The sequence below is a fragment of the Carcharodon carcharias genome, chromosome 30 (assembly GCF_017639515.1).
Source record: "Carcharodon carcharias isolate sCarCar2 chromosome 30, sCarCar2.pri, whole genome shotgun sequence".
In the NCBI taxonomy this organism is placed as follows: domain Eukaryota; kingdom Metazoa; phylum Chordata; class Chondrichthyes; order Lamniformes; family Lamnidae; genus Carcharodon; species Carcharodon carcharias.
Genome location: NC_054496.1, coordinates 30,899,420 through 31,043,598, shown reverse-complemented (window position 1 = coordinate 31,043,598; position 144,179 = coordinate 30,899,420).

Below are 144,179 nucleotides of genomic sequence, written 5' to 3'. Positions count from 1 at the left end.
TCGGTGGAATGAGAGCTCACACTCAGAGGAATGAGAGCACACACTTGGTGGAATTAGAGCTCACACTCGGTGGAATGAGAGCGCACACTCGGTGGAATGAGAGCTCACGTTTGGTGGTATGAGAGCGCACACTCGGTGGAATGAGAGCTCACACTCAGAGGAATGAGAGCGCACACTCGGTGGAATGAGAGTGCAAACTCGGTGGAATGAGAGTGCACACTCGGTGGAATGAGAGCACACACTTGGTGGAATGAGAGCGCACACTCGGTGGAATGAGAGTGCACACTCGGTGGAATGAGAGTGCGCACACAGTGGAAAGAGAGCACACACTCGGTGGAATGAGAGCACACACTCGGTGGAATGAGAGCGCACAATCGCTGGAAAGAGATCACACACTCAGAGGAATGAGAGCGCACACTCGGTGGAATGAAAGTATACACTCGGTGGAATCAGAGCGCACACTCGGTGGAATAAGAATGCACACTCGGTGGAATGAGAGTGCACACTCGATGGAATGAGAATGCACATTCACTGGAATGAGAGTGCATACTCGGTGGAACGAGAGCGTACACTCGGTGGAATGAGAGCTCGCACTCGGTGGAATGAGAATGCGCACTCGGTGGAATGAGAATGCACACTCGGTGGAATGAGAGCTCACACTCAGTGGAATGAGAACACACACTCAGTGGAAAGAGAGCTCGCACGCAGTGGAATGAGAGCTCACACTGGGTGGAATGAGAGCTCACACTCGGTGGAATGAGAATGCACACTTGGTGGAATGAGAGCTCACACTCAGTGGAATGAGAGCTCACACTCAGTGGAATGAGAGATCACACTCAGTGGAATGAGAGCTCACACTCAGTGGAAAGAGAGCACACACTCAGTGGAATGAGAGTGCACACTCGGTGGAATGAGAGCTCACATTGGGTGGAATGAGAGCGCACACTCGGTGGAATGAGCATGCTCATTCGCTGGAATGAGAGTGCACATTCGGTGGAATGAGAGCTCACACTCGGTGGAATGAGAGTGCCCACTTGGTGGAATGAGAGCTCACACTCGGTGGAATGAGAATGCACACTCGGTGGAATGAGAGCTCACACTCAGTGGAATGAGAACGCACACTCAGTGGAAAGAGAGCTCACACTCAGTGGAATGAGAGCTCACACTCGGTGGAATGAGAATGCACATTCGTTGGAATGAGAGCGCACATTCGGTGGAATGAGAGCCCACACTCGGTGGAATGAGAGTGCACATTCAGTGGAATGAGAGCGCACACTTGGTGGAATGATAGCTCACACTCGGTGGAATGACAGCGCACATTCGGTGGAATTAGAGCTCACACTTGGTGGAAAGAGTGCGTACACTCGGTGGAATGAGATAGCACGCTCAGAGGAATGAGAGCGCACACTTGGTGGAATGAGAGCAAACACCCGGTGGAATGAGAGTGCAAACTCGGTGGATTGAGAGCGCACACTCGGTGGAATGGGACTGCACACTCGGTGGAATGAGAGCTCAAACTCGGTGGAATGAGAGCGTACACTCGGTGGAATGAGAGCTCACACTCAGTGGATTGAGAATGCACACTCAGAGGAATGAGAATGCACAATCAGGGGAATGAGATCGCACACTCAGAGAAATGAGAGCGCACACTCGATGGAATGAGAGTGCACACTCGGTGGAATGAGAGCGCACACTCAGTGGAATAAGAGGGCACACTCGGTGGAATGAGAGCGCACTTTCAGTGGAATGAGAGCTCACACTCGGTGGAAAGAGAATGCACATTTTCTGGAATGAGAGCACACAATCGCTGGAATGAGAGCGCACACTCGGTGGAATGAGAGCGCACATTCAGTGGAATGAGAGCCCACACTCATTGGAATGAGAGCACACACTCAGTGGAATGAGAGCGCACATTCGGTGGAATGAGAGCGCACACTCGGTGGAATGATAGCTCACAATCGGTGGAATGACAGCACACACACGGTGGAATTAGAGCTCACACTTGGTGGAATGATAGCGTACACTCAGAGGATTGAGAGCGCACACTTGGTGGAATGAGAGCAAAAGCCCAGTGGAATGAGAGGGCAAACTCGATGGAATGAGAGCGCACACTCGTTGGAATGGGACTGCACATTCGGTGGAATGAGAGGTCAAACTCGGTGGAATGAGAGCGTACACTCGGTGGAATGAGAGCTCACACTCAGTGGATTGAGAATGCACACTCAGAGGAATGAGAATGCACAATCAGGGGAATGAGATCGCACACTCAGAGAAATGAGAGCGCACACTCGATGGAATGAGAGTGCACACTCGGTGGAATGAGAGCGCACACTCAGTGGAATAAGAGGGCACACTCGGTGGAATGAGAGCGCACTTTCAGTGGAATGAGAGCTCACACTCGGTGGAAAGAGAATGCACATTTTCTGGAATGAGAGCACACATTCGCTGGAATGAGAGCGCACACTCGGTGGAATGAGAGCGCACATTCAGTGGAATGAGAGCCCACACTCATTGGAATGAGAGCACACACTCGGTGGAATGAGAGCGCACATTCGGTGGAATGAGAGCGCACACTCGGTGGAATGATAGCTCACAATCGGTGGAATGACAGCACACAAACGGTGGAATTAGAGCTCACACTTGGTGGAATGATAGCGTACACTCAGAGGATTGAGAGCGCACACTTGGTGGAATGAGAGCAAAAGCCCAGTGGAATGAGAGTGCAAACTCGATGGAATGAGAGCGCACACTCGTTGGAATGGGACTGCACATTCGGTGGAATGAGAGGTCAAACTCGGTGGAATGAGAGTGCACACTCGGTGGAATGAGAATGCACACTCGGTGGAATGAGAGCTCACACTCAGTGGAATGACAACGCACACTCAGTGGAAAGAGAGCTCACACTCAGTGGAATGAGAGATCACACTCGGTGGAATGAGAGCTCACTTTCGGTGGAATGAGACCTCAAACTCAGTGGAATGAGAGCGCACACTCAGTGGAATGAGAGCTCACACTCAGTAGAATGAGAGCTCACACTCAGTGGAAAGAGAGCACACACTCAGTGGAATGAGAGCACACACTCAGTGGAATGAGAGCGCACACTCGGTGGAATGAGAGCGCACACTCGGTGGAATGAGAGCTCACACTCAGTGGAATGAGAGCACAAACTCGGAGGAATGAGAGCGCACACTCAGTGGAATGAGAGCGCACACTCGTGGAATGAGAGCTCATACTCAGTGGAATGAGAGCCCACACTTGGTGAAATGAGAGCTCACACTCGGTGGAATGAGAGTGCACACTCGGTGGAATGAGAGCTCACACTCAGTGGAATGAGAGCCCACACTCGGTGGAATGCGAGCGAAAACTCAGTGGAATGAGAGCACAAAATCGGTGGAATGAGAACACACACTCAGTGGAATGAGAGCGCTCACCTGGTGGATTAAGAGCTCACACTCGTTGGAATGAGAGCATACACTCGGTGGAATGAGAGCTCACAATCGGTGGAATGAGAGCGCACATTCGGTGGAATGAGAGCGCACACTCGGTGGAATGACAGCGCACATTAGGTGGAATGAGAGCTCACACTCGGTGGAATGAGAGCTCACACTCGGTGGAATGAGAGCTCACATTCGGTGGAATGAGAGCTCACACTCGTTGGAATGAGAGCACACACTCGGTGGAATGAGAATGCACATTCTTTGGAATGAAAGCACACACTCGGAGGAATGAGAGCTCAAACCCGGTGGAATGAGAGCGCACACTCGGTGGAATGAGAGCTCACACCCGGTGGAATGAGAGTGCACATTCGGTGGAATGATAGGTCACACTCGGTGGAATGACAGCGCACATTAGGTGGAATGAGAGCTCACACTCGGTGGAATGAGAGCTCACATTCAGTGGTATGAGAGTGCACACTCGGTGGAATGAGAATGCACATTCGCTGGAATGAGAGCTCACACTCAGAGGAATGAGAGCACACACTTGGTGGAATGAGAGCGCAAACTTGGTGGAATGAGAGTGCACACTCGATGGAATGAAAGCTCACACTCATTGGAATAAAAGCACACACTCGGTGGAATGAGAATGCACACTCGGTGGAATGAGAGCGCACATTCGGCGGAATGAGAGCTCACACTCAGAGGAATGAGAGCACACACTTGGTGGAATTAGAGCTCACACTCGGTGGAATGAGAGCGCACACTCGGTGGAATGAGAGCTCACGTTTGGTGGTATGAGAGCGCACACTCGGTGGAATGAGAGCTCACACTCAGAGGAATGAGAGCGCACACTCGGTGGAATGAGAGTGCAAACTCGGTGGAATGAGAGTGCACACTCGGTGGAATGAGAGCACACACTTGGTGGAATGAGAGCGCACACTCGGTGGAATGAGATCGCACACTCAAAGGAATGAGAGTGCACACTCGGTGGAATGAGAGTGCGCACACAGTGGAAAGAGAGCACACACTCGGTGGAATGAGAGCACACACTCGGTGGAATGAGAGCGCACAATCGCTGGAAAGAGATCACACACTCAGAGGAATGAGAGCGCACACTCGGTGGAATGAAAGTATACACTCGGTGGAATCAGAGCGCACACTCGGTGGAATAAGAATGCACACTCGGTGGAATGAGAGTGCACACTCGGTGGAATGAGAATGCACATTCACTGGAATGAGAGTGCATACTCGGTGGAACGAGAGCGTACACTCGGTGGAATGAGAGCTCGCACTCGGTGGAATGAGAATGCGCACTCGGTGGAATGAGAATGCACACTCGGTGGAATGAGAGCTCACACTCAGTGGAATGAGAACACACACTCAGTGGAAAGAGAGCTCGCACGCAGTGGAATGAGAGCTCACACTGGGTGGAATGAGAGCTCACACTCGGTGGAATGAGAATGCACACTTGGTGGAATGAGAGCTCACACTCAGTGGAATGAGAGCTCACACTCAGTGGAATGAGAGATCACACTCAGTGGAATGAGAGCTCACACTCAGTGGAAAGAGAGCACACACTCAGTGGAATGAGAGTGCACACTCGGTGGAATGAGAGCTCACACTGGGTGGAATGAGAGCGCACACTCGGTGGAATGAGCATGCTCATTCGCTGGAATGAGAGTGCACATTCGGTGGAATGAGAGCTCACACTCGGTGGAATGAGAGTGCCCACTTGGTGGAATGAGAGCTCACACTCGGTGGAATGAGAATGCACACTCGGTGGAATGAGAGCTCACACTCAGTGGAATGAGAACGCACACTCAGTGGAAAGAGAGCTCACACTCAGTGGAATGAGAGCTCACACTCGGTGGAATGAGAATGCACATTCGTTGGAATGAGAGCGCACATTCGGTGGAATGAGAGCGCACACTCGGTGGAATGAGAGTGCACATTCGGTGGAATGAGAGCGCACACTTGGTGGAATGATAGCTCACACTCGGTGGAATGACAGCGCACATTCGGTGGAATTAGAGCTCACACTTGGTGGAAAGAGTGCGTACACTCGGTGGAATGAGATAGCACGCTCAGAGGAATGAGAGCGCACACTTGGTCGAATGAGAGCAAACACCCGGTGGAATGAGAGTGCAAACTCGGTGGATTGAGAGCGCACACTCGGTGGAATGAGAGCTCAAACTCGGTGGAATGAGAGCGTACACTCGGTGGAATGAGAGCTCACACTCAGTGGATTGAGAATGCACACTCAGAGGAATGAGAATGCACAATCAGGGGAATGAGATCGCACACTCAGAGAAATGAGAGCGCACACTCGATGGAATGAGAGTGCACACTCGGTGGAATGAGAGCGCACACTCAGTGGAATAAGAGGGCACACTCGGTGGAATGAGAGCGCACTTTCAGTGGAATGAGAGCTCACACTCGGTGGAAAGAGAATGCACATTTTCTGGAATGAGAGCACACATTCGCTGGAATGAGAACGCACACTCGGTGGAATGAGAGCGCACATTCAGTGGAATGAGAGCCCACACTCATTGGAATGAGAGCACACACTCGGTGGAATGAGAGCGCACATTCGGTGGAATGAGAGCGCACACTCGGTGGAATGATAGCTCACAATCGGTGGAATGACAGCACACAAACGGTGGAATTAGAGCTCACACTTGGTGGAATGATAGCGTACACTCAGAGGATTGAGAGCGCACACTTGGTGGAATGAGAGCAAAAGCCCAGTGGAATGAGAGTGCAAACTCGATGGAATGAGAGCGCACACTCGTTGGAATGGGACTGCACATTCGGTGGAATGAGAGGTCAAACTCGGTGGAATGAGAGTGCACACTCGGTGGAATGAGAATGCACACTCGGTGGAATGAGAGCTCACACTCAGTGGAATGACAACGCACACTCAGTGGAAAGAGAGCTCACACTCAGTGGAATGAGAGTTCACACTCGGTGGAATGAGAGCTCACTTTCGGTGGAATGAGACCTCAAACTCAGTGGAATGAGAGCGCACACTCAGTGGAATGAGAGCTCACACTCAGTAGAATGAGAGCTCACACTCAGTGGAAAGAGAGCACACACTCAGTGGAATGAGAGCACACACTCAGTGGAATGAGAGCGCACACTCGGTGGAATGAGAGCGCACACTCGGTGGAATGAGAGCTCACACTCAGTGGAATGAGAGCACAAACTCGGAGGAATGAGAGCGCACACTCAGTGGAATGAGAGCGCACACTCGTGGAATGAGAGCTCATACTCAGTGGAATGAGAGCCCACACTTGGTGAAATGAGAGCTCACACTCGGTGGAATGAGAGTGCACACTCGGTGGAATGAGAGCTCACACTCAGTGGAATGAGAGCCCACACTCGGTGGAATGCGAGCGAAAACTCAGTGGAATGAGAGCACAAAATCGGTGGAATGAGAACACACACTCAGTGGAATGAGAGCGCTCACCTGGTGGATTAAGAGCTCACACTCGTTGGAATGAGAGCATACACTCGGTGGAATGAGAGCTCACAATCGGTGGAATGAGAGCGCACATTCGGTGGAATGAGAGCGCACACTCGGTGGAATGACAGCGCACATTAGGTGGAATGAGAGCTCACACTCGGTGGAATGAGAGCTCACACTCGGTGGAATGAGAGCTCACATTCGGTGGAATGAGAGCTCACACTCGTTGGAATGAGAGCACACACTCGGTGGAATGAGAATGCACATTCTTTGGAATGAAAGCACACACTCGGAGGAATGAGAGCTCAAACCCGGTGGAATGAGAGCGCACACTCGGTGGAATGAGAGCTCACACCCGGTGGAATGAGAGTGCACATTCGGTGGAATGATAGGTCACACTCGGTGGAATGACAGCGCACATTAGGTGGAATGAGAGCTCACACTCGGTGGAATGAGAGCTCACATTCAGTGGTATGAGAGTGCACACTCGGTGGAATGAGAATGCACATTCGCTGGAATGAGAGCTCACACTCAGAGGAATGAGAGCACACACTTGGTGGAATGAGAGCGCAAACTTGGTGGAATGAGAGTGCACACTCGATGGAATGAAAGCTCACACTCATTGGAATAAAAGCACACACTCGGTGGAATGAGAATGCACACTCGGTGGAATGAGAGCGCACATTCGGTGGAATGAGAGCTCACACTCAGAGGAATGAGAGCACACACTTGGTGGAATTAGAGCTCACACTCGGTGGAATGAGAGCGCACACTCGGTGGAATGAGAGCTCACGTTTGGTGGTATGAGAGCGCACACTCGGTGGAATGAGAGCTCACACTCAGAGGAATGAGAGCGCACACTCGGTGGAATGAGAGTGCAAACTCGGTGGAATGAGAGTGCACACTCGGTGGAATGAGAGCACACACTTGGTGGAATGAGAGCGCACACTCGGTGGAATGAGAGTGCACACTCGGTGGAATGAGAGTGCGCACACAGTGGAAAGAGAGCACACACTCGGTGGAATGAGAGCACACACTCGGTGGAATGAGAGCGCACAATCGCTGGAAAGAGATCACACACTCAGAGGAATGAGAGCGCACACTCGGTGGAATGAAAGTATACACTCGGTGGAATCAGAGCGCACACTCGGTGGAATAAGAATGCACACTCGGTGGAATGAGAGTGCACACTCGATGGAATGAGAATGCACATTCACTGGAATGAGAGTGCATACTCGGTGGAACGAGAGCGTACACTCGGTGGAATGAGAGCTCGCACTCGGTGGAATGAGAATGCGCACTCGGTGGAATGAGAATGCACACTCGGTGGAATGAGAGCTCACACTCAGTGGAATGAGAACACACACTCAGTGGAAAGAGAGCTCGCACGCAGTGGAATGAGAGCTCACACTGGGTGGAATGAGAGCTCACACTCGGTGGAATGAGAATGCACACTTGGTGGAATGAGAGCTCACACTCAGTGGAATGAGAGCTCACACTCAGTGGAATGAGAGATCACACTCAGTGGAATGAGAGCTCACACTCAGTGGAAAGAGAGCACACACTCAGTGGAATGAGAGTGCACACTCGGTGGAATGAGAGCTCACATTGGGTGGAATGAGAGCGCACACTCGGTGGAATGAGCATGCTCATTCGCTGGAATGAGAGTGCACATTCGGTGGAATGAGAGCTCACACTCGGTGGAATGAGAGTGCCCACTTGGTGGAATGAGAGCTCACACTCGGTGGAATGAGAATGCACACTCGGTGGAATGAGAGCTCACACTCAGTGGAATGAGAACGCACACTCAGTGGAAAGAGAGCTCACACTCAGTGGAATGAGAGCTCACACTCGGTGGAATGAGAATGCACATTCGTTGGAATGAGAGCGCACATTCGGTGGAATGAGAGCCCACACTCGGTGGAATGAGAGTGCACATTCAGTGGAATGAGAGCGCACACTTGGTGGAATGATAGCTCACACTCGGTGGAATGACAGCGCACATTCGGTGGAATTAGAGCTCACACTTGGTGGAAAGAGTGCGTACACTCGGTGGAATGAGATAGCACGCTCAGAGGAATGAGAGCGCACACTTGGTGGAATGAGAGCAAACACCCGGTGGAATGAGAGTGCAAACTCGGTGGATTGAGAGCGCACACTCGGTGGAATGGGACTGCACACTCGGTGGAATGAGAGCTCAAACTCGGTGGAATGAGAGCGTACACTCGGTGGAATGAGAGCTCACACTCAGTGGATTGAGAATGCACACTCAGAGGAATGAGAATGCACAATCAGGGGAATGAGATCGCACACTCAGAGAAATGAGAGCGCACACTCGATGGAATGAGAGTGCACACTCGGTGGAATGAGAGCGCACACTCAGTGGAATAAGAGGGCACACTCGGTGGAATGAGAGCGCACTTTCAGTGGAATGAGAGCTCACACTCGGTGGAAAGAGAATGCACATTTTCTGGAATGAGAGCACACATTCGCTGGAATGAGAGCGCACACTCGGTGGAATGAGAGCGCACATTCAGTGGAATGAGAGCCCACACTCATTGGAATGAGAGCACACACTCAGTGGAATGAGAGCGCACATTCGGTGGAATGAGAGCGCACACTCGGTGGAATGATAGCTCACAATCGGTGGAATGACAGCACACAAACGGTGGAATTAGAGCTCACACTTGGTGGAATGATAGCGTACACTCAGAGGATTGAGAGCGCACACTTGGTGGAATGAGAGCAAAAGCCCAGTGGAATGAGAGGGCAAACTCGATGGAATGAGAGCGCACACTCGTTGGAATGGGACTGCACATTCGGTGGAATGAGAGGTCAAACTCGGTGGAATGAGAGCGTACACTCGGTGGAATGAGAGCTCACACTCAGTGGATTGAGAATGCACACTCAGAGGAATGAGAATGCACAATCAGGGGAATGAGATCGCACACTCAGAGAAATGAGAGCGCACACTCGATGGAATGAGAGTGCACACTCGGTGGAATGAGAGCGCACACTCAGTGGAATAAGAGGGCACACTCGGTGGAATGAGAGCGCACTTTCAGTGGAATGAGAGCTCACACTCGGTGGAAAGAGAATGCACATTTTCTGGAATGAGAGCACACATTCGCTGGAATGAGAGCGCACACTCGGTGGAATGAGAGCGCACATTCAGTGGAATGAGAGCCCACACTCATTGGAATGAGAGCACACACTCGGTGGAATGAGAGCGCACATTCGGTGGAATGAGAGCGCACACTCGGTGGAATGATAGCTCACAATCGGTGGAATGACAGCACACAAACGGTGGAATTAGAGCTCACACTTGGTGGAATGATAGCGTACACTCAGAGGATTGAGAGCGCACACTTGGTGGAATGAGAGCAAAAGCCCAGTGGAATGAGAGTGCAAACTCGATGGAATGAGAGCGCACACTCGTTGGAATGGGACTGCACATTCGGTGGAATGAGAGGTCAAACTCGGTGGAATGAGAGTGCACACTCGGTGGAATGAGAATGCACACTCGGTGGAATGAGAGCTCACACTCAGTGGAATGACAACGCACACTCAGTGGAAAGAGAGCTCACACTCAGTGGAATGAGAGATCACACTCGGTGGAATGAGAGCTCACTTTCGGTGGAATGAGACCTCAAACTCAGTGGAATGAGAGCGCACACTCAGTGGAATGAGAGCTCACACTCAGTAGAATGAGAGCTCACACTCAGTGGAAAGAGAGCACACACTCAGTGGAATGAGAGCACACACTCAGTGGAATGAGAGCGCACACTCGGTGGAATGAGAGCGCACACTCGGTGGAATGAGAGCTCACACTCAGTGGAATGAGAGCACAAACTCGGAGGAATGAGAGCGCACACTCAGTGGAATGAGAGCGCACACTCGTGGAATGAGAGCTCATACTCAGTGGAATGAGAGCCCACACTTGGTGAAATGAGAGCTCACACTCGGTGGAATGAGAGTGCACACTCGGTGGAATGAGAGCTCACACTCAGTGGAATGAGAGCCCACACTCGGTGGAATGCGAGCGAAAACTCAGTGGAATGAGAGCACAAAATCGGTGGAATGAGAACACACACTCAGTGGAATGAGAGCGCTCACCTGGTGGATTAAGAGCTCACACTCGTTGGAATGAGAGCATACACTCGGTGGAATGAGAGCTCACAATCGGTGGAATGAGAGCGCACATTCGGTGGAATGAGAGCGCACACTCGGTGGAATGACAGCGCACATTAGGTGGAATGAGAGCTCACACTCGGTGGAATGAGAGCTCACACTCGGTGGAATGAGAGCTCACATTCGGTGGAATGAGAGCTCACACTCGTTGGAATGAGAGCACACACTCGGTGGAATGAGAATGCACATTCTTTGGAATGAAAGCACACACTCGGAGGAATGAGAGCTCAAACCCGGTGGAATGAGAGCGCACACTCGGTGGAATGAGAGCTCACACCCGGTGGAATGAGAGTGCACATTCGGTGGAATGATAGGTCACACTCGGTGGAATGACAGCGCACATTAGGTGGAATGAGAGCTCACACTCGGTGGAATGAGAGCTCACATTCAGTGGTATGAGAGTGCACACTCGGTGGAATGAGAATGCACATTCGCTGGAATGAGAGCTCACACTCAGAGGAATGAGAGCACACACTTGGTGGAATGAGAGCGCAAACTTGGTGGAATGAGAGTGCACACTCGATGGAATGAAAGCTCACACTCATTGGAATAAAAGCACACACTCGGTGGAATGAGAATGCACACTCGGTGGAATGAGAGCGCACATTCGGCGGAATGAGAGCTCACACTCAGAGGAATGAGAGCACACACTTGGTGGAATTAGAGCTCACACTCGGTGGAATGAGAGCGCACACTCGGTGGAATGAGAGCTCACGTTTGGTGGTATGAGAGCGCACACTCGGTGGAATGAGAGCTCACACTCAGAGGAATGAGAGCGCACACTCGGTGGAATGAGAGTGCAAACTCGGTGGAATGAGAGTGCACACTCGGTGGAATGAGAGCACACACTTGGTGGAATGAGAGCGCACACTCGGTGGAATGAGATCGCACACTCAAAGGAATGAGAGTGCACACTCGGTGGAATGAGAGTGCGCACACAGTGGAAAGAGAGCACACACTCGGTGGAATGAGAGCACACACTCGGTGGAATGAGAGCGCACAATCGCTGGAAAGAGATCACACACTCAGAGGAATGAGAGCGCACACTCGGTGGAATGAAAGTATACACTCGGTGGAATCAGAGCGCACACTCGGTGGAATAAGAATGCACACTCGGTGGAATGAGAGTGCACACTCGGTGGAATGAGAATGCACATTCACTGGAATGAGAGTGCATACTCGGTGGAACGAGAGCGTACACTCGGTGGAATGAGAGCTCGCACTCGGTGGAATGAGAATGCGCACTCGGTGGAATGAGAATGCACACTCGGTGGAATGAGAGCTCACACTCAGTGGAATGAGAACACACACTCAGTGGAAAGAGAGCTCGCACGCAGTGGAATGAGAGCTCACACTGGGTGGAATGAGAGCTCACACTCGGTGGAATGAGAATGCACACTTGGTGGAATGAGAGCTCACACTCAGTGGAATGAGAGCTCACACTCAGTGGAATGAGAGATCACACTCAGTGGAATGAGAGCTCACACTCAGTGGAAAGAGAGCACACACTCAGTGGAATGAGAGTGCACACTCGGTGGAATGAGAGCTCACACTGGGTGGAATGAGAGCACACACTCGGTGGAATGAGCATGCTCATTCGCTGGAATGAGAGTGCACATTCGGTGGAATGAGAGCTCACACTCGGTGGAATGAGAGTGCCCACTTGGTGGAATGAGAGCTCACACTCGGTGGAATGAGAATGCACACTCGGTGGAATGAGAGCTCACACTCAGTGGAATGAGAACGCACACTCAGTGGAAAGAGAGCTCACACTCAGTGGAATGAGAGCTCACACTCGGTGGAATGAGAATGCACATTCGTTGGAATGAGAGCGCACATTCGGTGGAATGAGAGCGCACACTCGGTGGAATGAGAGTGCACATTCGGTGGAATGAGAGCGCACACTTGGTGGAATGATAGCTCACACTCGGTGGAATGACAGCGCACATTCGGTGGAATTAGAGCTCACACTTGGTGGAAAGAGTGCGTACACTCGGTGGAATGAGATAGCACACTCAGAGGAATGAGAGCGCACACTTGGTCGAATGAGAGCAAACACCCGGTGGAATGAGAGTGCAAACTCGGTGGATTGAGAGCGCACACTCGGTGGAATGGGACTGCACACTCGGTGGAATGAGAGCTCAAACTCGGTGGAATGAGAGCGTACACTCAGTGGAATGAGAGCTCACACTCAGTGGATTGAGAATGCACACTCAGAGGAATGAGAATGCACAATCAGGGGAATGAGATCACACACTCAGAGAAATGAGAGCGCACACTCGATGGAATGAGAGTGCACACTCGGTGGAATGAGAGCGCACACTCAGTGGAATAAGAGGGCACACTCGGTGGAATGAGAGCGCACTTTCAGTGGAATGAGAGCTCACACTCGGTGGAAAGAGAATGCACATTTTCTGGAATGAGAGCACACATTCGCTGGAATGAGAGCGCACACTCGGTGGAATGAGAGCGCACATTCAGTGGAATGAGAGCCCACACTCATTGGAATGAGAGCACACACTCAGTGGAATGAGAGCGCACATTCGGTGGAATGAGAGCGCACACTCGGTGGAATGATAGCTCACAATCGGTGGAATGACAGCACACAAACGGTGGAATTAGAGCTCACACTTGGTGGAATGATAGCGTACACTCAGAGGATTGAGAGCGCACACTTGGTGGAATGAGAGCAAAAGCCCAGTGGAATGAGAGGGCAAACTCGATGGAATGAGAGCGCACACTCGTTGGAATGGGACTGCACATTCGGTGGAATGAGAGGTCAAACTCGGTGGAATGAGAGTGCACACTCTGTGGAATGAGAATGCAAACTTGGTGGAATGAGAGCGCACATTCGGTGGAATGGGAGTGCACACTCGGTGGAATAAGAATGCATACTCGGTGGAATGAGAGTGCACACTCGGTGGAATGAGAATGCACATTCACTGGAATGAGAGCGCACACTCGGTGGAATGGGAGTGCACACTCGGTGGAATCAGAGGGCACACTCGGTGGAATAAGAATGCACACTCGGTGGAATGAGAGTGCACACTCGGTGGAATGAGAATGCACATTCACTGGAATGAGAGTGCACACTCGGTGGAATGAGAACTCAAACTCTGTGGAATGAGAGTGCACACTCGGTGGAATGAGAATGCACATTCGCCTGAATGAGAGTGCACATTTGGTGGAATGAGAATTCACACTCGGTGGAATGAGAGTGCACACTCGGTGGAATGAGAGTGCACACACAGTGGAAAGAGAGCACAAACTCGGTGGAATGAGAGCACACACTCGGTGGAATGAGAGCGCACAATCACTAGAAAGAGATCACACACTCAGAGCAATGAGAGCGCACACTCGGTGGAATAAGAATGCACACTCGGTGGAATGAGAGTGCACACTCGGTGGAATGAGAATGCACATTCACTGGAATGAGAGTGCACACTCGATGGAATGAGAGCATACACTCGGTGGAATGAGAGCTCACACTCCGTGGAATGAGAGCTCACATTCAGTGGTATGAGAGTGCACACTCGGTGGAATGAGAATGAACATTCAGTGGAATGAGAGCTCACACTCAGAGGAATGAGAGCACACACTTGGTGGAATGAGAGCGCACACTCAGTGGAATAAGAGGGCACACTCAGTGAAATGAGAGAGCACACTCGATGGAATGGAAGCGCACACTCGGTGGAATGAGAGCGCACACTCGATGGAATGAGAGTGCACACTCGGTGGAATGAGAGTGCACACTCGGTGGAATGAGAGCGCACACTCGGTGGAATGAGAGCGCACACATGGTGTAATGAGAGCGCACACTCGGTGGAATGAGAGCTCACGCTCGGTTGAATGAGAGTGCACACTCGGTGGAATGAGATCGCACAATCAGAGGAATGAGAGAGCACACTCGATGGAATGAGAGTGCACACTCGGTGGAATGAGAACGCACACTCGGTGGAATGAGAGTCCACACTCGGTGGAAAAAGAATGCACATTCGCTGGAATGAGAGCGCACACTCGGTGGAATGAGAGTACACACTCGGTGGAATGAGAGCTCACACTCGGTGGAATGAGAATGCACATTCGTTGGAATGAGAGCGCACATTCGGTGGAATGAGAGCGCACACTCGGTGGAATGAGAGTGCACATTCGGTGGAATGAGAGCGCACACTTGGTGGAATGATAGCTCACACTCGGTGGAATGACAGCGCACATTCGGTGGAATTAGAGCTCACACTTGGTGGAAAGAGTGCGTACACTCGGTGGAATGAGATAGCACGCTCAGAGGAATGAGAGCGCACACTTGGTGGAATGAGAGCAAACACCCGGTGGAATGAGAGTGCAAACTCGGTGGATTGAGAGCGCACACTCGGTGGAATGGGACTGCACACTCGGTGGAATGAGAGCTCAAACTCGGTGGAATGAGAGCGTACACTCGGTGGAATGAGAGCTCACACTCAGTGGATTGAGAATGCACACTCAGAGGAATGAGCATGCACAATCAGGGGAATGAGATCGCACACTCAGAGAAATGAGAGCGCACACTCGATGGAATGAGAGTGCACACTCGGTGGAATGAGAGCGCACACTCAGTGGAATAAGAGGGCACACTCGGTGGAATGAGAGCGCACTTTCAGTGGAATGAGAGCTCACACTCGGTGGAAAGAGAATGCACATTTTCTGGAATGAGAGCACACATTCGCTGGAATGAGAGCGCACACTCGGTGGAATGAGAGCGCACATTCAGTGGAATGAGAGCCCACACTCATTGGAATGAGAGCACACACTCGGTGGAATGAGAGAGCACATTCGGTGGAATGAGAGCGCACACTCGGTGGAATGATAGCTCACAATCGGTGGAATGACAGCACACAAACGGTGGAATTAGAGCTCACACTTGGTGGAATGATAGCGTACACTCAGAGGATTGAGAGCGCACACTTGGTGGAATGAGAGCAAAAGCCCAGTGGAATGAGAGTGCAAACTCGATGGAATGAGAGCGCACACTTGTTGGAATGGGACTGCACATTCGGTGGAATGAGAGGTCAAACTCGGTGGAATGAGAGTGCACACTCGGTGGAATGAGAATGCACACTCGGTGGAATGAGAGCTCACACTCAGTGGAATGACAACGCACACTCAGTGGAAAGAGAGCTCACACTCAGTGGAATGAGAGCTCACACTCGGTGGAATGAGAGCTCACATTCGGTGGAATGAGAGCTCAAACTCAGTGGAATGAGAGCGCACACTCGGTGGAATGAGAGCGCACACATGGTGTAATGAGAGCGCACACTCGGTGGAATGAGAGCTCACGCTCGGTTGAATGAGAGTGCACACTCGGTGGAATGAGATCGCACAATCAGAGGAATGAGAGAGCACACTCGATGGAATGAGAGTGCACACTCGGTGGAATGAGAACGCACACTCGGTGGAATGAGAGTCCACACTCGGTGGAAAAAGAATGCACATTCGCTGGAATGAGAGCGCACACTCGGTGGAATGAGAGTACACACTCGGTGGAATGGAAGCGCACACTCGGTGGAATGAGAGCGCACACTCGGTGGAATGAGAGCGCACACTCGGTGGAATGAGAGTGCACACTCGGTGGAATGAGAGCGCACACTCGGTGGAATCAGAGGGCACACTCGGTGGAATGAGAGGGCACTCTTGGTGGAATGAGAGTGCATACTCCGTGTAATGAGAGTGCACACTCGGTGCAATGAGAGCGCACGCTCGGTGGAATGAGATTGCACAGTCAGAGTAATGAGAACGCAAACCCGGTGGAATGAGCGGGCACCCTCGGTGGAATGGAAGCACACACTCGGTGGAATGAGAGCACACACTCGAAGGAATGAGAGTGCACACTCGGTGGAATGAGAGCGCACACTCGGTGGAATAAGAATGCGCACTCGGTGGAATGAGAGTGCACACTCGGTGGAATGAGAATGCACATTCATTGGAATGAGACTGCACACTCGGTGGAATGAGAGCTCAGACTCGGTGGACTGAGAGTGCACACTCGGTGGAATGAGAATGCAAACTTGGTGGAATGAGAGCGCACAACCGGTTGAATGGGAGTGTACACTCGGTGGAATCAGAGTGCCCACTCAGTGGAATCAGAGCGCACACTCGGTGAAATAAGAATGCACACTTGGTGGAATGAGAGTGCACACTCGGTGGAAGGAGAATGCACATTCGCTGGAATGAGAGTGCACACTCGGTGGAATGAGAGCTCACACTCGGTGGAATGAGAGCGCACACTCGGTGGAATGAGCATGCACATTTGCCTGAATGAGAGTGCACATTTGGTGGAATGAGAGTTCACACTCGGTGGAATGAGAGTGCACACTCAGTAGAATGAGAGCTCACACTCGGTGGAATGAGATCGCACACTCAAAGGAATGAGAGCTCACACTCGGTGGAATGAGAGTTCGCACCCAGTGGAAAGAGAGCACAAACTCGGTGGAATGAGAGCACACACTCGGTGGAATGAGAGCACACAATCACTGGAAAGAGATCAAACACTCAGAGCAATGAGAGCGCACACTCGGTGGAATAAGAATGCACACTCGGTGGAATGCGAGCGAAAACTCAGTGGAATGAGAGCACAAAATCGGTGGAATGAGAACACACACTCAGTGGAATGAGAGCGCTCACCTGGTGGATTAAGAGCTCACACTCGTTGGAATGAGAGCATACACTCGGTGGAATGAGAGCTCACAATCGGTGGAATGAGAGCGCACATTCGGTGGAATGAGAGCGCACACTCGGTGGAATGACAGCGCACATTAGGTGGAATGAGAGCTCACACTCGGTGGAATGAGAGCTCACACTCGGTGGAATGAGAGCTCACATTCGGTAGAATGAGAGCTCACACTCGTTGGAATGAGAGCACACACTCGGTGGAATGAGAATGCACATTCTTTGGAATGAGAGCACACACTCGGAGGAATGAGAGCTCAAACCCGGTGGAATGAGAGCGCACACTCGGTGGAATGAGAGCTCACACCCGGTGGAATGAGAGTGCACATTCGGTGGAATGATAGGTCACACTCGGTGGAATGACAGCGCACATTAGGTGGAATGAGAGCTCACACTCGGTGGAATGAGAGCTCACATTCAGTGGTATGAGAGTGCACACTCGGTGGAATGAGAATGCACATTCGCTGGAATGAGAGCTCACACTCAGAGGAATGAGAGCACACACTTGGTGGAATGAGAGCGCAAACTTGGTGGAATGAGAGTGCACACTCGATGGAATGAAAGCTCACACTCATTGGAATAAAAGCACACACTCGGTGGAATGAGAATGCACACTCGGTGGAATGAGAGCGCACATTCGGTGGAATGAGAGCTCACGTTTGGTGGTATGAGAGCGCACACTCGGTGGAATGAGAGCTCACACTCAGAGGAATGAGAGCGCACACTCGGTGGAATGAGAGTGCAAACTCGGTGGAATGAGAGTGCACACTCGGTGGAATGAGAGCACACACTTGGTGGAATGACAACGCACACTCAGTGGAAAGAGAGCTCACACTCAGTGGAATGAGAGCTCACACTCGGTGGAATGAGAGCTCACTTTCGGTGGAATGAGACCTCAAACTCAGTGGAATGAGAGCGCACACTCAGTGGAATGAGAGCTCACACTCAGTAGAATGAGAGCTCACACTCAGTGGAAAGAGAGCACACACTCAGTGGAATGAGAGCACACACTCAGTGGAATGAGAGCGCACACTCGGTGGAATGAGAGTGCACACTCGGTGGAATGAGAGCTCACACTCAGTGGAATGAGAGCACAAACTCGGAGGAATGAGAGCGCACACTCAGTGGAATGAGAGCGCACACTCGTGGAATGAGAGCTCATACTCAGTGGAATGAGAGCCCACACTTGGTGAAATGAGAGCTCACACTCGGTGGAATGAGAGTGCACACTCGGTGGAATGAGAGCTCACACTCAGTGGAATGAGAGCCCACACTCGGTGGAATGCGAGCGAAAACTCAGTGGAATGAGAGCACAAAATCGGTGGAATGAGAACACACACTCAGTGGAATGAGAGCGCTCACCTGGTGGATTAAGAGCTCACACTCGTTGGAATGAGAGCATACACTCGGTGGAATGAGAGCTCACAATCGGTGGAATGAGAGCGCACATTCGGTGGAATGAGAGCGCACACTCGGTGGAATGACAGCGCACATTAGGTGGAATGAGAGCTCACACTCGGTGGAATGAGAGCTCACACTCGGTGGAATGAGAGCTCACATTCGGTGGAATGAGAGCTCACACTCGTTGGAATGAGAGCACACACTCGGTGGAATGAGAATGCACATTCTTTGGAATGAAAGCACACACTCGGAGGAATGAGAGCTCGAACCCGGTGGAATGAGAGCGCACACTCGGTGGAATGAGAGCTCACACCCGGTGGAATGAGAGTGCACATTCGGTGGAATGATAGGTCACACTCGGTGGAATGACAGCGCACATTAGGTGGAATGAGAGCTCACACTCGGTGGAATGAGAGCTCACATTCAGTGGTATGAGAGTGCACACTCGGTGGAATGAGAATGCACATTCGCTGGAATGAGAGCTCACACTCAGAGGAATGAGAGCACACACTTGGTGGAATGAGAGCGCAAACTTGGTGGAATGAGAGTGCACACTCGATGGAATGAAAGCTCACACTCATTGGAATAAAAGCACACACTCGGTGGAATGAGAATGCACACTCGGTGGAATGAGAGCGCACATTCGGTGGAATGAGAGCTCACACTCAGAGGAATGAGAGCACACACTTGGTGGAATTAGAGCTCACACTCGGTGGAATGAGAGCGCACACTCGGTGGAATGAGAGCTCACGTTTGGTGGTATGAGAGCGCACACTCGGTGGAATGAGAGCTCACACTCAGAGGAATGAGAGCGCACACTCGGTGGAATGAGAGTGCAAACTCGGTGGAATGAGAGTGCACACTCGGTGGAATGAGAGCACACACTTGGTGGAATGAGAGCGCACACTCGGTGGAATGAGATCGCACACTCAAAGGAATGAGAGTGCACACTCGGTGGAATGAGAGTGCGCACACAGTGGAAAGAGAGCACACACTCGGTGGAATGAGAGCACACACTCGGTGGAATGAGAGCGCACAATCGCTGGAAAGAGATCACACACTCAGAGGAATGAGAGCGCACACTCGGTGGAATGAAAGTATACACTCGGTGGAATCAGAGCGCACACTCGGTGGAATAAGAATGCACACTCGGTGGAATGAGAGTGCACACTCGGTGGAATGAGAATGCACATTCACTGGAATGAGAGTGCATACTCGGTGGAACGAGAGCGTACACTCGGTGGAATGAGAGCTCGCACTCGGTGGAATGAGAATGCGCACTCGGTGGAATGAGAATGCACACTCGGTGGAATGAGAGCTCACACTCAGTGGAATGAGAACACACACTCAGTGGAAAGAGAGCTCGCACGCAGTGGAATGAGAGCTCACACTGGGTGGAATGAGAGCTCACACTCGGTGGAATGAGAATGCACACTTGGTGGAATGAGAGCTCACACTCAGTGGAATGAGAGCTCACACTCAGTGGAATGAGAGATCACACTCAGTGGAATGAGAGCTCACACTCAGTGGAAAGAGAGCACACACTCAGTGGAATGAGAGTGCACACTCGGTGGAATGAGAGCTCACACTGGGTGGAATGAGAGCGCACACTCGGTGGAATGAGCATGCTCATTCGCTGGAATGAGAGTGCACATTCGGTGGAATGAGAGCTCACACTCGGTGGAATGAGAGTGCCCACTTGGTGGAATGAGAGCTCACACTCGGTGGAATGAGAATGCACACTCGGTGGAATGAGAGCTCACACTCAGTGGAATGAGAACGCACACTCAGTGGAAAGAGAGCTCACACTCAGTGGAATGAGAGCTCACACTCGGTGGAATGAGAATGCACATTCGTTGGAATGAGAGCGCACATTCGGTGGAATGAGAGCGCACACTCGGTGGAATGAGAGTGCACATTCGGTGGAATGAGAGCGCACACTTGGTGGAATGATAGCTCACACTCGGTGGAATGACAGCGCACATTCGGTGGAATTAGAGCTCACACTTGGTGGAAAGAGTGCGTACACTCGGTGGAATGAGATAGCACGCTCAGAGGAATGAGAGCGCACACTTGGTCGAATGAGAGCAAACACCCGGTGGAATGAGAGTGCAAACTCGGTGGATTGAGAGCGCACACTCGGTGGAATGAGAGCTCAAACTCGGTGGAATGAGAGCGTACACTCGGTGGAATGAGAGCTCACACTCAGTGGATTGAGAATGCACACTCAGAGGAATGAGAATGCACAATCAGGGGAATGAGATCGCACACTCAGAGAAATGAGAGCGCACACTCGATGGAATGAGAGTGCACACTCGGTGGAATGAGAGCGCACACTCAGTGGAATAAGAGGGCACACTCGGTGGAATGAGAGCGCACTTTCAGTGGAATGAGAGCTCACACTCGGTGGAAAGAGAATGCACATTTTCTGGAATGAGAGCACACATTCGCTGGAATGAGAGCGCACACTCGGTGGAATGAGAGCGCACATTCAGTGGAATGAGAGCCCACACTCATTGGAATGAGAGCACACACTCGGTGGAATGAGAGCGCACATTCGGTGGAATGAGAGCGCACACTCGGTGGAATGATAGCTCACAATCGGTGGAATGACAGCACACAAACGGTGGAATTAGAGCTCACACTTGGTGGAATGATAGCGTACACTCAGAGGATTGAGAGCGCACACTTGGTGGAATGAGAGCAAAAGCCCAGTGGAATGAGAGTGCAAACTCGATGGAATGAGAGTGCACACTCGTTGGAATGGGACTGCACATTCGGTGGAATGAGAGGTCAAACTCGGTGGAATGAGAGTGCACACTCGGTGGAATGAGAATGCACACTCGGTGGAATGAGAGCTCACACTCAGTGGAATGACAACGCACACTCAGTGGAAAGAGAGCTCACACTCAGTGGAATGAGAGTTCACACTCGGTGGAATGAGAGCTCACTTTCGGTGGAATGAGACCTCAAACTCAGTGGAATGAGAGCGCACACTCAGTGGAATGAGAGCTCACACTCAGTAGAATGAGAGCTCACACTCAGTGGAAAGAGAGCACACACTCAGTGGAATGAGAGCACACACTCAGTGGAATGAGAGCGCACACTCGGTGGAATGAGAGCGCACACTCGGTGGAATGAGAGCTCACACTCAGTGGAATGAGAGCACAAACTCGGAGGAATGAGAGCGCACACTCAGTGGAATGAGAGCGCACACTCGTGGAATGAGAGCTCATACTCAGTGGAATGAGAGCCCACACTTGGTGAAATGAGAGCTCACACTCGGTGGAATGAGAGTGCACACTCGGTGGAATGAGAGCTCACACTCAGTGGAATGAGAGCCCACACTCGGTGGAATGCGAGCGAAAACTCAGTGGAATGAGAGCACAAAATCGGTGGAATGAGAACACACACTCAGTGGAATGAGAGCGCTCACCTGGTGGATTAAGAGCTCACACTCGTTGGAATGAGAGCATACACTCGGTGGAATGAGAGCTCACAATCGGTGGAATGAGAGCGCACATTCGGTGGAATGAGAGCGCACACTCGGTGGAATGACAGCGCACATTAGGTGGAATGAGAGCTCACACTCGGTGGAATGAGAGCTCACACTCGGTGGAATGAGAGCTCACATTCGGTGGAATGAGAGCTCACACTCGTTGGAATGAGAGCACACACTCGGTGGAATGAGAATGCACATTCTTTGGAATGAAAGCACACACTCGGAGGAATGAGAGCTCGAACCCGGTGGAATGAGAGCGCACACTCGGTGGAATGAGAGCTCACACCCGGTGGAATGAGAGTGCACATTCGGTGGAATGATAGGTCACACTCGGTGGAATGACAGCGCACATTAGGTGGAATGAGAGCTCACACTCGGTGGAATGAGAGCTCACATTCAGTGGTATGAGAGTGCACACTCGGTGGAATGAGAATGCACATTCGCTGGAATGAGAGCTCACACTCAGAGGAATGAGAGCACACACTTGGTGGAATGAGAGCGCAAACTTGGTGGAATGAGAGTGCACACTCGATGGAATGAAAGCTCACACTCATTGGAATAAAAGCACACACTCGGTGGAATGAGAATGCACACTCGGTGGAATGAGAGCACACACTTGGTGGAATGACAACGCACACTCAGTGGAAAGAGAGCTCACACTCAGTGGAATGAGAGCTCACACTCGGTGGAATGAGAGCTCACTTTCGGTGGAATGAGACCTCAAACTCAGTGGAATGAGAGCGCACACTCAGTGGAATGAGAGCTCACACTCAGTAGAATGAGAGCTCACACTCAGTGGAAAGAGAGCACACACTCAGTGGAATGAGAGCACACACTCAGTGGAATGAGAGCGCACACTCGGTGGAATGAGAGTGCACACTCGGTGGAATGAGAGCTCACACTCAGTGGAATGAGAGCACAAACTCGGAGGAATGAGAGCGCACACTCAGTGGAATGAGAGCGCACACTCGTGGAATGAGAGCTCATACTCAGTGGAATGAGAGCCCACACTTGGTGAAATGAGAGCTCACACTCGGTGGAATGAGAGTGCACACTCGGTGGAATGAGAGCTCACACTCAGTGGAATGAGAGCCCACACTCGGTGGAATGCGAGCGAAAACTCAGTGGAATGAGAGCACAAAATCGGTGGAATGAGAACACACACTCAGTGGAATGAGAGCGCTCACCTGGTGGATTAAGAGCTCACACTCGTTGGAATGAGAGCATACACTCGGTGGAATGAGAGCTCACAATCGGTGGAATGAGAGCGCACATTCGGTGGAATGAGAGCGCACACTCGGTGGAATGACAGCGCACATTAGGTGGAATGAGAGCTCACACTCGGTGGAATGAGAGCTCACACTCGGTGGAATGAGAGCTCACATTCGGTGGAATGAGAGCTCACACTCGTTGGAATGAGAGCACACACTCGGTGGAATGAGAATGCACATTCTTTGGAATGAAAGCACACACTCGGAGGAATGAGAGCTCGAACCCGGTGGAATGAGAGCGCACACTCGGTGGAATGAGAGCTCACACCCGGTGGAATGAGAGTGCACATTCGGTGGAATGATAGGTCACACTCGGTGGAATGACAGCGCACATTAGGTGGAATGAGAGCTCACACTCGGTGGAATGAGAGCTCACATTCAGTGGTATGAGAGTGCACACTCGGTGGAATGAGAATGCACATTCGCTGGAATGAGAGCTCACACTCAGAGGAATGAGAGCACACACTTGGTGGAATGAGAGCGCAAACTTGGTGGAATGAGAGTGCACACTCGATGGAATGAAAGCTCACACTCATTGGAATAAAAGCACACACTCGGTGGAATGAGAATGCACACTCGGTGGAATGAGAGCGCACATTCGGTGGAATGAGAGCTCACACTCAGAGGAATGAGAGCACACACTTGGTGGAATTAGAGCTCACACTCGGTGGAATGAGAGCGCACACTCGGTGGAATGAGAGCTCACGTTTGGTGGTATGAGAGCGCACACTCGGTGGAATGAGAGCTCACACTCAGAGGAATGAGAGCGCACACTCGGTGGAATGAGAGTGCAAACTCGGTGGAATGAGAGTGCACACTCGGTGGAATGAGAGCACACACTTGGTGGAATGAGAGCGCACACTCGGTGGAATGAGAGTGCACACTCGGTGGAATGAGAGTGCGCACACAGTGGAAAGAGAGCACACACTCGGTGGAATGAGAGCACACACTCGGTGGAATGAGAGCGCACAATCGCTGGAAAGAGATCACACACTCAGAGGAATGAGAGCGCACACTCGGTGGAATGAAAGTATACACTCGGTGGAATCAGAGCGCACACTCGGTGGAATAAGAATGCACACTCGGTGGAATGAGAGTGCACACTCGATGGAATGAGAATGCACATTCACTGGAATGAGAGTGCATACTCGGTGGAACGAGAGCGTACACTCGGTGGAATGAGAGCTCGCACTCGGTGGAATGAGAATGCGCACTCGGTGGAATGAGAATGCACACTCGGTGGAATGAGAGCTCACACTCAGTGGAATGAGAACACACACTCAGTGGAAAGAGAGCTCGCACGCAGTGGAATGAGAGCTCACACTGGGTGGAATGAGAGCTCACACTCGGTGGAATGAGAATGCACACTTGGTGGAATGAGAGCTCACACTCAGTGGAATGAGAGCTCACACTCAGTGGAATGAGAGATCACACTCAGTGGAATGAGAGCTCACACTCAGTGGAAAGAGAGCACACACTCAATGGAATGAGAGTGCACACTCGGTGGAATGAGAGCTCACATTGGGTGGAATGAGAGCGCACACTCGGTGGAATGAGCATGCTCATTCGCTGGAATGAGAGTGCACATTCGGTGGAATGAGAGCTCACACTCGGTGGAATGAGAGTGCCCACTTGGTGGAATGAGAGCTCACACTCGGTGGAATGAGATTGCACACTCGGTGGAATGAGAGCTCACACTCAGTGGAATGAGAACGCACACTCAGTGGAAAGAGAGCTCACACTCAGTGGAATGAGAGCTCACACTCGGTGGAATGAGAATGCACATTCGTTGGAATGAGAGCGCACATTCGGTGGAATGAGAGCCCACACTCGGTGGAATGAGAGTGCACATTCAGTGGAATGAGAGCGCACACTTGGTGGAATGATAGCTCACACTCGGTGGAATGACAGCGCACATTCGGTGGAATTAGAGCTCACACTTGGTGGAAAGAGTGCGTACACTCGGTGGAATGAGATAGCACGCTCAGAGGAATGAGAGCGCACACTTGGTGGAATGAGAGCAAACACCCGGTGGAATGAGAGTGCAAACTCGGTGGATTGAGAGCGCACACTCGGTGGAATGGGACTGCACACTCGGTGGAATGAGAGCTCAAACTCGGTGGAATGAGAGCGTACACTCGGTGGAATGAGAGCTCACACTCAGTGGATTGAGAATGCACACTCAGAGGAATGAGAATGCACAATCAGGGGAATGAGATCGCACACTCAGAGAAATGAGAGCGCACACTCGATGGAATGAGAGTGCACACTCGGTGGAATGAGAGCGCACACTCAGTGGAATAAGAGGGCACACTCGGTGGAATGAGAGCGCACTTTCAGTGGAATGAGAGCTCACACTCGGTGGAAAGAGAATGCACATTTTCTGGAATGAGAGCACACATTCGCTGGAATGAGAGCGCACACTCGGTGGAATGAGAGCGCACATTCAGTGGAATGAGAGCCCACACTCATTGGAATGAGAGCACACACTCAGTGGAATGAGAGCGCACATTCGGTGGAATGAGAGCGCACACTCGGTGGAATGATAGCTCACAATCGGTGGAATGACAGCACACAAACGGTGGAATTAGAGCTCACACTTGGTGGAATGATAGCGTACACTCAGAGGATTGAGAGCGCACACTTGGTGGAATGAGAGCAAAAGCCCAGTGGAATGAGAGGGCAAACTCGATGGAATGAGAGCGCACACTCGTTGGAATGGGACTGCACATTCGGTGGAATGAGAGGTCAAACTCGGTGGAATGAGAGCGTACACTCGGTGGAATGAGAGCTCACACTCAGTGGATTGAGAATGCACACTCAGAGGAATGAGAATGCACAATCAGGGGAATGAGATCGCACACTCAGAGAAATGAGAGCGCACACTCGATGGAATGAGAGTGCACACTCGGTGGAATGAGAGCGCACACTCAGTGGAATAAGAGGGCACACTCGGTGGAATGAGAGCGCACTTTCAGTGGAATGAGAGCTCACACTCGGTGGAAAGAGAATGCACATTTTCTGGAATGAGAGCACACATTCGCTGGAATGAGAGCGCACACTCGGTGGAATGAGAGCGCACATTCAGTGGAATGAGAGCCCACACTCATTGGAATGAGAGCACACACTCGGTGGAATGAGAGCGCACATTCGGTGGAATGAGAGCGCACACTCGGTGGAATGATAGCTCACAATCGGTGGAATGACAGCACACAAACGGTGGAATTAGAGCTCACACTTGGTGGAATGATAGCGTACACTCAGAGGATTGAGAGCGCACACTTGGTGGAATGAGAGCAAAAGCCCAGTGGAATGAGAGTGCAAACTCGATGGAATGAGAGCGCACACTCGTTGGAATGGGACTGCACATTCGGTGGAATGAGAGGTCAAACTCGGTGGAATGAGAGTGCACACTCGGTGGAATGAGAATGCACACTCGGTGGAATGAGAGCTCACACTCAGTGGAATGACAACGCACACTCAGTGGAAAGAGAGCTCACACTCAGTGGAATGAGAGATCACACTCGGTGGAATGAGAGCTCACTTTCGGTGGAATGAGACCTCAAACTCAGTGGAATGAGAGCGCACACTCAGTGGAATGAGAGCTCACACTCAGTAGAATGAGAGCTCACACTCAGTGGAAAGAGAGCACACACTCAGTGGAATGAGAGCACACACTCAGTGGAATGAGAGCGCACACTCGGTGGAATGAGAGCGCACACTCGGTGGAATGAGAGCTCACACTCAGTGGAATGAGAGCACAAACTCGGAGGAATGAGAGCGCACACTCAGTGGAATGAGAGCGCACACTCGTGGAATGAGAGCTCATACTCAGTGGAATGAGAGCCCACACTTGGTGAAATGAGAGCTCACACTCGGTGGAATGAGAGTGCACACTCGGTGGAATGAGAGCTCACACTCAGTGGAATGAGAGCCCACACTCGGTGGAATGCGAGCGAAAACTCAGTGGAATGAGAGCACAAAATCGGTGGAATGAGAACACACACTCAGTGGAATGAGAGCGCTCACCTGGTGGATTAAGAGCTCACACTCGTTGGAATGAGAGCATACACTCGGTGGAATGAGAGCTCACAATCGGTGGAATGAGAGCGCACATTCGGTGGAATGAGAGCGCACACTCGGTGGAATGACAGCGCACATTAGGTGGAATGAGAGCTCACACTCGGTGGAATGAGAGCTCACACTCGGTGGAATGAGAGCTCACATTCGGTGGAATGAGAGCTCACACTCGTTGGAATGAGAGCACACACTCGGTGGAATGAGAATGCACATTCTTTGGAATGAAAGCACACACTCGGAGGAATGAGAGCTCAAACCCGGTGGAATGAGAGCGCACACTCGGTGGAATGAGAGCTCACACCCGGTGGAATGAGAGTGCACATTCGGTGGAATGATAGGTCACACTCGGTGGAATGACAGCGCACATTAGGTGGAATGAGAGCTCACACTCGGTGGAATGAGAGCTCACATTCAGTGGTATGAGAGTGCACACTCGGTGGAATGAGAATGCACATTCGCTGGAATGAGAGCTCACACTCAGAGGAATGAGAGCACACACTTGGTGGAATGAGAGCGCAAACTTGGTGGAATGAGAGTGCACACTCGATGGAATGAAAGCTCACACTCATTGGAATAAAAGCACACACTCGGTGGAATGAGAATGCACACTCGGTGGAATGAGAGCGCACATTCGGCGGAATGAGAGCTCACACTCAGAGGAATGAGAGCACACACTTGGTGGAATTAGAGCTCACACTCGGTGGAATGAGAGCGCACACTCGGTGGAATGAGAGCTCACGTTTGGTGGTATGAGAGCGCACACTCGGTGGAATGAGAGCTCACACTCAGAGGAATGAGAGCGCACACTCGGTGGAATGAGAGTGCAAACTCGGTGGAATGAGAGTGCACACTCGGTGGAATGAGAGCACACACTTGGTGGAATGAGAGCGCACACTCGGTGGAATGAGATCGCACACTCAAAGGAATGAGAGTGCACACTCGGTGGAATGAGAGTGCGCACACAGTGGAAAGAGAGCACACACTCGGTGGAATGAGAGCACACACTCGGTGGAATGAGAGCGCACAATCGCTGGAAAGAGATCACACACTCAGAGGAATGAGAGCGCACACTCGGTGGAATGAAAGTATACACTCGGTGGAATCAGAGCGCACACTCGGTGGAATAAGAATGCACACTCGGTGGAATGAGAGTGCACACTCGGTGGAATGAGAATGCACATTCACTGGAATGAGAGTGCATACTCGGTGGAACGAGAGCGTACACTCGGTGGAATGAGAGCTCGCACTCGGTGGAATGAGAATGCGCACTCGGTGGAATGAGAATGCACACTCGGTGGAATGAGAGCTCACACTCAGTGGAATGAGAACACACACTCAGTGGAAAGAGAGCTCGCACGCAGTGGAATGAGAGCTCACACTGGGTGGAATGAGAGCTCACACTCGGTGGAATGAGAATGCACACTTGGTGGAATGAGAGCTCACACTCAGTGGAATGAGAGCTCACACTCAGTGGAATGAGAGATCACACTCAGTGGAATGAGAGCTCACACTCAGTGGAAAGAGAGCACACACTCAGTGGAATGAGAGTGCACACTCGGTGGAATGAGAGCTCACACTGGGTGGAATGAGAGCGCACACTCGGTGGAATGAGCATGCTCATTCGCTGGAATGAGAGTGCACATTCGGTGGAATGAGAGCTCACACTCGGTGGAATGAGAGTGCCCACTTGGTGGAATGAGAGCTCACACTCGGTGGAATGAGAATGCACACTCGGTGGAATGAGAGCTCACACTCAGTGGAATGAGAACGCACACTCAGTGGAAAGAGAGCTCACACTCAGTGGAATGAGAGCTCACACTCGGTGGAATGAGAATGCACATTCGTTGGAATGAGAGCGCACATTCGGTGGAATGAGAGCGCACACTCGGTGGAATGAGAGTGCACATTCGGTGGAATGAGAGCGCACACTTGGTGGAATGATAGCTCACACTCGGTGGAATGACAGCGCACATTCGGTGGAATTAGAGCTCACACTTGGTGGAAAGAGTGCGTACACTCGGTGGAATGAGATAGCACGCTCAGAGGAATGAGAGCGCACACTTGGTCGAATGAGAGCAAACACCCGGTGGAATGAGAGTGCAAACTCGGTGGATTGAGAGCGCACACTCGGTGGAATGAGAGCTCAAACTCGGTGGAATGAGAGCGTACACTCGGTGGAATGAGAGCTCACACTCAGTGGATTGAGAATGCACACTCAGAGGAATGAGAATGCACAATCAGGGGAATGAGATCGCACACTCAGAGAAATGAGAGCGCACACTCGATGGAATGAGAGTGCACACTCGGTGGAATGAGAGCGCACACTCAGTGGAATAAGAGGGCACACTCGGTGGAATGAGAGCGCACTTTCAGTGGAATGAGAGCTCACACTCGGTGGAAAGAGAATGCACATTTTCTGGAATGAGAGCACACATTCGCTGGAATGAGAACGCACACTCGGTGGAATGAGAGCGCACAGTCAGTGGAATGAGAGCCCACACTCATTGGAATGAGAGCACACACTCGGTGGAATGAGAGCGCACATTCGGTGGAATGAGAGCGCACACTCGGTGGAATGATAGCTCACAATCGGTGGAATGACAGCACACAAACGGTGGAATTAGAGCTCACACTTGGTGGAATGATAGCGTACACTCAGAGGATTGAGAGCGCACACTTGGTGGAATGAGAGCAAAAGCCCAGTGGAATGAGAGTGCAAACTCGATGGAATGAGAGCGCACACTCGTTGGAATGGGACTGCACATTCGGTGGAATGAGAGGTCAAACTCGGTGGAATGAGAGTGCACACTCGGTGGAATGAGAATGCACACTCGGTGGAATGAGAGCTCACACTCAGTGGAATGACAACGCACACTCAGTGGAAAGAGAGCTCACACTCAGTGGAATGAGAGTTCACACTCGGTGGAATGAGAGCTCACTTTCGGTGGAATGAGACCTCAAACTCAGTGGAATGAGAGCGCACACTCAGTGGAATGAGAGCTCACACTCAGTGGAATGAGAGCTCACACTCGGTGGAATGAGAATGCACATTCGTTGGAATGAGAGCGCACATTCGGTGGAATGAGAGCCCACACTCGGTGGAATGAGAGTGCACATTCAGTGGAATGAGAGCGCACACTTGGTGGAATGATAGCTCACACTCGGTGGAATGACAGCGCACATTCGGTGGAATTAGAGCTCACACTTGGTGGAAAGAGTGCGTACACTCGGTGGAATGAGATAGCACGCTCAGAGGAATGAGAGCGCACACTTGGTGGAATGAGAGCAAACACCCGGTGGAATGAGAGTGCAAACTCGGTGGATTGAGAGCGCACACTCGGTGGAATGGGACTGCACACTCGGTGGAATGAGAGCTCAAACTCGGTGGAATGAGAGCGTACACTCGGTGGAATGAGAGCTCACACTCAGTGGATTGAGAATGCACACTCAGAGGAATGAGAATGCACAATCAGGGGAATGAGATCGCACACTCAGAGAAATGAGAGCGCACACTCGATGGAATGAGAGTGCACACTCGGTGGAATGAGAGCGCACACTCAGTGGAATAAGAGGGCACACTCGGTGGAATGAGAGCGCACTTTCAGTGGAATGAGAGCTCACACTCGGTGGAAAGAGAATGCACATTTTCTGGAATGAGAGCACACATTCGCTGGAATGAGAGCGCACACTCGGTGGAATGAGAGCGCACATTCAGTGGAATGAGAGCCCACACTCATTGGAATGAGAGCACACACTCAGTGGAATGAGAGCGCACATTCGGTGGAATGAGAGCGCACACTCGGTGGAATGATAGCTCACAATCGGTGGAATGACAGCACACAAACGGTGGAATTAGAGCTCACACTTGGTGGAATGATAGCGTACACTCAGAGGATTGAGAGCGCACACTTGGTGGAATGAGAGCAAAAGCCCAGTGGAATGAGAGGGCAAACTCGATGGAATGAGAGCGCACACTCGTTGGAATGGGACTGCACATTCGGTGGAATGAGAGGTCAAACTCGGTGGAATGAGAGCGTACACTCGGTGGAATGAGAGCTCACACTCAGTGGATTGAGAATGCACACTCAGAGGAATGAGAATGCACAATCAGGGGAATGAGATCGCACACTCAGAGAAATGAGAGCGCACACTCGATGGAATGAGAGTGCACACTCGGTGGAATGAGAGCGCACACTCAGTGGAATAAGAGGGCACACTCGGTGGAATGAGAGCGCACTTTCAGTGGAATGAGAGCTCACACTCGGTGGAAAGAGAATGCACATTTTCTGGAATGAGAGCACACATTCGCTGGAATGAGAGCGCACACTCGGTGGAATGAGAGCGCACATTCAGTGGAATGAGAGCCCACACTCATTGGAATGAGAGCACACACTCGGTGGAATGAGAGCGCACATTCGGTGGAATGAGAGCGCACACTCGGTGGAATGATAGCTCACAATCGGTGGAATGACAGCACACAAACGGTGGAATTAGAGCTCACACTTGGTGGAATGATAGCGTACACTCAGAGGATTGAGAGCGCACACTTGGTGGAATGAGAGCAAAAGCCCAGTGGAATGAGAGTGCAAACTCGATGGAATGAGAGCGCACACTCGTTGGAATGGGACTGCACATTCGGTGGAATGAGAGGTCAAACTCGGTGGAATGAGAGTGCACACTCGGTGGAATGAGAATGCACACTCGGTGGAATGAGAGCTCACACTCAGTGGAATGACAACGCACACTCAGTGGAAAGAGAGCTCACACTCAGTGGAATGAGAGATCACACTCGGTGGAATGAGAGCTCACTTTCGGTGGAATGAGACCTCAAACTCAGTGGAATGAGAGCGCACACTCAGTGGAATGAGAGCTCACACTCAGTAGAATGAGAGCTCACACTCAGTGGAAAGAGAGCACACACTCAGTGGAATGAGAGCACACACTCAGTGGAATGAGAGCGCACACTCGGTGGAATGAGAGCGCACACTCGGTGGAATGAGAGCTCACACTCAGTGGAATGAGAGCACAAACTCGGAGGAATGAGAGCGCACACTCAGTGGAATGAGAGCGCACACTCGTGGAATGAGAGCTCATACTCAGTGGAATGAGAGCCCACACTTGGTGAAATGAGAGCTCACACTCGGTGGAATGAGAGTGCACACTCGGTGGAATGAGAGCTCACACTCAGTGGAATGAGAGCCCACACTCGGTGGAATGCGAGCGAAAACTCAGTGGAATGAGAGCACAAAATCGGTGGAATGAGAACACACACTCAGTGGAATGAGAGCGCTCACCTGGTGGATTAAGAGCTCACACTCGTTGGAATGAGAGCATACACTCGGTGGAATGAGAGCTCACAATCGGTGGAATGAGAGCGCACATTCGGTGGAATGAGAGCGCACACTCGGTGGAATGACAGCGCACATTAGGTGGAATGAGAGCTCACACTCGGTGGAATGAGAGCTCACACTCGGTGGAATGAGAGCTCACATTCGGTGGAATGAGAGCTCACACTCGTTGGAATGAGAGCACACACTCGGTGGAATGAGAATGCACATTCTTTGGAATGAAAGCACACACTCGGAGGAATGAGAGCTCAAACCCGGTGGAATGAGAGCGCACACTCGGTGGAATGAGAGCTCACACCCGGTGGAATGAGAGTGCACATTCGGTGGAATGATAGGTCACACTCGGTGGAATGACAGCGCACATTAGGTGGAATGAGAGCTCACACTCGGTGGAATGAGAGCTCACATTCAGTGGTATGAGAGTGCACACTCGGTGGAATGAGAATGCACATTCGCTGGAATGAGAGCTCACACTCAGAGGAATGAGAGCACACACTTGGTGGAATGAGAGTGCAAACTTGGTGGAATGAGAGTGCACACTCGATGGAATGAAAGCTCACACTCATTGGAATAAAAGCACACACTCGGTGGAATGAGAATGCACACTCGGTGGAATGAGAGCGCACATTCGGCGGAATGAGAGCTCACACTCAGAGGAATGAGAGCACACACTTGGTGGAATTAGAGCTCACACTCGGTGGAATGAGAGCGCACACTCGGTGGAATGAGAGCTCACGTTTGGTGGTATGAGAGCGCACACTCGGTGGAATGAGAGCTCACACTCAGAGGAATGAGAGCGCACACTCGGTGGAATGAGAGTGCAAACTCGGTGGAATGAGAGTGCACACTCGGTGGAATGAGAGCACACACTTGGTGGAATGAGAGCGCACACTCGGTGGAATGAGATCGCACACTCAAAGGAATGAGAGTGCACACTCGGTGGAATGAGAGTGCGCACACAGTGGAAAGAGAGCACACACTCGGTGGAATGAGAGCACACACTCGGTGGAATGAGAGCGCACAATCGCTGGAAAGAGATCACACACTCAGAGGAATGAGAGCGCACACTCGGTGGAATGAAAGTATACACTCGGTGGAATCAGAGCGCACACTCGGTGGAATAAGAATGCACACTCGGTGGAATGAGAGTGCACACTCGGTGGAATGAGAATGCACATTCACTGGAATGAGAGTGCATACTCGGTGGAACGAGAGCGTACACTCGGTGGAATGAGAGCTCGCACGCGGTGGAATGAGAATGCGCACTCGGTGGAATGAGAATGCACACTCGGTGGAATGAGAGCTCACACTCAGTGGAATGAGAACACACACTCAGTGGAAAGAGAGCTCGCACGCAGTGGAATGAGAGCTCACACTGGGTGGAATGAGAGCTCACACTCGGTGGAATGAGAATGCACACTTGGTGGAATGAGAGCTCACACTCAGTGGAATGAGAGCTCACACTCAGTGGAATGAGAGATCACACTCAGTGGAATGAGAGCTCACACTCAGTGGAAAGAGAGCACACACTCAGTGGAATGAGAGTGCACACTCGGTGGAATGAGAGCTCACACTGGGTGGAATGAGAGCGCACACTCGGTGGAATGAGCATGCTCATTCGCTGGAATGAGAGTGCACATTCGGTGGAATGAGAGCTCACACTCGGTGGAATGAGAGTGCCCACTTGGTGGAATGAGAGCTCACACTCGGTGGAATGAGAATGCACACTCGGTGGAATGAGAGCTCACACTCAGTGGAATGAGAACGCACACTCAGTGGAAAGAGAGCTCACACTCAGTGGAATGAGAGCTCACACTCGGTGGAATGAGAATGCACATTCGTTGGAATGAGAGCGCACATTCGGTGGAATGAGAGCGCACACTCGGTGGAATGAGAGTGCACAGTCGGTGGAATGAGAGCGCACACTTGGTGGAATGATAGCTCACACTCGGTGGAATGACAGCGCACATTCGGTGGAATTAGAGCTCACACTTGGTGGAAAGAGTGCGTACACTCGGTGGAATGAGATAGCACGCTCAGAGGAATGAGAGCGCACACTTGGTCGAATGAGAGCAAACACCCGGTGGAATGAGAGTGCAAACTCGGTGGATTGAGAGCGCACACTCGGTGGAATGGGACTGCACACTCGGTGGAATGAGAGCTCAAACTCGGTGGAATGAGAGCGTACACTCAGTGGAATGAGAGCTCACACTCAGTGGATTGAGAATGCACACTCAGAGGAATGAGAATGCACAATCAGGGGAATGAGATCGCACACTCAGAGAAATGAGAGCGCACACTCGATGGAATGAGAGTGCACACTCGGTGGAATGAGAGCGCACACTCAGTGGAATAAGAGGGCACACTCGGTGGAATGAGAGCGCACTTTCAGTGGAATGAGAGCTCACACTCGGTGGAAAGAGAATGCACATTTTCTGGAATGAGAGCACACATTCGCTGGAATGAGAGCGCACACTCGGTGGAATGAGAGCGCACATTCAGTGGAATGAGAGCCCACACTCATTGGAATGAGAGCACACACTCAGTGGAATGAGAGCGCACATTCGGTGGAATGAGAGCGCACACTCGGTGGAATGATAGCTCACAATCGGTGGAATGACAGCACACAAACGGTGGAATTAGAGCTCACACTTGGTGGAATGATAGCGTACACTCAGAGGATTGAGAGCGCACACTTGGTGGAATGAGAGCAAAAGCCCAGTGGAATGAGAGGGCAAACTCGATGGAATGAGAGCGCACACTCGTTGGAATGGGACTGCACATTCGGTGGAATGAGAGGTCAAACTCGGTGGAATGAGAGTGCACACTCTGTGGAATGAGAATGCAAACTTGGTGGAATGAGAGCGCACATTCGGTGGAATGGGAGTGCACACTCGGTGGAATAAGAATGCATACTCGGTGGAATGAGAGTGCACACTCGGTGGAATGAGAATGCACATTCACTGGAATGAGAGCGCACACTCGGTGGAATGGGAGTGCACACTCAGTGGAATCAGAGGGCACACTCGGTGGAATAAGAATGCACACTCGGTGGAATGAGAGTGCACACTCGGTGGAATGAGAATGCACATTCACTGGAATGAGAGTGCACACTCGGTGGAATGAGAACTCAAACTCTGTGGAATGAGAGTGCACACTCGGTGGAATGAGAATGCACATTCGCCTGAATGAGAGTGCACATTTGGTGGAATGAGAATTCACACTCGGTGGAATGAGAGTGCACACTCGGTGGAATGAGAGTGCACACACAGTGGAAAGAGAGCACAAACTCGGTGGAATGAGAGCACACACTCGGTGGAATGAGAGCGCACAATCACTAGAAAGAGATCACACACTCAGAGCAATGAGAGCGCACACTCGGTGGAATAAGAATGCACACTCGGTGGAATGAGAGTGCACACTCGGTGGAATGAGAATGCACATTCACTGGAATGAGAGTGCACACTCGATGGAATGAGAGCATACACTCGGTGGAATGAGAGCTCACACTCCGTGGAATGAGAGCTCACATTCAGTGGTATGAGAGTGCACACTCGGTGGAATGAGAATGAACATTCACTGGAATGAGAGCTCACACTCAGAGGAATGAGAGCACACACTTGGTGGAATGAGAGCGCACACTCAGTGGAATAAGAGGGCACACTCAGTGAAATGAGAGAGCACACTCGATGGAATGGAAGCGCACACTCGGTGGAATGAGAGCGCACACTCGATGGAATGAGAGTGCACACTCGGTGGAATGAGAGTGCACACTCGGTGGAATGAGAGCGCACACTCGGTGGAATGAGAGCGCACACATGGTGTAATGAGAGCGCACACTCGGTGGAATGAGAGCTCACGCTCGGTTGAATGAGAGTGCACACTCGGTGGAATGAGATCGCACAATCAGAGGAATGAGAGAGCACACTCGATGGAATGAGAGTGCACACTCGGTGGAATGAGAACGCACACTCGGTGGAATGAGAGTCCACACTCGGTGGAAAAAGAATGCACATTCGCTGGAATGAGAGCGCACACTCGGTGGAATGAGAGTACACACTCGGTGGAATGGAAGCGCACACTCGGTGGAATGAGAGCGCACACTCGGTGGAATGAGAGCGCACACTCGGTGGAATGAGAGTGCACACTCGGTGGAATGAGAGCGCACTCTTGGTGGAATGAGAGTGCATACTCCGTGTAATGAGAGTGCACACTCGGTGCAATGAGAGCGCACGCTCGGTGGAATGAGATTGCACAGTCAGAGTAATGAGAACGCAAACCCGGTGGAATGAGCGGGCACCCTCGGTGGAATGGAAGCACACACTCGGTGGAATGAGAGCACACACTCGAAGGAATGAGAGTGCACACTCGGTGGAATGAGAGCGCACACTCGGTGGAATAAGAATGCGCACTCGGTGGAATGAGAGTGCACACTCGGTGGAATGAGAATGCACATTCATTGGAATGAGACTGCACACTCGGTGGAATGAGAGCTCAGACTCGGTGGACTGAGAGTGCACACTCGGTGGAATGAGAATGCAAACTTGGTGGAATGAGAGCGCACAACCGGTTGAATGGGAGTGTACACTCGGTGGAATCAGAGTGCCCACTCAGTGGAATCAGAGCGCACACTCGGTGAAATAAGAATGCACACTTGGTGGAATGAGAGTGCACACTCGGTGGAATGAGAATGCACATTCGCTGGAATGAGAGTGCACACTCGGTGGAATGAGAGCTCACACTCGGTGGAATGAGAGCGCACACTCGGTGGAATGAGCATGCACATTCGCCTGAATGAGAGTGCACATTTGGTGGAATGAGAGTTCACACTCGGTGGAATGAGAGTGCACACTCAGTAGAATGAGAGCTCACACTCGGTGGAATGAGATCGCACACTCAAAGGAATGAGAGCTCACACTCGGTGGAATGAGAGTTCGCACCCAGTGGAAAGAGAGCACAAACTCAGTGGAATGAGAGCACACACTCGGTGGAATGAGAGCACACAATCACTGGAAAGAGATCAAACACTCAGAGCAATGAGAGCGCACACTCGGTGGAATAAGAATGCACACTCGGTGGAATGAGAGTGCACACTCGGTGGAATGAGAATGCACATTCACTGGAATGAGAGTGCACACTCGATGGAATGAGAGCATACACTCGGTGGAATGAGAGCTCACACTCCGTGGAATGAGAGCTCACATTCAGTGGTATGAGAGTGCACACTCGGTGGAATGAGAATGAACATTCACTGGAATGAGAGCTCACACTCAGAGGAATGAGAGCACACACTTGGTGGAATGAGAGCGCACACTCAGTGGAATAAGAGGGCACACTCAGTGAAATGAGAGAGCACACTCGATGGAATGGAAGCGCACACTCGGTGGAATGAGAGCGCACACTCTGTGGAATGAGAGTGCACACTCGGTGGAATGAGAGTGCACACTCGGTGGAATGAGAGCGCACACTCGGTGGAATGAGAGCGCACACACGGTGTAATGAGAGCGCACACTCGGTGGAATGAGAGCTCACGCTCGGTTGAATGAGAGTGCACACTCGGTGGAATGAGATCGCACAATCAGAGGAATGAGAGAGCACACTCGATGGAATGAGAGTGCACACTCGGTGGAATGAGAACGCACACTCGGTGGAATGAGAGTCCACACTCGGTGGAAAAAGAATGCACAGTCGCTGGAATGAGAGCGCACACTCGGTGGAATGAGAGTACACACTCGGTGGAATGGAAGCGCACACTCGGTGGAATGAGAGCGCACACTCGGTGGAATGAGAGCGCACACTCGGTGGAATGAGAGTGCACACTCGGTGGAATGAGAGCGCACTCTTGGTGGAATGAGAGTGCATACTCCGTGTAATGAGAGTGCACACTCGGTGCAATGAGAGCGCACGCTCGGTGGAATGAGATTGCACAGTCAGAGTAATGAGAACGCAAACCCGGTGGAATGAGCGGGCACCCTCGGTGGAATGGAAGCACACACTCGGTGGAATGAGAGCACACACTCGAAGGAATGAGAGTGCACACTCGGTGGAATGAGAGCGCACACTCGGTGGAATAAGAATGCGCACTCGGTGGAATGAGAGTGCACACTCGGTGGAATGAGAATGCACATTCATTGGAATGAGACTGCACACTCGGTGGAATGAGAGCTCAGACTCGGTGGACTGAGAGTGCACACTCGGTGGAATGAGAATGCAAACTTGGTGGAATGAGAGCGCACAACCGGTTGAATGGGAGTGTACACTCGGTGGAATCAGAGTGCCCACTCAGTGGAATCAGAGCGCACACTCGGTGAAATAAGAATGCACACTTGGTGGAATGAGAGTGCACACTCGGTGGAATGAGAATGCACATTCGCTGGAATGAGAGTGCACACTCGGTGGAATGAGAGCTCACACTCGGTGGAATGAGAGCGCACACTCGGTGGAATGAGCATGCACATTCGCCTGAATGAGAGTGCACATTTGGTGGAATGAGAGTTCACACTCGGTGGAATGAGAGTGCACACTCAGTAGAATGAGAGCTCACACTCGGTGGAATGAGATCGCACACTCAAAGGAATGAGAGCTCACACTCGGTGGAATGAGAGTTCGCACCCAGTGGAAAGAGAGCACAAACTCAGTGGAATGAGAGCACACACTCGGTGGAATGAGAGCACACAATCACTGGAAAGAGATCAAACACTCAGAGCAATGAGAGCGCACACTCGGTGGAATAAGAATGCACACTCGGTGGAATGAGAGTGCACACTCGGTGGAATGAGAATGCACATTCACTGGAATGAGAGTGCACACTCGATGGAATGAGAGCGTACACTCAGTGGAATGAGAGCTCACACTCGGTGGATTGAGAATGCAGACTCAGAGGAATGAGAGCGCACAATCGGGGGATTGAGATCGCACACTCAGAGGAATGAGAGCGCACACTCGATGGAATGAGAGTGCACACTCGGTGGAATGAGAGCGCACATTCAGTGGAATAAGAGTGCACACTCAGTGAAATGAGAGAGCACACTCAATGGAAAGGAAGCGCACACTCAGTGGAATGAGAGCGCACACTCGATGGAATGAGAGTGCACACTTGGGGGAATGAGAGCGCACACTCGGTGGAAAGAGAGCGCACACTCGGTGGAATGAGAGTGCACACTCAGAGAAATAAGAGTGCACTCTCAGTGGAATGAGAGCTCACATTCGGTGGAATGAGAGTGCACACTCGGTGGAATGAGAGAGCACACTCGATGGAATGCGAGTGCACACTCGGTGGAATGAGAACGCACACTCGGTGGAGTGAGAGTCCACACTCGGTGGAAAAAGAATGCACATTCGCTGGAATGAGAGCGCACACTCGGTGGAATAAGAATGCGCACTCGGTGGAATGAGAGTGCACAATCGGTGGAATGAGAATGCACATTCATTGGAATGAGACTGCACACTCGGTGGAATGAGAGCTCTAACTCGGTGGACTGAGAGTGCACACTCGGTGTAATGAGAATGCAAACTCGGTGGAATGAGAGCGCACACTCGGTGGAATCAGAGGGCACACTCGGTGGAATGAGAGGGCACTCTTGGTGGAATGAGAGTGCATACTCCGTGTAAGGAGAGTGCACCCTCGGTGGAATGAGAGTCCACACTCGGTGGAAAAAGAATGCACATTCGCTGGAATGAGAGCGCACACTCGGTGGAATAAGAATGCGCACTCGGTGGAATGAGAGTGCACAATCGGTGGAATGAGAATGCACATTCATTGGAATGAGACTGCACACTCGGTGGAATGAGAGCTCTAACTCGGTGGACTGAGAGTGCACACTCGGTGTAATGAGAATGCAAACTCGGTGGAATGAGAACGCACAACCGGTGGAATGGGAGTGCACACTCGGTGGAATCAGAGTGCACACTCAGCGGAATCAGAGCGCACACTCGGTGAAATAAGAATACACACTTGGTGGAATGAGAGTGCACACTCGGTGGAATGAGAATGCACATTCACTGGAATGAGACTGCACACTCAGTGGAATGAGAGCTCAAACTCGGTGGACTGAGAGTGCACACTCGGTGGAATGAGAGCTCACACTCGGTGGAATGAAAGTGCACACTCGGTGGAATGAGAGCTCACACTCAGTGGAATGAGATCGCACACTCAAAGGAATGAGAGCGCACAATCGCTGGGAAGAGATCACACACTCAGAGGAATGAGAGCGCAAACTCGGTGGAATGAAAGTATACACTCGGTGGAATCAGAGCGCACACTCGGTGGAAAAAGAATGCACACTCGCTGGAAAGAGAGTGCACACCCGGTGGAATGAGAATGCACATTCACTGGAATGAGAGTGCATACTCGGTGGAATGAGAGCGTACACTCAGTGGAATGAGAGCCCACACTCGGTGAAATGCGAGCGAAAACTCAGTGGAATGAGAGCACAAAATCGGTGGAATGAGAACACACACTCAGTGGAATGAGAGCGCTCACCTGGTGGATTAAGAGCTCACACTCGTTGGAATGAGAGCATACACTCGGTGGAATGAGAGCTCACAATCGGTGGAATGAGAGCGCACATTCGGTGGAATGAGAGCGCACACTCGGTGGAATGACAGCGCACATTAGGTGGAATGAGAGCTCACACTCGGTGGAATGAGAGCTCACACTCGGTGGAATGAGAGCTCACATTCGGTGGAATGAGAGCTCACACTCGTTGGAATGAGAGCACACACTCGGTGGAATGAGAATGCACATTCTTTGGAATGAAAGCACACACTCGGAGGAATGAGAGCTCAAACCCGGTGGAATGAGAGCGCACACTCGGTGGAATGAGAGCTCACACCCGGTGGAATGAGAGTGCACATTCGGTGGAATGATAGGTCACACTCGGTGGAATGACAGCGCACATTAGGTGGAATGAGAGCTCACACTCGGTGGAATGAGAGCTCACATTCAGTGGTATGAGAGTGCACACTCGGTGGAATGAGAATGCACATTCGCTGGAATGAGAGCTCACACTCAGAGGAATGAGAGCACACACTTGGTGGAATGAGAGCGCAAACTTGGTGGAATGAGAGTGCACACTCGATGGAATGAAAGCTCACACTCATTGGAATAAAAGCACACACTCGGTGGAATGAGAATGCACACTCGGTGGAATGAGAGCGCACATTCGGTGGAATGAGAGCTCACACTCAGAGGAATGAGAGCACACACTTGGTGGAATTAGAGCTCACACTCGGTGGAATGAGAGCGCACACTCGGTGGAATGAGAGCTCACGTTTGGTGGTATGAGAGCGCACACTCGGTGGAATGAGAGCTCACACTCAGAGGAATGAGAGCGCACACTCGGTGGAATGAGAGTGCAAACTCGGTGGAATGAGAGTGCACACTCGGTGGAATGAGAGCACACACTTGGTGGAATGAGAGCGCACACTCGGTGGAATGAGATCGCACACTCAAAGGAATGAGAGTGCACACTCGGTGGAATGAGAGTGCGCACACAGTGGAAAGAGAGCACACACTCGGTGGAATGAGAGCACACACTCGGTGGAATGAGAGCGCACAATCGCTGGAAAGAGATCACACACTCAGAGGAATGAGAGCGCACACTCGGTGGAATGAAAGTATACACTCGGTGGAATCAGAGCGCACACTCGGTGGAATAAGAATGCACACTCGGTGGAATGAGAGTGCACACTCGGTGGAATGAGAATGCACATTCACTGGAATGAGAGTGCATACTCGGTGGAACGAGAGCGTACACTCGGTGGAATGAGAGCTCGCACTCGGTGGAATGAGAATGCGCACTCGGTGGAATGAGAATGCACACTCGGTGGAATGAGAGCTCACACTCAGTGGAATGAGAACACACACTCAGTGGAAAGAGAGCTCGCACGCAGTGGAATGAGAGCTCACACTGGGTGGAATGAGAGCTCACACTCGGTGGAATGAGAATGCACACTTGGTGGAATGAGAGCTCACACTCAGTGGAATGAGAGATCACACTCAGTGGAATGAGAGCTCACACTCAGTGGAAAGAGAGCACACACTCAGTGGAATGAGAGTGCACACTCGGTGGAATGAGAGCTCACACTGGGTGGAATGAGAGCGCACACTCGGTGGAATGAGCATGCTCATTCGCTGGAATGAGAGTGCACATTCGGTGGAATGAGAGCTCACACTCGGTGGAATGAGAGTGCCCACTTGGTGGAATGAGAGCTCACACTCGGTGGAATGAGAATGCACACTCGGTGGAATGAGAGCTCACACTCAGTGGAATGAGAACGCACACTCAGTGGAAAGAGAGCTCACACTCAGTGGAATGAGAGCTCACACTCGGTGGAATGAGAATGCACATTCGTTGGAATGAGAGCGCACATTCGGTGGAATGAGAGCGCACACTCGGTGGAATGAGAGTGCACATTCGGTGGAATGAGAGTGCACACTTGGGGGAATGAGAGCGCACACTCGGTGGAAAGAGAGCGCACACTCGGTGGAATGAGAGTGCACACTCAGAGAAATAAGAGTGCACTCTCAGTGGAATGAGAGCTCACATTCGGTGGAATGAGAGTGCACACTCGGTGGAATGAGAGAGCACACTCGATGGAATGCGAGTGCACACTCGGTGGAATGAGAACGCACACTCGGTGGAGTGAGAGTCCACACTCGGTGGAAAAAGAATGCACATTCGCTGGAATGAGAGCGCACACTCGGTGGAATAAGAATGCGCACTCGGTGGAATGAGAGTGCACAATCGGTGGAATGAGAATGCACATTCATTGGAATGAGACTGCACACTCGGTGGAATGAGAGCTCTAACTCGGTGGACTGAGAGTGCACACTCGGTGTAATGAGAATGCAAACTCGGTGGAATGAGAGCGCACACTCGGTGGAATCAGAGGGCACACTCGGTGGAATGAGAGGGCACTCTTGGTGGAATGAGAGTGCATACTCCGTGTAAGGAGAGTGCACCCTCGGTGGAATGAGAGTCCACACTCGGTGGAAAAAGAATGCACATTCGCTGGAATGAGAGCGCACACTCGGTGGAATAAGAATGCGCACTCGGTGGAATGAGAGTGCACAATCGGTGGAATGAGAATGCACATTCATTGGAATGAGACTGCACACTCGGTGGAATGAGAGCTCTAACTCGGTGGACTGAGAGTGCACACTCGGTGTAATGAGAATGCAAACTCGGTGGAATGAGAACGCACAACCGGTGGAATGGGAGTGCACACTCGGTGGAATCAGAGTGCACACTCAGCGGAATCAGAGCGCACACTCGGTGAAATAAGAATACACACTTGGTGGAATGAGAGTGCACACTCGGTGGAATGAGAATGCACATTCACTGGAATGAGACTGCACACTCAGTGGAATGAGAGCTCAAACTCGGTGGACTGAGAGTGCACACTCGGTGGAATGAGAGCTCACACTCGGTGGAATGAAAGTGCACACTCGGTGGAATGAGAGCTCACACTCAGTGGAATGAGATCGCACACTCAAAGGAATGAGAGCGCACAATCGCTGGGAAGAGATCACACACTCAGAGGAATGAGAGCGCAAACTCGGTGGAATGAAAGTATACACTCGGTGGAATCAGAGCGCACACTCGGTGGAAAAAGAATGCACACTCGCTGGAAAGAGAGTGCACACCCGGTGGAATGAGAATGCACATTCACTGGAATGAGAGTGCATACTCGGTGGAATGAGAGCGTACACTCAGTGGAATGAGAGCCCACACTCGGTGAAATGCGAGCGAAAACTCAGTGGAATGAGAGCACAAAATCGGTGGAATGAGAACACACACTCAGTGGAATGAGAGCGCTCACCTGGTGGATTAAGAGCTCACACTCGTTGGAATGAGAGCATACACTCGGTGGAATGAGAGCTCACAATCGGTGGAATGAGAGCGCACATTCGGTGGAATGAGAGCGCACACTCGGTGGAATGACAGCGCACATTAGGTGGAATGAGAGCTCACACTCGGTGGAATGAGAGCTCACACTCGGTGGAATGAGAGCTCACATTCGGTGGAATGAGAGCTCACACTCGTTGGAATGAGAGCACACACTCGGTGGAATGAGAATGCACATTCTTTGGAATGAAAGCACACACTCGGAGGAATGAGAGCTCAAACCCGGTGGAATGAGAGCGCACACTCGGTGGAATGAGAGCTCACACCCGGTGGAATGAGAGTGCACATTCGGTGGAATGATAGGTCACACTCGGTGGAATGACAGCGCACATTAGGTGGAATGAGAGCTCACACTCGGTGGAATGAGAGCTCACATTCAGTGGTATGAGAGTGCACACTCGGTGGAATGAGAATGCACATTCGCTGGAATGAGAGCTCACACTCAGAGGAATGAGAGCACACACTTGGTGGAATGAGAGCGCAAACTTGGTGGAATGAGAGTGCACACTCGATGGAATGAAAGCTCACACTCATTGGAATAAAAGCACACACTCGGTGGAATGAGAATGCACACTCGGTGGAATGAGAGCGCACATTCGGTGGAATGAGAGCTCACACTCAGAGGAATGAGAGCACACACTTGGTGGAATTAGAGCTCACACTCGGTGGAATGAGAGCGCACACTCGGTGGAATGAGAGCTCACGTTTGGTGGTATGAGAGCGCACACTCGGTGGAATGAGAGCTCACACTCAGAGGAATGAGAGCGCACACTCGGTGGAATGAGAGTGCAAACTCGGTGGAATGAGAGTGCACACTCGGTGGAATGAGAGCACACACTTGGTGGAATGAGAGCGCACACTCGGTGGAATGAGATCGCACACTCAAAGGAATGAGAGTGCACACTCGGTGGAATGAGAGTGCGCACACAGTGGAAAGAGAGCACACACTCGGTGGAATGAGAGCACACACTCGGTGGAATGAGAGCGCACAATCGCTGGAAAGAGATCACACACTCAGAGGAATGAGAGCGCACACTCGGTGGAATGAAAGTATACACTCGGTGGAATCAGAGCGCACACTCGGTGGAATAAGAATGCACACTCGGTGGAATGAGAGTGCACACTCGGTGGAATGAGAATGCACATTCACTGGAATGAGAGTGCATACTCGGTGGAACGAGAGCGTACACTCGGTGGAATGAGAGCTCGCACTCGGTGGAATGAGAATGCGCACTCGGTGGAATGAGAATGCACACTCGGTGGAATGAGAGCTCACACTCAGTGGAATGAGAACACACACTCAGTGGAAAGAGAGCTCGCACGCAGTGGAATGAGAGCTCACACTGGGTGGAATGAGAGCTCACACTCGGTGGAATGAGAATGCACACTTGGTGGAATGAGAGCTCACACTCAGTGGAATGAGAGATCACACTCAGTGGAATGAGAGCTCACACTCAGTGGAAAGAGAGCACACACTCAGTGGAATGAGAGTGCACACTCGGTGGAATGAGAGCTCACACTGGGTGGAATGAGAGCGCACACTCGGTGGAATGAGCATGCTCATTCGCTGGAATGAGAGTGCACATTCGGTGGAATGAGAGCTCACACTCGGTGGAATGAGAGTGCCCACTTGGTGGAATGAGAGCTCACACTCGGTGGAATGAGAATGCACACTCGGTGGAATGAGAGCTCACACTCAGTGGAATGAGAACGCACACTCAGTGGAAAGAGAGCTCACACTCAGTGGAATGAGAGCTCACACTCGGTGGAATGAGAATGCACATTCGTTGGAATGAGAGCGCACATTCGGTGGAATGAGAGCGCACACTCGGTGGAATGAGAGTGCACATTCGGTGGAATGAGAGCGCACACTTGGTGGAATGATAGCTCACACTCGGTGGAATGACAGCGCACATTCGGTGGAATTAGAGCTCACACTTGGTGGAAAGAGTGCGTACACTCGGTGGAATGAGATAGCACGCTCAGAGGAATGAGAGCGCACACTTGGTCGAATGAGAGCAAACACCCGGTGGAATGAGAGTGCAAACTCGGTGGATTGAGAGCGCACACTCGGTGGAATGGGACTGCACACTCGGTGGAATGAGAGCTCAAACTCGGTGGAATGAGAGCGTACACTCGGTGGAATGAGAGCTCACACTCAGTGGATTGAGAATGCACACTCAGAGGAATGAGAATGCACAATCAGGGGAATGAGATCGCACACTCAGAGAAATGAGAGCGCACACTCGATGGAATGAGAGTGCACACTCGGTGGAATGAGAGCGCACACTCAGTGGAATAAGAGGGCACACTCGGTGGAATGAGAGCGCACTTTCAGTGGAATGAGAGCTCACACTCGGTGGAAAGAGAATGCACATTTTCTGGAATGAGAGCACACATTCGCTGGAATGAGAGCGCACACTCGGTGGAATGAGAGCGCACATTCAGTGGAATGAGAGCCCACACTCATTGGAATGAGAGCACACACTCAGTGGAATGAGAGCGCACATTCGGTGGAATGAGAGCGCACACTCGGTGGAATGATAGCTCACAATCGGTGGAATGACAGCACACAAACGGTGGAATTAGAGCTCACACTTGGTGGAATGATAGCGTACACTCAGAGGATTGAGAGCGCACACTTGGTGGAATGAGAGCAAAAGCCCAGTGGAATGAGAGGGCAAACTCGATGGAATGAGAGCGCACACTCGTTGGAATGGGACTGCACATTCGGTGGAATGAGAGGTCAAACTCGGTGGAATGAGAGTGCACACTCGGTGGAATAAGAATGCACACTCGGTGGAATGAGAGTGCACACTCGGTGGAATGAGAATGCACATTCACTGGAATGAGAGTGCACACTCGGTGGAATGAGAACTCAAACTCTGTGGAATGAGAGTGCACACTCGGTGGAATGAGAATGCACATTCGCCTGAATGAGAGTGCACATTTGGTGGAATGAGAATTCACACTCGGTGGAATGAGAGTGCACACTCGGTGGAATGAGAGTGCACACACAGTGGAAAGAGAGCACAAACTCGGTGGAATGAGAGCACACACTCGGTGGAATGAGAGCGCACAATCACTAGAAAGAGATCACACACTCAGAGCAATGAGAGCGCACACTCGGTGGAATAAGAATGCACACTCGGTGGAATGAGAGTGCACACTCGGTGGAATGAGAATGCACATTCACTGGAATGAGAGTGCACACTCGATGGAATGAGAGCATACACTCGGTGGAATGAGAGCTCACACTCCGTGGAATGAGAGCTCACATTCAGTGGTATGAGAGTGCACACTCGGTGGAATGAGAATGAACATTCACTGGAATGAGAGCTCACACTCAGAGGAATGAGAGCACACACTTGGTGGAATGAGAGCGCACACTCAGTGGAATAAGAGGGCACACTCAGTGAAATGAGAGAGCACACTCGATGGAATGGAAGCGCACACTCGGTGGAATGAGAGCGCACACTCGATGGAATGAGAGTGCACACTCGGTGGAATGAGAGTGCACACTCGGTGGAATGAGAGCGCACACTCGGTGGAATGAGAGCGCACACATGGTGTAATGAGAGCGCACACTCGGTGGAATGAGAGCTCACGCTCGGTTGAATGAGAGTGCACACTCGGTGGAATGAGATCGCACAATCAGAGGAATGAGAGAGCACACTCGATGGAATGAGAGTGCACACTCGGTGGAATGAGAACGCACACTCGGTGGAATGAGAGTCCACACTCGGTGGAAAAAGAATGCACATTCGCTGGAATGAGAGCGCACACTCGGTGGAATGAGAGTACACACTCGGTGGAATGGAAGCGCACACTCGGTGGAATGAGAGCGCACACTCGGTGGAATGAGAGCGCACACTCGGTGGAATGAGAGTGCACACTCGGTGGAATGAGAGCGCACTCTTGGTGGAATGAGAGTGCATACTCCGTGTAATGAGAGTGCACACTCGGTGCAATGAGAGCGCACGCTCGGTGGAATGAGATTGCACAGTCAGAGTAATGAGAACGCAAACCCGGTGGAATGAGCGGGCACCCTCGGTGGAATGGAAGCACACACTCGGTGGAATGAGAGCACACACTCGAAGGAATGAGAGTGCACACTCGGTGGAATGAGAGCGCACACTCGGTGGAATAAGAATGCGCACTCGGTGGAATGAGAGTGCACACTCGGTGGAATGAGAATGCACATTCATTGGAATGAGACTGCACACTCGGTGGAATGAGAGCTCAGACTCGGTGGACTGAGAGTGCACACTCGGTGGAATGAGAATGCAAACTTGGTGGAATGAGAGCGCACAACCGGTTGAATGGGAGTGTACACTCGGTGGAATCAGAGTGCCCACTCAGTGGAATCAGAGCGCACACTCGGTGAAATAAGAATGCACACTTGGTGGAATGAGAGTGCACACTCGGTGGAATGAGAATGCACATTCGCTGGAATGAGAGTGCACACTCGGTGGAATGAGAGCTCACACTCGGTGGAATGAGAGCGCACACTCGGTGGAATGAGCATGCACATTCGCCTGAATGAGAGTGCACATTTGGTGGAATGAGAGTTCACACTCGGTGGAATGAGAGTGCACACTCAGTAGAATGAGAGCTCACACTCGGTGGAATGAGATCGCACACTCAAAGGAATGAGAGCTCACACTCGGTGGAATGAGAGTTCGCACCCAGTGGAAAGAGAGCACAAACTCAGTGGAATGAGAGCACACACTCGGTGGAATGAGAGCACACAATCACTGGAAAGAGATCAAACACTCAGAGCAATGAGAGCGCACACTCGGTGGAATAAGAATGCACACTCGGTGGAATGAGAGTGCACACTCGGTGGAATGAGAATGCACATTCACTGGAATGAGAGTGCACACTCGATGGAATGAGAGCGTACACTCAGTGGAATGAGAGCTCACACTCGGTGGATTGAGAATGCAGACTCAGAGGAATGAGAGCGCACAATCGGGGGATTGAGATCGCACACTCAGAGGAATGAGAGCGCACACTCGATGGAATGAGAGTGCACACTCGGTGGAATGAGAGCGCACATTCAGTGGAATAAGAGTGCACACTCAGTGAAATGAGAGAGCACACTCAATGGAAAGGAAGCGCACACTCAGTGGAATGAGAGCGCACACTCGATGGAATGAGAGTGCACACTTGGGGGAATGAGAGCGCACACTCGGTGGAAAGAGAGCGCACACTCGGTGGAATGAGAGTGCACACTCAGAGAAATAAGAGTGCACTCTCAGTGGAATGAGAGCTCACATTCGGTGGAATGAGAGTGCACACTCGGTGGAATGAGAGAGCACACTCGATGGAATGCGAGTGCACACTCGGTGGAATGAGAACGCACACTCGGTGGAGTGAGAGTCCACACTCGGTGGAAAAAGAATGCACATTCGCTGGAATGAGAGCGCACACTCGGTGGAATAAGAATGCGCACTCGGTGGAATGAGAGTGCACAATCGGTGGAATGAGAATGCACATTCATTGGAATGAGACTGCACACTCGGTGGAATGAGAGCTCTAACTCGGTGGACTGAGAGTGCACACTCGGTGTAATGAGAATGCAAACTCGGTGGAATGAGAGCGCACACTCGGTGGAATCAGAGGGCACACTCGGTGGAATGAGAGGGCACTCTTGGTGGAATGAGAGTGCATACTCCGTGTAAGGAGAGTGCACCCTCGGTGGAATGAGAGTCCACACTCGGTGGAAAAAGAATGCACATTCGCTGGAATGAGAGCGCACACTCGGTGGAATAAGAATGCGCACTCGGTGGAATGAGAGTGCACAATCGGTGGAATGAGAATGCACATTCATTGGAATGAGACTGCACACTCGGTGGAATGAGAGCTCTAACTCGGTGGACTGAGAGTGCACACTCGGTGTAATGAGAATGCAAACTCGGTGGAATGAGAACGCACAACCGGTGGAATGGGAGTGCACACTCGGTGGAATCAGAGTGCACACTCAGCGGAATCAGAGCGCACACTCGGTGAAATAAGAATACACACTTGGTGGAATGAGAGTGCACACTCGGTGGAATGAGAATGCACATTCACTGGAATGAGACTGCACACTCAGTGGAATGAGAGCTCAAACTCGGTGGACTGAGAGTGCACACTCGGTGGAATGAGAGCTCACACTCGGTGGAATGAAAGTGCACACTCGGTGGAATGAGAGCTCACACTCAGTGGAATGAGATCGCACACTCAAAGGAATGAGAGCGCACAATCGCTGGGAAGAGATCACACACTCAGAGGAATGAGAGCGCAAACTCGGTGGAATGAAAGTATACACTCGGTGGAATCAGAGCGCACACTCGGTGGAAAAAGAATGCACACTCGCTGGAAAGAGAGTGCACACCCGGTGGAATGAGAATGCACATTCACTGGAATGAGAGTGCATACTCGGTGGAATGAGAGCGTACACTCAGTGGAATGAGAGCCCACACTCGGTGAAATGCGAGCGAAAACTCAGTGGAATGAGAGCACAAAATCGGTGGAATGAGAACACACACTCAGTGGAATGAGAGCGCTCACCTGGTGGATTAAGAGCTCACACTCGTTGGAATGAGAGCATACACTCGGTGGAATGAGAGCTCACAATCGGTGGAATGAGAGCGCACATTCGGTGGAATGAGAGCGCACACTCGGTGGAATGACAGCGCACATTAGGTGGAATGAGAGCTCACACTCGGTGGAATGAGAGCTCACACTCGGTGGAATGAGAGCTCACATTCGGTGGAATGAGAGCTCACACTCGTTGGAATGAGAGCACACACTCGGTGGAATGAGAATGCACATTCTTTGGAATGAAAGCACACACTCGGAGGAATGAGAGCTCAAACCCGGTGGAATGAGAGCGCACACTCGGTGGAATGAGAGCTCACACCCGGTGGAATGAGAGTGCACATTCGGTGGAATGATAGGTCACACTCGGTGGAATGACAGCGCACATTAGGTGGAATGAGAGCTCACACTCGGTGGAATGAGAGCTCACATTCAGTGGTATGAGAGTGCACACTCGGTGGAATGAGAATGCACATTCGCTGGAATGAGAGCTCACACTCAGAGGAATGAGAGCACACACTTGGTGGAATGAGAGCGCAAACTTGGTGGAATGAGAGTGCACACTCGATGGAATGAAAGCTCACACTCATTGGAATAAAAGCACACACTCGGTGGAATGAGAATGCACACTCGGTGGAATGAGAGCGCACATTCGGTGGAATGAGAGCTCACACTCAGAGGAATGAGAGCACACACTTGGTGGAATTAGAGCTCACACTCGGTGGAATGAGAGCGCACACTCGGTGGAATGAGAGCTCACGTTTGGTGGTATGAGAGCGCACACTCGGTGGAATGAGAGCTCACACTCAGAGGAATGAGAGCGCACACTCGGTGGAATGAGAGTGCAAACTCGGTGGAATGAGAGTGCACACTCGGTGGAATGAGAGCACACACTTGGTGGAATGAGAGCGCACACTCGGTGGAATGAGATCGCACACTCAAAGGAATGAGAGTGCACACTCGGTGGAATGAGAGTGCGCACACAGTGGAAAGAGAGCACACACTCGGTGGAATGAGAGCACACACTCGGTGGAATGAGAGCGCACAATCGCTGGAAAGAGATCACACACTCAGAGGAATGAGAGCGCACACTCGGTGGAATGAAAGTATACACTCGGTGGAATCAGAGCGCACACTCGGTGGAATAAGAATGCACACTCGGTGGAATGAGAGTGCACACTCGGTGGAATGAGAATGCACATTCACTGGAATGAGAGTGCATACTCGGTGGAACGAGAGCGTACACTCGGTGGAATGAGAGCTCGCACTCGGTGGAATGAGAATGCGCACTCGGTGGAATGAGAATGCACACTCGGTGGAATGAGAGCTCACACTCAGTGGAATGAGAACACACACTCAGTGGAAAGAGAGCTCGCACGCAGTGGAATGAGAGCTCACACTGGGTGGAATGAGAGCTCACACTCGGTGGAATGAGAATGCACACTTGGTGGAATGAGAGCTCACACTCAGTGGAATGAGAGATCACACTCAGTGGAATGAGAGCTCACACTCAGTGGAAAGAGAGCACACACTCAGTGGAATGAGAGTGCACACTCGGTGGAATGAGAATGCACATTCATTGGAATGAGACTGCACACTCGGTGGAATGAGAGCTCAGACTCGGTGGACTGAGAGTGCACACTCGGTGGAATGAGAATGCAAACTTGGTGGAATGAGAGCGCACAACCGGTTGAATGGGAGTGTACACTCGGTGGAATCAGAGTGCCCACTCAGTGGAATCAGAGCGCACACTCGGTGAAATAAGAATGCACACTTGGTGGAATGAGAGTGCACACTCGGTGGAATGAGAATGCACATTCGCTGGAATGAGAGTGCACACTCGGTGGAATGAGAGCTCACACTCGGTGGAATGAGAGCGCACACTCGGTGGAATGAGCATGCACATTCGCCTGAATGAGAGTGCACATTTGGTGGAATGAGAGTTCACACTCGGTGGAATGAGAGTGCACACTCAGTAGAATGAGAGCTCACACTCGGTGGAATGAGATCGCACACTCAAAGGAATGAGAGCTCACACTCGGTGGAATGAGAGTTCGCACCCAGTGGAAAGAGAGCACAAACTCAGTGGAATGAGAGCACACACTCGGTGGAATGAGAGCACACAATCACTGGAAAGAGATCAAACACTCAGAGCAATGAGAGCGCACACTCGGTGGAATAAGAATGCACACTCGGTGGAATGAGAGTGCACACTCGGTGGAATGAGAATGCACATTCACTGGAATGAGAGTGCACACTCGATGGAATGAGAGCGTACACTCAGTGGAATGAGAGCTCACACTCGGTGGATTGAGAATGCAGACTCAGAGGAATGAGAGCGCACAATCGGGGGATTGAGATCGCACACTCAGAGGAATGAGAGCGCACACTCGATGGAATGAGAGTGCACACTCGGTGGAATGAGAGCGCACATTCAGTGGAATAAGAGTGCACACTCAGTGAAATGAGAGAGCACACTCAATGGAAAGGAAGCGCACACTCAGTGGAATGAGAGCGCACACTCGATGGAATGAGAGTGCACACTTGGGGGAATGAGAGCGCACACTCGGTGGAAAGAGAGCGCACACTCGGTGGAATGAGAGTGCACACTCAGAGAAATAAGAGTGCACTCTCAGTGGAATGAGAGCTCACATTCGGTGGAATGAGAGTGCACACTCGGTGGAATGAGAGAGCACACTCGATGGAATGCGAGTGCACACTCGGTGGAATGAGAACGCACACTCGGTGGAGTGAGAGTCCACACTCGGTGGAAAAAGAATGCACATTCGCTGGAATGAGAGCGCACACTCGGTGGAATAAGAATGCGCACTCGGTGGAATGAGAGTGCACAATCGGTGGAATGAGAATGCACATTCATTGGAATGAGACTGCACACTCGGTGGAATGAGAGCTCTAACTCGGTGGACTGAGAGTGCACACTCGGTGTAATGAGAATGCAAACTCGGTGGAATGAGAGCGCACACTCGGTGGAATCAGAGGGCACACTCGGTGGAATGAGAGGGCACTCTTGGTGGAATGAGAGTGCATACTCCGTGTAAGGAGAGTGCACCCTCGGTGGAATGAGAGTCCACACTCGGTGGAAAAAGAATGCACATTCGCTGGAATGAGAGCGCACACTCGGTGGAATAAGAATGCGCACTCGGTGGAATGAGAGTGCACAATCGGTGGAATGAGAATGCACATTCATTGGAATGAGACTGCACACTCGGTGGAATGAGAGCTCTAACTCGGTGGACTGAGAGTGCACACTCGGTGTAATGAGAATGCAAACTCGGTGGAATGAGAACGCACAACCGGTGGAATGGGAGTGCACACTCGGTGGAATCAGAGTGCACACTCAGCGGAATCAGAGCGCACACTCGGTGAAATAAGAATACACACTTGGTGGAATGAGAGTGCACACTCGGTGGAATGAGAATGCACATTCACTGGAATGAGACTGCACACTCGGTGGAATGAGAGCTCAAACTCGGTGGACTGAGAGTGCACACTCGGTGGAATGAGAGCTCACACTCGGTGGAATGAAAGTGCACACTCGGTGGAATGAGAGCTCACACTCAGTGGAATGAGATCGCACACTCAAAGGAATGAGAGCGCACAATCGCTGGGAAGAGATCACACACTCAGAGGAATGAGAGCGCAAACTCGGTGGAATGAAAGTATACACTCGGTGGAATCAGAGCGCACACTCGGTGGAAAAAGAATGCACACTCGCTGGAAAGAGAGTGCACACCCGGTGGAATGAGAATGCACATTCACTGGAATGAGAGTGCATACTCGGTGGAATGAGAGCGTACACTCGGTGGAATGAGAGCTCACACTCGGTGGATTGAGAATGCACACTCAGAGGAATGAGAGCGCACAATCGAGGGAATGAGATCGCACACTCAGAGAAATGAGAGCGCACACTCGATGGAATGAGAGTGCACACTCGGTGGAATGAGAGCGCACACTCAGTGGAATAAGAGGGCACACTCGGTGGGATGAGACTGCACTTTCGTCGGAATGAGAGCTCACACTCGGTGGAATGAGAGCTCACACTCGGTGGAATGAGAATGCACATTCGCTGGAATTAGAGCACACATTTGCTGGAATGAGAGCGCACACTCGGTGCAATGAGAGCTCACACCTGGTGGAATGAGAGCGCACATTCGGTGGAATGAAAGCACACACTCGTTGGAATGAGAGCGCACATTCGGTGGAAAAAGAATGCACATTCGCTGGAAGGAGAGCGCACTTCCGGTGGAATGAGAGCTCACACTCGGTGGAAAGAGAGCTCACACTCGGTGGAATGAGAGCGCACATTCGGTGGAATGAGAGCTCACACTAGTTGGAATGAGAGCGCACATTCGGTGGAATGAGAGCTCACACTCGGTGGAATGAGAGTGCGCACACAGTGGAAAGAGAGCGCAAACTCGGTGGAATGAGAGCACACACTCGGTGGAATGAGAGCGCACAATCACTGGAAAGAGATCACACACTCAGAGCAATGAGAGCGCACACTTGGTGGAATAAGAATGCACACTCGGTGGAATGAGAGTGCACACTCGGTGGAATGAGAGTGCACACTCGGTGGAATGAGAGCGTACACTCGGTGGAATGAGAGCTCACACTCGGTAGATTGAGAATGCACACTCAGAGGAATGAGAGCGCACAATCGGGGGAATGAGATCGCACACTCAGAGGAATGAGAGTGCACACTCGATGGAATGAGAGTGCACACTCAGTGGAATAAGACGGCACACTCAGTGGAATGAGACCGCACACTCGGTGGAATGGAAGCGCACACTCGGTGAAATGAGAATGCACATTCGCTGGAATTAGAGCACACATTTGCTGGAATGAGAGCGCATACTCGGTGCAATGAGAGCTCACACCCGGTGGAATGAGAGCGCACATTCGTTGGAATGAAAGCACACACTCGTTGGAATGAGAGCGCACATTCGGTGGAAAAAGAATGCACATTCGCTGGAAGGAGAGCGCACTTCCGGTGGAATGAGAGCTCACACTCGGTGGAAAGAGAGCTCACACTCGGTGGAATGAGAGTGCACATTCGGTGGAATGAGAGCTCACACTCCTTGGAATGAGAGCGCACATTCGGTGGAATGAGAGCTCACACTCGGTGGAATGAAAGCGCACAATCACTGGAAAGAGATCACACACTCAGAGCAATGAGAGCGCACACTCGGTGGAATAAGAATGCACACTCGGTGGAATGAGAGTGCACACTCGGTGGAATGAGAATGCACATTCACTGGAATGAGAGTGCACACTCGATGGAATGAGAGCGTACACTCGGTGGAATGAGAGCTCACACTCGGTAGATTGAGAATGCACACTCAGAGGAATGAGAGCGCACAATCGGGGGAATGAGATCGCATACTCAGAGGAATGAGAGTGCACACTCGATGGAATGAGAGTGCACACTCGGTGGAATGAGAGCGCACACTCAGTGGAATAAGACGGCACACTCAGTGGAATGAGACCGCACCCTCGGTGGAATGGAAGCGCACACTCGGTGAAATGAGAGAGCGCACTCGATGGAATGAGAGCGCACACTCAGTGGAATGAGAGCGCACACTCGGTGGAATGAGAGCGCACACTCGGTGGAATGAGAGTGCACACTCAGAGAAATAAGAGTGCACACTCAGTGGAATGAGAGCGCACACTCGGTGGAATGAGAGCGCACACATGGTGTAATGAGAGCGCACACTTGGTGGAATGAGAGCTCACGCTCGGTGGAATGAGAGTGCACACTCCGTTGAATGAGAACGCACACTCAGTGGAATGAGAGTCCACACTCGGTGGAAAAAGAATGCACATTCGCTGGAATGAAAGTACACACTCGGTGGAATGGAAGCGCACACTCGGTGGAATGAGAGCGCACACTCGGTGGAATGAGAGTGCACACTCGGTGGAATGAGAGTGCACACTCGGTGGAATGAGAATGCACATTCGCTGGAATGAGAGTGCACACTCGGTGGAATGAGAGCTCAAACTTGGTGGAACGAGTGTGCACACTCGGTGGAATGAGAATGCACATTCGCTGGAATGAGAGTGCACACTCGGTGGAATGAGAGTGCACACTCGGTGGAATGAGAGCGCACATTCGGTGGCATGAGATCTCACACTCCGTGGAATAAAAATGCACACTCGGTGGAATGAGAACTCACTTTCGGTAGAATGAGATCGCACACTCAAGGGAATGAGAGCGCACAATCGCTGGAAAGTGATCACAAACTCAGAGGAATTAGAGCTCACACTGGGTGGAATGAGAGTGCACTTTCGGTGGAATGAGAATGCACATTGGCTGGAATGAGAGCGCCCTCTCGGTGGAATGAGAGCGCACACACCCTGGAAAGAGATTGCACACTCAGTGGAATGAGAGCGCACAATCGGTGGAATGAGAGTGCACACTCAGAGTAATGAGAGCTCACACTCAGTGGAATGAGAGTGCACACTCGGTGGAATGAGAGCTCACACATGGTGTAATGAGAGCGCACACTCGGTGGAATGAGAGTGCACACTCAGATGAATGAGAGCGCACAATCGGTGGAATGAGAGCGCACACTCGGTGGAATAAGAGCTCACACTCGGTGGAATGAGATCGCAGACTCAGAGGAATGAGAGTGCACACTCAGAGGAATGAGAGAGCACACTCGGTGGAATGACAGTGCACACTCAGTAATGAGAGTGCACACTCGGTGGAATGAGAGCACACACTTGGTGGAATGAGAGCGCACACTTGGTGGAATGAGAGCTCACACTCGGTGGATTGAGAATGCACACTCAGAGGAATGAGAGTGCACACTCGGTGGAATGAGATCGCACACTCAGAGGAATGAGAGCGCACAATCGAAGGAATGAGAGTGCACACTCGTTGGAATGAGAGTGCACACTCGGTGGAAAAAGAATGCACATTCGCGGGAATGAGAGTGCACATTCGGTGGAATGAGAGTACACACAGTGGAATGGAAGCGCACACTCGGTGGAATGAGAGTGCACACTCGGTAGAATGAGAGTGCACACTCGGTGGAATGAGAGCACACATTCAGTGGAATGAGAGTGCACACTCAGAGTAATGAGAGCGCACACTCGGTGGAATGAGAGGGCACACTCGGTGGAATGAGAGCGCACATTCGGTGGAATGAGATCGCACACTCAGAGGAATGGAAGCGCACACTCGGTGGAAGGAGGGTGCACACTCAGTGGAATGAGGGTGCACACTCGGTGGAATGAGAGTGCACACTCGGTGGAATGAGAGTGCACACTCAGATTATTGAGAGCGCACACTCGGTGGAATGAGAGTGCACACTCGGTGGAATGAGAGTGCACACTCGGTGGAATGAGAGCTCAAACTCGGTGGAATGAGTGTGCACACTCGGTGGAATGAGGGTGCACACTCGGTGGAATGAGAGTGCACACTCAGTGGAATGAGAGCTCACACTCAGTGGAATGAGAGCGCACACCCGGTAGAATGAGATCGCACACTCAAAGGAATCAGAGCGCACAATCGCTGGAAAGTGATCACAAACACAGAGGAATTAGAGCTCACACTCGGTGGAATGAGAGTGCACTATCGGTGGAATGAGAATGCACATTCGCTGGAATGAGAGCGCCCTCTCGGTGGAATGAGAGCGCACACTTGGTGGAATGAGAGTGCACACAGAGAAATAAGAGTGCACACTCAGTGGAATGAGAGCTCACATTCGGTGGAATGAGAGTGCACACTCGGTGGAATGAGAGTGCACACATGGTGTAATGAGAGCGCACACTCGGTGGAATGAGAGCTCACGCTCGGTGGAATGAGAGTGCCGACTCGGTGGAACGAGATCGCACAATCAGAGGAATGAGAGAGCACACTCGATGGAATGAGAGTGCACACTCGGTGGAATGAGAACGCACACTCGGTGGAATGAGAGTCCACACTCGGTGGAAAAAGAATGCACATTCGCTGGAATGAGAGCGCACACTCGGTGGAATGAGAGTACACACTCGGTGGAATGGAAGCGCACACTCGGTGGAATGAGAGCGCACACTCGGTGGAATGAGAGCTCACACTCGTTGGAATGAGAGCGCACATTCGGTGGAATGAGAGCTCACACTCGGTGGAATGAAAGCGCACAATCACTGGAAAGAGATCACACACTCAGAGCAATGAGAGCGCACACTCGGTGGAATAAGAATGCACACTCGGTGGAATGAGAGTGCACACTCGGTGGAATAAGAATGCGCACTCGGTGGAATGAGAGTGCACACTCGGTGGAATAAGAATGCGCACTCCGTGGAATGAGAGTGCACACTCGGAGGAATGAGAATGCACATTCATTGGAATGAGACTGCACACTCGGTGGAATGAGAGCTCTAACTCGGTGGACTGAGAGTGCACACTCGGTGTAATGAGAATGCAAACTCGGTGGAATGAGAGCGCACAACCGGTGTAATGAGAGTGCACACTCGGTGGAATGAGAGCGCACGCTCGGTGGAATGAGATTGCACAGTCAGAGTAATGAGAGCGCAAACTCGGTGGAATGAGCGGGCACCCTCGGTGGAATGGAAACACACACTCGGTGGAATGAGAGCACACACTCGATGGAATGAGAGTGCACACTCGATGGAATGAGAGTGCACACTCGGTGGAATGAGAGCGCACACTCGGTGGAATAAGAATGCGCACTCGGTGGAATGAGAGTGCACAATCGGAGGAATGAGAATGCACATTCATTGAAATGAGACTGCACACTCGGTGGAATGAGAGCTCTAACTCGGTGGACTGAGAGTGCACACTCGGTGTAATGAGAATGCAAACTCGGTGGAATGAGAGCGCACAACCGGTGGAATGGGAGTGCACACTCGGTGGAATCAGAGTGCACACTCAGTGGAATCAGAGCGCACACTCGGTGAAATAAGAATGCACACTTGGTGGAATGAGAGCACACACTCGATGGAATGAGAGTGCACACTCGATGGAATGAGAGTGCACACTCGGTGGAATGAGAATGCACATTCACTGGAATGAGAGTGCACACTCGATGGAATGAGAGCGTACACTCGGTGGAATGAGAGCTCACACTCGGTAGATTGAGAATGCACACTCAGAGGAATGAGAGCGCACAATCGGGGGAATGAGATCGCATACTCAGAGGAATGAGAGTGCACACTCGATGGAATGAGAGTGCACACTCGGTGGAATGAGAGCGCACACTCAGTGGAATAAGACGGCACACTCAGTGGAATGAGACCGCACACTCGGTGGAATGGAAGCGCACACTCGGTGAAATGAGAGAGCGCACTCGATGGAATGAGAGCGCACACTCAGTGGAATGAGAGCGCACACTCGATGGAATGAGAGTGCACACTCGGTGGAATGAGAGCGCACACTCGGTGGAATGAGAGCGCACACTCGGTGGAATGAGAGTGCACACTCAGAGAAATAAGAGTGCACACTCAGTGGAATGAGAGCGCACACTCGGTGGAGTGAGAGCGCACACATGGTATAATGAGAGCGCACACTCGGTGGAATGACAGTGCACACTCGGTAGTATGAGAGTGCACACTCGGTGGAATGAGAGTGCACACTCGGTGGAGTGAGAGGGTACACTCGGTGGAATGAGAGCTCACACTCGGTGGAATGAGAGCGCACATTCTGTGGAATGAGATCGCACCCTAAGAGGAATGGAAGCGCACACTCGGTGGAAGGAGAGTGCACACTCGGTGGAATGAGGGTGCACACTCGGTGGAATGAGAGTGCACACTCATTGGAATGAGAGCGCACATTCTCTGGAATGAGAGTGCACACTCAGAGTAATGACAGCGCACACTCGGTGGAATGAGAGGGCACACCCAGTGGAATGAGAATGCACACTCAGTGGAATGAGAGCTCAAACTCGATGGAACGAGTGTGCACAGTCAGTGGAATGAGAATGCACATTCGATGGAATGAGAGTGCACACTCGGTGGAATGAGAGCACACACTCGGTGGAATGACAGTGCACACTCAGAGTAATGAAAGCGCACACTCAGTGGAATGAGAGCTCACACTCAGTGCAATGAGAGCGCACACCCGGTGGAATGAGAGTGCACACTCGGTGGAATGAGAGCGCACACTCGGTGGAATGAGATCTCACACTCCGTGGAATAAGAATGCACACTCGGTGGAATGAGAGCTCACTTGCAGTGGAATCAGAGCGCACACTCAGTGGATTGAGAGGGCACACTCGGTGGAATGAAAGTGCAAACTCGGTGGAGTGAGAGCGTACACTCGGTGGAATGAGAGCTCACACTCGGTGGAATGAGAGCGCACATTCGGTGGAATGAGATCGCACACTCAGAGGAATGGAAGCGCACACTCGGTGGAAGGAGGGTGCACACTCGGTGGAATGAGGGTGCACACTCGGTGGAATGAGAGTGCACACTCGGTGGAATGAGAGCGCAAATTCGGTGGAATGAGAGTGCACACTCAGAGTAATGAGAGCGCACACGCGGTGGAATGAGAGGGCACACTCGGTGGAATGAGAATGCACACTCGGTGGAATGAGAGCTCAAACTCGGTGGAATGAGTGAGCACACTCGGAGGAATGAGAATGCACATTCGCTGGAATGAGAGTGCACACTCGGTGGAATGAGAGCACACACTCGGTGGAATGACAGTGCACACTCCGAGTAATGAGAGCGCACACTCAGTGGAATGAGAGCTCACACTCAGTGGAATGAGAGCGCACACCCGGTGGAATGAAAGTGCACACTCGGTGGAATGAGATCGCACACTCAGAGGAATGAGAGCGCACAATCGATGGAATGAGAGTGCACACTCGGTGGAATGAGAGTGCAAATTCGGTGGAAAAAGAATGCACATTCGCGGGAAAAAGAGTGCACATTCGGTGGAATGAGAGAACACACGGTGGAATGGAAGCGCACACTCGGTGGAATGAGAGTGCACACTCGGTAGAATGAGAGTGCACACTCGGTGGAATGAGAGCACACATTCGGTGGAATGAGAGTGCACACTCGGTGGAGTGAGAGCGTACACTCGGTGGAATGAGAGCTCACACTCGGTGGAATGAGAGCGCACATTCGGTGGAATGAGATCGCACACTCAGAGGAATGGAAGCGCACACTCGGTGGAAGGAGGGTGCACACTCGGTGGAATGAGGGTGCACACTCGGTGGAATGAGAGTGCACACTCGGTGGAATGAGAGTGCACACTCGGTGGAATGAGAGCGCACACTCGGTGGAATGAGATCTCACACTCCGTGGAATAAGAATGCACACTCGGTGGAATGAGAGTGCACACTCGGTGGAGTGAGAGCGTACACTCGGTGGAATGAGAGCTCACACTCGGTGGATTGAGAATGCACACTGAGAGGAATGAGATCGCACACTTGGTGGAATGAGATCGCACACTCAGAGGAATGGAATCGCACACTCGGTGGAATGAGATTGCACACTCGGTGGAATGAGAGCTCAAACTCGGTGGAATGAGTGAGCACACTCGGAGGAATGAGAATGCACATTCGCTGGAATGAGAGTGCACACTCGGTGGAATGAGAGCACACACTCGGTGGAATGACAGTGCACACTCAGAGTAATGAGAGCGCACACTCAGTGGAATGAGAGCTCACACTCAGTGGAATGAGAGCGCACACCCGGTGGAATGAAAGTGCACACTCGGTGGAATGAGATCGCACACTCAGAGGAATGAGAGCGCACAATCGATGGAATGAGAGTGCACACTCGGTGGAATGAGAGTGCAAATTCGGTGGAAAAAGAATGCACATTCGCGGGAAAAAGAGTGCACATTCGGTGGAATGAGAGAACACACGGTGGAATGGAAGCGCACACTCGGTGGAATGAGAGTGCACACTCGGTAGAATGAGAGTGCACACTCGGTGGAATGAGAGCACACATTCGGTGGAATGAGAGTGCACACTCAGAGTAATGAGAGCGCACACTCGGTGGAATGAGAGGGCACACTCGGTGGAATGAGAGGGCATACTCGGTGGAGTGAGAGCGTACACTCGGTGGAATGAGAGCTCACACTCGGTGGAATGAGAGCGCACATTCGGTGGAATGAGATCGCACACTCAGAGGAATGGAAGCGCACACTCGGTGGAAGGAGGGTGCACACTCGGTGGAATGAGGGTGCACACTCGGTGGAATGAGATCGCACACTCAGAGGAATGAGAGCGCACAATCGATGGAATGAGAGTGCACACTCGGTGGAATGAGAGTGCAAATTCGGTGGAAAAAGAATGCACATTCGCGGGAAAAGGAGTGCACATTCGGTGGAATGAGAGAACACACGGTGGAATGGAAGCGCACACTCGGTGGAATGAGAGTGCACACTCGGTAGAATGAGAGTGCACACTCGGTGGAATGAGAGCACACATTCGGTGGAATGAGAGTGCACACTCAGAGTAATGAGAGCGCACACTCGGTGGAATGAGAGGGCACACTCGGTGGAATGAGAGGGCATACTCGGTGGAGTGAGAGCGTACACTCGGTGGAATGAGAGCTCACACTCGGTGGAATGAGAGCGCACATTCGGTGGAATGAGATCGCACACTCAGAGGAATGGAAGCGCACACTCGGTGGAAGGAGGGTGCACACTCGGTGGAATGAGGGTGCACACTCGGTGGAATGAGAGTGCACACTCGGTGGAATGAGAGCGCACATTCGGTGGAATGAGGGTGCACACTCGGTGGAATGAGAATGCACTCTCGGTGGAATGAGAGCGCACATTCGGTGGAATGAGAGGGCACACCCAGTGGAATGAGAATGCACACTCAGTGGAATGAGAGCTCAAACTCGATGGAACGAGTGTGCACAGTCAGTGGAATGAGAATGCACATTCGATGGAATGAGAGTGCACACTCGGTGGAATGAGAGCACACACTCGGTGGAATGACAGTGCACACTCAGAGTAATGAAAGCGCACACTCAGTGGAATGAGAGCTCACACTCAGTGCAATGAGAGCGCACACCCGGTGGAATGAGAGTGCACACTCGGTGGAATGAGAGCGCACACTCGGTGGAATGAGATCTCACACTCCGTGGAATAAGAATGCACACTCGGTGGAATGAGAGCTCACTTGCAGTGGAATCAGAGCGCACACTCAGTGGATTGAGAGGGCACACTCGGTGGAATGAAAGTGCAAACTCGGTGGAGTGAGAGCGTACACTCGGTGGAATGAGAGCTCACACTCGGTGGAATGAGAGCGCAAATTCGGTGGAATGAGATCGCACACTCAGAGGAATGGAAGCGCACACTCGGTGGAAGGAGGGTGCACACTCGGTGGAATGAGGGTGCACACTCGGTGGAATGAGAGTGCACACTCGGTGGAATGAGAGCGCAAATTCGGTGGAATGAGAGTGCACACTCAGAGTAATGAGAGCGCACACGCGGTGGAATGAGAGGGCACACTCGGTGGAATGAGAATGCACACTCGGTGGAATGAGAGCTCAAACTCGGTGGAATGAGTGAGCACACTCGGAGGAATGAGAATGCACATTCGCTGGAATGAGAGTGCACACTCGGTGGAATGAGAGCACACACTCGGTGGAATGACAGTGCACACTCCGAGTAATGAGAGCGCACACTCAGTGGAATGAGAGCTCACACTCAGTGGAATGAGAGCGCACACCCGGTGGAATGAAAGTGCACACTCGGTGGAATGAGATCGCACACTCAGAGGAATGAGAGCGCACAATCGATGGAATGAGAGTGCACACTCGGTGGAATGAGAGTGCAAATTCGGTGGAAAAAGAATGCACATTCGCGGGAAAAAGAGTGCACATTCGGTGGAATGAGAGAACACACGGTGGAATGGAAGCGCACACTCGGTGGAATGAGAGTGCACACTCGGTAGAATGAGAGTGCACACTCGGTGGAATGAGAGCACACATTCGGTGGAATGAGAGTGCACACTCGGTGGAGTGAGAGCGTACACTCGGTGGAATGAGAGCTCACACTCGGTGGAATGAGAGCGCACATTCGGTGGAATGAGATCGCACACTCAGAGGAATGGAAGCGCACACTCGGTGGAAGGAGGGTGCACACTCGGTGGAATGAGGGTGCACACTCGGTGGAATGAGAGTGCACACTCGGTGGAATGAGAGTGCACACTCGGTGGAATGAGAGCGCACACTCGGTGGAATGAGATCTCACACTCCGTGGAATAAGAATGCACACTCGGTGGAATGAGAGTGCACACTCGGTGGAGTGAGAGCGTACACTCGGTGGAATGAGAGCTCACACTCGGTGGATTGAAAATGCACACTGAGAGGAATGAGATCGCACACTTGGTGGAATGAGATCGCACACTCAGAGGAATGGAATCGCACACTCGGTGGAATGAGATTGCACACTCGGTGGAATGAGAGCTCAAACTCGGTGGAATGAGTGAGCACACTCGGAGGAATGAGAATGCACATTCGCTGGAATGAGAGTGCACACTCGGTGGAATGAGAGCACACACTCGGTGGAATGACAGTGCACACTCAGAGTAATGAGAGCGCACACTCAGTGGAATGAGAGCTCACACTCAGTGGAATGAGAGCGCACACCCGGTGGAATGAAAGTGCACACTCGGTGGAATGAGATCGCACACTCAGAGGAATGAGAGCGCACAATCGATGGAATGAGAGTGCACACACGGTGGAATGAGAGTGCAAATTCGGTGGAAAAAGAATGCACATTCGCGGGAAAAAGAGTGCACATTCGGTGGAATGAGAGAACACACGGTGGAATGGAAGCGCACACTCGGTGGAATGAGAGTGCACACTCGGTAGAATGAGAGTGCACACTCGGTGGAATGAGAGCACACATTCGGTGGAATGAGAGTGCACACTCAGAGTAATGAGAGCGCACACTCGGTGGAATGAGAGGGCACACTCGGTGGAATGAGAGGGCATACTCGGTGGAGTGAGAGCGTACACTCGGTGGAATGAGAGCTCACACTCGGTGGAATGAGAGCGCACATTCGGTGGAATGAGATCGCACACTCAGAGGAATGGAAGCGCACACTCGGTGGAAGGAGGGTGCACACTCGGTGGAATGAGGGTGCACACTCGGTGGAATGAGATCGCACACTCAGAGGAATGAGAGCGCACAATCGATGGAATGAGAGTGCACACTCGGTGGAATGAGAGTGCAAATTCGGTGGAAAAAGAATGCACATTCGCGGGAAAAGGAGTGCACATTCGGTGGAATGAGAGAACACACGGTGGAATGGAAGCGCACACTCGGTGGAATGAGAGTGCACACTCGGTAGAATGAGAGTGCACACTCGGTGGAATGAGAGCACACATTCGGTGGAATGAGAGTGCACACTCAGAGTAATGAGAGCGCACACTCGGTGGAATGAGAGGGCACACTCGGTGGAATGAGAGGGCATACTCGGTGGAGTGAGAGCGTACACTCGGTGGAATGAGAGCTCACACTCGGTGGAATGAGAGCGCACATTCGGTGGAATGAGATCGCACACTCAGAGGAATGGAAGCGCACACTCGGTGGAAGGAGGGTGCACACTCGGTGGAATGAGGGTGCACACTCGGTGGAATGAGAGTGCACACTCGGTGGAATGAGAGCGCACATTCGGTGGAATGAGGGTGCACACTCGGTGGAATGAGAATGCACTCTCGGTGGAATGAGAGCGCACATTCGGTGGAATGAGAGGGCACACCCAGTGGAATGAGAATGCACACTCAGTGGAATGAGAGCTCAAACTCGATGGAACGAGTGTGCACAGTCAGTGGAATGAGAATGCACATTCGATGGAATGAGAGTGCACACTCGGTGGAATGAGAGCACACACTCGGTGGAATGACAGTGCACACTCAGAGTAATGAAAGCGCACACTCAGTGGAATGAGAGCTCACACTCAGTGCAATGAGAGCGCACACCCGGTGGAATGAGAGTGCACACTCGGTGGAATGAGAGCGCACACTCGGTGGAATGAGATCTCACACTCCGTGGAATAAGAATGCACACTCGGTGGAATGAGAGCTCACTTGCAGTGGAATCAGAGCGCACACTCAGTGGATTGAGAGGGCACACTCGGTGGAATGAAAGTGCAAACTCGGTGGAGTGAGAGCGTACACTCGGTGGAATGAGAGCTCACACTCGGTGGAATGAGAGCGCACATTCGGTGGAATGAGATCGCACACTCAGAGGAATGGAAGCGCACACTCGGTGGAAGGAGGGTGCACACTCGGTGGAATGAGGGTGCACACTCGGTGGAATGAGAGTGCACACTCGGTGGAATGAGAGCGCAAATTCGGTGGAATGAGAGTGCACACTCAGAGTAATGAGAGCGCACACGCGGTGGAATGAGAGGGCACACTCGGTGGAATGAGAATGCACACTCGGTGGAATGAGAGCTCAAACTCGGTGGAATGAGTGAGCACACTCGGAGGAATGAGAATGCACATTCGCTGGAATGAGAGTGCACACTCGGTGGAATGAGAGCACACACTCGGTGGAATGACAGTGCACACTCCGAGTAATGAGAGCGCACACTCAGTGGAATGAGAGCTCACACTCAGTGGAATGAGAGCGCACACCCGGTGGAATGAAAGTGCACACTCGGTGGAATGAGATCGCACACTCAGAGGAATGAGAGCGCACAATCGATGGAATGAGAGTGCACACTCGGTGGAATGAGAGTGCAAATTCGGTGGAAAAAGAATGCACATTCGCGGGAAAAAGAGTGCACATTCGGTGGAATGAGAGAACACACAGTGGAATGGAAGCGCACACTCGGTGGAATGAGAGTGCACACTCGGTAGAATGAGAGTGCACACTCGGTGGAATGAGAGCACACATTCGGTGGAATGAGAGTGCACACTCGGTGGAGTGAGAGCGTACACTCGGTGGAATGAGAGCTCACACTCGGTGGAATGAGAGCGCACATTCGGTGGAATGAGATCGCACACTCAGAGGAATGGAAGCGCACACTCGGTGGAAGGAGGGTGCACACTCGGTGGAATGAGGGTGCACACTCGGTGGAATGAGAGTGCACACTCGGTGGAATGAGAGTGCACACTCGGTGGAATGAGAGCGCACACTCGGTGGAATGAGATCTCACACTCCGTGGAATAAGAATGCACACTCGGTGGAATGAGAGTGCACACTCGGTGGAGTGAGAGCGTACACTCGGTGGAATGAGAGCTCACACTCGGTGGATTGAGAATGCACACTGAGAGGAATGAGATCGCACACTTGGTGGAATGAGATCGCACACTCAGAGGAATGGAATCGCACACTCGGTGGAATGAGATTGCACACTCGGTGGAATGAGAGCTCAAACTCGGTGGAATGAGTGAGCACACTCGGAGGAATGAGAATGCACATTCGCTGGAATGAGAGTGCACACTCGGTGGAATGAGAGCACACACTCGGTGGAATGACAGTGCACACTCAGAGTAATGAGAGCGCACACTCAGTGGAATGAGAGCTCACACTCAGTGGAATGAGAGCGCACACCCGGTGGAATGAAAGTGCACACTCGGTGGAATGAGATCGCACACTCAGAGGAATGAGAGCGCACAATCGATGGAATGAGAGTGCACACTCGGTGGAATGAGAGTGCAAATTCGGTGGAAAAAGAATGCACATTCGCGGGAAAAAGAGTGCACATTCGGTGGAATGAGAGAACACACGGTGGAATGGAAGCGCACACTCGGTGGAATGAGAGTGCACACTCGGTAGAATGAGAGTGCACACTCGGTGGAATGAGAGCACACATTCGGTGGAATGAGAGTGCACACTCAGAGTAATGAGAGCGCACACTCGGTGGAATGAGAGGGCACACTCGGTGGAATGAGAGGGCATACTCGGTGGAGTGAGAGCGTACACTCGGTGGAATGAGAGCTCACACTCGGTGGAATGAGAGCGCACATTCGGTGGAATGAGATCGCACACTCAGAGGAATGGAAGCGCACACTCGGTGGAAGGAGGGTGCACACTCGGTGGAATGAGGGTGCACACTCGGTGGAATGAGATCGCACACTCAGAGGAATGAGAGCGCACAATCGATGGAATGAGAGTGCACACTCGGTGGAATGAGAGTGCAAATTCGGTGGAAAAAGAATGCACATTCGCGGGAAAAAGAGTGCACATTCGGTGGAATGAGAGAACACACGGTGGAATGGAAGCGCACACTCGGTGGAATGAGAGTGCACACTCGGTAGAATGAGAGTGCACACTCGGTGGAATGAGAGCACACATTCGGTGGAATGAGAGTGCACACTCAGAGTAATGAGAGCGCACACTCGGTGGAATGAGAGGGCACACTCGGTGGAATGAGAGGGCATACTCGGTGGAGTGAGAGCGTACACTCGGTGGAATGAGAGCTCACACTCGGTGGAATGAGAGCGCACATTCGGTGGAATGAGATCGCACACTCAGAGGAATGGAAGCGCACACTCGGTGGAAGGAGGGTGCACACTCGGTGGAATGAGGGTGCACACTCGGTGGAATGAGAGTGCACACTCGGTGGAATGAGAGCGCACATTCGGTGGAATGAGGGTGCACACTCGGTGGAATGAGAATGCACTCTCGGTGGAATGAGAGCGCACATTCGGTGGAATGAGAGGGCACACCCAGTGGAATGAGAATGCACACTCAGTGGAATGAGAGCTCAAACTCGATGGAACGAGTGTGCACAGTCAGTGGAATGAGAATGCACATTCGATGGAATGAGAGTGCACACTCGGTGGAATGAGAGCACACACTCGGTGGAATGACAGTGCACACTCAGAGTAATGAAAGCGCACACTCAGTGGAATGAGAGCTCACACTCAGTGCAATGAGAGCGCACACCCGGTGGAATGAGAGTGCACACTCGGTGGAATGAGAGCGCACACTCGGTGGAATGAGATCTCACACTCCGTGGAATAAGAATGCACACTCGGTGGAATGAGAGCTCACTTGCAGTGGAATCAGAGCGCACACTCAGTGGATTGAGAGGGCACACTCGGTGGAATGAAAGTGCAAACTCGGTGGAGTGAGAGCGTACACTCGGTGGAATGAGAGCTCACACTCGGTGGAATGAGAGCGCACATTCGGTGGAATGAGATCGCACACTCAGAGGAATGGAAGCGCACACTCGGTGGAAGGAGGGTGCACACTCGGTGGAATGAGGGTGCACACTCGGTGGAATGAGAGTGCACACTCGGTGGAATGAGAGCGCAAATTCGGTGGAATGAGAGTGCACACTCAGAGTAATGAGAGCGCACACGCGGTGGAATGAGAGGGCACACTCGGTGGAATGAGAGTGCACACTCGGTGGAATGAGAGCTCAAACTCGGTGGAATGAGTGAGCACACTCGGAGGAATGAGAATGCACATTCGCTGGAATGAGAGTGCACACTCGGTGGAATGAGAGCACACACTCGGTGGAATGACAGTGCACACTCAGAGTAATGAGAGCGCACACTCAGTGGAATGAGAGCTCACACTCAGTGGAATGAGAGCGCACACCCGGTGGAATGAAAGTGCACACTCGGTGGAATGAGATCGCACACTCAGAGGAATGAGAGCGCACAATCGATGGAATGAGAGTGCACACTCGGTGGAATGAGAGTGCAAATTCGGTGGAAAAAGAATGCACATTCGCGGGAAAAAGAGTGCACATTCGGTGGAATGAGAGAACACACGGTGGAATGGAAGCGCACACTCGGTGGAATGAGAGTGCACACTCGGTAGAATGAGAGTGCACACTCGGTGGAATGAGAGCACACATTCGGTGGAATGAGAGTGCACACTCGGTGGAGTGAGAGCGTACACTCGGTGGAATGAGAGCTCACACTTGGTGGAATGAGAGCGCACATTCGGTGGAATGAGATCGCACACTCAGAGGAATGGAAGCGCACACTCGGTGGAAGGAGGGTGCACACTCGGTGGAATGAGGGTGCACACTCGGTGGAATGAGAGTGCACACTCGGTGGAATGAGAGTGCACACTCGGTGGAATGAGAGCGCACACTCGGTGGAATGAGATCTCACACTCCGTGGAATAAGAATGCACACTCGGTGGAATGAGAGTGCACACTCGGTGGAGTGAGAGCGTACACTCGGTGGAATGAGAGCTCGCACTCGGTGGATTGAGAATGCACACTGAGAGGAATGAGATCGCACACTTGGTGGAATGAGATCGCACACTCAGAGGAATGGAATCGCACACTCGGTGGAATGAGATTGCACACTCGGTGGAATGAGAGCTCAAACTCGGTGGAATGAGTGAGCACACTCGGAGGAATGAGAATGCACATTCGCTGGAATGAGAGTGCACACTCGGTGGAATGAGAGCACACACTCGGTGGAATGACAGTGCACACTCAGAGTAATGAGAGCGCACACTCAGTGGAATGAGAGCTCACACTCAGTGGAATGAGAGCGCACACCCGGTGGAATGAAAGTGCACACTCGGTGGAATGAGATCGCACACTCAGAGGAATGAGAGCGCACAATCGATGGAATGAGAGTGCACACTCGGTGGAATGAGAGTGCAAATTCGGTGGAAAAAGAATGCACATTCGCGGGAAAAAGAGTGCACATTCGGTGGAATGAGAGAACACACGGTGGAATGGAAGCGCACACTCGGTGGAATGAGAGTGCACACTCGGTAGAATGAGAGTGCACACTCGGTGGAATGAGAGCACACATTCGGTGGAATGAGAGTGCACACTCAGAGTAATGAGAGCGCACACTCGGTGGAATGAGAGGGCACACTCGGTGGAATGAGAGGGCATACTCGGTGGAGTGAGAGCGTACACTCGGTGGAATGAGAGCTCACACTCGGTGGAATGAGAGCGCACATTCGGTGGAATGAGATCGCACACTCAGAGGAATGGAAGCGCACACTCGGTGGAAGGAGGGTGCACACTCGGTGGAATGAGGGTGCACACTCGGTGGAATGAGATCGCACACTCAGAGGAATGAGAGCGCACAATCGATGGAATGAGAGTGCACACTCGGTGGAATGAGAGTGCAAATTCGGTGGAAAAAGAATGCACATTCGCGGGAAAAGGAGTGCACATTCGGTGGAATGAGAGAACACACGGTGGAATGGAAGCGCACACTCGGTGGAATGAGAGTGCACACTCGGTAGAATGAGAGTGCACACTCGGTGGAATGAGAGCACACATTCGGTGGAATGAGAGTGCACACTCAGAGTAATGAGAGCGCACACTCGGTGGAATGAGAGGGCACACTCGGTGGAATGAGAGGGCATACTCGGTGGAGTGAGAGCGTACACTCGGTGGAATGAGAGCTCACACTCGGTGGAATGAGAGCGCACATTCGGTGGAATGAGATCGCACACTCAGAGGAATGGAAGCGCACACTCGGTGGAAGGAGGGTGCACACTCGGTGGAATGAGGGTGCACACTCGGTGGAATGAGAGTGCACACTCGGTGGAATGAGAGCGCACATTCGGTGGAATGAGGGTGCACACTCGGTGGAATGAGAATGCACTCTCGGTGGAATGAGAGCGCACATTCGGTGGAATGAGAGGGCACACCCAGTGGAATGAGAATGCACACTCAGTGGAATGAGAGCTCAAACTCGATGGAACGAGTGTGCACAGTCAGTGGAATGAGAATGCACATTCGATGGAATGAGAGTGCACACTCGGTGGAATGAGAGCACACACTCGGTGGAATGACAGTGCACACTCAGAGTAATGAAAGCGCACACTCAGTGGAATGAGAGCTCAAACTCGATGGAACGAGTGTGCACAGTCAGTGGAATGAGAATGCACATTCGATGGAATGAGAGTGCACACTCGGTGGAATGAGAGCGCACACTCGGTGGAATGAGATCTCACACTCCGTGGAATAAGAATGCACACTCGGTGGAATGAGAGCTCACTTGCAGTGGAATCAGAGCGCACACTCAGTGGATTGAGAGGGCACACTCGGTGGAATGAAAGTGCAAACTCGGTGGAGTGAGAGCGTACACTCGGTGGAATGAGAGCTCACACTCGGTGGAATGAGAGCGCACATTCGGTGGAATGAGATCGCACACTCAGAGGAATGGTAGCGCACACTCGGTGGAAGGAGGGTGCACACTCGGTGGAATGAGGGTGCACACTCGGTGGAATGAGAGTGCACACTCGGTGGAATGAGAGCGCAAATTCGGTGGAATGAGAGTGCACACTCAGAGTAATGAGAGCGCACACGCGGTGGAATGAGAGGGCACACTCGGTGGAATGAGAGTGCACACTCGGTGGAATGAGAGCTCAAACTCGGTGGAATGAGTGAGCACACTCGGAGGAATGAGAATGCACATTCGCTGGAATGAGAGTGCACACTCGGTGGAATGAGAGCACACACTCGGTGGAATGACAGTGCACACTCAGAGTAATGAGAGCGCACACTCAGTGGAATGAGAGCTCACACTCAGTGGAATGAGAGCGCACACCCGGTGGAATGACAGAGCACACTCGGTGGAATGAGATCGCACACTCAGAGGAATGAGAGCGCACAATCGATGGAATGAGAGTGCACACTCGGTGGAATGAGAGTGCAAATTCGGTGGAAAAAGAATGCACATTCGCGGGAAAAAGAGTGCACATTCGGTGGAATGAGAGAACACACGGTGGAATGGAAGCGCACACTCGGTGGAATGAGAGTGCACACTCGGTAGAATGAGAGTGCACACTCGGTGGAATGAGAGCACACATTCGGTGGAATGAGAGTGCACACTCGGTGGAGTGAGAGCGTACACTCGGTGGAATGAGAGCTCACACTCGGTGGAATGAGAGCGCACATTCGGTGGAATGAGATCGCACACTCAGAGGAATGGAAGCGCACACTCGGTGGAAGGAGGGTGCACACTCGGTGGAATGAGGGTGCACACTCGGTGGAATGAGAGTGCACACTTGGTGGAATGAGAGTGCACACTCGGTGGAATGAGAGCGCACACTCGGTGGAATGAGATCTCACACTCCGTGGAATAAGAATGCACACTCGGTGGAATGAGAGTGCACACTCGGTGGAGTGAGAGCGTACACTCGGTGGAATGAGAGCTCGCACTCGGTGGATTGAGAATGCACACTGAGAGGAATGAGATCGCACACTTGGTGGAATGAGATCGCACACTCAGAGGAATGGAATCGCACACTCGGTGGAATGAGATTGCACACTCGGTGGAATGAGAGCTCAAACTCGGTGGAATGAGTGAGCACACTCGGAGGAATGAGAATGCACATTCGCTGGAATGAGAGTGCACACTCGGTGGAATGAGAGCACACACTCGGTGGAATGACAGTGCACACTCAGAGTAATGAGAGCGCACACTCAGTGGAATGAGAGCTCACACTCAGTGGAATGAGAGCGCACACCCGGTGGAATGAAAGTGCACACTCGGTGGAATGAGATCGCACACTCAGAGGAATGAGAGCGCACAATCGATGGAATGAGAGTGCACACTCGGTGGAATGAGAGTGCAAATTCGGTGGAAAAAGAATGCACATTCGCGGGAAAAAGAGTGCACATTCGGTGGAATGAGAGAACACACGGTGGAATGGAAGCGCACACTCGGTGGAATGAGAGTGCACACTCGGTAGAATGAGAGTGCACACTCGGTGGAATGAGAGCACACATTCGGTGGAATGAGAGTGCACACTCAGAGTAATGAGAGCGCACACTCGGTGGAATGAGAGGGCACACTCGGTGGAATGAGAGGGCATACTCGGTGGAGTGAGAGCGTACACTCGGTGGAATGAGAGCTCACACTCGGTGGAATGAGAGCGCACATTCGGTGGAATGAGATCGCACACTCAGAGGAATGGAAGCGCACACTCGGTGGAAGGAGGGTGCACACTCGGTGGAATGAGGGTGCACACTCGGTGGAATGAGATCGCACACTCAGAGGAATGAGAGCGCACAATCGATGGAATGAGAGTGCACACTCGGTGGAATGAGAGTGCAAATTCGGTGGAAAAAGAATGCACATTCGCGGGAAAAGGAGTGCACATTCGGTGGAATGAGAGAACACACGGTGGAATGGAAGCGCACACTCGGAGGAATGAGAGTGCACACTCGGTAGAATGAGAGTGCACACTCGGTGGAATGAGAGCACACATTCGGTGGAATGAGAGTGCACACTCAGAGTAATGAGAGCGCACACTCGGTGGAATGAGAGGGCACACTCGGTGGAATGAGAGGGCATACTCGGTGGAGTGAGAGCGTACACTCGGTGGAATGAGAGCTCACACTCGGTGGAATGAGAGCGCACATTCGGTGGAATGAGATCGCACACTCAGAGGAATGGAAGCGCACACTCGGTGGAAGGAGGGTGCACACTCGGTGGAATGAGGGTGCACACTCGGTGGAATGAGAGTGCACACTCGGTGGAATGAGAGCACACACTCGGTGGAATGACAGTGCACACTCAGAGTAATGAAAGCGCACACTCAGTGGAATGAGAGCTCACACTCAGTGCAATGAGAGCGCACACCCGGTGGAATGAGAGTGCACACTCGGTGGAATGAGAGCGCACACTCGGTGGAATGAGATCTCACACTCCGTGGAATAAGAATGCACACTCGGTGGAATGAGAGCTCACTTGCAGTGGAATCAGAGCGCACACTCAGTGGATTGAGAGGGCACACTCGGTGGAATGAAAGTGCAAACTCGGTGGAGTGAGAGCGTACACTCGGTGGAATGAGAGCTCACACTCGGTGGAATGAGAGCGCACATTCGGTGGAATGAGATCGCACACTCAGAGGAATGGAAGCGCACACTCGGTGGAAGGAGGGTGCACACTCGGTGGAATGAGGGTGCACACTCGGTGGAATGAGAGTGCACACTCGGTGGAATGAGAGCACAAATTCGGTGGAATGAGAGTGCACACTCAGAGTAATGAGAGCGCACACGCGGTGGAATGAGAGGGCACACTCGGTGGAATGAGAGTGCACACTCGGTGGAATGAGAGCTCAAACTCGGTGGAATGAGTGAGCACACTCGGAGGAATGAGAATGCACATTCGCTGGAATGAGAGTGCACACTCGGTGGAATGAGAGCACACACTCGGTGGAATGACAGTGCACACTCAGAGTAATGAGAGCGCACACTCAGTGGAATGAGAGCTCACACTCAGTGGAATGAGAGCGCACACCCGGTGGAATGAAAGTGCACACTCGGTGGAATGAGATCGCACACTCAGAGGAATGAGAGCGCACAATCGATGGAATGAGAGTGCACACTCGGTGGAATGAGAGTGCAAATTCGGTGGAAAAAGAATGCACATTCGCGGGAAAAAGAGTGCACATTCGGTGGAATGAGAGAACACACGGTGGAATGGAAGCGCACACTCGGTGGAATGAGAGTGCACACTCGGTAGAATGAGAGTGCACACTCGGTGGAATGAGAGCACACATTCGGTGGAATGAGAGTGCACACTCGGTGGAGTGAGAGCGTACACTCGGTGGAATGAGAGCTCACACTGGGTGGAATGAGAGCGCACATTCGGTGGAATGAGATCGCACACTCAGAGGAATGGAAGCGCACACTCGGTGGAAGGAGGGTGCACACTCGGTGGAATGAGGGTGCACACTCGGTGGAATGAGAGTGCACACTCAGTGGAATGAGAGTGCACACTCGGTGGAATGAGAGCGCACACTCGGTGGAATGAGATCTCACACTCCGTGGAATAAGAATGCACACTCGGTGGAATGAGAGTGCACACTCGGTGGAGTGAGAGCGTACACTCGGTGGAATGAGAGCTCACACTCGGTGGATTGAGAATGCACACTGAGAGGAATGAGATCGCACACTTGGTGGAATGAGATCGCACACACAGAGGAATGGAATCGCACACTCGGTGGAATGAGATTGCACACTCGGTGGAATGAGAGCTCAAACTCGGTGGAATGAGTGAGCACACTCGGAGGAATGAGAATGCACATTCGCTGGAATGAGAGTGCACACTCGGTGGAATGAGAGCACACACTCGGTGGAATGACAGTGCACACTCAGAGTAATGAGAGCGCACACTCAGTGGAATGAGAGCTCACACTCAGTGGAATGAGAGCGCACACCCGGTGGAATGAAAGTGCACACTCGGTGGAATGAGATCGCACACTCAGAGGAATGAGAGCGCACAATCGATGGAATGAGAGTGCACACTCGGTGGAATGAGAGTGCAAATTCGGTGGAAAAAGAATGCACATTCGCGGGAAAAAGAGTGCACATTCGGTGGAATGAGAGAACACACGGTGGAATGGAAGCGCACACTCGGTGGAATGAGAGTGCACACTCGGTAGAATGAGAGTGCACACTCGGTGGAATGAGAGCACACATTCGGTGGAATGAGAGTGCACACTCAGAGTAATGAGAGCGCACACTCGGTGGAATGAGAGGGCACACTCGGTGGAATGAGAGGGCATACTCGGTGGAGTGAGAGCGTACACTCGGTGGAATGAGAGCTCACACTCGGTGGAATGAGAGCGCACATTCGGTGGAATGAGATCGCACACTCAGAGGAATGGAAGCGCACACTCGGTGGAAGGAGGGTGCACACTCGGTGGAATGAGGGTGCACACTCGGTGGAATGAGATCGCACACTCAGAGGAATGAGAGCGCACAATCGATGGAATGAGAGTGCACACTCGGTGGAATGAGAGTGCAAATTCGGTGGAAAAAGAATGCACATTCGCGGGAAAAGGAGTGCACATTCGGTGGAATGAGAGAACACACGGTGGAATGGAAGCGCACACTCGGTGGAATGAGAGTGCACACTCGGTAGAATGAGAGTGCACACTCGGTGGAATGAGAGCACACATTCGGTGGAATGAGAGTGCACACTCAGAGTAATGAGAGCGCACACTCGGTGGAATGAGAGGGCACACTCGGTGGAATGAGAGGGCATACTCGGTGGAGTGAGAGCGTACACTCGGTGGAATGAGAGCTCACACTCGGTGGAATGAGAGCGCACATTCGGTGGAATGAGATCGCACACTCAGAGGAATGGAAGCGCACACTCGGTGGAAGGAGGGTGCACACTCGGTGGAATGAGGGTGCACACTCGGTGGAATGAGAGTGCACACTCGGTGGAATGAGAGTGCACACTCGGTGGAATGAGAGCGCACACTCGGTGGAATGAGATCTCACACTCCGTGGAATAAGAATGCACACTCGGTGGAATGAGAGCTCACTTTCGGTGGAATGAGAGCGCACACTCAGTGGATTGAGAGGGCACACTCAGTGGAATGAAAGTGCACACTCGGTGGAGTGAGAGCGTACACTCGGTGGAAGGAGAGCTCACACTCGGAGGAATGAGAGCGCACATTCGGTGGAATGAGGGTGCACACTCGGTGGAATGAGAATGCACTCTCGGTGGAATGAGAGCGCACATTCGGTGGAATGAGAGTGCACACTCAGAGTAATGAGAGCGCACACACGGTGGAATGAGAGTTCACACTCGGTGGAACGAGAGTGCACACTTGGTGGATTGAGAGCGTACACTCGGTGGAATGAGAGCTCACACTCGGCGGATTGAGAATGCACACTGAGAGGAATGAGAGCGACCACTCGGTGGAATGAGATCGCACACTCAGAGGAATGGAATCGCACAATCGGTGGAATGAGAGTGCACACTCAGATGAATGGAATTGCACGCTCGGTGGAATGAGTTTGCACACTCGGTGGAATGAGCGCACACACTCGGTGGAATGAGAGTGCACACATGGTGGAATGAGACCGTACACTCGGTGGAATGAGAATGCACACTCGGTGGAAAAAGAATGCACATTAGCGGGAATGAGAGTGCACACTCGGTGGAATGAGAGGGCACACTCGGTGCAATGAGAGTGCACACTTGGTGGAATGGAAGCGCACACTCGGTGGAATGAGAGCGCACACTCGATGGAATGAGGGTGCACACTCGGTGGACTGAGAGCGCAGACTCGGTGGAGTGAGAGCGCACACTCGGTCTAATGAGAGTGCACACTCAGTGGAATGAGAGCGCACTCATGGTGTAATGAGAGCGCACACTCGGTGGAATGAGAGTGCTCACTCAGAGGAATGAGAGCGCCCACTCGGTAGAATGAGAGCGCACACTCGGTGGAATAAGAGCTCACACTCGTTGGAATGAGATCGCAGACTCAGAGGAATGAGAGTGCACACTCGGTGGAATGAGAGCGCACACTCGGTGGAATGAGAGCACACACTGGTTGGAATGAGAGCTCACACACAGTGGAATGAGAGCACAAACTGGGTGGAATGAGAGCTCACACTCAGTGGAATGAGAATGCACATTCGCTGGAATGAGAGCTCAAACTCAGAGGAATGAGAGCGCACACTTGGTGGAATGAGAGCGCACACTCGGTGGAATGAGAGCGCACATTCGTTGGAATGAGAGCGCACACTCGGTGGAATGAGAGCGCACACTCGGTGGAATGAGAGCGCACACCCGGTGGAATGAGAGTGCACACTCGGTGGAATGAGATCGCAGACTCGGTGGAATGAGAGCGCACACTCGGTGGAATGAGAGCGCACACTCGGTGGAATGAGAGCGCACACTCGGTGGAATGAGAGTGCACACTCGGTGGAATGAGAGCTCAAACTCGGTGGAATGAGTGAGCACACTCGGAGGAATGAGAATGCACATTCGCTGGAATGAGAGTGCACACTCGGTGGAATGAGAGCACACACTCGGTGGAATGACAGTGCACACTCAGAGTAATGAGAGCGCACACTCAGTGGAATGAGAGCTCACACTCAGTGGAATGAGAGCGCACACCCGGTGGAATGAAAGTGCACACTCGGTGGAATGAGATCGCACACTCAGAGGAATGAGAGCGCACAATCGATGGAATGAGAGTGCACACTCGGTGGAATGAGAGTGCAAATTCGGTGGAAAAAGAATGCACATTCGCGGGAAAAAGAGTGCACATTCGGTGGAATGAGAGAACACACGGTGGAATGGAAGCGCACACTCGGTGGAATGAGAGTGCACACTCGGTAGAATGAGAGTGCACACTCGGTGGAATGAGAGCACACATTCGGTGGAATGAGAGTGCACACTCAGAGTAATGAGAGCGCACACTCGGTGGAATGAGAGGGCACACTCGGTGGAATGAGAGGGCATACTCGGTGGAGTGAGAGCGTACACTCGGTGGAATGAGAGCTCACACTCGGTGGAATGAGAGCGCACATTCGGTGGAATGAGATCGCACACTCAGAGGAATGGAAGCGCACACTCGGTGGAAGGAGGGTGCACACTCGGTGGAATGAGGGTGCACACTCGGTGGAATGAGATCGCACACTCAGAGGAATGAGAGCGCACAATCGATGGAATGAGAGTGCACACTCGGTGGAATGAGAGTGCAAATTCGGTGGAAAAAGAATGCACATTCGCGGGAAAAGGAGTGCACATTCGGTGGAATGAGAGAACACACGGTGGAATGGAAGCGCACACTCGGAGGAATGAGAGTGCACACTCGGTAGAATGAGAGTGCACACTCGGTGGAATGAGAGCACACATTCGGTGGAATGAGAGTGCACACTCAGAGTAATGAGAGCGCACACTCGGTGGAATGAGAGGGCACACTCGGTGGAATGAGAGGGCATACTCGGTGGAGTGAGAGCGTACACTCGGTGGAATGAGAGCTCACACTCGGTGGAATGAGAGCGCACATTCGGTGGAATGAGATCGCACACTCAGAGGAATGGAAGCGCACACTCGGTGGAAGGAGGGTGCACACTCGGTGGAATGAGGGTGCACACTCGGTGGAATGAGAGTGCACACTCGGTGGAATGAGAGCACACACTCGGTGGAATGACAGTGCACACTCAGAGTAATGAAAGCGCACACTCAGTGGAATGAGAGCTCACACTCAGTGCAATGAGAGCGCACACCCGGTGGAATGAGAGTGCACACTCGGTGGAATGAGAGCGCACACTCGGTGGAATGAGATCTCACACTCCGTGGAATAAGAATGCACACTCGGTGGAATGAGAGCTCACTTGCAGTGGAATCAGAGCGCACACTCAGTGGATTGAGAGGGCACACTCGGTGGAATGAAAGTGCAAACTCGGTGGAGTGAGAGCGTACACTCGGTGGAATGAGAGCTCACACTCGGTGGAATGAGAGCGCACATTCGGTGGAATGAGATCGCACACTCAGAGGAATGGAAGCGCACACTCGGTGGAAGGAGGGTGCACACTCGGTGGAATGAGGGTGCACACTCGGTGGAATGAGAGTGCACACTCGGTGGAATGAGAGCACAAATTCGGTGGAATGAGAGTGCACACTCAGAGTAATGAGAGCGCACACGCGGTGGAATGAGAGGGCACACTCGGTGGAATGAGAGTGCACACTCGGTGGAATGAGAGCTCAAACTCGGTGGAATGAGTGAGCACACTCGGAGGAATGAGAATGCACATTCGCTGGAATGAGAGTGCACACTCGGTGGAATGAGAGCACACACTCGGTGGAATGACAGTGCACACTCAGAGTAATGAGAGCGCACACTCAGTGGAATGAGAGCTCACACTCAGTGGAATGAGAGCGCACACCCGGTGGAATGAAAGTGCACACTCGGTGGAATGAGATCGCACACTCAGAGGAATGAGAGCGCACAATCGATGGAATGAGAGTGCACACTCGGTGGAATGAGAGTGCAAATTCGGTGGAAAAAGAATGCACATTCGCGGGAAAAAGAGTGCACATTCGGTGGAATGAGAGAACACACGGTGGAATGGAAGCGCACACTCGGTGGAATGAGAGTGCACACTCGGTAGAATGAGAGTGCACACTCGGTGGAATGAGAGCACACATTCGGTGGAATGAGAGTGCACACTCGGTGGAGTGAGAGCGTACACTCGGTGGAATGAGAGCTCACACTTGGTGGAATGAGAGCGCACATTCGGTGGAATGAGATCGCACACTCAGAGGAATGGAAGCGCACACTCGGTGGAAGGAGGGTGCACACTCGGTGGAATGAGGGTGCACACTCGGTGGAATGAGAGTGCACACTCAGTGGAATGAGAGTGCACACTCGGTGGAATGAGAGCGCACACTCGGTGGAATGAGATCTCACACTCCGTGGAATAAGAATGCACACTCGGTGGAATGAGAGTGCACACTCGGTGGAGTGAGAGCGTACACTCGGTGGAATGAGAGCTCACACTCGGTGGATTGAGAATGCACACTGAGAGGAATGAGATCGCACACTTGGTGGAATGAGATCGCACACTCAGAGGAATGGAATCGCACACTCGGTGGAATGAGATTGCACACTCGGTGGAATGAGAGCTCAAACTCGGTGGAATGAGTGAGCACACTCGGAGGAATGGAAATGCACATTCGCTGGAATGAGAGTGCACACTCGGTGGAATGAGAGCACACACTCGGTGGAATGACAGTGCACACTCAGAGTAATGAGAGCGCACACTCAGTGGAATGAGAGCTCACACTCAGTGGAATGAGAGCGCACACCCGGTGGAATGAAAGTGCACACTCGGTGGAATGAGATCGCACACTCAGAGGAATGAGAGCGCACAATCGATGGAATGAGAGTGCACACTCGGTGGAATGAGAGTGCAAATTCGGTGGAAAAAGAATGCACATTCGCGGGAAAAAGAGTGCACATTCGGTGGAATGAGAGAACACACGGTGGAATGGAAGCGCACACTCGGTGGAATGAGAGTGCACACTCGGTAGAATGAGAGTGCACACTCGGTGGAATGAGAGCACACATTCGGTGGAATGAGAGTGCACACTCAGAGTAATGAGAGCGCACACTCGGTGGAATGAGAGGGCACACTCGGTGGAATGAGAGGGCATACTCGGTGGAGTGAGAGCGTACACTCGGTGGAATGAGAGCTCACACTCGGTGGAATGAGAGCGCACATTCGGTGGAATGAGATCGCACACTCAGAGGAATGGAAGCGCACACTCGGTGGAAGGAGGGTGCACACTCGGTGGAATGAGGGTGCACACTCGGTGGAATGAGATCGCACACTCAGAGGAATGAGAGCGCACAATCGATGGAATGAGAGTGCACACTCGGTGGAATGAGAGTGCAAATTCGGTGGAAAAAGAATGCACATTCGCGGGAAAAGGAGTGCACATTCGGTGGAATGAGAGAACACACGGTGGAATGGAAGCGCACACTCGGTGGAATGAGAGTGCACACTCGGTAGAATGAGAGTGCACACTCGGTGGAATGAGAGCACACATTCGGTGGAATGAGAGTGCACACTCAGAGTAATGAGAGCGCACACTCGGTGGAATGAGAGGGCACACTCGGTGGAATGAGAGGGCATACTCGGTGGAGTGAGAGCGTACACTCGGTGGAATGAGAGCTCACACTCGGTGGAATGAGAGCGCACATTCGGTGGAATGAGATCGCACACTCAGAGGAATGGAAGCGCACACTCGGTGGAAGGAGGGTGCACACTCGGTGGAATGAGGGTGCACACTCGGTGGAATGAGAGTGCACACTCGGTGGAATGAGAGTGCACACTCGGTGGAATGAGAGCGCACACTCGGTGGAATGAGATCTCACACTCCGTGGAATAAGAATGCACACTCGGTGGAATGAGAGCTCACTTTCGGTGGAATGAGAGCGCACACTCAGTGGATTGAGAGGGCACACTCAGTGGAATGAAAGTGCACACTCGGTGGAGTGAGAGCGTACACTCGGTGGAAGGAGAGCTCACACTCGGAGGAATGAGAGCGCACATTCGGTGGAATGAGGGTGCACACTCGGTGGAATGAGAATGCACTCTCGGTGGAATGAGAGCGCACATTCGGTGGAATGAGAGTGCACACTCAGAGTAATGAGAGCGCACACACGGTGGAATGAGAGTTCACACTCGGTGGAACGAGAGTGCACACTTGGTGGATTGAGAGCGTACACTCGGTGGAATGAGAGCTCACACTCGGCGGATTGAGAATGCACACTGAGAGGAATGAGAGCGACCACTCGGTGGAATGAGATCGCACACTCAGAGGAATGGAATCGCACAATCGGTGGAATGAGAGTGCACACTCAGATGAATGGAATTGCACGCTCGGTGGAATGAGTTTGCACACTCGGTGGAATGAGCGCACACACTCGGTGGAATGAGAGTGCACACATGGTGGAATGAGACCGTACACTCGGTGGAATGAGAATGCACACTCGGTGGAAAAAGAATGCACATTAGCGGGAATGAGAGTGCACACTCGGTGGAATGAGAGGGCACACTCGGTGCAATGAGAGTGCACACTTGGTGGAATGGAAGCGCACACTCGGTGGAATGAGAGCGCACACTCGATGGAATGAGGGTGCACACTCGGTGGACTGAGAGCGCAGACTCGGTGGAGTGAGAGCGCACACTCGGTCTAATGAGAGTGCACACTCAGTGGAATGAGAGCGCACTCATGGTGTAATGAGAGCGCACACTCGGTGGAATGAGAGTGCTCACTCAGAGGAATGAGAGCGCCCACTCGGTAGAATGAGAGCGCACACTCGGTGGAATAAGAGCTCACACTCGTTGGAATGAGATCGCAGACTCAGAGGAATGAGAGTGCACACTCGGTGGAATGAGAGCGCACACTCGGTGGAATGAGAGCACACACTTGTTGGAATGAGAGCTCACACCCAGTGGAATGAGAGCACAAACTTGGTGGAATGAGAGCTCACACTCAGTGGAATGAGAATGCACATTCGCTGGAATGAGAGCTCAAACTCAGAGGAATGAGAGCGCACACTTGGTGGAATGAGAGCGCACACTCGGTGGAATGAGAGCGCACATTCATTGGAATGAGAGCGCACACTCGGTGGAATGAGAGCGCACACTCGGTGGAATGAGAGCGCACACCCGGTGGAATGAGAGTGCACACTCGGTGGAATGAGATCGCAGACTCGGTGGAATGAGAGCGCACACTCGGTGGAATGAGAGCGCACACTCGGTGGAATGAGAGCGCACACTCGGTGGAATGAGAGTGCACACTCGGTGGAAAAAAATGGACATTCGCGGGAATGAGAGTGCACATTTGGTGGAATGAGAGTACACACGGTGGAATGGAAGCGCACACTCGGAGGAATGACAGTGCACACTCGGTAGTATGAGAGTGCACACTCGGTGGAATGAGAGTGCACACTCGGTGGAGTGAGAGGGTACACTCGGTGGAATGAGAGCTCACACTCGGTGGAATGAGAGCGCACATTCTGTGGAATGAGATCGCACCCTAAAAGGAATGGAAGCGCACACTCGGTGGAAGGAGAGTGCACACTCGGTGGAATGAGGGTGCACACTCGGTGGAATGAGAGTGCACACTCGTTGGAATGAGAGCGCACATTCTGTGGAATGAGAGTGCACACTCAGAGTAATGACAGCGCACACTCGGTGGAATGAGAGGGCACACCCAGTGGAATGAGAATGCACACTCAGTGGAATGAGAGCTCAAACTCGATGGAATGAGTGTGCACAGTCAGTGGAATGAGAATGCACATTCGATGGAATGAGAGTGCACACTCGGTGGAATGAGAGCACACACTCGGTGGAATGACAGTGCACACTCAGAGTAATGAAAGCGCACACTCAGTGGAATGAGAGCTCACACTCAGTGCAATGAGAGCGCACACCCGGTGGAATGAGAGTGCACACTCGGTGGAATGAGAGCGCACACTCGGTGGAATGAGATCTCACACTCCGTGGAATAAGAATGCACACTCGGTGGAATGAGAGCTCACTTGCAGTGGAATGAGAGCGCAAACTCAGTGGATTGAGAGGGCACACTCGGTGGAATGAAAGTGCAAACTCGGTGGAGTGAGAGCGTACACTCGGTGGAATGAGAGGTAACACTCGGTGGAATGAGAGCGCACATTCGGTGGAATGAGATCGCACACTCAGAGGAATGGAAGCGCACACTCGGTGGAAGGAGGGTGCACACTCGGTGGAATGAGGGTGCACACTCGGTGGAATGAGGGTGCACACTCGTTGGAATGAGAGTGCACACTCGGTGGAATGAGAGCGCAAATTCGGTGGAATGAGAGTGCACACTCAGAGTAATGAGAGCGCACACGCGGTGGAATGAGAGGGCACACTCGGTGGAATGAGAGTGCACACTCGGTGGAATGAGAGCTCAAACTCGGTGGAATGAGTGAGCACACTCGGAGGAATGAGAATGCACATTCGCTGGAATGAGAGTTCACACTCGGTGGAATGAGAGCACACACTCGGTGGAATGACAGTGCACACTCAGAGTAATGAGAGCGCACACTCAGTGGAATGAGAGCTCACACTCAGTGGAATGAGAGCGCACACCCGGTGGAATGAAAGTGCACACTCGGTGGAATGAGAGCGCACACTCGGTGGAATGAGAGCGCACACTCGGTGGAATGAGAGCGCACACTCGGTGGAATGAGAGCTCACACTCGGTGGATTGAGAATGCACACTCAGAGGAATGAGAGTGCACACTCGGTGGAATGAGATCGCACACTCAGAGGAATGAGAGCGCACAATCGATGGAATGAGAGTGCACACTCGGTGGAATGAGAGTGCAAATTTGGTGGAAAAAGAATGCACATTCGCGGGAAAAAGAGTGCACATTCGGTGGAATGAGAGAACACACGGTGGAATGGAAGCGCACACTCGGTGGAATGAGAATGCACTCTCGGTGGAATGAGAGCGCACATTCGGTGGAATGAGAGTGCACACTCAGCGTAATGAGAGCGCACACACGGTGGAATGAGAGGGCACACTCGGTGGAATGAGATCTCACACTCCGTGGAATAAGAATGCACACTCGGTGGAATGAGAGCTTACTTTCGGTGGAATGAGAGTGCACACTCGGTGGAAAAAGAATGCACATTTGGGGGAATGAGAGTGCACATTCGGTGGAATGAGAGTCCACAGGGTGGAATGGAAGCGCACACTCGGTGGAATGAGAGTGCACACTCGGTAGAATGAGAGTGCACACTCGGTGGAATGAGAGCGCAAATTCGGTGGAATGAAAGTGCACACTCGGTGGAATGAGAGCTCAAACTCGGTGGAATGAGTGTGCACACTCGGTGGAATGAGCTCACACACTCGGTGGAATGAGAGTGCACACACGGTGGGATGAGACCGTACACTCGTGGAATGAGATTGCACACTCGGTGGAATGGAAGCGCACAGTCGCTGGAATGAGAGCGCACTCATGGTGTAATGAGAGCGCACACTCGGTGGAATGAGAGTGCACACTCTGAGGAATGAGAGCGCCCACTCGGTAGAATGAGAGCGCACACTCGGTGGAATAAGAGCTCACAATCGTTGGAATGAGATCGCAGACTCAGAGGAATGAGAGAGCACACTCGGTGGAATGACAGTGCACACTCAGAGAAATGAGAGTGCACACTCGGTGGAATGAGAGCGCACACTCGGTGGAATGAGAGCGCACACTTGGTGGAATGAGATCGCACACTCAGAGGAATGAGAGCGCACAATCGATGGAATGAGAGTGCACACTCGGTGGAATGAGAGTGCACACTCGGTGGAAAAAGAATGGACATTCGCGGGAATGAGAGTGCACATTTGGTGGAATGAGAGTACACACGGTGGAATGGAAGCGCACACTCGGAGGAATGACAGTGCACACTCGGTAGTATGAGAGTGCACACTCGGTGGAATGAGAGTGCACACTCGGTGGAGTGAGAGGGTACACTCGGTGGAATGAGAGCTCACACTCGGTGGAATGAGAGCGCACATTCTGTGGAATGAGATCGCACCCTAAGAGGAATGGAAGCGCACACTCGGTAGAAGGAGAGTGCACACTCGGTGGAATGAGGGTGCACACTCGGTGGAATGAGAGTGCACACTCGTTGGAATGAGAGCGCACATTCTGTGGAATGAGAGTGCACACTCAGAGTAATGACAGCGCACACTCGGTGGAATGAGAGGGCACACCCAATGGAATGAGAATGCACACTCAGTGGAATGAGAGCTCAAACTCGATGGAATGAGTGTGGAAAGTCAGTGGAATGAGAATGCACATTCGATGGAATGAGAGTGCACACTCGGTGGAATGAGAGCACACACTCGGTGGAATGACAGTGCACACTCAGAGTAATGAAAGCGCACACTCAGTGGAATGAGAGCTCACACTCAGTGCAATGAGAGCGCACACCCGGTGGAATGAGAGTGCACACTCGGTGGAATGAGAGCGCACACTCGGTGGAATGAGATTGCACACTCGGTGGAATGGAAGCGCACATTCGCTGGAATGAGAGTGCACACTCGATGGAATGAGGGTGCACACTCGGTGGACTGAGAGCGCAGACTCGGTGGAGTGAGAGCGCACACTCGGTCTAATGAGAGTGCACACTCGGTGGAATGAGAGCGCACTCATGGTGTAATGAGAGCGCACACTCGGTGGAATGAGAGTGCACACTCAGAGGAATGAGAGCGCCCACTCGGTAGAATGAGAGCGCACACTCGGTGGAATGAGAGAGCACACTCGGTAGAATGAGAGTGCACACTCGGTGGAATGAGAATGCACATTCGCTGGAATGAGAGTGCACACTCGGTGGAATGAGAGCACACTCTTGTTGGAATGAGAGCGCACACCCGGTGGAATGAAAGTGCACACTCGGTGGAATGAAAGTGTACACTCGGTGGAGTGAGAGCGTACACTCGGTGGAATGAGAGCTCACACTCGGTGGAATGAGAGCGCACATTCGGTGGAATGAGATCGCACACTCAGAGGAATGGAAGCGCACACTCGGTGGAAGGAGGGTGCACACTCGGTGGAATGAGGGTGCACATTTGGTGGAATGAGAGCGCACATTCGGTGGAATGAGAGTGCACACTCAGAGTAATGAGAGCGCACACTCGGTGGAATGAGAGGGCACACTCGGTGGAATGAGAGGGCACACTCGGTGGAGTGAGAGCGTACACTCGGTGGAATGAGAGCTCACACTCGGTGGATTGAGAATGCACACTGAGAGGAATGAGATCGCACACTCGGTGGAATGAGATCGCACACTCAGAGGAATGGAATCGCACACTCGGTGGAATGAGATTGCACATTCGGTGGAATGGAAGCGCACATTCGCTGGAATGAGAGTGCACACTCGATGGAATGAGGGTGCACACTCGGTGGACTGAGAGCGCAGACTCGGTGGAGTGAGAGCGCACACTCGGTCTAATGAGAGTGCACACTCGGTGGAATGAGAGCGCACTCATGGTGTAATGAGAGCGCACACTCGGTGGAATGAGAGTGCACACTCAGAGGAATGAGAGCGCCCACTCGGTAGAATGAGAGCGCACACCCGGTGGAATAAGAGCTCACACTCGTTGGAATGAGATCGCAGACTCAGAGGAATGAGAGAGCACACTCAGGGGAATGATAGCGCCCACTCGGTAGAATGAGAGCGCACACTCGGTGGAATAAGAGCTCACACTCGTTGGAATGAGATCGCAGACTCAGAGGAATGAGAGAGCACACTCAGGGGAATGACAGTGCACACTCAGAGTAATGAGAGTGCACACTCGGTGGAATGAGAGCGCACACTCGGTGGAATGAGAGTGCACACTCAGAGGAATGAGAGCGCCCACTCGGTAGAATGAGAGCGCACACTCGGTGGAATAAGAGCTCACACTCGTTGGAATGAGATCGCAGACTCAGAGGAATGAGAGAGCACACTCAGGGGAATGATAGCGCCCACTCGGTAGAATGAGAGCGCACACTCGGTGGAATAAGAGCTCACACTCGTTGGAATGAGATCGCAGACTCAGAGGAATGAGAGAGCACACTCAGGGGAATGACAGTGCACACTCAGAGTAATGAGAGTGCACACTCGGTGGAATGAGAGCGCACACTCGGTGGAATGAGAGTGCACACTCAGAGGAATGAGAGCGCCCACTCGGTAGAATGAGAGCGCACACTCGGTGGAATAAGAGCTCACACTCGTTGGAATGAGATCGCAGACTCAGAGGAATGAGAGAGCACACTCAGGGGAATGACAGTGCACACTCAGAGTAATGAGAGTGCACACTCGGTGGAATGAGAGCGCACACTCGGTGGAATGAGAGCGCACACTTGGTGGAATGAGATCGCACACTCAGAGGAATGAGAGCGCACAATCGATGGAATGAGAGTGCACACTCGGTGGAATGAGAGTGCACACTCGGTGGAAAAAAATGGACATTCGCGGGAATGAGAGTGCACATTTGGTGGAATGAGAGTACACACGGTGGAATGGAATCGCACACTCGGAGGAATGACAGTGCACACTCGGTAGTATGAGAGTGCACACTCGGTGGAATGAGAGTGCACACTCGGTGGAGTGAGAGGGTACACTCGGTGGAATGAGAGCTCACACTCGGTGGAATGAGAGCGCACATTCTGTGGAATGAGATCGCACCCTAAGAGGAATGGAAGCGCACACTCGGTGGAAGGAGAGTGCACACTCGGTGGAATGAGGGTGCACACTCGGTGGAATGAGAGTGCACACTCGTTGGAATGAGAGCGCACATTCTGTGGAATGAGAGTGCACACTCAGAGTAATGACAGCGCACACTCGGTGGAATGAGAGGGCACACCCAGTGGAATGAGAATGCACACTCAGTGGAATGAGAGCTCAAACTCGATGGAATGAGTGTGGAAAGTCAATGGAATGAGAATGCACATTCGATGGAATGAAAGCGCACACTCAGTGGAATGAGAGCTCACACTCAGTGCAATGAGAGCGCACACTCGTTGGAATGAGAGTGCACACTCGGTGGAATGAGAGCGCAAATTCGGTGGAATGAGAGTGCACACTCAGAGTAATGAGAGCGCACACGCGGTGGAATGAGAGGGCACACTCGGTGGAATGAGAGTGCACACTCGGTGGAATGAGAGCTCAAACTCGGTGGAATGAGTGAGCACACTCGGAGGAATGAGAATGCACATTCGCTGGAATGAGAGTTCACACTCGGTGGAATGAGAGCACACACTCGGTGGAATGACAGTGCACACTCAGAGTAATGAGAGCGCACACTCAGTGGAATGAGAGCTCACACTCAGTGGAATGAGAGCGCACACCCGGTGGAATGAAAGTGCACACTCGGTGGAATGAGAGCGCACACTCGGTGGAATGAGAGCGCACACTCGGTGGAATGAGAGCGCACACTCGGTGGAATGAGAGCTCACACTCGGTGGATTGAGAATGCACACTCAGAGGAATGAGAGTGCACACTCGGTGGAATGAGATCGCACACTCAGAGGAATGAGAGCGCACAATCGATGGAATGAGAGTGCACACTCGGTGGAATGAGAGTGCAAATTTGGTGGAAAAAGAATGCACATTCGCGGGAAAAAGAGTGCACATTCGGTGGAATGAGAGAACACACGGTGGAATGGAAGCGCACACTCGGTGGAATGAGAATGCACTCTCGGTGGAATGAGAGCGCACATTCGGTGGAATGAGAGTGCACACTCAGCGTAATGAGAGCGCACACACGGTGGAATGAGAGGGTACACTCGGTGGAATGAGATCTCACACTCCGTGGAATAAGAATGCACACTCGGTGGAATGAGAGCTTACTTTCGGTGGAATGAGAGTGCACACTCGGTGGAAAAAGAATGCACATTTGGGGGAATGAGAGTGCACATTCGGTGGAATGAGAGTCCACAGGGTGGAATGGAAGCGCACACTCGGTGGAATGAGAGTGCACACTCGGTAGAATGAGAGTGCACACTCGGTGGAATGAGAGCGCAAATTCGGTGGAATGAAAGTGCACACTCGGTGGAATGAGAGCTCAAACTCGGTGGAATGAGTGTGCACACTCGGTGGAATGAGCTCACACACTCGGTGGAATGAGAGTGCACACACGGTGGGATGAGACCGTACACTCGTGGAATGAGATTGCACACTCGGTGGAATGGAAGCGCACAGTCGCTGGAATGAGAGCGCACTCATGGTGTAATGAGAGCGCACACTCGGTGGAATGAGAGTGCACACTCAGAGGAATGAGAGCGCCCACTCGGTAGAATGAGAGCGCACACTCGGTGGAATAAGAGCTCACAATCGTTGGAATGAGATCGCAGACTCAGAGGAATGAGAGAGCACACTCGGTGGAATGACAGTGCACACTCAGAGAAATGAGAGTGCACACTCGGTGGAATGAGAGCGCACACTCGGTGGAATGAGAGCGCACACTTGGTGGAATGAGATCGCACACTCAGAGGAATGAGAGCGCACAATCGATGGAATGAGAGTGCACACTCGGTGGAATGAGAGTGCACACTCGGTGGAAAAAGAATGGACATTCGCGGGAATGAGAGTGCACATTTGGTGGAATGAGAGTACACACGGTGGAATGGAAGCGCACACTCGGAGGAATGACAGTGCACACTCGGTAGTATGAGAGTGCACACTCGGTGGAATGAGAGTGCACACTCGGTGGAGTGAGAGGGTACACTCGGTGGAATGAGAGCTCACACTCGGTGGAATGAGAGCGCACATTCTGTGGAATGAGATCGCACCCTAAGAGGAATGGAAGCGCACACTCGGTAGAAAGAGAGTGCACACTCGGTGGAATGAGGGTGCACACTCGGTGGAATGAGAGTGCACACTCGTTGGAATGAGAGCGCACATTCTGTGGAATGAGAGTGCACACTCAGAGTAATGACAGCGCACACTCGGTGGAATGAGAGGGCACACCCAATGGAATGAGAATGCACACTCAGTGGAATGAGAGCTCAAACTCGATGGAATGAGTGTGGAAAGTCAGTGGAATGAGAATGCACATTCGATGGAATGAGATCGCACACTCGGTGGAATGAGAGCACACACTCGGTGGAATGACAGTGCACACTCAGAGTAATGAAAGCGCACACTCAGTGGAATGAGAGCTCACACTCAGTGCAATGAGAGCGCACACCCGGTGGAATGAGAGTGCACACTCGGTGGAATGAGAGCGCACACTCGGTGGAATGAGATTGCACACTCGGTGGAATGGAAGCGCACATTCGCTGGAATGAGAGTGCACACTCGATGGAATGAGGGTGCACACTCGGTGGACTGAGAGCGCAGACTCGGTGGAGTGAGAGCGCACACTCGGTCTAATGAGAGTGCACACTCGGTGGAATGAGAGCGCACTCATGGTGTAATGAGAGCGCACACTCGGTGGAATGAGAGTGCACACTCAGAGGAATGAGAGCGCCCACTCGGTAGAATGAGAGCGCACACTCGGTGGAATGAGAGAGCACACTCGGTAGAATGAGAGTGCACACTCGGTGGAATGAGAATGCACATTCGCTGGAATGAGAGTGCACACTCGGTGGAATGAGAGCACACTCTTGTTGGAATGAGAGCGCACACCCGGTGGAATGAAAGTGCACACTCGGTGGAATGAAAGTGTACACTCGGTGGAGTGAGAGCGTACACTCGGTGGAATGAGAGCTCACACTCGGTGGAATGAGAGCGCACATTCGGTGGAATGAGATCGCACACTCAGAGGAATGGAAGCGCACACTCGGTGGAAGGAGGGTGCACACTCGGTGGAATGAGGGTGCACATTTGGTGGAATGAGAGCGCACATTCGGTGGAATGAGAGTGCACACTCAGAGTAATGAGAGCGCACACTCGGTGGAATGAGAGGGCACACTCGGTGGAATGAGAGGGCACACTCGGTGGAGTGAGAGCGTACACTCGGTGGAATGAGAGCTCACACTCGGTGGATTGAGAATGCACACTGAGAGGAATGAGATCGCACACTCGGTGGAATGAGATCGCACACTCAGAGGAATGGAATCGCACACTCGGTGGAATGAGATTGCACATTCGGTGGAATGGAAGCGCACATTCGCTGGAATGAGAGTGCACACTCGATGGAATGAGGGTGCACACTCGGTGGACTGAGAGCGCAGACTCGGTGGAGTGAGAGCGCACACTCGGTCTAATGAGAGTGCACACTCGGTGGAATGAGAGCGCACTCATGGTGTAATGAGAGCGCACACTCGGTGGAATGAGAGTGCACACTCAGAGGAATGAGAGCGCCCACTCGGTAGAATGAGAGCGCACACCCGGTGGAATAAGAGCTCACACTCGTTGGAATGAGATCGCAGACTCAGAGGAATGAGAGAGCACACTCAGGGGAATGATAGCGCCCACTCGGTAGAATGAGAGCGCACACTCGGTGGAATAAGAGCTCACACTCGTTGGAATGAGATCGCAGACTCAGAGGAATGAGAGAGCACACTCAGGGGAATGACAGTGCACACTCAGAGTAATGAGAGTGCACACTCGGTGGAATGAGAGCGCACACTCGGTGGAATGAGAGTGCACACTCAGAGGAATGAGAGCGCCCACTCGGTAGAATGAGAGCGCACACTCGGTGGAATAAGAGCTCACACTCGTTGGAATGAGATCGCAGACTCAGAGGAATGAGAGAGCACACTCAGGGGAATGATAGCGCCCACTCGGTAGAATGAGAGCGCACACTCGGTGGAATAAGAGCTCACACTCGTTGGAATGAGATCGCAGACTCAGAGGAATGAGAGAGCACACTCAGGGGCATGACAGTGCACACTCAGAGTAATGAGAGTGCACACTCGGTGGAATGAGAGCGCACACTCGGTGGAATGAGAGTGCACACTCAGAGGAATGAGAGCGCCCACTCGGTAGAATGAGAGCGCACACTCGGTGGAATAAGAGCTCACACTCGTTGGAATGAGATCGCAGACTCAGAGGAATGAGAGAGCACACTCAGGGGAATGACAGTGCACACTCAGAGTAATGAGAGTGCACACTCGGTGGAATGAGAGCGCACACTCGGTGGAATGAGAGCGCACACTTGGTGGAATGAGATCGCACACTCAGAGGAATGAGAGCGCACAATCGATGGAATGAGAGTGCACACTCGGTGGAATGAGAGTGCACACTCGGTGGAAAAAAATGGACATTCGCGGGAATGAGAGTGCACATTTGGTGGAATGAGAGTACACACGGTGGAATGGAATCGCACACTCGGAGGAATGACAGTGCACACTCGGTAGTATGAGAGTGCACACTCGGTGGAATGAGAGTGCACACTCGGTGGAGTGAGAGGGTACACTCGGTGGAATGAGAGCTCACACTCGGTGGAATGAGAGCGCACATTCTGTGGAATGAGATCGCACCCTAAGAGGAATGGAAGCGCACACTCGGTGGAAGGAGAGTGCACACTCGGTGGAATGAGGGTGCACACTCGGTGGAATGAGAGTGCACACTTGGTGGAATGAGAGCGCACATTCGGTGGAATGAGAGTGCACACTCAGAGTAATGACAGCGCACACTCGGTGGAATGAGAGGGCACACCCAGTGGAATGAGAGTGCACACTCGGTGGAATGAGAGCTCAAACTCGATGGAATGAGTGTGCACAGTCAGTGGAATGAGAATGCAGATTCGGTGCAATGAGAGCGCACACCCGGTGGAATGAGAGTGCACACTCGGTGGAATGAGAGCGCACACTCGGTGGAATGAGAGTGCACACTCAGAGGAATGAGAGCTCCCACTCGGTAGAATGAGAGCACACACTCGGTGGAATAAGAGCTCACACTCGTTGGAATGAGATCGCAGACTCAGAGGAATGAGAGAGCACACTCGGTGGAATGACAGTGCACACTCAGAGTAATGAGAGTGCACACTCGGTGGAATGAGAGCGCACACTTGGTCGAATGAGATCGCACACTCAGAGGAATGAGAGCGCACAATCGATGGAATGAGAGTGCACACTCGGTGGAATGAGAGTGCACACTCGGTGGAAAAAGAATGGACATTCGCGGGAATGAGAGTGCACATTTGGTGGAATGAGAGTACACACGGTGGAATGGAAGCGCACACTCGGAGGAATGACAGTGCACACTCGGTAGTATGAGAGTGCACACTCGGTGGAATGAGAGTGCACACTCGGTGGAGTGAGAGGGTACACTCGGTGGAATGAGAGCTCACACTCGGTGGAATGAGAGCGCACATTCTGTGGAATGAGATCGCACCCAAAGAGGAATGGAAGCGCACACTCGGTGGAAGGAGAGTGCACACTCGGTGGAATGAGGGTGCACACTCGGTGGAATGAGAGTGCACACTCGTTGGAATGAGAGCGCACATTCTGTGGAATGAGAGTGCACACTCAGAGTAATGACAGCGCACACTCGGTGGAATGAGAGGGCACACCCAGTGGAATGAGAATGCACACTCAGTGGAATGAGAGCTCAAACTCGATGGAATGAGTGTGGAAAGTCAATGGAATGAGAATGCACATTCGATGGAATGAAAGCGCACACTCAGTGGAATGAGAGCTCACACTCAGTGCAATGAGAGCGCACACCCGGTGGAATGAGAGTGCACACTCGGTGGAATGAGAGCGCACACTCGGTGGAATGAGATCTCACACTCCGTGGAATAAGAATGCACACTCGGTGGAATGAGAGCTCACTTGCAGTGGAATGAGAGCGCACACTCAGTGGATTGAGAGGGCACACTCGGTGGAATGAAAGTGCAAACTCGGTGGAGTGAGAGCGTACACTCGGTGGAATGAGAGCTCACACTCGGTGGAATGAGAGCGCACATTCGGTGGAATGAGATCGCACACTCAGAGGAATGGAAGCGCACACTCGGTGGAAGGAGGGTGCACACTCGGTGGAATGAGGGTGCACACTCGGTGGAATGAGAATGCACATTCGCTGGAATGAGAGTGCACACTCGGTGGAATGAGAGCACACACTCGGTGGAATGACAGTGCACACTCAGAGTAATGAGAGCGCACACTCAGTGGAATGAGAGCTCACACTCAGTGGAATGAGAGCACACACCCGGTGGAATGAAAGTGCACCCTCGGTGGAATGAGAGCGCACACTCGGTGGAATGAGAGCGCACACTCGGTGGAATGAGAGCGCACACTTGGTGGAATGAGAGCTCACACTCGGTGGATTGAGAATGCACACTCAGAGGAATGAGAGTGCACACTCGGTGGAATGAGATCGCACACTCAGAGGAATGAGAGCGCACAATCGATGGAATGAGAGTGCACACTCGGTGGAATGAGAGTGCAAATTCGGTGGAAAAAGAATGCACATTCGCGGGAAAAAGAGTGCACATTCGGTGGAATGAGAGAACACACGGTGGAATGGAAGCGCACACTCGGTTCAATGAGAGTGCACACTCGGTAGAATGAGAGTGCACACTCGGTGGAATGAGAGCACACATTCGGTGGAATGAGAGTGCACACTCAGAGTAATGAGAGCGCACACACGTTGGAATGAGAGGGCACACTCGGTGGAAGAAGAGGGCATACTCGGTGGAGTGAGAGCGTACACTCGGTGGAATGAGAGCTCACACTCGGTGGAATGAGAGCGCACATTCGGTGGAATGAGATTGCACACTCAGAGGAATGGAAGCGCACACTCGGTGGAAGGAGGGTGCACCCTCGGTGGAATGAGGGTGCACACTCGGTGGAATGAGAGTGCACACTCGGTGGAATGAGAGTGCACACTCGGTGGAATGAGAGCGCACACTCGGTGGAATGAGATCTCACACTCCGTGGAATAAGAATGCACACTCGGTGGAATGAGAGCTCACTTTCGGTGGAATGAGCGCGCACACTCAGTGGATTGAGAGGGCACACTCAGTGGAATGAAAGTGCACACTCGGTGGAGTGAGAGCGTACACTCGGTGGAAGGAGAGCTCACACTCGGAGGAATGAGAGCACACATTCGGTGGAATGAGGGTGCACACTCGGTGGAATGAGTGTGCACACTCGGTGGAATGAGCACACACACTCGGTGGAATGAGAGTGCACACACGGTGGGATGAGACCGTACACTCGGTGGAATGAGATTGCACACTCGGTGGAATGGAAGCGCACATTCGCTGGAATGAGAGTGCACACTCGATGGAATGAGGGTGCACACTCGGTGGACTGAGAGCGCAGACTCGGTGGAGTGAGAGCGCACACTCGGTCTAATGAGAGTGCACACTCGGTGGAATGAGAGCGCACTCATGGTGTAATGAGAGCGCACACTCGGTGGAATGAGAGTGCACACTCAGAGGAATGAGAGCGCCCACTCGGTAGAATGAGAGCGCACACTCGGTGGAATGAGGGAGCACACTCGGTAGAATGAGAGTGCACACTCGGTGGAATGAGAGTGCACATTCGCTGGAATGAGAGTGCACACTCGGTGGAATGAGAGCACACTCTTGGTGGAATGAGGGCGCACACCCGGTGGAATGAAAGTGCACACTCGGTGGAATGAAAGTGCACACTCGGTGGAGTGAGAGCGTACACTCGGTGGAATGAGAGCTCACACTCGGTGGAATGAGAGCGCACATTCGGTGGAATGAGATCGCACACTCAGAGGAATGGAAGCGCACAATCGGTGGAAGGAGGGTGCACACTCGGTGGAATGAGGGTGCACACTCGGTGGAATGAGAGCGCACATTCGGTGGAATGAGAGTGCACACTCAGAGTAATGAGAGCGCACACTCGGTGGAATGAGAGGGCACACTCGGTGGAATGAGAGTGCACACTCGGTGGAGTGAGAGCGTACATTCGGTGGAATGAGAGCTCACACTCGGTGGATTGAGAATGCACACTGAGAGGAATGTGATCGCACACTCGGTGGAATGAGATCGCACACTCAGAGGAATGGAATCGCACACTCGGTGGAATGAGAGTGCACACTCGGTGGAATGAGCGCACACACTCGGTGGAATGAGAGTGCACACACGGTGGGATGAGACCATACACTCGGTTGAATGAGTTTGCACACTCGGTGGAATGGAAGCGCACATTCGCTGGAATGAGAGTGCACACTCGATGGAATGAGGGTGCACACTCGGTGGACTGAGAGCGCAGACTCGGTGGAGTGAGAGCGCACACTCGGTCTAATGAGAGTGCACACTCGGTGGAATGAGAGCGCACTCATGGTGTAATGAGAGCGCACACTTGGTGGAATGAGAGCGCACTCATGGTGTAATGAGAGCGCACACTCGGTGGAATGAGAGTGCACACTCAGAGGAATGAGAGCGTCCACTCGGTAGAATGAGAGCGCACACTCGGTGGAATGAGGGAGCACACTCGGTAGAATGAGAGTGCACACTCGGTGGAATGAGAATGCACATTCGCTGGAATGAGAGTGCACACTCGGTGGAATGAGAGCACACTCTTGGTGGAATGAGAGCGCACACCCGGTGGAATGAAAGTGCACACTCGGTGGAATGAAAGTGCACACTCGGTGGAGTGAGAGCGTACACTCGGTGGAATGAGAGCTCACACTCGGTGGAATGAGAGCGCACATTCGGTGGAATGAGATCGCACACTCAGAGGAATGGAAGCGCACACTCGGTGGAAGGAGGGTGCACACTCGGTGGAATGAGGGTGCACACTTGGTGGAATGAGAGCGCACATTCGGTGGAATGAGAGTGCACACTCAGAGTAATGAGAGCGCACACTCGGTGGAATGAGAGTGCACACTCGGTGGAATGAGAGTGCACACTCGGTGGAGTGAGAGCGTACACTCGGTGGAATGAGAGCTCACACTCGGTGGATTGAGAATGCACACTGAGAGGAATGAGATCGCACACTCGGTGGAATGAGATCGCACACTCAGAGGAATGGAATCGCACACTCGGTGGAATGAGATTGCACACTCGGTGGAATGGAAGCGCACATTCGCTGGAATGAGAGTGCACACTCGATGGAATGAGGGTGCACACTCGGTGGACTGAGAGCGCAGACTCGGTGGAGTGAGAGCGCACACTCGGTCTAATGAGAGTGCACACTCGGTGGAATGAGAGCGCACTCATGGTGTAATGAGAGCGCACACTCGGTGGAATGAGAGTGCACACTCAGAGGAATGAGAGCGCCCACTCGGTAGAATGAAAGCGCACACTCGGTGGAATAAGAGCTCACACTCGTTGGAATGAGATCGCAGACTCAGAGGAATGAGAGAGCACACTCAGGGGAATGATAGCGCCCACTCGGTAGAATGAGAGCGCACACTCGGTGGAATAAGAGCTCACACTCGTTGGAATGAGATCGCAGACTCAGAGGAATGAGAGAGCACACTCAGGGGAATGACAGTGCACACTCAGAGTAATGAGAGTGCACACTCGGTGGAATGAGAGCGCACACTCGGTGGAATGAGAGTGCACACTCAGAGGAATGAGAGCGCCCACTCGGTAGAATGAGAGTGCACACTCGGTGGAATAAGAGCTCACACTCGTTGGAATGAGATCGCAGACTCAGAGGAATGAGAGAGCACACTCAGGGGAATGACAGTGCACACTCAGAGTAATGAGAGTGCACACTCGGTGGAATGAGAGCGCACACTCGGTGGAATGAGAGCGCACACTTGGTGGAATGAGATCGCACACTCAGAGGAATGAGAGCGCACAATCGATGGAATGAGAGTGCACACTCGGTGGAATGAGAGTGCACACTCGGTGGAAAAAAATGGACATTCGCGGGAATGAGAGTGCACATTTGGTGGAATGAGAGTACACACGGTGGAATGGAAGCGCACACTCGGAGGAATGACAGTGCACACTCGGTAGTATGAGAGTGCACACTCGGTGGAATGAGAGTGCACACTCGGTGGAGTGAGAGGGTACACTCGGTGGAATGAGAGCTCACACTCGGTGGAATGAGAGCGCACATTCTGTGGAATGAGATCGCACCCTAAGAGGAATGGAAGCGCACACTCGGTGGAAGGAGAGTGCACACTCGGTGGAATGAGGGTGCACACTCGGTGGAATGAGAGTGCACACTCGGTGGAATGAGAGCGCACATTCGGTGGAATGAGAGTGCACACTCAGAGTAATGACAGCGCACACTCGGTGGAATGAGAGGGCACACCCAGTGGAATGAGAGTGCACACTCGGTGGAATGAGAGCTCAAACTCGATGGAATGAGTGTGCACAGTCAGTGGAATGAGAATGCACATTCGGTGGAATGAGAGTGCACACTCGGTGGAATGAGAGCACACACTCGGTGGAATGACAGTGCACACTCAGAGTAATGAGAGCGCACACTCAGTGGAATGAGAGCTCACACTCAGTGCAATGAGAGCGCACACCCGGTGGAATGAGAGTGCACACTCGGTGGAATGAGAGCTCACACTCGTTGGAATGAGATCGCAGACTCAGAGGAATGAGAGAGGGCACTCGGTGGAATGACAGTGCACACTCAGAGTAATGAGAGTGCACACTCGGTGGAATGAGAGCGCACACTCGGTGGAATGAGAGCGCACACCTGGTGGAATGAGATCGCACACTCAGAGGAATGAGAGCGCACAATCGATGGAATGAGAGTGCACACTCGGTGGAATGAGAGTGCACACTCGGTGGAAAAAGAATGGACATTCGCTGGAATGAGAGTGCACATTTGGTGGAATGAGAGTACACACGGTGGAATGGAAGCGCACACTCGGAGGAATGACAGTGCACACTCGGTAGTATGAGAGTGCACACTCGGTGGAATGAGAGTGCACACTCGGTGGAGTGAGAGGGTACACTCGGTGGAATGAGAGCTCACACTCGGTGGAATGAGAGCGCACATTCTGTGCAATGAGATCGCACCCTAAGAGGAATGGAAGCGCACACTCGGTGGAAGGAGAGTGCACACTCGGTGGAATGAGGGTGCACACTCGGTGGAATGAGAGTGCACACTCGTTGGAATGAGAGCGCACATTCTGTGGAATGAGAGTGCACACTCAGAGTAATGACAGCGCACACTCGGTGGAATGAGAGGGCACACCCAGTGGAATGAGAATGCACACTCAGTGGAATGAGAGCTCAAACTCGATGGAATGAGTGTGGAAAGTCAGTGGAATGAGAATGCACATTCGATGGAATGAGAGTGCACACTCGGTGGAATGAGAGCACACACTCGGTGGAATGACAGTGCACACTCAGCATAATGAAAGCGCACACTCAGTGGAATGAGAGCTCACACTCAGTGCAATGAGAGCGCACACCCGGTGGAATGAGAGTGCACACTTGGTGGAATGAGAGCGCACACTCGGTGGAATGAGATCTCACACTCCGTGGAATAAGAATGCACACTCGGTGGAATGAGAGCTCACTTGCAGTGGAATCAGAGCGCACACTCAGTGGATTGAGAGGGCACACTCGGTGGAATGAAAGTGCAAACTCGGTGGAGTGAGAGCGTACACTCGGTGGAATGAGAGCTCACACTCGGTGGAATGAGAGCGCACATTCGGTGGAATGAGATCGCACACTCAGAGGAATGGAAGCGCACACTCGGTGGAAGGAGGGTGCACACTCGGTGGAATGAGGGTGCACACTCGGTGGAATGAGAGTGCACACTCGGTGGAATGATAGCGCAAATTCGGTGGAATGAAAGTGCACACTCAGAGTAATGAGAGCGCACACGCGGTGGAATGAGAGGGCACACTTGGTGGAATGAGAGTGCACACTCGGTGGAATGAGAGCTCAAACTCGGTGGAATGAGTGAGCACACTCGGAGGAATGAGAATGCACATTCGCTGGAATGAGAATGCACACTCGGTGGAATGAGTGCACACACTCGGTGGAATGACAGTGCACACTCAGAGTAATGAGAGCGCACACTCAGTGGAATGAGAGCTCACACTCAGTGGAATGAGAGCACACACCCGGTGGAATGAAAGTGCACCCTCGGTGGAATGAGAGCGCACACTCGGTGGAATGAGAGCGCACACTCGGTGGAATGAGAGCGCACACTTGGTGGAATGAGAGCTCACACTCGGTGGATTGAGAATGCACACTCAGAGGAATGAGAGTGCACACTCGGTGGAATGAGATCGCACACTCAGAGGAATGAGAGCGCACAATCGATGGAATGAGAGTGCACACTCGGTGGAATGAGAGTGCAAATTCGGTGGAAAAAGAATGCACATTCGCGGGAAAAAGAGTGCACATTCGGTGGAATGAGAGAACACACGGTGGAATGGAAGCGCACACTCGGTTCAATGAGAGTGCACACTCGGTAGAATGAGAGTGCACACTCGGTGGAATGAGAGCACACATTCGGTGGAATGAGAGTGCACACTCAGAGTAATGAGAGCGCACACACGGTGGAATGAGAGGGCACACTCGGTGGAAGAAGAGGGCATACTCGGTGGAGTGAGAGCGTACACTCGGTGGAATGAGAGCTCACACTCGGTGGAATGAGAGCGCACATTCGGTGGAATGAGATTGCACACTCAGAGGAATGGAAGCGCACACTCGGTGGAAGGAGGGTGCACACTCGGTGGAATGAGGGTGCACACTCGGTGGAATGAGAGTGCACACTCGGTGGAATGAGAGTGCACACTCGGTGGAATGAGAGCGCACACTCGGTGGAATGAGATCTCACACTCCGTGGAATAAGAATGCACACTCGGTGGAATGAGAGCTCACTTTCGGTGGAATGAGCGCGCACACTCAGTGGATTGAGAGGGCACACTCAGTGGAATGAAAGTGCACACTCGGTGGAGTGAGAGCGTACACTCGGTGGAAGGAGAGCTCACACTCGGTGGAATGAGAGCACACATTCGGTGGAATGAGGGTGCACACTCGGTGGAATGAGTGTGCACACTCGGTGGAATGAGTGTGCACACTCGGTGGAATGAGCACACACACTCGGTGGAATGAGAGTGCACACACGGTGGGATGAGACCGTACACTCGGTGGAATGAGATTGCACACTCGGTGGAATGGAAGCGCACATTCGCTGGAATGAGAGTGCACACTCGATGGAATGAGGGTGCACACTCGGTGGACTGAGAGCGCAGACTCGGTGGAGTGAGAGCGCACACTCGGTTTAATGAGAGTGCACACTCGGTGGAATGAGAGCGCACTCATGGTGTAATGAGAGCGCACACTCGGTGGAATGAGAGTGCACACTCAGAGGAATGAGAGCGCCCACTCGGTAGAATGAGAGCGCACACTCGGTGGAATGAGGGAGCACACTCGGTAGAATGAGAGTGCACACTCGGTGGAATGAGAGTGCACATTCGCTGGAATGAGAGTGCACACTCGGTGGAATGAGAGCACACTCTTGGTGGAATGAGGGCGCACACCCGGTGGAATGAAAGTGCACACTCGGTGGAATGAAAGTGCACACTCGGTGGAGTGAGAGCGTACACTCGGTGGAATGAGAGCTCACACTCGGTGGAATGAGAGCGCACATTCGGTGGAATGAGATCGCACACTCAGAGGAATGGAAGCGCACAATCGGTGGAAGGAGGGTGCACACTCGGTGGAATGAGGGTGCACTCTCGGTGGAATGAGAGCGCACATTCGGTGGAATGAGAGTGCACACTCAGAGTAATGAGAGCGCACACTCGGTGGAATGAGAGGGCACACTCGGTGGAATGAGAGTGCACACTCGGTGGAGTGAGAGCGTACACTCGGTGGAATGAGAGCTCACACTCGGTGGATTGAGAATGCACACTGAGAGGAATGAGATCGCATACTCGGTGGAATGAGATCGCACACTCAGAGGAATGGAATCGCACACTCGGTGGAATGAGAGTGCACACTCGGTGGAATGAGCGCACACACTCGGTGGAATGAGAGTGCACACACGGTGGGATGAGACCGTACACTCGGTTGAATGAGATTGCACACTCGGTGGAATGGAAGCGCACATTCGCTGGAATGAGAGTGCACACTCGATGGAATGAGGGTGCACACTCGGTGGACTGAGAGCGCAGACTCGGTGGAGTGAGAGCGCACACTCGGTCTAATGAGAGTGCACACTCGGTGGAATGAGAGCGCACTCATGGTGTAATGAGAGCGCACACTCGGTGGAATGAGAGTGCACACTCAGAGGAATGAGAGCGGCCACTCGGTAGAATGAGAGCGCACACTCGGTGGAATAAGAGCTCACACTCGTTGGAATTAGATCGCAGACTCAGAGGAATGAGAGAGCACACTCAGGGGAATGACAGTGCACACTCAGAGTAATGAGAGTGCACACTCGGTGGAATGAGAGCGCACACTCGGTGGAATGAGAGCGCACACTTGGTGGAATGAGATCGCACACTCAGAGGAATGAGAGCGCACAATCGATGGAATGAGAGTGCACACTCGGTGGAATGAGAGTGCACACTCGGTGGAAAAAGAATGGACATTCGCGGGAATGAGAGTGCACATTTGGTGGAATGAGAGTACACACGGTGGAATGGAAGCGCACACTCCGAGGAATGACAGTGCACACTCGGTAGTATGAGAGTGCACACTCGGTGGAATGAGAGTGCACAGTCGGTGGAGTGAGAGGGTACACTCGGTGCAATGAGAGCTCACACCCGGTGGAATGAGAGCGCACATTCTGTGGAATGAGATCGCACCCTAAGAGGAATGGAAGCGCACACTCGGTGGAAGGAGAGTGCACACTCGGTGGAATGAGGGTGCACACTCGGTGGAATGAGAGTGCACACTCGGTGGAATGAGAGCGCACATTCGGTGGAATGAGAGTGCACACTCAGAGTAATGACAGCGCACACTCGGTGGAATGAGAGGGCACACCCAGTGGAATGAGAGTGCACACTTGGTGGAATGAGAGCGCACACTCGGTGGAATGAGAGCGCACATTCGTTGGAATGAGAGCGCACACTCGGTGGAATGAGAGCGCACACTCGGTGGAATGAGAGCGCACACCCGTTGGAATGAGAGTGCACACTCGGTGGAATGAGAGCGCACATTCGTTGGAATGAGAGCGCAAACTCAGTGGAATCAGAGCGCACACTCAGTGGAATGAGAATGCACATTCGCTGGAATGAGAGCTCACACTGAGAGAAATGAGAGTGCACACTCAGTGGAATGAAAGCAAACACCCGTTGGGATGAGAGTGCAAACTCGGTGGAATGAGAGTGCACACTCAGTGGAATGGGAGTGCACACTCGGTCGAATCAGAGCGCACACTCGGTAGAATGAGAGCTCACACTTGGTGGAATGAGAGCGCACACTCAGTGGAATGAGAGCACACACTCGGTGGAATGACAGTGCACACTCAGAGTAATGACAGTGCACACTCGGTGGAATGAGAGTGCACACTCGGTGGAACGAGAGCACACACTTGGTGGAATGAGAGCTCACACTCAGTGGAATGAGAGCACAAACTTGGTGGAATGAGAGCTCACACTCAGTGGAAGGAGAATGCACATTCGTTGGAATGAGAGCGCACACTCGGTGGAATGAGAGCGCACACTAGGTGGAATCAGAGCGCACATTCGGTGGAATCAGAGCGCACACTCAGTGGAATGAGATTGCACATTCGCTGGAAAGAGAGCTCACACTGAGAGAAATGAGAGTGCACACTCAGTGGAATGGGAGTGCACACTCGGTGGAATCAGAGCGCACACTCGGTAGAATGAGAGCTCACACTCGGTGGAATGAGAGCGCACACTCAGTGGAATGAGAGCGCACTCTCGGTGGAATGAGAGTGCACACTCGGTGGAATGGAAGCGCACATTCGCTGGAATGAGAGCGCACTCATGCTGTAATGAGAGCGCACACTCGGTGGAATGAGAGTGCACACTCAGAGGAATGAGAACGCCCACTCGGTAGAATGAGAGCGCACACTCGGTGGAATAAGAGCTCACACTCGTTGGAATGAGATCGCAGACTCAGAGGAATGAGAGAGCACACTCGGTGGAATGACAGTGCACACTCAGAGTAATGAGAGTGCACACTCGGTGGAATGAGAGCGCACACTCGGTGGAATGAGAGCGCACACTTGGTGGAATGAGATCGCACACTCAGAGGAATGAGAGCGCACAATCGGTGGAATGAGAGTGCACACTCGGTGGAAAAAGAATGGACATTCGCTGGAATGAGAGTGCACATTTGGTGGAATGAGAGTACACACGGTGGAATGGAAGCGCACACTCGGAGGAATGACAGTGCACACTCGGTAGTATGAGAGTGCACACTCGGTGGAATGAGAGTGCACACTCGGTGGAGTGAGAGGGTACACTCGGTGGAATGAGAGCTCACACTCGGTGGAATGAGAGCGCACATTCTGTGGAATGAGATCGCACCCTAAGAGGAATGGAAGCGCACACTCGGTGGAAGGAGAGTGCACACTCGGTGGAATGAGGGTGCACACTCGGTGGAATGAGAGTGCACACTCGTTGGAATGAGAGCGCACATTCTGTGGAATGAGAGTGCACACTCAGAGTAATGACAGCGCACACTCGGTGGAATGAGAGGGCACACCCAGTGGAATGAGAGTGCACACTCGGTGGAATGAGAGCTCAAACTCGATGGAATGAGTGTGCACAGTCAGTGGAATGAGAATGCACAATCGATGGAATGAGAGTGCACACTCGGTGGAATGAGAGCACACACTCGGTGGAATGACAGTGCACACTCAGAGTAATGAAAGCGCACACTCAGTGGAATGAGAGCTCACACTCAGTGCAATGAGAGCGCACACCCGGTGGAATGAGAGTGCACACTCGGTGGAATGAGAGTGCACACTCAGAGTAATGACAGCGCACACTCGGTGGAATGAGAGGGCACACCCAGTGGAATGAGAATGCACACTCAGTGGAATGAGAGCTCAAACTCGATGGAATGAGTGTGGAAAGTCAGTGGAATGAGAATGCACATTCGATGGAATGAGAGTGCACACTCGGTGGAATGAGAGCACACACTCGGTGGAATGACAGTGCACACTCAGCATAATGAAAGCGCACACTCAGTGGAATGAGAGCTCACACTCAGTGCAATGAGAGCGCACACCCGGTGGAATGAGAGTGCACACTTGGTGGAATGAGAGCGCACACTCGGTGGAATGAGATCTCACACTCCGTGGAATAAGAATGCACACTCGGTGGAATGAGAGCTCACTTGCAGTGGAATCAGAGCGCACACTCAGTGGATTGAGAGGGCACACTCGGTGGAATGAAAGTGCAAACTCGGTGGAGTGAGAGCGTACACTCGGTGGAATGAGAGCTCACACTCGGTGGAATGAGAGCGCACATTCGGTGGAATGAGATCGCACACTCAGAGGAATGGAAGCGCACACTCGGTGGAAGGAGGGTGCACACTCGGTGGAATGAGGGTGCACACTCGGTGGAATGAGAGTGCACACTCGGTGGAATGATAGCGCAAATTCGGTGGAATGAAAGTGCACACTCAGAGTAATGAGAGCGCACACGCGGTGGAATGAGAGGGCACACTTGGTGGAATGAGAGTGCACACTCGGTGGAATGAGAGCTCAAACTCGGTGGAATGAGTGAGCACACTCGGAGGAATGAGAATGCACATTCGCTGGAATGAGAATGCACACTCGGTGGAATGAGAGCACACACTCGGTGGAATGACAGTGCACACTCAGAGTAATGAGAGCGCACACTCAGTGGAATGAGAGCTCACACTCAGTGGAATGAGAGCACACACCCGGTGGAATGAAAGTGCACCCTCGGTGGAATGAGAGCGCACACTCGGTGGAATGAGAGCGCACACTCGGTGGAATGAGAGCGCACACTTGGTGGAATGAGAGCTCACACTCGGTGGATTGAGAATGCACACTCTGAGGAATGAGAGTGCACACTCGGTGGAATGAGATCGCACACTCAGAGGAATGAGAGCGCACAATCGATGGAATGAGAGTGCACACTCGGTGGAATGAGAGTGCAAATTCGGTGGAAAAAGAATGCACATTCGCGGGAAAAAGAGTGCACATTCGGTGGAATGAGAGAACACACGGTGGAATGGAAGCGCACACTCGGTTCAATGAGAGTGCACACTCGGTAGAATGAGAGTGCACACTCGGTGGAATGAGAGCACACATTCGGTGGAATGAGAGTGCACACTCAGAGTAATGAGAGCGCACACACGGTGGAATGAGAGGGCACACTCGGTGGAAGAAGAGGGCATACTCGGTGGAGTGAGAGCGTACACTCGGTGGAATGAGAGCTCACACTCGGTGGAATGAGAGCGCACATTCGGTGGAATGAGATTGCACACTCAGAGGAATGGAAGCGCACACTCGGTGGAAGGAGGGTGCACACTCGGTGGAATGAGGGTGCACACTCGGTGGAATGAGAGTGCACACTCGGTGGAATGAGAGTGCACACTCGGTGGAATGAGAGCGCACACTCGGTGGAATGAGATCTCACACTCCGTGGAATAAGAATGCACACTCGGTGGAATGAGAGCTCACTTTCGGTGGAATGAGCGCACACACTCAGTGGATTGAGAGGGCACACTCAGTGGAATGAAAGTGCACACTCGGTGGAGTGAGAGCGTACACTCGGTGGAAGGAGAGCTCACACTCGGTGGAATGAGAGCACACATTCGGTGGAATGAGGGTGCACACTCGGTGGAATGAGTGTGCACACTCGGTGGAATGAGTGTGCACACTCGGTGGAATGAGCACACACACTCGGTGGAATGAGAGTGCACACACGGTGGGATGAGACCGTACACTCGGTGGAATGAGATTGCACACTCGGTGGAATGGAAGCGCACATTCGCTGGAATGAGAGTGCACACTCGATGGAATGAGGGTGCACACTCGGTGGACTGAGAGCGCAGACTCGGTGGAGTGAGAGCGCACACTCGGTCTAATGAGAGTGCACACTCGGTGGAATGAGAGCGCACTCATGGTGTAATGAGAGCGCACACTCGGTGGAATGAGAGTGCACACTCAGAGGAATGAGAGCGCCCACTCGGTAGAATGAGAGCGCACACTCGGTGGAATGAGGGAGCACACTCGGTAGAATGAGAGTGCACACTCGGTGGAATGAGAGTGCACATTCGCTGGAATGAGAGTGCACACTCGGTGGAATGAGAGCACACTCTTGGTGGAATGAGGGCGCACACCCGGTGGAATGAAAGTGCACACTCGGTGGAATGAAAGTGCACACTCGGTGGAGTGAGAGCGTACACTCGGTGGAATGAGAGCTCACACTCGGTGGAATGAGAGCGCACATTCGGTGGAATGAGATCGCACACTCAGAGGAATGGAAGCGCACAATCGGTGGAAGGAGGGTGCACACTCGGTGGAATGAGGGTGCACTCTCGGTGGAATGAGAGCGCACATTCGGTGGAATGAGAGTGCACACTCAGAGTAATGAGAGCGCACACTCGGTGGAATGAGAGGGCACACTCGGTGGAATGAGAGTGCACACTCGGTGGAGTGAGAGCGTACACTCGGTGGAATGAGAGCTCACACTCGGTGGATTGAGAATGCACACTGAGAGGAATGAGATCGCATACTCGGTGGAATGAGATCGCACACTCAGAGGAATGGAATCGCACACTCGGTGGAATGAGAGTGCACACTCGGTGGAATGAGCGCACACACTCGGTGGAATGAGAGTGCACACACGGTGGGATGAGACCGTACACTCGGTTGAATGAGATTGCACACTCGGTGGAATGGAAGCGCACATTCGCTGGAATGAGAGTGCACACTCGATGGAATGAGGGTGCACACTCGGTGGACTGAGAGCGCAGACTCGGTGGAGTGAGAGCGCACACTCGGTCTAATGAGAGTGCACACTCGGTGGAATGAGAGCGCACTCATGGTGTAATGAGAGCGCACACTCGGTGGAATGAGAGTGCACACTCAGAGGAATGAGAGCGGCCACTCGGTAGAATGAGAGCGCACACTCGGTGGAATAAGAGCTCACACTCGTTGGAATTAGATCGCAGACTCAGAGGAATGAGAGAGCACACTCAGGGGAATGACAGTGCACACTCAGAGTAATGAGAGTGCACACTCGGTGGAATGAGAGCGCACACTCGGTGGAATGAGAGCGCACACTTGGTGGAATGAGATCGCACACTCAGAGGAATGAGAGCGCACAATCGATGGAATGAGAGTGCACACTCGGTGGAATGAGAGTGCACACTCGGTGGAAAAAGAATGGACATTCGCGGGAATGAGAGTGCACATTTGGTGGAATGAGAGTACACACGGTGGAATGGAAGCGCACACTCCGAGGAATGACAGTGCACACTCGGTAGTATGAGAGTGCACACTCGGTGGAATGAGAGTGCACAGTCGGTGGAGTGAGAGGGTACACTCGGTGCAATGAGAGCTCACACCCGGTGGAATGAGAGCGCACATTCTGTGGAATGAGATCGCACCCTAAGAGGAATGGAAGCGCACACTCGGTGGAAGGAGAGTGCACACTCGGTGGAATGAGGGTGCACACTCGGTGGAATGAGAGTGCACACTCGGTGGAATGAGAGCGCACATTCGGTGGAATGAGAGTGCACACTCAGAGTAATGACAGCGCACACTCGGTGGAATGAGAGGGCACACCCAGTGGAATGAGAGTGCACACTTGGTGGAATGAGAGCGCACACTCGGTGGAATGAGAGCGCACATTCGTTGGAATGAGAGCGCACACTCGGTGGAATGAGAGCGCACACTCGGTGGAATGAGAGCGCACACCCGTTGGAATGAGAGTGCACACTCGGTGGAATGAGAGCGCACATTCGTTGGAATGAGAGCGCAAACTCAGTGGAATCAGAGCGCACACTCAGTGGAATGAGAATGCACATTCGCTGGAATGAGAGCTCACACTGAGAGAAATGAGAGTGCACACTCAGTGGAATGAAAGCAAACACCCGTTGGGATGAGAGTGCAAACTCGGTGGAATGAGAGTGCACACTCAGTGGAATGGGAGTGCACACTCGGTCGAATCAGAGCGCACACTCGGTAGAATGAGAGCTCACACTTGGTGGAATGAGAGCGCACACTCAGTGGAATGAGAGCACACACTCGGTGGAATGACAGTGCACACTCAGAGTAATGACAGTGCACACTCGGTGGAATGAGAGTGCACACTCGGTGGAACGAGAGCACACACTTGGTGGAATGAGAGCTCACACTCAGTGGAATGAGAGCACAAACTTGGTGGAATGAGAGCTCACACTCAGTGGAAGGAGAATGCACATTCGTTGGAATGAGAGCGCACACTCGGTGGAATGAGAGCGCACACTAGGTGGAATCAGAGCGCACATTCGGTGGAATCAGAGCGCACACTCAGTGGAATGAGATTGCACATTCGCTGGAAAGAGAGCTCACACTGAGAGAAATGAGAGTGCACACTCAGTGGAATGGGAGTGCACACTCGGTGGAATCAGAGCGCACACTCGGTAGAATGAGAGCTCACACTCGGTGGAATGAGAGCGCACACTCAGTGGAATGAGAGCGCACTCTCGGTGGAATGAGAGTGCACACTCGGTGGAATGGAAGCGCACATTCGCTGGAATGAGAGCGCACTCATGCTGTAATGAGAGCGCACACTCGGTGGAATGAGAGTGCACACTCAGAGGAATGAGAACGCCCACTCGGTAGAATGAGAGCGCACACTCGGTGGAATAAGAGCTCACACTCGTTGGAATGAGATCGCAGACTCAGAGGAATGAGAGAGCACACTCGGTGGAATGACAGTGCACACTCAGAGTAATGAGAGTGCACACTCGGTGGAATGAGAGCGCACACTCGGTGGAATGAGAGCGCACACTTGGTGGAATGAGATCGCACACTCAGAGGAATGAGAGCGCACAATCGGTGGAATGAGAGTGCACACTCGGTGGAAAAAGAATGGACATTCGCTGGAATGAGAGTGCACATTTGGTGGAATGAGAGTACACACGGTGGAATGGAAGCGCACACTCGGAGGAATGACAGTGCACACTCGGTAGTATGAGAGTGCACACTCGGTGGAATGAGAGTGCACACTCGGTGGAGTGAGAGGGTACACTCGGTGGAATGAGAGCTCACACTCGGTGGAATGAGAGCGCACATTCTGTGGAATGAGATCGCACCCTAAGAGGAATGGAAGCGCACACTCGGTGGAAGGAGAGTGCACACTCGGTGGAATGAGGGTGCACACTCGGTGGAATGAGAGTGCACACTCGTTGGAATGAGAGCGCACAGTCTGTGGAATGAGAGTGCACACTCAGAGTAATGACAGCGCACACTCGGTGGAATGAGAGGGCACACCCAGTGGAATGAGAGTGCACACTCGGTGGAATGAGAGCTCAAACTCGATGGAATGAGTGTGCACAGTCAGTGGAATGAGAATGCACAATCGATGGAATGAGAGTGCACACTCGGTGGAATGAGAGCACACACTCGGTGGAATGACAGTGCACACTCAGAGTAATGAAAGCGCACACTCAGTGGAATGAGAGCTCACACTCAGTGCAATGAGAGCGCACACCCGGTGGAATGAGAGTGCACACTCGGTGGAATGAGAGTACACTCTTGGTGGAATGAGAGCGCACACTCGGTGGAATGAGAGTGCACACTCAGAGTAATGAGAGTGCACACTCGGTGGAATGAGAGCGCACACTCGGTGGAATGAGAGCACACACTTGGTGGAATGAGAGCTCACTCCCAAGTGGAATGAGAGCACAACCTTGGTGGAATGAGAGCTCACACTCAGTGGAATGAGAATGCACAGTCGCTGGAATGAGAGCTCACTCTCAGAGGAATGAGGGCGCACACTTGGTGGAATGAGAGCGCACACTCGGTGGAATGAGAGCGCACATTCGTTGGAATGAGAGCGCACACTCGGTGGAATGAGAGCGCACACTCGGTGGAATGAGAGCGCACACCCGGTGGAATGAGAGTGCACACTCGGTGGAATGAGAGCGCACATTCGTTGGAATGAGAGCGCCAACTCAGTGGAATCAGAGCGCACACTCAGTGGAATGAGAATGCACATTCGCTGGAATGAGAGCTCACACTGAGAGAAATGAGAGTGCACACTCAGTGGAATGAAAGCAAACACCCGTTGGGATGAGAGTGCAAACTCGGTGGAATGAGAGTGCACACTCAGTGGAATGGGAGTGCACACTCGGTCGAATCAGAGCGCACACTCGGTAGAATGAGAGCTCACACTCGGTGGAATGAGAGCGCACACTCAGTGGAATGAGAGCACACACTCGGTGGAATGACAGTGCACACTCAGAGTAATGACAGTGCACACTCGGTGGAATGAGAGCGCACACTCGGTGGAACGAGAGCACACACTTGGTGGAATGAGAGCTCACACTCAGTGGAATGAGAGCACAAACTTGGTGGAATGAGAGCTCACACTCAGTGGAAGGAGAATGCACATTCGTTGGAATGAGAGCGCACACTCGGTGGAATGAGAGCGCACACCCGGTGGAATGAGAGTGCACACTCAGTGGAATGAGAGCGCACACTAGGTGGAATCAGAGCGCACATTCGGTGGAATCAGAGCGCACACTCAGTGGAATGAGATTGCACTTTCGCTGGAAAGAGAGCTCACACTGAGAGAAATGAGAGTGCACACTCAGTGGAATGGGAGTGCACACTCGGTGGAATCAGAGCGCACACTCGGTAGAATGAGAGCTCACACTCGGTGGAATGAGAGCGCACACTCAGTGGAATGAGAGCGCACACTCGGTGGAATGAGAGTGCACACTCGGTGGAATGAGAGCGCACACATGGTGTAATGAGAGCGCACACTAGGTGGATTCAGAGTGCACACTCAGTGGAATGAGAGTGCACACTCGGTGGAAAGAGAGCGCACATTCGGTGGAAAGAGAGCTCACCCTCAGTGGAATAAGATCACACAATCAGAGGAATGAGAGTGCACACTCAGAGGAATGAGAGCGCACAATCGATGGAATGAGAGCGCACACTTGGTGGAATGAGATCGCACACTAGGAGGAATGAGAGCGCACAATCGATGGAATGAGAGTGCACACTCGGTGGAATGAGAGTGCACACTCGGTGGAAAAAGAATGGACATTCGCGGGAATGAGAGTGCACATTTGGTGGAATGAGAGTACACACGGTGGAATGGAAGCACACACTCGGAGGAATGACAGTGCACACTCGGTAGTATGAGAGTGCACACTCGCTGGAACGAGAGTGTACACTCGGTGGAGTGAGAGGGTACACTCGGTGGAATGAGAGCTCACACTCGGTGGAATGAGAGCGCACATTCTGTGGAATGAGATCGCACCCTAAGAGGAATGGAAGCGCACACTCGGTGGAAGGAGAGTGCACACTCGGTGGAATGAGGGTGCACACTCGGTGGAATGAGAGTGCACACTCGTTGGAATGAGAGCGCACATTCTGTGGAATGAGAGTGCACACTCAGAGTAATGACAGCGCACACTCGGTGGAATGAGAGGGCACACCCAGTGGAATGAGAATGCACACTCAGTGGAATGAGAGCTCAAACTCGATGGAATGAGTGTGCACAGTCAGTGGAATGAGAATGCACATTCGATGGAATGAGAGTGCACACTCGGTGGAATGAGAGCACACACTCGGTGGAATGACAGTGCACACTCAGAGTAATGAAAGCGCAAACTCAGTGGAATGAGAGCTCAAACTCAGTGCAATGAGAGCGCACACCCGGTGGAATGAGAGTGCACACTCGGTGGAATGAGAGTACACTCTTGGTGGAATGAGAGCGCACACTCGGTGGAATGAGAGTGCACACTCAGAGTAATGAGAGTGCACACTCGGTGGAATGAGAGCGCACACTCGGTGGAATGAGAGCACACACTTGGTGGAATGAGAGCTCACTCCCAGTGGAATGAGAGCACAACCTTGGTGGAATGAGAGCTCACTCCCAGTGGAATGAGAGCACAACCTTGGTGGAATGAGAGCTCACACTCAGTGGAATGAGAATGCACATTCGCTGGAATGAGAGCTCACTCTCAGAGGAATGAGGGCGCACACTTGGTGGAATGAGAGCGCACACTCGGTGGAATGAGAGCGCACATTCGTTGGAATGAGAGCGCACACTCGGTGGAATGAGAGCGCACACTCGGTGGAATGAGAGCGCACACCCGGTGGAATGAGATTGCACACTCGGTGGAATGAGAGCGCACATTCGTTGGAATGAGAGCGCACACTCAGTGGAATCAGAGCGCACACTCAGTGGAATGAGAATGCACATTCGCTGGAATGAGAGCTCACACTGAGAGAAATGAGAGTGCACACTCAGTGGAATGAAAGCAAACACCCGTTGGGATGAGAGTGCAAACTCGGTGGAATGAGAGTGCACACTCAGTGGAATGGGAGTGCACACTCGGTCGAATCAGAGCGCACACTCGTTAGAATGAGAGCTCACACTCGGTGGAATGAGAGCGCACACTCAGTGGAATGAGAGCACACACTCGGTGGAACGAGAGCACACACTTGGTGTAATGAGAGCTCACACTCAGTGGAATGAGAGCACAAACTTGGTGGAATGAGAGCTCACACTCAGTGGAAGGAGAATGCACATTCGTTGGAATGAGAGCGCACACTCGGTGGAATGAGAGCGCACACCCGGTGGAATGAGTGTGCACACTCAGTGGAATGAGAGCGCACACTAGGTGGAATCAGAGCGCACATTCGGTGGAATCAGAGCGCACACTCAGTGGAATGAGATTGCACATTCGCTGGAAAGAGAGCTCACACTGAGAGAAATGAGAGTGCACACTCAGTGGAATGGGAGTGCACACTCGGTGGAATCAGAGCGCACACTCGGTAGAATGAGAGCTCACACTCGGTGGAATGAGAGCGCACACTCAGTGGAATGAGAGCGCACACTCGGTGGAATGAGAGTGCACACTCGGTGGAATGAGAGCGCACACATGGTGTAATGAGAGCGCACACTAGGTGGATTCAGAGTGCACACTCAGTGCAATGAGAGTGCACACTCGGTGGAAAGAGAGCGCACATTCGGTGGAAAGAGAGCTCACCCTCAGTGGAATAAGATCACACAATCAGAGGAATGAGAGTGCACACTCAGAGGAATGAGAGCGCACAATCGATGGAATGAGAGTGCACACTCGGTGGAATGAGAGTGCACACTCGGTGGGAAAAGAATGCACATTTGCGGGAATGAGAGTGCACATTCGGTGGAATGAGCGTACACACGGTGGAATGGAAGTGCACACTCGGTGGAATGAGAGTGCACACTCGGTAGAATGAGAGTGCACACTCGGTGGAATGAGAGCACACATTCGGTGGAATGAGAGTGCACACTCAGAGTAATGAGAGCGCACACTCGGTGGAATGAGAGTGCACACTCGGTGGAGTGAGAGGGCATACTCAGTGGAGTGAGAGCGTACACTCGGTGGAATGCGACCTCACACTCGGTGGAATGAGAGCGCACATTCGGTGGAATGAGATCGCACACTCAGAGGAATGGAAGCGCACACTCGGTGGAAGGAGGGTACACACTCGGTGGAATGAGGGTGCACACTCGGTGGAATGAGAGTGCTCACTCGGTGGAATGAGAGTGCACACTCAGATTATTGAAAGCGCACACTCGGTGGAATGAGAGTGCACACTCGGTGGAATGAGTGCACACACTCGGTGGAATGACAGTGCACACTCAGAGTAATGAGAGCGCACACTCAGTGGAATGAGAGCTCACACTCAGTGCAATGAGAGCGCACACCCGGTGGAATGAGAGTGCACACTCGGTGGAATGAGAGCGCACACTCGGTGGAATGAGATCTCACACTCCGTGGAATAAGAATGCCCACTCGGTGGAATGAGAGCTCACTTGCAGTGGAATCAGAGTGCACACTCAGTGGATTGAGAGGGCACACTCGGTGGAATGAAAGTGCAAACTCGGTGGAGTGAGAGCGTACACTCGGTGGAATGAGAGCTCACACTCGGTGGAATGAGAGCGCACATTCGGTGGAATGAGATCGCACACTCAGAGGAATGGAAGCGCACACACGGTGGAAGGAGGGTGCACACTCGGTGGAATGAGGGTGCACACTCGGTGGAATGAGAGTGCACACCCGGTGGAATGAGAGTGCACACTCAGATTATTGAGAGCGCACACTCGGTGGAATGAGAGGGCATACTCGGTGGAATGAGAGTGCACACTCGGTGGAATGAGAGCTCAAACTCGGTGGAATGAGTGTGCTCACTCGGAGGAATGAGAATGCACATTCGCTGGAATGAGAGTGCACACTCGGTGGAATGAGAGCACACACTCGCTGGAATGACAGTGCACAATCAGAGTAATGAGAGCGCACACTCAGTGGAATGAGAGCTCACACTCAGTGGAATGAGAGCGCACGCTCGGTGGAATGAGAGTGCAAATTCGGTGGAAAAAGAATGCACATTCGCGGGAAAAAGAGTGCACATTCGGTGGAATGAGAGAACACACGGTGGAATGGAAGCGCACACTCGGTGGAATGAGAGTGCACACTCGGTAGAATGAGAGTGCACACTCGGTGGAATGAGAGCACACTTTCGGTGGAATGAGAGTGCACACTCAGAGTAATGAGAACGCACACTCGGTGGAATGAGACGGCACACTCGGTGGAATGAAAGGGCATACTCGGTGGAGTGAGAGCGTACACTCGGTGGAATGAGAGCTCACACTCGGTGGAATGAGAGCGCACATTCGGTGGAATGAGATCGCACACTCAGAGGAATGGAAGCGCGCACTCGGTGGAAGGAGGGTGCACACTCAGTGGAATGAGGGTGCACACTCGGTGGAATGAGAGTGCACACTCGGTGGAATGAGAGCGCAAACTCGGTGGAATGAGAGCGCACACTCAGTGGAATGAGAGCGCACACTCGGTGGAATGAGAGTGCACACTCGGTGGAATGAGAGCGCACACATGGTGTAATGAGAGCGCACACTAGGTGGATTCAGAGTGCACACTCAGTGCAATGAGAGTGCACACTCGGTGGAAAGAGAGCGCACATTCAGTGGAAAGAGAGCTCACCCTCAGTGGAATAAGATCACACAATCAGAGGAATGAGAGCGCACACTCAGAGGAATGAGAGCGCACAATCGATGGAATGAGAGTGCACACTTGGTGGAATGAGAGTGCACACTCGGTGGAAAAAGAATGCACATTCGCGGGAATGAGAGTGCACATTCGGTGGAATGAGCGTACACACGGTGGAATGGAAGTGCACACTCGGTGGAATGAGAGTGCACACTCGGTAGAATGAGAGTGCACACTCGGTGGAATGAGAGCACACATTCGGTGGAATGAGAGTGCACACTCAGAGTAATGAGAGCGCACACTCGGTGGAATGAGAGTGCACACTCGGTGGAGTGAGAGGGCATACTCGGTGGAGTGAGAGCGTACACTCGGTGGAATGCGACCTCACACTCGGTGGAATGAGAGCGCACATTCGGTGGAATGAGATCGCACACTTAGAGGAATGGAAGCGCACACTCGGTGGAAGGAGGGTGCACACTCGGTGGAATGAGGGTGCACACTCGGTGGAATGAGAGTGCGCACTCGGTGGAATGAGAGTGCACACTCAGATTATTGAAAGCGCACACTCGGTGGAATGAGAGTGCACACTCGGTGGAATGAGTGCACACACTCGGTGGAATGACAGTGCACACTCAGAGTAATGAGAGCGCACACTCAGTGGAATGAGAGCTCACACTCAGTGCAATGAGAGCGCACACCCGGTGGAAAGAGAGTGCACACTCGGTGGAATGAGAGCGCACACTCGGTGGAATGAGATCTCACACTCCGTGGAATAAGAATGCCCACTCGGTGGAATGAGAGCTCACTTGCAGTGGAATCAGAGCGCACACTCAGTGGATTGAGAGGGCACACTCGGTGGAATGAAAGTGCAAACTCGGTGGAGTGAGAGCGTACACTCGGTGGAATGAGAGCTCACACTCGGTGGAATGAGAGCGCACATTCGGTGGAATGAGATCGCACACTCAGAGGAATGGAAGCGCACACACGGTGGAAGGAGGGTGCACACTCGGTGGAATGAGGGTGCACACTCGGTGGAATGAGAGTGCACACCCGGTGGAATGAGAGTGCACACTCAGATTATTGAGAGCGCACACTCGGTGGAATGAGAGGGCATACTCGGTGGAATGAGAGTGCACACTCGGTGGAATGAGAGCTCAAACTCGGTGGAATGAGTGTGCACACTCGGAGGAATGAGAATGCACATTCGCTGGAATGAGAGTGCACACTCGGTGGAATGAGAGCACACACTCGGTGGAATGACAGTGCACACTCAGAGTAATGAGAGCGCACACTCAGTGGAATGAGAGCTCACACTCAGTGGAATGAGAGCGCACGCTTGGTGGAATGAGAGTGCAAATTCGGTGGAAAAAGAATGCACATTCGCGGGAAAAAGAGTGCACATTCGGTGGAATGAGAGAACACACGGTGGAATGGAAGCGCACACTCGGTGGAATGAGAGTGCACACTCGGTAGAATGAGAGTGCACACTCGGTGGAATGAGAGCACACTTTCGGTGGAATGAGAGTGCACACTCAGAGTAATGAGAACGCACACTCGGTGGAATGAGACGGCACACTCGGTGGAATGAAAGGGCATACTCGGTGGAGTGAGAGCGTACACTCGGTGGAATGAGAGCTCACACTCGGTGGAATGAGAGCGCACATTCGGTGGAATGAGATCGCACACTCAGAGGAATGGAAGCGCACACACGGTGGAAGGAGGGCGCACACTCGGTGGAATGAGGGTGCACACTCGGTGGAATGAGAGTGCACACCCGGTGGAATGAGAGTGCACACTCAGATTATTGAGAGCGCACACTCGGTGGAATGAGAGGGCATACTCGGTGGAATGAGAGTGCACACTCGGTGGAATGAGAGCTCAAACTCGGTGGAATGAGTGTGCTCACTCGGAGGAATGAGAATGCACATTCGCTGGAATGAGAGTGCACACTCGGTGGAATGAGAGCACACACTCGGTGGAATGACAGTGCACACTCAGAGTAATGTGAGCGCACACTCAGTGGAATGAGAGCTCACACTCAGTGGAATGAGAGCGCACGCTCGGTGGAATGAGAGTGCAAATTCGGTGGAAAAAGAATGCACATTCGCGGGAAAAAGAGTGCACATTCGGTGGAATGAGAGAACACACGGTGGAATGGAAGCGCACACTCGGTGGAATGAGAGTGCACACTCGGTAGAATGAGAGTGCACACTCGGTGGAATGAGAGCACACTTTCGGTGGAATGAGAGTGCACACTCAGAGTAATGAGAACGCACACTCGGTGGAATGAGACGGCACACTCGGTGGAATGAAAGGGCATACTCGGTGGAGTGAGAGCGTACACTCGGTGGAATGAGAGCTCACACTCGGTGGAATGAGAGCGCACATTCGGTGGAATGAGATCGCACACTCAGAGGAATGGAAGCGCACACTCGGTGGAAGGAGGGTGCACACTCGGTGGAATGAGGGTGCACACTCGGTGGAATGAGAGTGCACACTCGGTGGAATGAGAGCGCAAACTCGGTGGAATGAGAGCGCACACTCAGTGGAATGAGAGCGCACACTCGGTGGAATGAGAGTGCACACTCGGTGGAATGAGAGCGCACACATGGTGTAATGAGAGCGCACACTAGGTGGATTCAGAGTGCACACTCAGTGCAATGAGAGTGCACACTCGGTGGAAAGAGAGCGCACATTCAGTGGAAAGAGAGCTCACCCTCAGTGGAATAAGATCACACAATCAGAGGAATGAGAGTGCACACTCAGAGGAATGAGAGCGCACAATCGATGGAATGAGAGTGCACACTTGGTGGAATGAGAGTGCACACTCGGTGGAAAAAGAATGCACATTCGCGGGAATGAGAGTGCACATTCGGTGGAATGAGCGTACACACGGTGGAATGGAAGTGCACACTCGGTGGAATGAGAGTGCACACTCGGTAGAATGAGAGTGCACACTCGGTGGAATGAGAGCACACATTCGGTGGAATGAGAGTGCACACTCAGAGTAATGAGAGCGCACACTCGGTGGAATGAGAGTGCACACTCGGTGGAGTGAGAGGGCATACTCGGTGGAGTGAGAGCGTACACTCGGTGGAATGCGACCTCACACTCGGTGGAATGAGAGCGCACATTCGGTGGAATGAGATCGCACACTTAGAGGAATGGAAGCGCACACTCGGTGGAAGGAGGGTGCACACTCGGTGGAATGAGGGTGCACACTCGGTGGAATGAGAGTGCGCACTCGGTGGAATGAGAGTGCACACTCAGATTATTGAAAGCGCACACTCGGTGGAATGAGAGTGCACACTCGGTGGAATGAGAGCTCAAACTCGGTGGAATGAGTGTGCACACTCGGAGGAATGAGAATGCACATTCGCTGGAATGAGAGTGCACACTCGGTGGAATGAGAGCACACACTCGGTGGAATGACAGTGCACACTCAGAGTAATGAGAGCGCACACTCAGTGGAATGAGAGCTCACACTCAGTGGAATGAGAGCGCACGCTCGGTGGAATGAGAGTGCAAATTCGGTGGAAAAAGAATGCACATTCGCGGGAAAAAGAGTGCACATTCGGTGGAATGAGAGAACACACGGTGGAATGGAAGCGCACACTCGGTGGAATGAGAGTGCACACTCGGTAGAATGAGAGTGCACACTCGGTGGAATGAGAGCACACTTTCGGAGGAATGAGAGTGCACACTCAGAGTAATGAGAATGCACACTCGGTGGAATGAGACGGCACACTCGGTGGAATGAAAGGGCATACTCGGTGGAGTGAGAGCGTACACTCGGTGGAATGAGAGCTCACACTCGGTGGAATGAGAGCGCACATTCGGTGGAATGAGATCGCACACTCAGAGGAATGGAAGCGCACACTCGGTGGAAGGAGGGTGCACACTCGGTGGAATGAGGGTGCACACTCGGTGGAATGAGAGTGCACACTCGGTGGAATGAGAGTGCACACTCGGTGGAATGAGAGCGCACACTCGGTGGAATGAGATCTCACACTCCGTGGAATAAGAATGCACACTCAGTGGAATGAGAGCTCACTTTCGGTGGAATGAGCGCGCACACTCAGTGGATTGAGAGGGCACACTCAGTGGAATGAAAGTGCACACTCGGTGGAGTGAGAGCGTACACTCGGTGGAAGGAGAGCTCACACTCGGTGGAATGAGAGCGCACACTCGGTGGAATAAGAGCTCACACTCGTTGGAATGAGATCGCAGACTCAGAGGAATGAGAGAGCACACTCGGTGGAATGACAGTGCACACTCAGAGTAATGAGAGTGCACACTCGGTGGAATGAGAGCGCACACTCGGTGGAATGAGAGCACACACTTGTTGGAATGAGAGCTCACACCCAGTGGAATGAGAGCACAAACTTGGTGGAATGAGAGCTCACACTCAGTGGAATGAGAATGCACATTCGCTAGAATGAGAGCTCACACTCAGAGGAATGAGAGAGCACACTTGGTGGAATGAGAGCGCACACTCGGTGGAATGAGAGCGCACATTCGTTGGAATGAGAGCGCACACTCGGTGGAATGAGAGCGCACACTCGGTGGAATGAGAGCGCACACTCGGTGGAATGAGAGCGCACATTCGTTGGAATGAGAGCGCACATTCGTTGGAATGAGAGCGCACACTCGGTAGAATCAGAGCGAACACTCAGTGGAATGAGAATGCACATTCGCTGGAATGAGAGCTCACATTGAGAGAAATGAGAGTGCACACTCAGTGGAATGAAAGCAAACTCCCGTTGGGATGAGAGTGCAAAATGGTGGAATGAGAGTGCACACTCAGTGGAATGGGAGTGCACACTCGGTGGAATCAGAGCGCACACTCGTTAGAATGAGAGCTCACACTCGGTGGAATGAGATCGCAGACTCAGAGGAATGAGAGAGCACACTCGGTGGAATGAGAGCTCACACTCAGTGGAATGAGAGCGCACACCCGGTGGAATAAAAGTGCACACTGGGTGGAATGAGAGCGCACACTCGGTGGAATGAGATCTCACAATCCGTGGAATAAGAATGCACACTCGGTGGAATGAGAGCTTCCTTTCGGTGGAATGAGAGCGCACACTCAGTGGATTGAGAGGGTACACTCAGTGGAATGAAAGTGCACACTCGGTGGAGTGAGAGCGTACACTCGGTGGAAGGAGAGCTCACACTGGGAGGAATGAGAGCGCACATTCGGTGGAATGAGAGTGCACACTCGGTGGAATGAGATCGCACATTCGCTGGAATGAGAGCTCACATTGAGAGAAATGAGAGTGCACACTCAGTGGAATGAAAGCAAACTCCCGTTGGGATGAGAGTGCAAAATGGTGGAATGAGAGTGCACACTCAGTGGAATGGGTGTGCACACTCGGTGGAATCAGAGCGCACACTCGTTAGAATGAGAGCTCACACTCGGTGGAATGAGATCGCAGACTCAGAGGAATGAGAGAGCACACTCGGTGGAATGAGAGCTCACACTCAGTGGAATGAGAGCGCACACCCGGTGGAATGAAAGTGCACACTGGGTGGAATGAGAGCGCACACTCGGTGGAATGATATCTCACAATCCGTGGAATAAGAATGCACACTCTGTGGAATGAGAGCTCACTTTCGGTGGAATGAGATCGCACACTCAGTGGATTGAGAGGGTACACTCAGTGGAATGAAAGTGCACACTCGGTGGAGTGAGAGCGTACACTCGGTGGAAGGAGAGCTCACACTGGGAGGAATGAGAGCGCACATTCGGTGGAATGAGGGTACACACTCGGTGGAATGAGAGTGCACACTCGGTGGAATGAGATCGCACATTCGGTGGAATGAGAGTGCACACTCAGAGTAATGAGAGCGCACACACGGTGGAATGAGAGTTCACACTCGGTGGAATGAGAGTGCACACTTGGTGGAGTGAGAGCGTACATGCGGTGGAATGAGAGCTCACACTCGGCGGATTGAGAATGCACACTGAGAGGAATGAGAGCGACCACTCGGTGGAATGAGATCGCACACTCAGAGGAATGGAATCGCACGCTCGGTGGAATGAGAGTGCACACTCAGTGGAATGGAATCGCACACTCGGTGGAATGAGTTTGCACACTCGGTGGAATGAGCGCACACACTCGGTGGAATGAGAGTGCACACATGGTGGAATGAGACCGTACACTCGGTGGAATGAGAATGCACACTCGGTGGAAAAAGAATGCACATTAGCGGGAATGAGAGTGCACACTCGGTAGAATGAGAGGGCACACTCGGTGCAATGAGAGTGCACACTTGGTGGAATGGAAGCGCACACTCGGTGGAATGAGAGCGCACACTCGATGGAATGAGGGTGCACACTCGGTGGAATGAGAGCGCACTCATGGTGTAATGAGAGTGCACACTCGGTGGAATGAGAGTGCACACTCAGAGGAATGAGAGGGCCCACTCGGTAGAATGAGAGCGCACACTCGGTGGAATAAGAGCTCACACTCGTTGGAATGAGATCGCAGACTCAGAGGAATGAGAGAGCACCCTCGGTGGAATGACAGTGCACACTCAGAGTAATGAGAGTGCACACTCGGTGGAATGAGAGCGCACGCTCGGTGGAATGAGAGCACACACTTGGTGGAATGAGAGCTCACTCCCAGTGGAATGAGAGCACAACATTGGTGGAATGAGAGCTCACACTCAGTGGAATGAGAATGCACATTCGCTGGAATGAGAGCTCACACTCAGAGGAATGAGGGCGCACACTTGGTGGAATGAGAGCGCACACTCGGTGGAATGAGAGCGCACATTCGTTGGAATGAGAGCGCACACTCGGTGGAATGAGAGCGCACACTCGGTGGAATGAGAGCGCACACCCGGTGGAATGAGAGTGCACACTCGGTGGAATGAGAGCGCACATTCGTTGGAATGAGAGCGCACATTCGTTGGAATGAGAGCGCACACTCAGTGGAATCACAGCGCACACTCAGTGGAATGAGAATGCACATTCGCTGGAATGAGAGCTCACACTGAGAGAAATGAGAGTGCACACTCAGTGGAATGAAAGCAAACACCCGTTGGGATGAGAGTGCAAACTCGGTGGAATGAGAATGCACACTCAGTGGAATGGGAGTGCACACTCGGTCGAATCAGAGCGCACACTCGGTAGAATGAGAGCTCACACTCGGTGGAATGAGAGCGCACACTCAGTGGAATGAGAGCGCACACTCGGTGGAATGACAGTGCACACTCAGAGTAATGACAGTGCACAATCGGTGGAATGAGAGCGCACATTCGGTGGAACGAGAGCACACACTTGGTGGAATGAGAGCTCATACTCAGTGGCATGAGAGCACAAACTTGGTGGAATGAGAGCTCACACTCAGTGGAAGGAGAATGCACATTCGTTGGAATGAGAGCGCACACTCGGAGGAATGAGAGCGCACACTCGGTGGAATGAGAGCGCACACTCGGTGGAATGAGAGCGCACACTAGGTGGAATCAGAGCGCACATTCGTTGGAATCAGAGCGCACACTCAGTGGAATGAGAATGCACATTCGCTGGAATGAGAGCTCACACTGAGAGAAATGAGAGTGCACACTCAGTGGAATGGGAGTGCACACTCGGTGGAATCAGAGCGCACACTCGGTAGAATGAGAGCTCACACTCGGTGGAATGAGAGCGCACACTCAGTGGAACGAGAGCACACACTTGGTGGAATGAGAGCTCACCCTCAGTGGAATGAGAGCACAAACTTGGTGGAATGAGAGCTCACACTCAGTGGAAGGAGAATGCACATTCGTTGGAATGAGAGCGCACACTCGGAGGAATGAGAGCGCACACTCGGTGGAATGAGAGCGCACACTCGGTGGAATGAGAGCGCACACCCGGTGGAATGTGAGTGCACACTCAGTGGAATGAGAGCGCACACTAGGTGGAATGAGAGAGCACATTCGGTGGAATCAGAGCGCACACTCAGTGGAATGAGAATGCACATTCGCTGGAATGAGAGCTCACACTGAGAGAAATGAGAGTGCACACTCAGTGGAATGGGAGTGCACACTCGGTGGAATCAGAGCGCACACTCGGTAGAATGAGAGCTCACACTCGGTGGAATGAGAGCGCACACTCAGTGGAATGAGAGCGCACACTCGGTGGAATGAGAGTGCACACTCGGTGGAATGAGAGCGCACACATGGTGTAATGAGAGCGCACACTAGGTGGATTGAGAGTGCACACTCAGTGGAATGGGAGTGCACACTCGGTGGAAAGAGAGCGCACATTCGGTGGAATGAGAGCTCACCCTCAGTGGAATAAGATCGCACAATCAGAGGAATGAGAGTGCACACTCAGAGGAATGAGAGTGCACAATCGATGGAATGAGAGTGCACACTCGGTGGAATGAGAGTGCACACTCGGTGGAAAAAGAATGCACATTCGCGGGAATGAGAGTGCACATTCGGTGGAATGAGAGTACACACGGTGGAATGGAAGTGCACACTCGGTGGAATGAGAGTGCACACTCGGCAGAATGAGAGTGCACACTCGGTGGAATGAGAGCACACATTCGGTGGAATGAGAGTGCACACTCAGAGTAATGAGAGCGCACACTCGGTGGAATTTTAGCGCACACTCGGTGGAATGACAGTGCACACTCAGATTAATGACAGTGCACACTCGGTGGAATGAGAGCGCCCACTCGGTAGAATGAGAGCACACACTCGGTGGAATAAGAGCTCACACTCGTTGGAATGAGATCGCAGACTCAGAGGAATGAGAGAGCACACTCGGTGGAATGACAGTGCACACTCAGAGTAATGAGAGTGCACACTCGGTGGAATGAGAGCACACACTTGTTGGAATGAGAGCTCACACCCAGTGGAATGAGAGCACAAACTTGGTGGAATGAGAGCTCACACTCAGTGGAATGAGAATGCACATTCGCTAGAATGAGAGCTCACACTCAGAGGAATGAGAGAGCACACTTGGTGGAATGAGAGCGCACACTCGGTGGAATGAGAGCGCACATTCGTTGGAATGAGAGCGCACACTCGGTGGAATGAGAGCGCACACTCGGTGGAATGAGAGCGCACACTATGTGGAATCAGAGCGCACATTCGTTGGAATCAGAGCGCACACTCAGTGGAATGAGAATGCACATTCGCTGGAATGAGAGCTCACACTGAGAGAAATGAGAGTGCACACTCAGTGGAATGGGAGTGCACACTCGGTGGAATCAGAGCGCACATTCGGTAGAATGAGAGCTCACACTCGGTGGAATGAGAGCGCACACTCAGTGGAACGAGAGCACACACTTGGTGGAATGAGAGCTCACCCTCAGTGGAATGAGAGCACAAACTTGGTGGAATGAGAGCTCACACTCAGTGGAATGAGAATGCACATTCGCTAGAATGAGAGCTCACACTCAGAGGAATGAGAGAGCACACTTGGTGGAATGAGAGCGCACACTCGGTGGAATGAGAGCGCACATTCGTTGGAATGAGAGCGCACACTCGGTGGAATGAGAGCGCACACTCGGTGGAATGAGAGTGCACACTCGGTGGAATGAGAGCGCACATTCGTTGGAATGAGAGCGCACATTCATTGGAATGAGAGCGCACACTCGGTAGAATCAGAGCGCACACTCAGTGGAATGAGAATGCACATTCGCTGGAATGAGAGCTCACATTGAGAGAAATTAGAGTGCACACTCAGTGGAATGAAAGCAAACTCCCATTGGGATGAGAGTGCAAAATGGTGGAATGAGAGTGCAGTGGAATGGGTGTGCACACTCGGTGGAATCAGAGCGCACACTCGTTAGAATGAGAGCTCACACTCGGTGGAATGAGATCGCAGACTCAGAGGAATGAGAGAGCACACTCGGTGGAATGAGAGCTCACACTCAGTGGAATTAGAGCGCACACCCGGTGGAATAAAAGTGCACACTGGGTGGAATGAGAGCGCACACTCGGTGGAATGAGATCTCACAATCCGTGGAATAAGAATGCACACTCGGTGGAATGAGAGCTTCCTTTCGGTGGAATGAGAGCGCACACTCAGTGGATTGAGAGGGTACACTCAGTGGAATGAAAGTGCACACACGGTGGAGTGAGAGCGTACACTCGGTGGAAGGAGAGCTCACACTGGGAGGAATGAGAGCGCACATTCGGTGGAATGAGGGTACACACTCGGTGGAATGAGAGTGCACACTCGGTGGAATGAGATCGCACATTCGCTGGAATGAGAGCTCACATTGAGAGAAATGAGAGTGCACACTCAGTGGAATGAAAGCAAACTCCCGTTGGGATGAGAGTGCAAAATGGTGGAATGAGAGTGCACACTCAGTGGAATGGGTGTGCACACTCGGTGGAATCAGAGCGCACACTCGTTAGAATGAGAGCTCACACTCGGTGGAATGAGATCGCAGACTCAGAGGAATGAGAGAGCACACTCGGTGGAATGAGAGCTCACACTCAGTGGAATGAGAGCGCACACCCGGTGGAATGAAAGTGCACACTGGGTGGAATGAGAGCGCACACTCGGTGGAATGAGATCTCACAATCCGTGGAATAAGAATGCACACTTGGTGGAATGAGAGCTCACTTTCGGTGGAATGAGAGCGCACACTCAGTGGATTGAGAGGGTACAATCAGTGGAATGAAAGTGCACACTTGGTGGAGTGAGAGCGTACACTCGGTGGAAGGAGAGCTCACACTGGGAGGAATGAGAGCGCACATTCGGTGGAATGAGGGTACACACTCGGTGGAATGAGAGTGCACACTCGGTGGAATGAGATCGCACATTCGGTGGAATGAGAGTGCACACTCAGAGTAATGAGAGCGCACACACGGTGGAATGAGAGTTCACACTCGGTGGAATGAGAGTGCACACTTGGTGGAGTGAGAGCGTACACGCAGTGGAATGAGAGCTCACACTCGGCGGATTGAGAATGCACACTGAGAGGAATGAGAGCGACCACTCGGTGGAATGAGATCGCACACTCAGAGGAATGGAATCGCACGCTCGGTGGAATGAGAGTGCACACTCAGTGGAATGGAATCGCACACTCGGTGGAATGAGATCGCACACTCAGAGGAATGGAATCGCACGCTCGGTGGAATGAGAGTGCACACTCAGTGGAATGGAATCGCACACTCGGTGGAATGAGAATGCACTCTCGGTGGAATGAGAGCGCACATTCGGTGGAATGAGAGTGCACACTCAGAGTAATGAGAGCGCACACACGGTGGAATGAGAGTTCACACTCGGTGGAATGAGAGTGCACACTTGGTGGAGTGAGAGCGTACACGCAGTGGAATGAGAGCTCACACTCGGCGGATTGAGAATGCACACTGAGAGGAATGAGAGCGACCACTCGGTGGAATGAGATCGCACACTCAGAGGAATGGAATCGCACGCTCGGTGGAATGAGAGTGCACACTCAGTGGAATGGAATCGCACACTCGGTGGAATGAGTTTGCACACTCGGTGGAATGAGCGCACACACTCAGTGGAATGAGAGTGCACACATGGTGGAATGAGACCGTACACTCGGTGGAATGAGAATGCACGCTCGGTGGAAAAAGAATGCACATTAGCGGGAATGAGAGTGCACACTCGGTAGAATGAGAGGGCACACTTGGTGCAATGAGAGTGCACACTTGGTGGAATGGAAGCGCACACACGGTGGAATGAGAGCGCACACTCGATGGAATGAGGGTGCACACTCGGTGGAATGAGAGCGCACTCATGGAGTAATGAGAGTGCACACTCGGTGGAATGAGAGTGCACACTCAGAGGAATGAGAGGGCCCACTCGGTAGAATGAGAGCGCACACTCGGTGGAATAAGAGCTCACACTCGTTGGAATGAGATCGCAGACTCAGAGGAATGAGAGAGCACCCTCGGTGGAATGACAGTGCACACTCAGAGTAATGATAGTGCACACTCGGTGGAATGAGAGCGCACACTCGGTGGAATGAGAGCACACACTTGGTGGAATGAGAGCTCACTCCCAGTGGAATGAGAGCACAACCTTGGTGGAATGAGAGCTCACACTCAGTGGAATGAGAATGCACATTCGCTGGAATGAGAGCTCACACTCAGAGGAATGAGGGCGCACACTTGGTGGAATGAGAGCTCACACTCGGTGGAATGAGAGCGCACATTCGTTGGAATGAGAGCGCACACTCGGTGGAATGAGAGCGCACACTCGGTGAAATGAGAGCGCACACCCGGTGGAATGAGAGTGCACACTCGGTGGAATGAGAGCGCACATTCGTTGGAATGAGAGCGCACACTCAGTGGAATCAGAGCGCACACTCAGTGGAATGAGAATGCACATTCACTGGAATGAGAGCTCACACTGAGAGAAATGAGAGTGCAAACTCAGTGGAATGAAAGCAAACACCCGTTGGGATGAGAGTGCAAACTCGGTGGAATGAGAATGCACACTCAGTGGAATGGGAGTGCACACTCGGTCGAATCAAAGCGCACACTCGGTAGAATGAGAGCTCACACTCGGTGGAATGAGAGCGCACACTCAGTGGAATGACAGCGCACACTCGGTGCAATGACAGTGCACACTCAGAGTAATGACAGTGCACACTCGGTGGAATGAGAGCGCACACTCGGTGGAACGAGAGCACACACTTGGTGGAATGAGAGCTCACACTCAGTGGAATGAGAGCACAAACTTGGTGGAATGAGAGCTCACACTCAGTGGAAGGAGAATGCACATTCGTTGGAATGAGAGCGCACACTCGGAGGAATGAGAGCGCACACTCGGTGGAATGAGAGCGCACACTCGGTGGAATGAGAGCGCACACCCGGTGGAATGTGAGTGCACACTCAGTGGAATGAGAGCGCACACTAGGTGGAATGAGAGCGCACACCCGGTGGAATGTGAGTGCACACTCAGTGGAATGAGAGCGCACACTAGGTGGAATCAGAGCGCACATTCGGTGGAATCAGAGCGCACACTCAGTGGAATGAGAATGCACATTCGCTGGAATGAGAGCTCACACTGAGAGAAATGAGAGTGCACACTCAGTGGAATGGGAGTGCACACTCGGTGGAATCAGAGCGCACACTCGGTAGAATGAGAGCTCACACTCGGTGGAATGAGAGCGCACACTCAGTGGAACGAGAGCACACACTTGGTGGAATGAGAGCTCACCCTCAGTGGAATGAGAGCACAAACTTGGTGGAATGAGAGCTCATACTCAGTGGAAGGAGAATGCACATTCGTTGGAATGAGAGCGCACACTCGGAGGAATGAGAGCGCACACTCGGTGGAATGAGAGCGCACACTCGGTGGAATGAGAGCGCACACCCGGTGGAATGTGAGTGCACACTCAGTGGAATGAGAGCGCACACTAGGTGGAATGAGAGCGCACATTCGGTGGAATCAGAGCGCACACTCAGTGGAATGAGAATTCACATTCGCTGGAATGAGAGCTCACACTGAGAGAAATGAGAGTGCACACTCAGTGGAATGGGAGTGCACACTCGGTGGAATCAGAGCGCACACTCGGTAGAATGAGAGCTCACACTCGGTGGAATGAGAGCGCACACTCAGTGGAATGAGAGCGCACACTCGGTGGAATGAGAGTGCACACTCGGTGGAATGAGAGCGTACACATGGTGTAATGAGAGCGCACACTAGGTGGATTGAGAGTGCACACTCAGTGGAATGCGAGTGCACACTCGGTGGAAAGAGAGCGCACATTCGGTGGAATGAGAGCTCACCCTCAGTGGAATAAGATCGCACAATCAGAGGAATGAAAGCGCACAATCGATGGAATGAGAGTGCACACTCGGTGGAATGAGAGTGCACACTCGGTGGAAAAAGAATGCACATTCGCGGGAATGAGAGTGCACATTCGGTGGAATGAGAGTACACACGGTGGAATGGAAGTGCACACTCGGTGGAATGAGAGTGCACACTCGGTAGAATCAGAGTGCACACTCGGTGGAATGAGAGCACACATTCGGTGGAATGAGAGTGCACACTCAGAGTAATGAGAGCGCACACTCGGTGGAATTTTAGCGCACACTCGGTGGAATGACAGTGCACACTCAGAGTAATGACAGTGCACACTCGGTGGAATGAGAGCGCACACTCGGTGGAATGAGAGCGCACACTCGGTGGAATGAGAGCACACACTTGGTGGAATGAGAGCTCACACTCAGTGGAATGAGAGCACAAACTTGGTGGAATGAGAGCTCACTTTCGGTGGAATGAGAGCGCACACTCAGTGGATTGAGAGGGTACAATCAGTGGAATGAAAGTGCACACTCGGTGGAGTGAGAGCGTACACTCGGTGGAAGGAGAGCTCACACTGGGAGGAATGAGAGCGCACATTCGGTGGAATGAGGGTACACACTCGGTGGAATGAGAGTGCACACTCGGTGGAATGAGATCGCACATTCGGTGGAATGAGAGTGCACACTCAGAGTAATGAGAGCGCACACACGGTGGAATGAGAGTTCACACTCGGTGGAATGAGAGTGCACACTTGGTGGAGTGAGAGCGTACACGCAGTGGAATGAGAGCTCACACTCGGCGGATTGAGAATGCACACTGAGAGGAATGAGAGCGACCACTCGGTGGAATGAGATCGCACACTCAGAGGAATGGAATCGCACGCTCGGTGGAATGAGAGTGCACACTCAGTGGAATGAGATCGCACACTCAGAGGAATGGAATCGCACGCTCGGTGGAATGAGAGTGCACACTCAGTGGAATGGAATCGCACACTCGGTGGAATGAGAATGCACTCTCGGTGGAATGAGAGCGCACATTCGGTGGAATGAGAGTGCACACTCAGAGTAATGAGAGCGCACACACGGTGGAATGAGAGTTCACACTCGGTGGAATGAGAGTGCACACTTGGTGGAGTGAGAGCGTACACGCAGTGGAATGAGAGCTCACACTCGGCGGATTGAGAATGCACACTGAGAGGAATGAGAGCGACCACTCGGTGGAATGAGATCGCACACTCAGAGGAATGGAATCGCACGCTCGGTGGAATGAGAGTGCACACTCAGTGGAATGGAATCGCACACTCGGTGGAATGAGTTTGCACGCTCGGTGGAATGAGCGCACACACTCGGTGGAATGAGAGTGCACACATGGTGGAATGAGACCGTACACTCGGTGGAATGAGAATGCACACTCGGTGGAAAAAGAATGCACATTAGCGGGAATGAGAGTGCACACTCGGTAGAATGAGAGGGCACACTTGGTGCAATGAGAGTGCACACTTGGTTGAATGGAAGCGCACACTCAGTGGAATGAGAGCGCACACTCGATGGAATGAGGGTGCACACTCGGTGGAATGAGAGCGCACTCATGGAGTAATGAGAGTGCACACTCGGTGGAATGAGAGTGCACACTCAGAGGAATGAGAGGGCCCACTCGGTAGAATGAGAGCGCACACTCGGTGGAATAAGAGCTCACACTCGTTGGAATGAGATCGCAGACTCCGAGGAATGAGAGAGCACCCTCGGTGGAATGACAGTGCACACTCAGAGTAATGATAGTGCACACTCGGTGGAATGAGAGCGCACACTCGGTGGAATGAGAGCACACACTTGGTGGAATGAGAGCTCACTCCCAGTGGAATGAGAGCACAACCTTGGTGGAATGAGAGCTCACACTCAGTGGAATGAGAATGCACATTCGCTGGAATGAGAGCTCACACTCAGAGGAATGAGGGCGCACACTTGGTGGAATGAGAGCGCACACTCGGTGGAATGAGAGCGCACATTCGTTGGAATGAGAGCGCACACTCGGTGGAATGAGAGTGCACACTCGGTGAAATGAGAGCGCACACCCGGTGGAATGAGAGTGCACACTCGGTGGAATGAGAGCGCACATTCGTTGGAATGAGAGCGCACACTCAGTGGAATCAGAGCGCACACTCAGTGGAATGAGAATGCACATTCACTGGAATGAGAGCTCACACTGAGAGAAATGAGAGTGCAAACTCAGTGGAATGAAAGCAAACACCCGTTGGGATGAGAGTGCAAACTCGGTGGAATGAGAATGCACACTCAGTGGAATGGGAGTGCACACTCGGTCGAATCAAGCGCACACTCGGTAGAATGAGAGCTCACACTCGGTGGAATGAGAGCGCACACTCAGTGGAATGACAGCGCACACTCGGTGGAATGACAGTGCACACTCAGAGTAATGACAGTGCACACTCGGTGGAATGAGAGCGCACACTCGGTGGAACGAGAGCACACACTTGGTGGAATGAGAGCTCACACTCAGTGGAATGAGAGCACAAACTTGGTGGAATGAGAGCTCACACTCAGTGGAAGGAGAATGCACATTCGTTGGAATGAGAGCGCACACTCGGAGGAATGAGAGCGAACACTCGGTGGAATGAGAGCGCACACTCGGTGGAATGAGAGCGCACACTGGGTGGAATGTGAGTGCACACTCAGTGGAATGAGAGCGCACACTAGGTGGAATGAGAGCGCACACCCGGTGGAATGTGAGTGCACACTCAGTGGAATGAGAGCGCACACTAGGTGGAATCAGAGCGCACATTCGGTGGAATCAGAGCGCACACTCAGTGGAATGAGAATGCACATTCGCTGGAATGAGAGCTCACACTGAGAGAAATGAGAGTGCACACTCAGTGGAATGGGAGTGCACACTCGGTGGAATCAGAGCGCACACTCGGTAGAATGAGAGCTCACACTCGGTGGAATGAGAGCGCACACTCAGTGGAACGAGAGCACACACTTGGTGGAATGAGAGCTCACCCTCAGTGGAATGAGAGCACAAACTTGGTGGAATGAGAGCTCAGACTCAGTGGAAGGAGAATGCACATTCGTTGGAATGAGAGCGCACACTCGGTGGAATGAGAGCGCACACTCGGTGGAATGAGAGCGCACACTCGGTGGAATGAGAGCGCACACCCGGTGGAATGTGAGTGCACACTCAGTGGAATGAGAGCGCACACTAGGTGGAATGAGAGCGCACATTCGGTGGAATCAGAGCGCACACTCAGTGGAATGAGAATGCACATTCGCTGGAATGAGAGCTCACACTGAGAGAAATGAGAGTGCACACTCAGTGGAATGGGAGTGCACACTCGGTGGAATCAGAGCGCACACTCGGTAGAATGAGAGCTCACACTCGGTGGAATGAGAGCGCACACTCAGTGGAATGAGAGCGCACACTCGGTGGAATGAGAGTGCACACTCGGTGGAATGAGAGCGAACACATGGTGTAATGAGAGCGCACACTAGGTGGATTGAGAGTGCACACTCAGTGGAATGCGAGTGCACACTCGGTGGAAAGAGAGCGCACATTCGGTGGAATGAGAGCTCACCCTCAGTGGAATAAGATCGCACAATCAGAGGAATGAGAGCGCACAATCGATGGAATGAGAGTGCACACTCGGTGGAATGAGAGTGCACACTCGGTGGAAAAAGAATGCACATTCGCGGGAATGAGAGTGCACATTCGGTGGAATGAGAGTACACACGGTGGAATTGAAATGCACACTCGGTGGAATGAGAGCACACATTCGGTGGAATGAGAGTGCACACTCAGAGTTTTGAGAGCGCACACTCGGTGGAATTTTAGCGCACACTCGGTGGAATGACAGTGCACACTCAGAGTAATGACAGTGCACACTCGGTGGAATGAGAGCGCACACTCGGTGGAATGAGAGCGCACACTCGGTGGAATGAGAGCACACACTTGGTGGAATGAGAGCTCACACTCAGTGGAATGAGAGCACAAACTTGGTGGAATGAGAGCTCACACTCAGTGGAAGGAGAATGCACATTCGTTGGAATGAGAGCGCACACTCGGTGGAATGAGAGCGCACACTCGGTGGAATGAGAGCGCACACTCGGTGGAATGAGAGCGCACACCCGGTGGAATGAGAGTGCACACTCGGTGGAATGAGAGCGCACACTCGGTGGAATGAGATCTCACAATCCGTGGAATAAGAATGCACACTCGGTGGAATGAGAGCTCACTTGCAGTGGAATCAGAGCGCACACTCAGTGGATTGAGAGGGCACACTCGGTGGAATGAAAGTGCAAACTCGGTGGAGTGAGAGCGTACACTCGGTGGAATGAGATCGCACACTCAGAGGAATGGAAGCGCACACACGTTGGAAGGAGGGTGCACACTCGGTGGAATGAGGGTGCACACTCGGTGGAATGAGAGTGCACACCCGGTGGAATGAGAGTGCACACTCAGATTATTGAGAGCGCACACTCGGTGGAATGAGAGGGCATACTCGGTGGAATGAGAGTGCACACTCGGTGGAATGAGAGCTCAAACTCGGTGGAATGAGTGTGCACACTCGGAGGAATGAGAATGCACATTCGCTGGAATGAGAGTGCACACTCGGTGGAATGAGAGCACACACTCGGTGGAATGACAGTGCACACTCAGAGTAATGAGAGCGCACACTCAGTGGAATGAGAGCTCACACTCAGTGGAATGAGAGCGCACACCCGGTGGAATGAAAGTGCACATTCGGTGGAATGAGAGCGCACACTCGGTGGAATGAGAGCGCACACTCGGTGGAATGAGAGTGCACACTCGGTGGAATGAGAGCACACATTCAGTGGAATGAGAGTGCACACTCAGAGTAATGAGAACGCACACTCGGTGGAATGAGAGGGCACACTCTGTGGAATGAAAGGGCATACTCGGTGGAGTGAGAGCGAACACTCGGTGGAATGAGAGCTCACACTCGGTGGAATGAGAGCGCACATTCGGTGGAATGAGATCGCACACTCAGCGGAATGGAAGCGCACACTCGGTGGAAGGAGGGTGCACACTCGGTGGAATGAGGGTGCACACTCGGTGGAATGAGAGTGCACACTCGGTGGAATGAGAGTGCACACTCGGTGGAATGAGAGCGCACACTCGGTGGAATGAGATCTCACACTCCGTGGAATAAGAATGCACACTCGGTGGAATGAGAGCTCACTTTCGGTGGAATGAGCGCGCACACTAGGTGGAATGAGAGCGCACACTCAGTGGAATGTGAGTGCACACTCAGTGGAATGAGAGCGCACACTAGGTGGAATCAGAGCGCACATTCGGTGGAATCAGAGCGCACACTCAGTGGAATGAGAATGCACATTCGCTGGAATGAGAGCTCACACTGAGAGAAATGAGAGTGCACACTCAGTGGAATGGGAGTGCACACTCGGTGGAATCAGAGCGCACACTCGGTAGAATGAGAGCTCACACTCGGTGGAATGAGAGCGCACACTCAGTGGAACGAGAGCACACACTTGGTGGAATGAGAGCTCACCCTCAGTGGAATGAGAGCACAAACTTGGTGGAATGAGAGCTCATACTCAGTGGAAGGAGAATGCACATTCATTGGAATGAGAGCGCACACTCGGAGGAATGTGAGTGCACACTCAGTGGAATGAGAGCGCACACTAGGTGGAATGAGAGCGCACATTCGGTGGAATCAGAGCGCACACTCAGTGGAATGAGAATGCACATTCGCTGGAATGAGAGCTCACACTGAGAGAAATGAGTGTGCACACTCAGTGGAATGGGAGTGCACACTCGGTGGAATCAGAGCGCACACTCGGTAGAATGAGAGCTCACACTCGGTGGAATGAGAGCGCACACTCAGTGGAATGAGAGCGCACACTCGGTGGAATGAGAGTGCACACTCGGTGGAATGAGAGCGTACACATGGTGTAATGAGAGCGCACACTAGGTGGATTGAGAGTGCACACTCAGTGGAATGCGAGTGCACACTCGGTGGAAAGAGAGCGCACATTCGGTGGAATGAGAGCTCACCCTCAGTGGAATAAGATCGCACAATCAGAGGAATGAGAGCGCACAATCGATGGAATGAGAGTGCACACTCGGTGGAATGAGAGTGCACACTCGGTGGAAAAAGAATGCACATTCGCGGGAATGAGAGTGCACATTCGGTGGAATGAGAGTACACACGGTGGAATGGAAGTGCACACTCGGTGGAATGAGAGTGCACACTCGGTAGAATCAGAGTGCACACTCGGTGGAATGAGAGCACACATTCGGTGGAATGAGAGTGCACACTCAGAGTAATGAGAGCGCACACTCGGTGGAATTTTAGCGCACACTCGGTGGAATGACAGTGCACACTCAGAGTAATGACAGTGCACACTCGGTGGAATGAGAGCGCACACTCGGTGGAATGAGAGCGCACACTCGGTGGAATGAGAGCACACACTTGGTGGAATGAGAGCTCACACTCAGTGGAATGAGAGCACAAACTTGGTGGAATGAGAGCTCACACTCAGTGGAAGGAGAATGCACATTCGTTGGAATGAGAGCGCACACTCGGTGGAATGAGAGCGCACACTCGGTGGAATGAGAGCGCACACTCGGTGGAATGAGAGCGCACACCCGGTGGAATGAGAGTGCACACTCGGTGGAATGAGAGCGCACACTCGGTGGAATGAGATCTCACAATCCGTGGAATAAGAATGCACACTCGGTGGAATGAGAGCTCACTTGCAGTGGAATCAGAGCGCACACTTTTTGGATTGAGAGGGCACACTCGGTGGAATGAAAGTGCAAACTCGGTGGAGTGAGAGCGTACACTCGGTGGAATGAGATCGCACACTCAGAGGAATGGAAGCGCACACACGTTGGAAGGAGGGTGCACACTCGGTGGAATGAGGGTGCACACTCGGTGGAATGAGAGTGCACACCCGGTGGAATGAGAGTGCACACTCAGATTATTGAGAGCGCACACTCGGTGGAATGAGAGGGCATACTCGGTGGAATGAGAGTGCACACTCGGTGGAATGAGAGCTCAAACTCGGTGGAATGAGTGTGCACACTCGGAGGAATGAGAATGCACATTCGCTGGAATGAGAGTGCACACTCGGTGGAATGAGAGCACACACTCGGTGGAATGACAGTGCACACTCAGAGTAATGAGAGCGCACACTCAGTGGAATGAGAGCTCACACTCAGTGGAATGAGAGCGCACACCCGGTGGAATGAAAGTGCACATTCGGTGGAATGAGAGCGCACACTCGGTGGAATGAGAGCGCACACTCGGTGGAATGAGAGCGCACACTTGGTGGAATGAGAGCTCACACTCGGTGGATTGAGAATGCACACTCAGAGGAATGAGAGTGCACACTCGGTGGAATGAGATCGCACACTCAGAGGAATGAGAGCGCAAAATCGATGGAATGAGAGTGCACACTCGGTGGAATGAGAGTGCAAATTCGGTGGAAAAAGAATGCACATTCGCGGGAAAAAGAGTGCACATTCGGTGGAATGAGAGAACACACGGTGGAATGGAAGCGCACACTCGGTGGAATGAGAGTGCACACTCGGTGGAATGAGAGCACACATTCAGTGGAATGAGAGTGCACACTCAGATTAATGAGAACGCACACTCGGTGGAATGAGAGGGCACACTCGGTGGAATGAAAGGGCATACTCGGTGGAGTGAGAGCGAACACTCGGTGGAATGAGAGCTCACACTCGGTGGAATGAGAGCGCACATTCGGTGGAATGAGATCGCACACTCAGCGGAATGGAAGCGCACACTCGGTGGAAGGAGGGTGCACACTCGGTGGAATGAGGGTGCACACTCAGTGGAATGAGAGTGCACACTCGGTGGAATGAGAGTGCACACTCGGTGGAATGAGAGCGCACACTCGGTGGAATGAGATCTCACACTCCGTGGAATAAGAATGCACACTCGGTGGAATGAGAGCTCACTTTCGGTGGAATGAGCGCGCACACTCAGTGGATTGAGAGGGCACAATCAGTGGAATGAAAGTGCACACTCAGTGGAGTGAGAGCGTACACTCGGTGGAAGGAGAGCTCACACTCGGAGGAATGAGAGCGCACATTCGGTGGAATGAGAGCGCACACTCGGTGGAATGAGAGCGCACACTCGGTGGAATGAGAGCGCACACTTGGTGGAATGAGAGCTCACACTCGGTGGATTGAGAATGCACACTCAGAGGAATGAGAGTGCACACTCGGTGGAATGAGATCGCACACTCAGAGGAATGAGAGCGCAAAATCGATGGAATGAGAGTGCACACTCGGTGGAATGAGAGTGCAAATTCGGTGGAAAAAGAATGCACATTCGCGGGAAAAAGAGTGCACATTCGGTGGAATGAGAGAACACACGGTGGAATGGAAGCGCACACTCGGTGGAATGAGAGTGCACACTCGGTGGAATGAGAGCACACATTCAGTGGAATGAGAGTGCACACTCAGAGTAATGAGAACGCACACTCGGTGGAATGAGAGGGCACACTCGGTGGAATGAAAGGGCATACTCGGTGGAGTGAGAGCGAACACTCGGTGGAATGAGAGCTCACACTCGGTGGAATGAGAGCGCACATTCGGTGGAATGAGATCGCACACTCAGCGGAATGGAAGCGCACACTCGGTGGAAGGAGGGTGCACACTCGGTGGAATGAGGGTGCACACTCGGTGGAATGAGAGTGCACACTCGGTGGAATGAGAGTGCACACTCGGTGGAATGAGAGCGCACACTCAGTGGAATGAGATCTCACACTCCGTGGAATAAGAATGCACACTCGGTGGAATGAGAGCTCACTTTCGGTGGAATGAGCGCGCACACTCAGTGGATTGAGAGGGCACAATCAGTGGAATGAAAGTGCACACTCAGTGGAGTGAGAGCGTACACTCGGTGGAAGGAGAGCTCACACTCGGAGGAATGAGAGCGCACATTCGGTGGAATGAGGGTGCACACTCGGTGGAATGAGAGCGCACATTCGTTGGAATGAGAGCGCACATTCGTTGGAATGAGAGCGCACACTCGGTAGAATCAGAGCGCACACTCAGTGGAATGAGAATGCACATTCGCTGGAATGAGAGCTCACATTGAGAGAAATGAGAGTGCACACTCAGTGGAATGGGTGTGCACACTCGGTGGAATCAGAGCGCACACTCGTTAGAATGAGAGCTCACACTCGGTGGAATGAGATCGCAGACTCAGAGGAATGAGAGAGCACACTCGGTGGAATGAGAGCTCACACTCAGTGGAATGAGAGCACACACCCGGTGGAATGAAAGTGCACAGTCAGAGCAATGAGAGCGCACACTCAGTGGAATGAGAGCTCACACTCGGTGGAATGAAAGGGCATACTCGGTGGAGTGAGAGCGTACACTCGGTGGAATGAGAGCTCACACTCGGTGGAATGAGAGCGCACATTCGGTGGAATGAGATCGCACACTCAGAGGAATGGAAGCGCACACTCGGTGGAAGGAGGGTGCACACTCGGTGGAATGAGGGTGCACACTCGGTGGAATGAGAGTGCACACTCGGTGGAATGAGAGTGCACACTCGGTGGAATGAGAGCGCACACTCGGTGGAATGAGATCTCACACTCCGTGGAATAAGAATGCACACTCGGTGGAATGAGAGCTCACTTTCGGTGGAATGAGCGCGCACACTCAGTGGATTGAGAGGGCACACTCAGTCGAATGAAAGTGCACACTCAGTGGAGTGAGAGCGTACACTCGGTGGAAGGAGAGCTCACACTCGGAGGAATGAGAGCGCACATTCGGTGGAATGAGGGTGCACACTCGGTGGAATGAGAATGCACTCTCGGTGGAATGAGAGCGCACATTCGGTGGAATGAGAGTGCACACTCAGAGTAATGAGAGCGCACACACGGTGGAATGAGAGGGCACACTCGGTGGAATGAGAGTGCACACTTGGTGGATTGAGAGCGTACACTCGGTGGAATGAGAGCTCACACTCGGCGGATTGAGAATGCACACTGAGAGGAATGAGATCAACCACTCGGTGGAATGAGATCGCACACTCAGAGGAATGGAATCGCACAATCGGTGGAATGAGAGTACACACTCAGATGAATGGAATCGCACGCTCGGTGGAATGAGTTTGCACACTCGGTGGAATGAGCGCACACACTCAGTGGAATGAGAGTACACACATGGTAGAATGAGACCGTACACTCGGTGGAATGAGAATGCACACTCGGTGGAAAAAGAATGCACATTAGCGGAAATGAGAGTGCACACTCGGTAGAATGAGAGGGCACATTCGGTGCAATGAGAGTGCACACTTGGTGGAATGGAAGCGCACACTCGGTGGAATGAGAGCGCACACTCGATGGAATGAGGGTGCACACTCGGTGGAAAGAGAGCGCAGACTCAGTGGAGTGAGAGCGCACACTCGGTCTAATGAGAGTGCACACTCGGTGGAATGAGAGCGCACTTTCGGTGGAATGAGCGCGCACACTCAGTGGATTGAGAGGGCACAATCAGTGGAATGAAAGTGTACACTCAGTGGAGTGAGAGCGTACACTCGGTGGAAGGAGAGCTCACACTCGGAGGAATGAGAGCGCACATTCGGTGGAATGAGGGTGCACACTCGGTGGAATGAGAGCGCACATTCGTTGGAATGAGAGCGCACATTCGTTGGAATGAGAGCGCACACTCGGTAGAATCAGAGCGCACACTCAGTGGAATGAGAATGCACATTCGCTGGAATGAGAGCTCACATTGAGAGAAATGAGAGTGCACACTCAGTGGAATGGGTGTGCACACTCGGTGGAATCAGAGCGCACACTCGTTAGAATGAGAGCTCACACT